The 125,609-nt window shown below is 37.6% G+C and overlaps 18 protein-coding genes, 2 non-coding genes and 1 pseudogene across 31 annotated transcripts in view; 5 read left to right on the forward strand and 16 right to left on the reverse strand.

Annotated features, from left to right (window-relative positions):
- BNAC07G48590D overlaps nucleotides 1-619 on the reverse strand; it is a 942-nt gene extending 323 nt beyond the window's left edge. The window contains exon 1 of the mRNA XM_013835514.3: nucleotides 53-619. Within this exon, the coding sequence (XP_013690968.1) occupies nucleotides 53-517 (465 nt within the window). The 5' untranslated portion in view covers nucleotides 518-619. The remainder of the gene's footprint in view (nucleotides 1-52) is intronic.
- Nucleotides 620-21,684: 21,065 nt separating this feature from the next.
- LOC106390360 (wall-associated receptor kinase-like 21) lies at nucleotides 21,685-25,247 on the reverse strand. The gene is made up of 3 exons (XM_013830805.3): nucleotides 24,261-25,247; nucleotides 23,098-23,145; nucleotides 21,685-22,979 (listed from the first exon to the last, which is right to left on the reverse strand). Exons 1-3 carry the CDS (start codon nucleotides 24,964-24,966, stop codon nucleotides 21,883-21,885), a joined length of 1,851 nt encoding a protein of 616 aa, XP_013686259.1. The 5' UTR covers nucleotides 24,967-25,247; the 3' UTR covers nucleotides 21,685-21,882.
- Nucleotides 25,248-25,565: 318 nt separating this feature from the next.
- LOC111207400 (putative nuclease HARBI1) lies at nucleotides 25,566-26,630 on the reverse strand. Its single transcript, XM_022705396.2, has one exon. It carries the CDS (start codon nucleotides 26,628-26,630, stop codon nucleotides 25,566-25,568), a length of 1,065 nt encoding a protein of 354 aa, XP_022561117.2.
- A 1,021-nt stretch (nucleotides 26,631-27,651) lies between these two features.
- Nucleotides 27,652-28,563, reverse strand: LOC106373630 (glutathione S-transferase T3-like). The gene has a single exon (XM_013813778.2). The coding sequence runs from the start codon at nucleotides 28,561-28,563 to the stop codon at nucleotides 27,652-27,654; it is 912 nt and encodes a 303-aa protein (XP_013669232.2).
- A 7,732-nt stretch (nucleotides 28,564-36,295) lies between these two features.
- On the reverse strand, nucleotides 36,296-37,143 carry BNACNNG75970D. Its single transcript, XM_013835392.2, has 3 exons — nucleotides 36,848-37,143; nucleotides 36,612-36,739; nucleotides 36,296-36,520 (listed from the first exon to the last, which is right to left on the reverse strand). The coding sequence occupies exons 1-3, from the start codon at nucleotides 37,009-37,011 to the stop codon at nucleotides 36,459-36,461; spliced, it is 354 nt and encodes a 117-aa protein (XP_013690846.1). The 5' UTR covers nucleotides 37,012-37,143; the 3' UTR covers nucleotides 36,296-36,458.
- Nucleotides 37,144-38,031: 888 nt separating this feature from the next.
- On the reverse strand, nucleotides 38,032-40,457 carry LOC106390362 (scarecrow-like protein 4). Its single transcript, XM_013830807.3, has one exon. The coding sequence runs from the start codon at nucleotides 40,104-40,106 to the stop codon at nucleotides 38,310-38,312; it is 1,797 nt and encodes a 598-aa protein (XP_013686261.2). The 5' UTR covers nucleotides 40,107-40,457; the 3' UTR covers nucleotides 38,032-38,309.
- Nucleotides 40,458-45,880: 5,423 nt separating this feature from the next.
- Nucleotides 45,881-47,941, forward strand: LOC125589875. 7 transcript variants are annotated; one of them, XR_007326067.1, is made up of 4 exons: nucleotides 45,882-46,376; nucleotides 46,464-46,873; nucleotides 46,977-47,074; nucleotides 47,157-47,941. XR_007326067.1 is itself a non-coding variant. In XM_048762506.1 (4 exons), exons 1-3 carry the CDS (start codon nucleotides 45,957-45,959, stop codon nucleotides 46,829-46,831), a joined length of 603 nt encoding a protein of 200 aa, XP_048618463.1. In that variant the 5' UTR covers nucleotides 45,896-45,956; the 3' UTR covers nucleotides 46,832-46,873; nucleotides 46,977-47,941. The 7 variants fall into 7 exon arrangements, 4 of the variants coding, with proteins under 4 accessions (XP_048618461.1, XP_048618463.1, XP_048618462.1 ...); XM_048762506.1 differs by having other exon boundaries at nucleotides 45,896-46,376; nucleotides 46,464-46,514; nucleotides 46,700-46,873; nucleotides 46,977-47,941; XR_007326065.1 differs by having other exon boundaries at nucleotides 45,903-46,376; nucleotides 46,464-46,545; nucleotides 46,700-46,873; nucleotides 46,977-47,941.
- Nucleotides 47,942-50,215: 2,274 nt separating this feature from the next.
- LOC106358341 (succinate dehydrogenase [ubiquinone] flavoprotein subunit 1, mitochondrial) lies at nucleotides 50,216-54,010 on the reverse strand. 2 transcript variants are annotated; one of them, XM_013798099.3, is made up of 15 exons: nucleotides 53,769-54,010; nucleotides 53,414-53,575; nucleotides 53,235-53,322; nucleotides 52,980-53,126; nucleotides 52,699-52,839; nucleotides 52,537-52,622; nucleotides 52,360-52,452; nucleotides 52,210-52,273; nucleotides 51,967-52,110; nucleotides 51,658-51,845; nucleotides 51,369-51,543; nucleotides 51,096-51,266; nucleotides 50,926-50,995; nucleotides 50,708-50,828; nucleotides 50,216-50,625 (listed from the first exon to the last, which is right to left on the reverse strand). In XM_013798099.3, the coding sequence occupies exons 1-15, from the start codon at nucleotides 53,859-53,861 to the stop codon at nucleotides 50,485-50,487; spliced, it is 1,884 nt and encodes a 627-aa protein (XP_013653553.2). In that variant the 5' UTR covers nucleotides 53,862-54,010; the 3' UTR covers nucleotides 50,216-50,484. The 2 variants fall into 2 exon arrangements, with proteins under 2 accessions (XP_013653553.2, XP_013653554.2); XM_013798100.3 differs by having other exon boundaries at nucleotides 53,414-53,572; nucleotides 53,769-54,001.
- A 475-nt stretch (nucleotides 54,011-54,485) lies between these two features.
- TRNAE-UUC lies at nucleotides 54,486-54,557 on the forward strand. The gene has a single exon. It is a non-coding gene; the product is annotated as a tRNA-Glu (tRNA).
- An 89-nt stretch (nucleotides 54,558-54,646) lies between these two features.
- Nucleotides 54,647-58,735, reverse strand: LOC106391353 (ATP-dependent DNA helicase DDM1-like). The gene is made up of 16 exons (XM_048762503.1): nucleotides 58,524-58,735; nucleotides 58,265-58,343; nucleotides 57,870-58,142; nucleotides 57,683-57,787; nucleotides 57,230-57,576; nucleotides 56,964-57,153; nucleotides 56,706-56,881; nucleotides 56,550-56,619; nucleotides 56,279-56,468; nucleotides 56,100-56,195; nucleotides 55,923-56,017; nucleotides 55,715-55,834; nucleotides 55,509-55,628; nucleotides 55,314-55,412; nucleotides 55,130-55,234; nucleotides 54,647-55,046 (listed from the first exon to the last, which is right to left on the reverse strand). The coding sequence occupies exons 1-16, from the start codon at nucleotides 58,553-58,555 to the stop codon at nucleotides 54,819-54,821; spliced, it is 2,325 nt and encodes a 774-aa protein (XP_048618460.1). The 5' UTR covers nucleotides 58,556-58,735; the 3' UTR covers nucleotides 54,647-54,818.
- Nucleotides 58,736-62,908: 4,173 nt separating this feature from the next.
- Nucleotides 62,909-63,905, reverse strand: LOC111208010 (U1 small nuclear ribonucleoprotein 70 kDa). Its single transcript, XM_022706686.1, has 4 exons — nucleotides 63,873-63,905; nucleotides 63,696-63,744; nucleotides 63,363-63,588; nucleotides 62,909-63,293 (listed from the first exon to the last, which is right to left on the reverse strand). The coding sequence occupies exons 1-4, from the start codon at nucleotides 63,903-63,905 to the stop codon at nucleotides 62,909-62,911; spliced, it is 693 nt and encodes a 230-aa protein (XP_022562407.1).
- Nucleotides 63,363-67,359, reverse strand: LOC106390368 (annotated as a pseudogene).
- Nucleotides 67,360-67,535: 176 nt separating this feature from the next.
- Nucleotides 67,536-69,176, reverse strand: BNAC07G16570D. Its single transcript, XM_013830815.3, has 3 exons — nucleotides 68,833-69,176; nucleotides 68,534-68,749; nucleotides 67,536-67,909 (listed from the first exon to the last, which is right to left on the reverse strand). The coding sequence occupies exons 1-3, from the start codon at nucleotides 69,082-69,084 to the stop codon at nucleotides 67,820-67,822; spliced, it is 558 nt and encodes a 185-aa protein (XP_013686269.1). The 5' UTR covers nucleotides 69,085-69,176; the 3' UTR covers nucleotides 67,536-67,819.
- A 192-nt stretch (nucleotides 69,177-69,368) lies between these two features.
- LOC106390370 lies at nucleotides 69,369-71,600 on the reverse strand. The gene is made up of 3 exons (XM_013830816.3): nucleotides 70,762-71,600; nucleotides 70,350-70,691; nucleotides 69,369-70,261 (listed from the first exon to the last, which is right to left on the reverse strand). The coding sequence occupies exons 1-3, from the start codon at nucleotides 71,047-71,049 to the stop codon at nucleotides 69,782-69,784; spliced, it is 1,110 nt and encodes a 369-aa protein (XP_013686270.2). The 5' UTR covers nucleotides 71,050-71,600; the 3' UTR covers nucleotides 69,369-69,781.
- Nucleotides 71,601-72,493: 893 nt separating this feature from the next.
- LOC106390366 (probable protein phosphatase 2C 80) lies at nucleotides 72,494-74,573 on the forward strand. 4 transcript variants are annotated; one of them, XM_048762509.1, is made up of 5 exons: nucleotides 72,494-72,671; nucleotides 72,900-73,381; nucleotides 73,459-73,768; nucleotides 73,834-73,986; nucleotides 74,080-74,573. In XM_048762509.1, the coding sequence occupies exons 2-5, from the start codon at nucleotides 72,900-72,902 to the stop codon at nucleotides 74,365-74,367; spliced, it is 1,233 nt and encodes a 410-aa protein (XP_048618466.1). In that variant the 5' UTR covers nucleotides 72,494-72,671; the 3' UTR covers nucleotides 74,368-74,573. The 4 variants fall into 4 exon arrangements, with proteins under 4 accessions (XP_048618466.1, XP_048618465.1, XP_048618467.1 ...); XM_048762508.1 differs by having other exon boundaries at nucleotides 72,538-72,761; XM_048762510.1 differs by having other exon boundaries at nucleotides 72,627-72,778.
- On the reverse strand, nucleotides 74,440-76,483 carry LOC106390367 (serine/threonine-protein kinase STY17). Its single transcript, XM_013830814.3, has 6 exons — nucleotides 75,978-76,483; nucleotides 75,708-75,843; nucleotides 75,429-75,624; nucleotides 75,223-75,344; nucleotides 74,994-75,149; nucleotides 74,440-74,911 (listed from the first exon to the last, which is right to left on the reverse strand). The coding sequence occupies exons 1-6, from the start codon at nucleotides 76,232-76,234 to the stop codon at nucleotides 74,582-74,584; spliced, it is 1,197 nt and encodes a 398-aa protein (XP_013686268.1). The 5' UTR covers nucleotides 76,235-76,483; the 3' UTR covers nucleotides 74,440-74,581.
- A 2,868-nt stretch (nucleotides 76,484-79,351) lies between these two features.
- On the reverse strand, nucleotides 79,352-83,166 carry LOC106392405 (homeobox-leucine zipper protein ATHB-53). Of its 2 annotated transcripts, none has more exons than XM_048762512.1 (2): nucleotides 81,887-83,166; nucleotides 79,352-79,719 (listed from the first exon to the last, which is right to left on the reverse strand). In XM_048762512.1, exons 1-2 carry the CDS (start codon nucleotides 82,325-82,327, stop codon nucleotides 79,486-79,488), a joined length of 675 nt encoding a protein of 224 aa, XP_048618469.1. In that variant the 5' UTR covers nucleotides 82,328-83,166; the 3' UTR covers nucleotides 79,352-79,485. The 2 variants fall into 2 exon arrangements, with proteins under 2 accessions (XP_048618469.1, XP_013688678.1); XM_013833224.3 differs by lacking the exon at nucleotides 79,352-79,719 and adding an exon at nucleotides 80,246-80,613 and having other exon boundaries at nucleotides 81,887-83,140.
- Nucleotides 83,167-91,999: 8,833 nt separating this feature from the next.
- Nucleotides 92,000-93,550, reverse strand: LOC125590542. The gene is made up of 2 exons (XM_048764140.1): nucleotides 92,797-93,550; nucleotides 92,000-92,715 (listed from the first exon to the last, which is right to left on the reverse strand). The coding sequence occupies exons 1-2, from the start codon at nucleotides 93,548-93,550 to the stop codon at nucleotides 92,000-92,002; spliced, it is 1,470 nt and encodes a 489-aa protein (XP_048620097.1).
- Nucleotides 93,551-94,121: 571 nt separating this feature from the next.
- Nucleotides 94,122-94,228, forward strand: LOC125590731. Its single transcript, XR_007326735.1, has one exon. It is a non-coding gene; the product is annotated as a small nucleolar RNA R71 (small nucleolar RNA).
- A 16,936-nt stretch (nucleotides 94,229-111,164) lies between these two features.
- LOC106395122 (UDP-glycosyltransferase 72E3-like) lies at nucleotides 111,165-112,921 on the reverse strand. Its single transcript, XM_013835645.3, has one exon. The coding sequence runs from the start codon at nucleotides 112,846-112,848 to the stop codon at nucleotides 111,403-111,405; it is 1,446 nt and encodes a 481-aa protein (XP_013691099.1). The 5' UTR covers nucleotides 112,849-112,921; the 3' UTR covers nucleotides 111,165-111,402.
- A 7,784-nt stretch (nucleotides 112,922-120,705) lies between these two features.
- LOC106390371 (dolichyl-diphosphooligosaccharide--protein glycosyltransferase 48 kDa subunit) lies at nucleotides 120,706-123,636 on the forward strand. The gene is made up of 13 exons (XM_013830817.3): nucleotides 120,706-121,117; nucleotides 121,199-121,335; nucleotides 121,424-121,549; nucleotides 121,702-121,755; nucleotides 121,869-121,982; nucleotides 122,145-122,200; nucleotides 122,285-122,326; nucleotides 122,440-122,515; nucleotides 122,624-122,695; nucleotides 122,800-122,925; nucleotides 123,054-123,158; nucleotides 123,250-123,333; nucleotides 123,416-123,636. The coding sequence occupies exons 1-13, from the start codon at nucleotides 120,844-120,846 to the stop codon at nucleotides 123,461-123,463; spliced, it is 1,314 nt and encodes a 437-aa protein (XP_013686271.1). The 5' UTR covers nucleotides 120,706-120,843; the 3' UTR covers nucleotides 123,464-123,636.
- Nucleotides 123,637-125,609: the final 1,973 nt, after the last annotated feature.

The following is a 125,609-nucleotide window of genomic DNA, read 5'->3' on the forward strand; positions in this document are numbered from 1 at the left end:
AGGAAAAGATGGATAAAAGATTTTGACAAAATCCAGATGAGAGATGTAGTACCTGAGATTGTTTCTTGTTGATCATATGAACAAATCGTTCTTCATTGTTCTTAGCCCCAACATGGGCCCTCTTAAGGCCCAGAAGCCCTTTCCACCTTCCCTTAGAGGAAGAAGAAGATGAGAAGACCGGTGGCTTGAGAGAAAAGATGTTGGTTGCATCACGAGGACTTTCTTCTTCGTCTTCGTCAACGAGAAGCTCTTCTCTCAATGTTCTCTGGCCTTGATTAGTCTCCTTGTAAGGCAGCAGCTTTCCTTTAGAGAAAAGTTCATCAGCAGGCATCATTGTGTAGTTGGAGACAGAGAACTCGAAATTTTCAGAAGGTGAAGAAGAACCCTCTTGTTTGGAGAGAGGGCTTGATCTCGGCGTCTTCGTCGTCTCAGGCCTTATCTCAACGAAATCATTAGAGAAAGAGATTCTAGGACTCGCACCACCACCATTGGAGTTGTACATTTCTAAGCATGCCATTAGAGTGAGAACTCGTTTGTGTCCAACTATAAACTCACTTTAAAGACTCTTTTGGAGAGAGAGAGAGAGTTAATTATGGTAGGGACAGTCAATTGCACAGAGAAGCCTTGTGCAGTAGTATTATATAGTACCCAATACTCATTTAGTTCTTATGCACAAAGGATCAATGATGAAGCCATAATAACCAAAATAGTAGTATAATTTTTATTCTTTCTTCCAAAAAAAAAGTTTTCCAGCTGTTACTGTTAGGAAGGTAAATGTTCATTGGATATATATACATAATATTTATTTATTTTTTATAAGAAAAATTTGTGTTCAAAAGACAAGTATTTAAATTTTATCATCAAACCTAGGGCTGGACAAAAAAACCTGGATCCGAAGAACCGAACCCGATCCAAAAAAGTAGTACTAAATTCGAACCGAAATTGATTAAATATCCGAACGGATCTAAAATTTGGGTATTTAAATAACCAAAACCGAACCCGATCCGAACCAAAATATTTCGGGTACCCGAATGTATCCGAAATAGATTTATAAATCTATATATTAATTATTTTTTAGATTTAATGTATATTAAAAAACATCCAAAATATATTTGATACTTTTAACTTATCCAAAATACTTGAAAATATATACAAATAATTAAAAGTAAATGTCTAAAATAGTTAAAATATACTAAAAACACCAAAAATACTTAAAACATTTACTTATTCTCTATCTAAATATTCAAACCAAACCAATTTATATGTTAAGTTTAGGTATTTTGACATATGTTATTCAAATTTATAATATATTATTTTGTTTATAGATTTTGAGTAATTTAAATATATAATGAATTTTAAAATTTTAAAAATAATTTAAATAGGTTATCCGAACCCGGAATGATCCGAACCGAACCCGAATCGAAATTTAGAAATATCCGAATGGGGCTGAAATCTTTGACTACGAAAACCCAAAGCCCGAATAGATCCAACCGAACCCGAATGGGTACCCGAAAGCCCACCCTAATCAAACCTAATATGTTCAGTACATGAAAAGTAATTACTAGGGCTGGTGATGTCTTGTACACGTGTCACCTAGCTGATTGGCCATTGGAATTTAGACAAAAACAGGCCCAAGAATTTCTGCTGAAAACACGCTCCGACACAGTTGCTAAATTAAAAAAGAAACACATAGAACTGTTTGCTTCTACTTATAAAAATTTTGATCTATAAACAAATATCCAAATATAATGTTTCTTTCTTCCTGTTTTACTTCTCAGCTATAAGTGAATTCTAGTATCTGTATTTCACTAGCCAGTCCAAATGAAATTATAATTTCAGTTCGGTGTGTGAAAAATACATACAACTTTTTTTTTTTGAAATTATAATTTCAGTTCGGTATGTAGTTGGAAATACATACATAACTTACATAACTTTTGTACTCTATGTGTTTGAAACACAGTTCAGTTATTGGTCGATTCTGGTAATATATTTATGATACTGTGGTATGAAATGGATGGTGGTGTTTTTGCTTTTCTTGTCAAGCATGTTGTATGATGGTGTCTAACTGATTTCGAAGTTATGTAAAGCACTTATGTGCACCTTTGTTATTATTTTTATTATATTTTAGCCTTTTATTATCTGGATAATATGAAGTGATATGCATTGCCAAAATGTCTTGTCGTGTACATGTGATATGATGTTTTGTCATAACGTAATAACTGTGCTTCTCCTAATTAGTAATTATCGTATACGTATTACAAAATGTCGATTTGATTTTCATTTAGGGAAATGTCGATTTGATTTTCATTTAGGGAACTAGTTACTTTATGGTAGTGTTTTATTTTTTCCATTTTTCCCTAGTTAAGTTTTTCCTTGTTTTACTTTGGAAAAGCCAAAATATACACGCACGCGTAGATAAGTATCAAAAAATTAATTTATAATTATCCTGTAATTAACGAATCATATAACGAGAAGTTTCCCCGGCACGTCAGGTGTGGGCACTATCTAAGATTCCATTGAATCCAAATCTCTTTCCTATGGGTTCTCTTTTTGCTAACATAGACCATGTAGTTTGGAGAGTTAACCCAAAAATGAAAGACCATCAGTTTGCATGGATATTATGGTACATCCGGAAAGGCCAGAATAAAAAAGTTTTCAGTAATCTTGATATTGATCCGAGGGAAACACTCAACTTAGCAGAATTGAAATCAAAACTTTGGGCTGAGACACAGGTTATTAATGATACCAGGTTGGTACAAGCGGGTCAGATAAGACCTAATTATGGGATTACAGGAAAATAGTGTTTTATAGACGGGGCAAAGACTTATTTTAAGGGCAAGGCTGGTTCATCACACTACCGAAGTTTGACGGGTTATTAGGGGCAAAAAATGTAAAGGCATGTCTCTCTCCTCTTCATGCGGAGATGGAGGCATTAATTTGGGCAATGGAATGTATGAAGAATTTAAAACAGTTTCGAGTGACGTTTGCAACAGATTGTTATCAGTTAGTGAAGATGATTTCGGAATCAGAGGAATTGCCAGCATTTGAAAGCTACCTGGACTACATTATGCTTTTAAAAAGAAGCTTCACCAACTCAGATATCGTTCATGTACCTAGGACGGAAAACATAAAGGTGGATTCTCGAAACCAGTCGTCTTTCGTCGTATACATGGATGCCGAATTGTCGCCTTAGTTTACAGAGTCTACATGAGTCTCTAAATGTTTGCGTAAAAAAAAAAAAAAAGAAGTTTCTGTCCATGGTGACTTATTCGAAGGCGATATTGGATGATTCCATGAGGCTTCCTTAAGATAAGATAACTACTAGCTAATAGTAGTATTTTTTTTTTGTCAACCTAGCTATTAGTATTTAAGTTATTATTATAGTGACTATTAGTATTTATTTATTTGTTTAAAATGAATATTATATTTTACTATAATGTTTTTGTTTTCGAAGTGAAAGGAACCTATTTAATGAGGATTCTGTGACAGTTAATTATTAATTATAAGTATAAATGGTCAACCTGCATTTACTTTCAAGTTTTTCTACTGGTGTAATTGAAAAAGATCTCTCCTTGTGTATTTTACTTTTCACTTCCAGGGCTTGCAGCATTTGGAAGCAAAGAATGATCGTGGGTCCAAAACAAGGGATTCAAAAATTTCGACCAAAAAAAAAGATTCAAATTTAAACAATTGATAAACTAAAGAAAGTGGAAAGAAATGAGAGGGAAAATATTAAAAGGAAAGTGTAATAGTAGCCAGATTTGGAGAGATGGCATCTCTTCCACGGAAGTGTCTTTGAAAGCTACTTCACTCCTTTTTCTACAATTTTCTCAATAGTTTAGAAAATAAATAATTTAAAATATGTAATAAATGAGTCTATGGAGTAGCCAGAGTTTTTTTTTTTTGTGAAAATAAAAGTGTATAAATTTAGCCAGAATGAGTGTCTTATCTTTTATATTTTTTTTGTTAACCAGAATGTGTATGGGTCTTCCGCCCAAATAAACCGATGAGATAGTGTGATGCATATTCCTGTGCAATAAATTCAACGAAAGATTTGTTTTATATTTTCTATATTTTATAATAAGTGTCGTTTAAATTTTTTGTACACGGATTAAAAAAATGGTTAAGTTGTCTGTTTTTCTCCTATATAAAGAATCTCTTATATACCAAAGCACAAGTCACTTGGCCAATAAAATTAAGACATGTTTTTAAATGTTTTTCAAAAATTTATAAAAATTAATTAATCATCAACATAATAGTGAAATTTGAATCCATTACAAAATTAACCGATGTAAAAAAAAAACTGTCCCTAACTATAAAGAACTCCACGACTCCTATTATCATGGAATGATTTCATCTTCTCTATAATTTTTCAAATTACTAATTTTCATCTCTGTTTTTAACTTCTCCACTGTTTTCTATGTTTTCATTTTCTCTTTTATTCTCAGTCTTTTCATCTCACATCATTCTTTTGGGTTTTGAGCGTAGTATCAAGAACCGATATAGCTTTATAATTTATTTTTGTTCAGATTTTTTTTTCTCTGCTTCTCGGACTAATATTCATATTCTTTTTGCATGATTCAGTTTAAAGTTTTTTTTATGGATTTTTTCAAAGGAAGATGAAGGAGCAACGAGACTGCGTAAATAGATTTAAATATCAGACTATGGAAACATTGAAAGTAAATATGTTAGCACTTTTATTTTAGTTTAACAGAGAAAGTTTTAATGCTATTGAGTTTTTTTCTCAGATTTTTTTTCTGGTTTTATTATGGATAGGACAAAGAAAGACTAGCTAATTTTGTAAAAGAAAAAGAATGTGAAGATGGCATATTGGTGCTGCTTGTGACGAGATTAAGCTTATTATTGCTGTTAGTTGTTATAATTTTTTAGATGTGTTATAAACAATTTCTTGAATTCTTTTCCCGTACGCAGTACGGGCCCAAAAACTAGCACTATTTATAAATGAGGAGTTACAGTTTTCTGCATTTCTATAAACTCTTGTATTGTGAGAATATTTGTAAATATATGAATGTGATATTCTAAAGAAATCCAGTCCTCCACTAAAATGCTATTTATATTGTTAAGTTTAATGTTATTTTATTTCTAAAAATTTATATCCAAATATTTATATATTAAAAAAAATATTACACTTTATTTCTTTGCACTATAAACTTGTTATAAAGGTTTTCAAAATAGAAAAATATGAGCCATAATCTCTCCAGCATTGACTGTGGTTTGACTCAATAGTAAAAAAATGGGTTTATTAGCTGGCGATGCCGACCCGTTCCCTGACCTCCACGTGCTCGTTCTGTTACATTCACTAAGTGTACTATTAGAGAAACATATATATATACAACTAAATCATAGTAAGTTTTCTTTTGGTAAATCTAAATTATAGTAAGTATTTAACTATAGAGAGACCAACGTGAACGAATTTTCTTACTGACGTGAATGTTTAATCATTGTACCTTCACTTCGTTTAGTTAGTGTGAGATCACATTTTAAACAAGATTTAAGTCATTGCCTTCTCCCATTTTTTAAAATAAATTGTAAAACTGCTGGGGCTAAGATCACATGGGCATGTTAGATGAAGTTTATATATATTGCTCCCCTTGATTAGTTTTTATCATTCTTTGAGGAGTAATATTTCAAAAAAAACGCTTTGTGTAGCTTATACTTCTGTTATCTTAATTTACTCTAAATTACTAACTATCAATGTTTGCATGCATCATTTTCTCTTATAGTTTTCATCTATTTGTTTTACGGACGGTATAACACCCCCGAACCATTCTAGGCATAGGTCAAACCACCGGCCAACAATCAAACAAGAACATGACCGACGGGCCGACCGTCTACCAAGGATCGAGAGCACTACATGACGGGTTAACGGCCAATCCGGCCAAGGTCACGAAAAGTGCAACTCGTGATTAGGTCAGTACGTCCGTTAACACGTCCCGTCAGACCAAAGCCTAAGGCTTCTCAACCCGTACTCCGATCTGACGTTGTGTTAGCTTGGACAAGCTAATATCAGAACAACAACGCATTTACACAAAACATTCGCTTTATTTATTATATATATTGTATGGTTCAAAACACACAACATAATATACAAGCGGTGGCATGCCAAGAAAACGAAAGTACATACTTATAGTCTGAAACGCTTTAACCAAATATATGGAAATCTACACCAGCCAGCCTAGCCTCCCGCGACCTCTACAAGCTTGCTACTGGTCACCTGAAACAACAACGAGTGAGGAGTGAGTAATCTAGCATTACTCAGCGAGTTACAATCCCCAACTAACAAATACAACCCCTCGCTATCCCACCCCAAACAATCTAAAGCGAGAGGTTTACCTAACAACACAACTCAATAACAATAAGCAATATCAGAAATACGCAGCGGTAAACGATAGCAAGATAACTAGCATTATGCTAATTATTAGCTCATCACCAAACTCAAACTCGACTTAAACCAGGGTTCAATAACCCGAAACACGATATATATAACAAACTCGGGCCCTGGTGACGTTATGTTCCTCCTTCACTATCGGCAATATCCTATCTTCCTACCACAAAGGCTAGAAGAAGAAACTTTCAACCGACCGCGGCCCACAGTCCTTCGGGTCACCGCGCGACAGCCCACAGTCCTTCGGGTCACTGCCACATTACACTGTCGTGTAATACTCAGCCATAGGACATGACCCCGTTCGTCTGAGTCTTCCTGATCCAGCGAATAAGGGGTTTCCTTGAACCCGCCGGGTACGAGGTCTGAAGGAACACTAACTCACCCCAATATGCCTAGCATTGTGGGTTACACAAATGCTGTCGGCCAATATACGATTAATACTAAACCCGGTAAATAAACACAAGGTTCCTAGTATTAATCACCACACAATCAACACATTCCACCTCAAACATGCCTAGCATTGTGGGTTACACAAATGTTATATGGCCAAAATATGATTAATACTAAACCCGGAAAAAATAACACAAGGTTCCTAGTATTAATCGCAAATTAACACAATCAATCATATTCCAGAATCTAGCATAAAGACTAATTCCAGAATACCTAACTATCCACAACTTAGCGATATCATCTAAGCATTCCGCATTCGCTAACTAACCAATCAACCTAACCATTAACATGCTACTACGGTTCTCAAACAATACAAGCATGCCATCAATTCAATCAACATAACCTCAATTATTCAAACCATTACTCAGTTAGACCCGACCACCTACCATGATCCAACTTCCAAGTAACGGGATCCTGCACGAAAACAACTCAGCAATCAATCGATTATAACTCACAGTTTTTGGTTGACCGTGGCCTTGATCCTAAACCCGACTTATGCGATCCGAACCCTTTCTCAACCTTCTCAAGTAGACCCACGTCCAGACTGGTCTTGAACTGGTCTCCACTAGAACTTATCTCCCTTCACTTGAAAAGAACCTTCTCCAGGTGCTGACTCAAAATCGGCAGAATAACAGTTCTCGAAAACTGCCTAAATCACTCGAAAACTATCGAAACTCGATCTTTCTTTCTTTCTTTTCTCCCTCACGTTTTGAACTGACTTTCAAGTGTTCTGAATGTGTTCAAATGAGAGAGGGTCGTGGGATATTTATAGAAAACAGCAACCAATTAGGAACAAGCCGTGTGGCAGCCCATGTGTCGCTTCGCATGGCTCCGGACGCATGCGCGGCGACACCTCGTGCTCCACATGGCTGGCTGCATGTCTCAGTCTCATGCAGGATGACACCACGCCCTCTAGCTGTCTGGATGAGTGGCATGGCTCCATGCAAGGAGACACCACGTCCTCCACATGTCTGGCCGCATGGCCCGGTCGCATGCATCGTTACACCTCGTGCTTGGCTGATCCACCTCGTGCTTCGCATGGCTCCAGACGCATGCGCGGCGACCATTTTTTTTTTATGGGTTTCTAAATTCTCCCCCCCCCTTAACAAAATTCGTCCTCGAATTCTAAGGTTCTGAGGGGCCTCCTTCTTCCATCACAGCATCCTCTCGGAAGAACTCAGGGTGATCGGTTTTAAATCGCGCTTCATCTTCCCAAGTAACATGAATCATGTTTTGTCTTCCCTAGAACACTTGTACTTGAGCAATCTCACGATTCTTCAGCTTCCGAATACGCCGTTCTCCCAATATGATTGGTTCTTCCAGATACATAAGGTTTGTCCTAAACTCCTCTAGTCTCTCGGGTTCAACAGTACTTGGATCCCGTATATGTTTCCGAAGCATGGAAACATGAAATACATGATGTAGACGCATATCCTCTGGCAGATCCAAACGGTAAGCTACCTCACCAACTTTCCCGATGATCTTGTACGGACCAATGAACCTGACCGCAAGTTTCCCGACCTTGCCAAATCTGTCCTTCCCTTTCTGTGCAGTAACTTTCAAATAGACCCAATCTCCTATCTCAAAAGTTAGCTCTCTTCTTGACTGGTCTGCGTACTTCTTCTGACGGTCTTGAGCCTTCTTCATGTTGGCCTGAATCGTCTCCAGCTTAATCATGGTATCCTGAACGATAGGTGACCCAAACATTCTTCTTTCGCCCACTTCCGTCCAATACATAGGCGTTTTGCATGCCCTTCCGTATAACGCTTCATAAGGTGACATCCCTATGCTTGAATGATGACTGTTGTTATATGAGAGCTCGACCAACGGTAAATGCTTCTCCCAAGTTCATGCCCAATCGAGAATACACATCCGAAGCATGTCCTCGATGGTCCGAATGGTTCTCTCTGTTTGGCCATCTGTTTCTGGATGGAACCTCGTACTTCTGAATAGTTTAGTTCCCAAGGCTTCTTGCAGTGCTTCCAAGAATGATGCTGTGAACCTTGGATCGCGATCTGAGACGATGTCTGAGGGTACACCATGTAACTTCACAATTTGGTCGATGTACAGCTCGGCCAACACTTCAACTTTATCAGTGTCCCGCATAGGCAACAAGTGTGTAACCTTGGTTAACCTATCCACAACCACCCATATCGAATTGTTCGATCTACCTGGAGCAGTGGGTAATCCAGTGATGAAATCCATGGAAATAGAGTCCCATTTCCATTGAGGTATCGGAAGACTCTGCAATAATCCTCCTGGAACTTGATGTTCGACCTTGACTTGTTGACAAGTTGCACACTGCCCAACCCATTACGCTACCGATCTCTTCATGCCCGGCCAATGATAGTATCTTCTCACGTCTCGGTACATCTTCGAACTTCCAGTATGGATACTAAGTAAAGAATTATAAGCAATCCTTAGTATCTCATCTCTCAGCCCTTGTCCTTTAGGAACCGTGATCCTCCCATTAATTAGCAAGGTTCCATCCTCCGCCAAGTAGTATCCAGCACTATTTGGCCCGCCTTGTCCTTTGAGTTCCTCAGCAATCTTCAATAGCTTCTCATCCTTAAGTTGTTCTTCTCGAATTCTCTGAATCAAGCTGGTCTGGTTCACCGCTTGAAGTCCCAATGGCTCGCTGGCTTGCCCTTCCAAAATGACCAACTGTACTTGTTTCAACTCTTGGTTCAATAGCTCAACTTCTTTCTCTAAATCTGTGTCCAACTTTCTTCGACTTAAGGCGTCCGCAACAACATTCGCTTTACCAGGATGGTAGTGAATCCTTATGTCGTAGTCTGCCACAAACTCCATCCATCTACGCTAGCGCAGGTTGAGGTCTGGCTGAGTGAAGAGGTATTTAAGACTTTGGTGGTCCGTGTATACCTCCACTTCCTCTCCATACAAGTACGATCTCCAAATTCGCAAAGCGAACACCACGGCCGCTAACTCCAAGTCATGTGTACTGTGGTTATCCTCATGCTTCTGTAGTTGTCGTGAAGCATATGCAATGACTCGTACATCTTGCATAAGAACACAACCTAACCCAACTCGTGAAGCATCCGTGTAAACCGTGTAAGGTTGACCTTGCTCGGGCAAAGCTAACACAGGTGCGGTCGTGAGAGCTTTCTTCAACTTCTTGAAAGCCTTCTCGGTTTCTTCCACCCATAAGAAAGGAACTCCTTTACCGGTAAGTTTAGTTAATGACTTTGCAATGGAGGAAAAGTCCTTAACAAACTTCCGATAATAGCCCGCAAATCCGAGAAAACTCCTTACTTCCTTCACAGTGGTAGGTCGAGGCCATTCCCATATGGCTTGGACCTTTTCTAGATCAGCAGCCACGCCCTCTCCTGATACTATGTGACCCAGAAATCCTATCTCTCTCTTCCAAAATGAGCACTTGCTGAACTTGCCAAATAGCTTCTGATTCCGTAACCTCTCCATAACCAGTCTCAGATGCTCTTTGTGCTCCTCTTACTTCTCGAATACACCAGGATATCGTCAATGAAAATGATCACGAACTTATCGAGGTAGTTGTGAAACACTTCATTCATCAGGCGCATGAAAGCCGCAGGTGCGTTTGTGAGACCAAAGGGCATAACTACAAACTCGTACTGCCCATACCTCGTCCGAAACACCGTCTTCATGATGTCTGACTTGGCAATAGGAATTTGGTGATACCCTGATGCTAAATCAATCTTCGAAAACCAACTAGCTCCCTTTAGTTGGTCTAACAACTCGTCTATCCTCGAAAGAGGATACTTATCTTTTATCGTGATGTTGTTGATACCACGATAATCGATACACAACCTCATGCTTCCGTCCTTTTTCTTCACAAATAGCACAGGAGCTCCCCAAGGTGAAGAGCTCAATCGGATGAATCCCTTTTCCAATAGATCTTCCAATTGCTTCTTTAGCTCAGCCAACTCCGCTGGTGCCATCCGATATGGTGCCTTAGCTATAGGTTTTGCTTCAGGCTCCAAAGTAATGGTAAAAGGATTACTCCAAGGTGGAGGTAATTCCTTTAGTGGTGCAAAGATATCCTCAAACTCTTGGACCACTTCTATGTCTTCGACCTTAACTTCATCATTAGTGGATCCTCCACTAACCGATAAAGTTACCAAATACACTTCCCCATCTTGAAACAAATCTTGTACTCTCATTGCTGCTACCAAAGACACGGTCATACTAGGACTGATTCCATAGTATACCATCTCTGGTCGTTTACCTCTGCCAAACAACAGCCTTCCCTTTCCACAGTCGATCTGAACTCTGTAACTCGATAACCAATCCATTCCAAGGATTACTTCATACCCTTTGAAAGGCACGACTAACAGATCTGCCAAAAATTCTTTATCTTGAATGACCAAAGGAACATTCTTGATACATTGATCTGCTTGAAGGATTCGGTCTGCGGGGGCCAAGACGGCCACATTTATCCTGTCAACCACAAAACAATCCCAAAACCGGGCAGCTACTTCAGGGGTCACAAAACTATGTGTTGCCCCCGAGTCGAACAAGACATGTGTGGGTTTACCAGGAACATGTATGGTTCCTGCCTCAGTAACCCAATCAACAATATTTCAATCACAAAAACTAATCAAAATTCGCACAACCATCAATCATCAATCCAAAATTTCTAAACGTGCAACCTAGCGATCAAGCAATCTATACTTAACCAGCATACTAACTAGGTTCCAACAACCAAATTCCATTCAATAAACAGAGGAGGTTAAGCACCCAATACCTGTGATGGGACCGCTTGACGGTCCTGCATTGTTTGGGTTTTCTACCCCTAAGGCATAAACTCTACCTCCTAGGTTTTGCTTCTTTGGTGCTGGCTCAATAGCTGGACGGCTAGGAGGAGCTCGGATCGCGAGAGGGGTCGCAGGGATTGGCTTGTTTGGACATGACGATGCATAATGGCCCTTCCTTCCACAGAAGAAACAAGTAACATCTTCAATCCTCAGCGATGAATAACCCTGCTGGTTACTCCATTGGTTATTCCGCTGATTTTTAGGACAAAACCTCGAAATATGTCTCGGTTGATCACATGTGTAACATACTCCAGTGTAACCACGATTGTTGGCTTGGCCTCCAAATCCTCGCCCTTTGCCTTTGTGAGATCTTGGACCTTTATTGAAATTCGGTCTTTCTCCTTGGCCAAACTTGGTATGTCCACCAGAATGTTGTATAGTCTTCCTTTCTGCCTCTAACACAGTCTCAACATTAATAGCTTTTTCCACCAACTCCGATAAGCTGCTAAAGTTGCTTCCAGCTAAACGACTTCTAAGCTCCGGCTTCAATCCGTACATAAAGTTACATATCATAGTTGCTTCATCTTCACGCCCATCAAAGACATGTCGTCTCAACCTTTTGAACTCAGATTCGTAACTCCTCACTGGCCTATCTCCTTGAACAAGGTTCATGAATTGGCGCTCCAACTGATGCTTCGCTTCTGGAGGAAAATACTTCCTCTCAAACTCTCCCTTGATCGATTCCCATGATGTGATGGTGTGTCCACGCTGCATGTCTATACTGTCCCACCATCATGTTGCATCGCCTTCCAAATAGTACACTCTGATCTTCTTCTGATACTCCTCAGGACACTCCATAGCCTCAAAGTTCTTCTCCATCATAGTAATCCACTTGCCGGCTTCAATAGGATCGTATCCTCCTTTGAACTTGTAGGATCCAATGTTCTTCATGGTAGATAATAGCTTGGAAACTTCAGGGGGTTGAGTACGCATGCCTTGGTTACCAAGTGCCTCGGTCATCACGTCATGTAAAAGCTTCAGGGTGTTTTCCGCTCCTTGATCTTGTGGTCCTTCAGTGGAACGGTTCTGATCTGGCCTTGGGTTTGATTGAACGGATTGATCATGTTGATGTCTCTGGTGCCAAATACGACTTGGACTAATGCTCGCCATACTGTTTTCCCTTACTCTAGTCCTGTTACCGTACACATGAAAAGATCTTGTGCAGAGACATCTCACTAATGCCATTTCCATCCTCTTGATCAGATCCGTAACCCAATCCCCCGCCTGTCCAATCCATACCCTCTCCCCATATCCGACCTCGTCCATCATCACCTGTCCCGCGATTAGCCATTTGCACACAATCAAAAAGGGTAAGTCATATTCCTACTACGAGAAGCGGCTGGTTTCCTAATCATCTTTTTGCGACTCCATTGACTCGATAAAATCATAAAAAAGCACTTGTGTCACGCATGGACGAAACCATGCTCTGATACCACCTCTATAACACCCCCGAACCATTCTAGGCATAGGTCGAACCACCGGCCAACAATCAAACAAGAACATGACCGACGGGCCGACTGTCTACCAAGGATCGAGAGCGCTACATGACGGGTTAACGGCCGATCCGGCCAAGGTCACGAAAAGTGAAATTCGTGATTAGGCCAGTACGTCCGTTAACACGTCCCGTCAGACCAAAGCCTAAGGCTTCTCAACCCGTACTCCGATCTGACGTTGTGTTAGCTTGGACAAGCTAATATCAAAACAACAAGGCATTTACACAAAACATTCGCTTTATTTATTTTATATATTGTATGGTTCAAAACACACAACATAATATACAAGCGGTGGCATGCCAAGAAAGCGAAAGTACATACTTATAGTCTGAAACGCTTTAACCAAAAAGATGGAAATCTACTACACCAGCCAGCCTAGCCTCCCGCGACCTCTACAAGCTTGCTACTGGTCACCTGAAACAACAACGAGTGAGGAGTGAGTAATCTAGCATTACTCAGCGAGTTACAATCCCCAACTAACAAATACAACCCATCGCTATCCCACCCCAAACAATCTAAAGCGAGAGGTTTACCTAACAACACAACTCAATAACAATAAGCAATATCAGAAATACGCAGCGGTAAACGATAGCAAGATAACTAGCATTATGCTAATTATTAGCTCATCACCAAACTCAAACTCGACTTAAACCAGGGTTCAATAACCCGAAACACGATATATATAACAAACTCGGGCCCTGGTGACGTTATGTTCCTCCTTCACTGTCGGCAATATCATATCTTCCTACCACAAAGGCCAGAAGAAGGAACTTTCAACCGACCGCGGCCCACAGTCCTTCGGGTCACCGCGCGACAGCCCACAGTCCTTCGGGTCACTGCCACACTACACCGTCGTGTAATACTCAGCCATAGGACATGACCCCATTCGTCTGAGTCTTCCTGATCCAGCGAATAAGGGGTTTCCTTGAACCCGCCGGGTACGAGGTCTGAAGGAACACTAACTCACCCCAATATGCCTAGCATTGTGGGTTACACAAATGCTGTCGGCCAATATACGATTAATACTAAACCCGGTAAATAAACACAAGGTTCCTAGTATTAATCACCACACAATCAACACATTCCACCTCAAACATGCCTAGCATTGTGGGTTACACAAATGTTATATGGCCAAAATATGATTAATACTAAACCCGGAAAAAATAACACAAGGTTCCTAGTATTAATCGCAAATTAACACAATCAATCATATTCCAGAATCTAGCATAAAGACTAATTCCAGAATACCTAACTATCCACAACTTAGCGATATCATCTAAGCATTCCGCATTCGCTAACTAACCAATCAACCTAACCATTAGCATGCTACTACGGTTCTCAAACAATACAATCATGCCATCAACTCAATCAACATAACCTCAATTATTCAAACCATTACTCAGTTAGACCCGGCCACCTGCCATGATCCAACTTCCAAGTAACGGGATCCTGCATGAAAACAACTCAGCAATCAATCGATTATAACTCACAGTTTTTGGTTGACCGTGGCCTTAACCCCAAACCCGACTTCTGCGATCCGAACCCTTTCTCGACCTTCTCAAGTAGACCCACGCCCAGACGGTCTTGAACTGGTCTCCACTAGAACTTATCTCCCTTCACTTGAAAAGAACCTTCTCCAGGTGCTGACTCAAAATCGGCAGAATAACAGTTCTCGAAAACTGTCTAAATCGCTCGGAAACTATCGAAACTCGGTCTTTCTTTCTTTGTTTTCTCTCTCACGTTTTGAACTGACTTTCAAGTGTTCTGAATGTGTTCAAATCCGAGGGGGTCGTGGGCTATTTATAGGAAACAGCAACCAATCAGGAACAAGCCGTGTGGCAGCCCGTGTATCACTTCGCATGGCTCCGGACGCATGCGCGGCAACACCTCGTGCTCCACATGGCTGGCTGCATGTCTCAGTCTCATGCAGGATGACACCACGCCCTCTAGCTGTCTGGATGCATGGCCTGGCTCCATGCAAGGAGACACCACGGCCTCTACATGTCTGGCCGCATGGCCCGGTCGCATGCATCGCTACACCTCGTGCTTGGCCGATCCACCTCGTGCTTCTATGTGTCACTCTGCATGCTGTGATCATTTTTACTGCAACACCTCATGCTTCTCTTGCCACATACCATGCCAGGCAGTTGCCACCACGTCCTGATCTCATAGATCGAGCCACCTCGAGCTTCTCGGTCCATTCGTCCAATTTTGGCATTTTCGGTGAATTTTTCGTCCCGCGATCAATCCCAATATTTTTCGACGCCCGTTCTGATGATCTGATTATTTTTAATAAACTCCAAATGAATCCTGACTTGATGGAAAATATTTCCCGAGTTTCTGGCTTCTTCGAAAAATTCCATAATACCGAAATTAGGGTTTTTCGCCCAATTTCCGATCTTCCTGTTGTGCTTCCAAAAGTGTCATGCTTCAAATGTCCTTTGAATAAATCTACCATATTGTCTAACCATTGTCTAGTGACATACTTGACTCATGTTTCAGACAAGAACAATATGATCATCCGCGATTCGACCACCCAAAAAATACTCTAACATTTTTTTTTTTTTAATGGGTTTCTACAGACGGCCTTGTGCATTTTACTTTGAAATTTCCGAACTTCTAGGTTAGAAGCTTGGACTATGTTAAAATTTGTAAACAGCTGGTACGAATAATGACAAAATATAGAAAGTATTAATGTACACTCTCTCAACTCTTTAACAATAACTATAATAAACAAACTGTAACGTGCAGTCAAAGGACACCAGTTGTCAATCACCTGGTTCGAATATCGCTTTTCTCAGGTGATGAGTGGCAAGTGGGTTTGTGCCACGTTTCATTTTGCTGAAACCCACTGCTCTCGTCCGCATGACTGGTCAAAGATAGTTCTCTGTTATTTTCGAAAATAATCCAATACAAGAACTTTCTCTTTATTGTTTGTATACGACCTGGTCTCACCTTTAGATTCTAGTCATTCTACAAGATCAAGAAAAAGAAACAAAACAATCTAACTTGAGCATAAATTAAATATTACCTACTTAATTTAGTTTTGTGTTTCTGTCTTAGAAAATATATAGAATGAACATGTATAATATATGTTGTGTGTGTTACTGATCTCAATACCATCTCATCGCCGGGGTTAGACTCTAAACTTCTAAATGATGGATATTAATACCTTGGATACCTCCCTTGGTACCATTCATTGTCATCCCAAGGAATTTACCGCCTCATATGGGCTATTGCCTATTGGACACAAACACAAGCCTCACGTTCCTTCATTACAATCTTCAACGCGTCTTGAAAGAAACGTTATATTCCATAGTAAACCTTCTTTGCTGACTTTGCATCTAAATATCCAGAAGATAATCTAAACATTATTAATATATAACAGCATAACATATATAAATATATTGTTGCATGGATGCTTAAAATTAGAAATATACTCATCTATATATATGCCAAAGATATTATAATTTTCTTGGTCCTGAGGATGCCAAACTTTTATTTGATGTTATATATTACGTTTGAAATGTCAATATATGTGTGTTGAAACCCTATACAACGACAATATATCCACTTTGTAGACGAATTTTAAAGTTGGCTCTATAGATTAATTCATGATAATGTATTTCATGTTTATATAATGCATGCTTATGTAATTTACTGATTCATGCATCGAAAGCTGTTCACAGGGTACTACGGAAGCGTACGTGCGGGGTTACGTTGTATTATTTTTAATTTTACAAAGCAACGAATAATCAGATATATTTTTGTTATCCCCGTAGTTTTTTTTAATATTTAGTCTGTTTAATTTATAAACGACCTATATAGAAATTAGTTTGAACTCAAAACCTCGATAAGTAATATTAAAATGAAAGTCTTCAAGATGATCGGCTTCGATTAGGCTGACAAATGGAAGCAATGAGCTGTCTGAGTATTAATTGGAGTATGTGCTCGCGTATCTTGCAGTGATCAAATACGATTTCTACCCTAATTAAAATATTACTACTACACTAATAAAGTTCTTACGTTTGCGTCTATGAGACTTTTAGAGTCTGACTAGTTAAAACGTACCGGTTGCTGGAATTTACAGATGCAGGTGATTGCGGTTTCTAGCGGATTTAAGAGATTTGTACAATTGGTTTTCGGTTAGAAATTGGTGCGTTTGCGGGATACTTATGACTGGTTAACTACCAAACGCAACAACGGTTAAATAATAAAGTAACAATATTTACATTTTATATAATTATAAAAATATCAAAAATCATAATTTTATAATAAATATAAAAATTATATTTAGAAAGTTATAGTTTTAAACAAATTTAAGATTCAATAAATAAAATATACACGAAATTTCAGAGAAGAGAGAGAAGAGAGAAAAGAAAAGTAGATCCATCTTCGGGTCCGGGGATCAGTCGGCGCGTGAGCGTGCGTGCCGTCACCGGAGCCCCTAAAGCCACCTTTAAAAGTCTTCGATCTTCGCTTTGTTGTTGTCCCCTCCCTCCTCCGCCTTGCCTGAGCTCTGGAAGAAGGTCGTCCATGGCGGTTCTGGTTCTGGTGTAAAGACGCGGGCGCGGTGAAGCGCTATCTGCGGCTTTTTGGTTTTGTCTCCGGGAGGCGGAGGCTCCGTCAGCTCCGTCGACGCCGGTTCAGGTCCCCGCGAGGTGGTGGCTACGTTTAGCTCCGCCGTCGTCGGTCTAGATTACGGGGGGTGAAGGTGCTCCATGCCTTGCCTCGCCATCGGTTAGTTCCCTTGTTTAATCTTTTAGGGTTTAGTCGGTTTCTTTCCTTTTAGTGTTGTCGAGGTTGGTGGGTTTGGATTGGTGGTGACGACGTCGGAGGACGATCGAAGCTCGACCAAGTTAACGGTGACAGTTCCCGCAAAGTCTTCCTCTCGGTGATTGCGACGAATGGTGACAGATGAGATCTCGATTCGTCGATTGATACTCTCCGAATTTGGGCTCACTTCTGTCGAAGACGGTTGGCGGTGGTGATGGTGTGGAGTCAGTGAGCTCCGGTGGATCCGGGTGAACCGACGGTTGGTTCCCGGTGTTGATTCGAAGCGAGGGCGACGTCGATGCCGCAGCGTATGTCCGCGCGGCGGCGAAGCCTCGTGGGCGCTAGGGTTTCTAGTTGGTGGGCTTAAGGCCCTGAAGTTTAATGTTTTTTTGGCCCATGTTTTATGGGCTTTTGTATGTCTTTAATGAGGGTTTTTAGACCCATTAATCCAAATCCTATTGACGAAAAAAAAAAAGTTATAGTTTTAAATTTTTAAAAATTATAGGAAAAAAAAGTTATTTTAAAATTTTATAATATTAATTAAAGTATAATAGATATATTTTAGTATTTTTATAATTTCTATTTAAAAATTTTATTGAATATTTTTAGTTTTGTATTTATATTGTTTTAAGAAAAATATTTATCCTCCCGCAACCGCAAACGCTAGCTGGAACCAGCTTTTGAATTTATGCGGTTTAGAGCGGTTTGGAACGCTTTGGAGCGGTTGTTGGCAACCAACCGCAAAGGCTGCGTTTGCGGGTGGTATCGGGAAAACCAGTCATACCCTTAGTAAGTGTTGTTTGCGTCTACGAGACCTTTAGTAAGTGTTGGAACTATTTTTTGAATATTATGAATAATGTATTCATATGTCAAAAATGAAATTTTATTTGAATAAGAAACGGAGGTGAATAAGAAACGGAGGTTTAATTTGTGTGATTTGAGAAACTTGTACAAAGTAGCAAATACACTCATTGGATATTTGAACTTGGATTTGGGTTTTGATTTGTTAGTTGGACTTCATATTCATTAACTTAAATCAAATATATGTTGATCTTTTATATTGATAAAGTATATAAAAAAATTCATTTTAAAATATATTATTTTGTTTGAATTGGTCAAAACAATAATAATTTTATTTTTGGTCAAAAAGTGAATAAATTCACATACTAATTGACAAGAATTAAAGCCTCCATTAGTGCAACATGGAGGTTTCATTTTTGCGTTGAAAAATAAAATTTGTGCTTTTCATTATTTTCTATAAAAGAGTTTGTAATCATTATAGAAAAAACAGACTTTCCACAACAACAAATCACTTTCTCCTGTTTTGAATAGTTATGTTAGTATTTTTTTTATTTTGAGTCTGAGAGTACAACACGAAATTAGGTTCGATAGATTCCGTTTTTTGGGTGACGGTAAACAGAAACAATGATGCAGTTGTATCATAGGAATATGAGCGTTATGAAACGGTTACAACCCCACACTACGGGGCGTTTAAAAATTTAAAGAAAGATATTAACCATCTCGACTTTGTAATTATTTTTTATTATTATATTTTGGTATTGTAATTTTAATTTATGTTATTATTATTTTTTACAAATATAATAGTAAAATAAGATCCATACAGTAAGTTCGTTGTAAACTCTCAAGGCCCAATTAAGAGAAATTTCGTAGAATTGTAAGAAGTTTAAAACAGATCAGTATTTCACGAGGCCGGGAATGGCTTTTGTGGCAATTAAAAGGTTTTGGTGACTTTCGTTTGTCTGACGGTATATTGAGCGATTTTCATTGAAACTAGCTCACCTGAGAAAATCTCCACAACTGGGAATGGTATTCTTAATGTATCATTGAATAGTTCCATGTTCATCAATTTGTAGGTTCATAGAAGATTATTGTGTTGTTTACTTATCATTGCTCTTTTATATATGTACATTAATCCTTTTCAAATCAATATGTTTCACTAAAATAAACAGAAAACAGTAGGTAAACAAGAGTATATATGTATTAATAAAACGACGGCATAAGTAAATATTTAATTTAATTTTATCCAAAATTGCATAGGTATTTTGGGTTGAGAAATTCTTGGGTTCACCCCCTAGCCTCTAGATTCACCAACCAATAGTATTTGAGTATTTGATATTTGATATCTTTTAAAAAAAGAAACAAAATTGAATTTCCAAATAAAATTATATTTTTAAAATAAAACAATAAAAATACATAAAAATAGTTATAAAAAATAAATAAATAAATATTGTTAAACCGTTAGCAAAATACTAAATCATATACCCTAAATCCTAAGCTCCAAACCCTAAATTATAAACCTTAAATCTTGGATAAACCGTAAACTATTGGAAAATTTTAAACCCTAAATCATACATTAAAAACTACATCTTAATAACACTAAACCCTAAGCCCTAATCACTAAACCCTAAACCCTAAACCCTTGGATAAACCCTGAACCCTTGGATACTTCATAAACTCTAAATAAAAAATATTTAAAATTAAACCCTAAAGTTTATGATTTATCCAAGGGTTCAGAGTTTACCCAAGGATTTAGGGTTTAGTGATTAGGATTTAGGGTTTAGTGTTATTAAAATTTAGTTTTTAATGTATGATTTAGGGTTTAAGATTTTCCAACGGTTTAGAGTTTATCCAAAGTTTAAGGTTTAACGTTTAGGGTTTAGGGTTTAGGGTTTAGGGTTTAGTATTTTGCTGAAGACTTAACAATATTAATTAGTTTATTTTTTGTAACTATTTTTATGTATTTTTATTATTATTTTTAAAAAATATAATCTAATTTGAATATTCAATTTTATTTCTTTTTTTTTTAAGATATCAAATATCAAATACTCAAACACTATTGGTTGATGGAGTGTTGATGAACCTAGAGGTTCACCCCCTAGGGTGAACCTAAAAATTTCTCTTTTGGGTTTATATTTACACTTTGAGATATAGTTTCACATTGTAGTCGTATAATAGGACTTATTATTGGGTTCACCTCCTAGGATACTAATAGGATTGTTTCATTTCATATTCGGCATCTTTTAAAAAAGGAAACAAAATATTGTCAAATTATATTATCTTTTTAAAATTAAAAGGTAAAAAGAAATAAGTAAAAAATAGTAGTAATTACAAAAAAAAAATATTTTTAACATCTTCAGCAAAACATTAAACCTTAAATCTTAAACCCTAAATCCTAAACCCTAAACCCTTGGGTAAACCCTAAACCCTAGGATAAATCTTAAACTCTAGGATAAATCTTAAACTCTAAATTAAAATCACTAAACATTAAAACACTCAAGGTTTAGGGTTTAGAATTTAGGGTTTAGAGTTTTAGGGTTTAGTGTTTTTATTTAGAGTTTAGGATTTATCCAAAGGTTTAGGGTTTACCTAAGGGTTTAAAGTTTACCCAAAGGTTTAGGGTTTACCTAAGGGTTTAGGTTTACCCAATGGCTTAGGGTTTATGATTTATGGTTTAGGGATTAGGGTTTTGGGTTTAGTGTTTTGCTGACTACGTTAAAAAAAAATTTTTTAATTTTTTTTTCTGTAACTGTTATTTTTTTTTATTTTTTTATTTTAAAAACATAATATAACTTGATAATATTTTGTTTTCTTTTTTTAAAAGATATCAAATTTGAAATAAAAAAATTGTATTGGACGGTGAACCCTAGGGGTTGAACCTAGAATAACTCATCATATAATAGGAAAAAGCGGCAATGCTTGCTAAGAATGTTTGTGGCGCTTAATATGAGTTTTCGAAAAAGCTTTCAGATTACAATTGGCTTAAAACAGAATCCCCGAAAATGTATAGATTTAACACTTTCGTAAACAGAGGGAACTACATATTTTGTATAGATTTTATGAAATGAATATACAAAGCCTAGTGGATACACAAGGAAGTTCCTTTAAGGAACCAACAAAAGAAAAATCAAACTCTCGGATATGATTATTTGCTGTTTAGTCTCTTTATATCGATGTCGGATCGTTTTTTGGAGTTCCTCGTCTCTTTGCCAAAGTACATAAGCTTAATCCGTTGGATGTCTTCAGCAACTTCTATCATTGTAGGCCTCATGTTTCTGTGAAAGGACAAGCAGCGAAATGCCAGTTCGGCCAAGTTCTGGACAGAGGCAAACATTTTTGGATCGTTCTCTGTTTGTAAGGAGGGATCAATGATATCTACCACACGCCCTCTTCCGATCCTGTCAATGGCAAGAGCGGCTAGGTTCACTTCAGTGAAGGGACGAGTAAAGTCTATGACTTTAAACCCTGAGATGATCTCAATAAGAACAACTCCAAAGCTGTAGACATCGCTCTTGTCCGAGAGCTGAAAATCTTGGTGGTACTGAGGGTCTAAATATCCCGGAGTGCCTTGTGGAGCCGTGGAGATATGAGACACGTCGAAGTCGGTGGACATGCCGAGCCTAGAGAGTCCAAAATCAGAGACCTTGGAGTTAAACTCGTAGTCGAGGAGTATGTTGCTGGATTTGATGTCTCGGTGGTAGATAGGAGGGTTCACTGAAGAGTGGAGATGTGCGATTGCGTTTGCGGTTTGAGAAGCGATGGAGAGACGTAGCGGCCAAGAAAGCGGTGCGTGGCCTCTCTCGTGTTGTAAATGCTGAGAAAGCGTTCCGTTTGGCATGAACTCGTACACTAGAATCGGTTCCCCTTGGGCGACACAACAGCCTAAGAGACGAACGAGGTTAGGATGGCTAACAGAGGAAAGAAGCTTGATCTCGTTCACGACTTGGTCGATGCTTGGTGTGTCTTTGCGTCTGAGACGTTTAATAGCGACCCATGAGCTGTTTGAGAATTCGCCGGCGTAGACTGTTCCGTATGCTCCGGTTCCGAGCTTGTTTTTGTCGGAAAAATTGTCGGTGGCTTTCTCGAGTTCTTTGTAGGTGTAGAAGGGAACACTGGAGTTCCCGGCCAGCTCACAAAACAAGCGATTCGCGAGGGATGTTCTTGAGGAAGACGCAGAACGCTTGTGGCGGTAGACAAAAGCAAATATCAATATGGCAATTAGTGAAGCTCCAAGTAAAATAGCTGTGGTATTACAAAACATAAACATTCAAGTTATTAATCAACGCCACTATAGTCTAAGAGCTAGCTATATATAGAAGTTTTTTTTTTTTGAACGAGCTATATATAGAAGTTAACTTACCAATTCCAAAAACAATGACTTTGAGTAGTAGTCCTTTGCGTTTACCAACTGAAAACCAAATAAGTGACACTATTTAGCAACAGAATAATACACATATTACAATATAAATTCCATAAATAAATAATCAATAAATTATTAAAAAATTTAATCTCAAACTGAACTAATGTAAAATATGAAAAAAATTAATAAAATAATAAAAATTTGAAAACTCTTGGATAAATACATGTTTCCGCTACAAGCGTTCAAATGAAAGTCGAATGAAATCCTTATCACAAGGTGATATTATTAGCCCGCTGGTTTGGTTGCAAGTTGCAACAATATTTGTATCATCTTTTACTATTTAATGAAATTCAGTTGACAAAAAAAAAAGAGAAAAAAACAAAAATAGCACTAAATCAAGTTTTTGTTCTCAAACTAGCATTCAAGGTCAAAAGTCACAAAAATATCACTTAATGTTTTATCAAAAATCACAAACTTAGGGTTTAGAGTTAAAGGGTGGGGTTTAGGATTTAGGGTTTAGGGTTTAGGGTTTAGGGTTTAGGGTTTAGGGTTTAGGATTTAGGGTTTAGGGTTTAGGGTTTAGAGTTGAGAAATGAGGTTTTGGGGATAAGATTTCAAATTTTGAAAAATAAAAAAATTAAAATTTTCGAAAGATAAACTTAGAAATGTGCTATTTTGGTCATTTTAGTTTTTGAATGCTATTTTTGTGATATAAACTTAGAAATGTGCTATTTTGGAGATTTGTCCAAAAAAAAACGTCTTCCCAACCAAAATCATATACTGATAGTTATTATTATATATAGCTAATACAAGATTAAAAAACTAATACAAGGTTTATATAAGCATTTAGAAAATTGTATTATTTGATTTTTGTTTTAAATAAAACTCATCTATAATTTTTCTTTGCATTTTTCATTTTAACATTTTGGTGTTTTTTTAAAAACTGAATTTTATTCTTTTAAAATTTAAAATAATATTTTGTTAAAACAAAATCTAAAAGAATATTTTTTTTGTTAAATTTATATTTTTTGTAAATTTATCATTATACCAACATTATTAATGTGGCAAAGCTAAAGTCAGTTTGAAGTTATGTGTCGCTATCTGATTAGCTTTCCTTATGTCGGTCAAAAAATTTGGTAACGAAGTAAAATAATGGCACGGACCTGGTCGGCAACCACCGTGCACGATGAAGGCGTTGCCGTAAAATCCATCGTCACAGGTGCAACGATGACCAAAACCACCGCCGCCGAGATTGACTGTCGTACAACTTGCGTTCGCGGAGCAAGTGGTGCTACTACAGCCTTCCTTAAGCCACCAATCGAGCCTGAGTTGACCCAACAAGTTAACCGAACCTTGCGATTTGGACTGAAGCGTAATCGAAGACAACCAATACTTACAACCGCTCCGGTTAACGACGTCGACGACACTCATCACATCGGCCTTTATCTCCGTAGCTGCGTCGAGACATCTCACCTGAGAAATACAACTACTGAGATTTAACCGGTCTTGGACGAAACTTCGACCGATTGAACAATCAGACGACGACTCGTTGCACCCCTGGACGAGGATTGTGTTTTGTGATATCGACGGAGCGAAATTGTGGCGGAAGAGCTGCTCGATTTTGCGGATGTCGCGCTTGCACAGCGGCGGGATCTTCACGTATATGTTTGCGTTCGTCACTTCCGCTACAGCGAATTCTCCGATCGCAGCTTCGTCGGTTTTCTCGGAGCAATTGAACCGGATCGGATAACCGTCGGTGAAACCGAACGGATAAGGGAGATAACCGGTTTGGCAGTTAACGGAGCCGGTGGTTTGAGCAGCGACGGTTAGAGTGAAGAAGAGGAAGATGAGATACGGAGTGTGGTCCATTGATAACAAAAATGGATCGAATGATTGTCAATGGGAGAGCCTGTACGTTAAGCTGCTCCATGGGAATGATTTGTTTGACCGTTTCGTTCTCGGCTACTAGGTTGAGTTGACATTTACGGTTCCGCTGAGTGGATAAGGGGCATTCTCGTCAGCATAGCCGTTAAATCAAAACGAAACCGTGATCAGTTTTCTACTTTATCATTGTTTCTGGCGGTCTTACGTTTTTCAAAAGTCAACAAACATACGTGGTCCCGGGAAAATGTCCAAGATCATGTTTGAGCAAATTCAAAGGAGCCGTGGTGTTTGAAGTTTAAGTTAGAGCACTTGCAATGGTCATCCCCACATTGGAATCCTTGGCAATTGTTTAATATATTTTTTTTGCTTTTTTTGTTTGAACAGTGAAGGATTCGAGTCCAAAAAGTTCGTCCAATGGTGATTCCGAAGACGGAGTCTTTAACAATAAAATATTATTTTTTTTGTTAAAAAAAAATTGAAATTGAAAATTTATTAATTGCATAATTAGAATAAAAAGTACAAGAATTCAATTTAAAGATACAAGGATTAAAAGATACAAGGTTTAAATATAAAGATACTAATTATTAATCTTCATCGCCAAATTTATTCCAAATGTTTTCGATCAAATCATTCTTCAATCGTTCATGAGTTTGCCTATCACGAAGATCATTTCGGTTGGGAAATATATTATTGAGAATTGTCGGGATTTCGTTTAGTGTAGGGTTTGCGTTTAAGACCTCCGAAATTCTGGAAGATTCTCCTTCTTCAAATTCGGAAATATCGTACCGCATTGAATAACCATCTCGTTCATCTTCAACTACCATATTGTGTAGTATGATACATGCTCTCATTATCTTCCTTATCTTCTCTTTGGCCATTGTACGAACCGGGTTTTTCACAATCGCAAACCGAGCTTGCAATACTCCAAAAGCCCGCTCGACATCTTTTCGGACTGATTTTTGAACTTGAGCAAATAACTGTTGTTTAGGACTTTGAGGGAGTGTGATAGTTTGGATAAATGTTGACCATTTTGGATATATACCATCTGTGAGGTAATATGCCAACTTATACATGTGGTTGTTGACCATGTACCTCACCCTGGGAGCTCGACCTTCTAAAAGGTCATCAAACAGAGGAGATCGATCGAAGACATTAAGATCATTTAAGGTACCTGGAAGACCAAAAAATGCGTGCCAAATCCAAAGATCTTGTGAAGCTACGGCCTCTAGGACAATAGTCGGTTTTCCGTGGGCACAGGCGTACTGTCCTTTCCAAGCGGTTGGACAATTTTTCCACTCCCAGTGCATACAGTCAATGCTCCCGACCATCCCAGGAAACCCTCGTTTCTCTCCCATATCGAGTAGTCGTTGAAGATCCTCTGTTGTGGGTCGTCGCAGATACTCATCTCCGAATAACTGTATTATCCCATCAGTGAAATGATGTAAACAAGAAAGTGCAGTGCTCTCACCAAGTTGGAGATATTCGTCAACCGTGTCAGCCGAATTTCCATAAGCAAGTAGACGAATTGCTGCCGTACATTTTTGTAGTGCAGTAAGACCCCACCTCCCCGTTGCATCTTTTCTTTGCTGAAAGAATGGAAAGAATTGTTCAAGGCCATCGACAATACGCATGAATAATCCCTTATTCATGCGGAATCGGCGTCTGAAAGTTTGTATCGAATATATCGAATGGTCGTCGTTGAAGTAGTCATTGCTTAGCTGGTGTTATCCTCCTTCGCGGTGTCGTTCAGTATAACTACGGGTCCTTTGCGGTATGGGTTCGGCCTCCACTATATCGTCGTAAATTTCGTCAATGAAATCTTCGATAATATCATCCAATCTCTCCTCGATTTCATCATTTTCATCAGATGAAGATGACGACATTGCTTATCCTGCTGGATAAATAATAATTTGCTTAGAAGGTTTCTTATATTTTTTTTTCTTATAAGTTAAAAATATTTAGATTTCTTCTACTTTTAAATCTTTTCTATTTTTTTTTCCTTCTACTTTTAAATATTTAGATTTGTTCTACTTATAAATCTCTTCTATTTTTTTTCCTTATAAGTTAAAAATATAATAATTTCTTCTAAGTTTGAAAAATCTCTTCTATTTAGTGAATCTGATATATTTTTTTTTATCTATTCAATTGGAGTTTGTTATAACTTTTAAAAAACTAGCGTTTACTAGCAACTTTTAAAACTAAACTTTACTAAATGGTTATGATGAAACAAAAACAAAATGAGCAAGCGAAACCTGATTATGGTTATGGTACAGAGAAGCAAGTTCATGAGATGGATACAAAGGATTGAGAGAAGCAAGTTACAGACAAATATTACAATGGTTTTCGTTCCAAAATATTACAAAGGTTTTGATGATAAGGTTTTTGATGTTGAGGAGAAAGAGATACATATCCGAGTACTTATACTACAAGAAGGGAAAACCCGTGACTTATGAGCAGGAGCTACGTGCCAAAATGCTCTCAGTACTCTAAATCCACCCGTGACAACTCCGCATTAGCTAAGGAACAAAAGAACTCCTATCCTCCCGTGACTACCTGCAACAACACGTTTAAAAAATGGTTAGTTTAGCTGTAACAACTAAGCAAGTACACACATCACACAACAAGTACTAACTTTTCCTGCAAGTGACCTCAAACAACACACAGTACACATCATAACATTTCAGACATAAGCTTCATTTTTAGTGTTGTTTCGATCTCAGACAATGGCTCTTTCTTGGCCAGCAAGCGATCAAGGAGTTTATTTCTAGACAGTTTTTCCTTAAGTTCCAAAACGCCTTGTAGCTTAGACAACTCCTCATCTCGACCACTCTTCTTCTTCTTACTGGCACCTTTCGCAGCCTTTACCCCGACTGGTCTATCCTCATCTTCTCCAACAACATTTTCTTCTGGTCCGTCAAGATCCACCACTGGCCTCCGCTTTTCCTTTCCACCATCCTTAGCCATATAAGTGGAGGCCCATTTCTGCTCATGCCTGAGCTCTCTCCAGCAGTGATCGAGTGTGAACTTGGTATCGTACTTGGTGAAGAATATGTCGTAAGCAACTTTGATCACATCATCATCATTTTGGCCGCTTCTCTGCTCCCTCAGCGCCTGGTTGTAGCAACCAGTGAATCTGGATATTTCATGATTGATCCTAGACCACCTCTGCTTACAAGAAGTAACCTCTCGCGGTACTTGCCCAACGAGCTGAGGGCTGGCGTTGTAGTAGTCTACAATACGCTTCCAGAAAGCAACAGCTCTCTGCTCGTTGCCTACGAGAGGATCCTTACTGGTGTTAAGCCAAGCACCAATAAGGATCCTATCCTCTTTGGGTGAATATTTCCTTCTATCTGCAAAGGTCTTAACAGACTCCTCAGGGACTTGCCTACGAAACTGACCAGGGACTTGCCTACGAGACTGACCAGGGACTTGACTAAGACACTCAGGAGGGATTTGGCTAGGACACTCAGGAGGGATTTCGCTAGGAGAATCATCAGGAGCTTGAGACCCGAGCCAAAAAGGCTCGGGTGATTCAAGATCTACTGGCATTTGACTGTACAGAAGGTGTCTATAACCCGACATGGCTGTAAAAATGCTATGTGTTACTCAAGTAGTTACACAGAGCCTTAAGTAATACATGTTCCAATTTATTATACAATAAAAGTCTATCAAATCTGAGCAGTTAGGAAGATAGGAAGCAAACTAAAAGCAATTTAACCAAACACCATTCAAAATCAGTAGCAAAAATCAGTAGCAAAATTAAATCCTATGTACTATAACAGCTATTTAACCAAACACCATTCAATTAATCTACAGCAATTTAAACGTAAAACATTTAAAACCAATCAAATCACACGGGTTGGGAAGATATAAAGCAAATCAGTAGCATTTATTAATACAATCCTAGTTTTTTATCTACCTACAAAAACCATTCAATTAATCTACAATACTATTTGAATTTTTTTTTTACGGAATATACATTGTCAAGTGATAGAAAAGAAAAGCAGAGTACCTTTACTTTTTTGGCCATTGGACAGGTGATAGAACACTCCCCATTGAAGCCTTTGAAGCTACTCCTGCAAACAAGTAACATTAGGCAGTCAAATGTTTTAATACAAACGCATAAACTGAAAATGAAATCCAGATAAGTCGAGAACTTACCATGTAGAACCAAGATTACCAAACCTATGACCACTAGCAGGCACACCATTAGCTTAACTCGTGTGGTATCCTTTCCTGCGTCGTACACAGTCTTCTCTAGCAGCAGCAGCTTCTGCTCTCTCTCTGCAACTGCTTCCTTAAGCCGTCTTATCTTCGTCTGAAAGTCCCTCATCTCCTCCATGACCGCGTCATCCCACCACTTCCAGATGTGAGTGGCTCTATCAACGACATTGTTGCAGGTGAAATACCTACGGCCTGGATCTTTTTCCGTGTAGGCTGTAGCAACAACCGGCTCACTCCCACAGTAGCAGATCGTCGGGATGCCATCATCCCCCTCAGGTTGAGGTTGGTTCTGAAACGGCTCTCCATTATCGAAGCTACTCTGAGCTTCATCGGCGTACAACAGAGCTTCAGCGTCGAGAAGTGAGGTGATGTCGATGGACGCTGATGATGAGGACGGCTGGCTATAGCTATACCTTCCCATTTTCGTTAACCTGCAAAGAAAGAGACAAGCAAAAAGCAAAGATTAGCATTGACTTTGAAAAACAATAAGAAAGACGAACATATCAACACTAAATAGAGTCGCAACCCTAAATCGAATGGAAAAAATGCACAATTTTCAAATCCCTAAATCGATCGAGACCAAAAAGGGTTTTCAAATCCCTAAATCGATCGAGATCCAAAAGGGTTTTCAAATCCCTAAATCGATCGAGACCCAAAAGGGTCTTCAAATCCCTAAATCGATCGAAAACTAATCGAAACCCGATTTAAACGGAAAATAATCGATTGAAACAAAACAAAATCGATTGAACCGAAAGCAAATCGATTGAAAATAAAAAATCCCCAAATCGCAGATTTTTTTCAAACCCTAATTTTGATACGAAACGATTCCAACTATATTGAATATAAATGGAAACAATCTAGTTCGATTAATATAGAAAAAAACGCTTCTACTTACCTTGAGGATCAGACAGAGTTGAATCGCGAAGGTGGGATCCGACAATCGCCCTAGAGAGTTGAGAGGTTTTTTTTTTCTTTGCTTTCGTCGAAATGAAGAATTTTTTCTCGCCAATACCAAACACAATTGCGCCTCCGTCCAATCTCATTCAGCCACGTCGCCCACGGACCGGGTCCGTCAAGATGCAATTTACGGATCAATCCGTCAAATGGGCTGGGTTTATATTAATTAAAAAATCCAAAAAGTGCAACGGACCGGGCTTACGGATTCGTTGCCATCCCCCGTTGCAAGTGCTCTTAGGAAGTTTGAATTAGTCATTACAGTTTGTTTTAGTTGGTTGCTTCATGTGTTAGTGTTGTCCGAGTATTTAGCACCAAGTGTGTTAGTTGGTTTAGTTGCTACTTTCTAGGATCGCATTTGTTTCCTGTAAGGCTATACATAGCCATTTCCTTATTCAATGAAAAGCTAGCGTATTATTCAGAAACACAAAGCATTTGACATTACAAATTGGTATCACAGCTCTGTTTTCAGATTTGTGAAGCCGAAGCTTCAAAGCAAACGTGAGAAGAGATGAGAGATGACAAGATGAAGCTGCCTTAATTCGATGGACATTGGAACCACTGGAGCGAGGTGATGGAGAACTTCTTCAGAGCAAGAGGGCTGTGGAGCCTTATTGAGAACGGTTTTGAAGAAGCAGCAACCACAACAGTGTTAACAACAGAGCAGAGAAATCAGTTGGACAATGCCAGAACCAATGATCACAAGGTGAAGCACTATCTCTATGAGAGCATCGATAGGGTCACCTTTGAGCAGATCTTGGATAGGAGGACATCCAAGATCATTTGGGATTCAATGAAGACGAAGTATGGAGGAAATGCTAGAGTGAAAAGGTCATTACTCCAGAAGCTAAGAAAGGATTTTGAGGTATTGGGCTGTGGAGCCTTATTGAGAACGGTTTTGAAGAAGCAGCAACCACAACAGTGTTAACAACAGAGCAGAGAAATCAGTTGGACAATGCCAGAACCAATGATCACAAGGTGAAGCACTATCTCTTTGAGAGCATCTATAGGGTCACCTTTGAGTAGATCTTGGATAGGAGGACATCCAAGATCATTTGGGATTCAATGAAGACGAAGTATGGAGGAAATGCTAGAGTGAAAAGGTCATTACTCCAGAAGCTAAGAAAGGATTTTGAGGTATTGGGCTGTGGAGCCTTATTGAGAACGGTTTTGAAGAAGCAGCAACCACAACAGTGTTAACAACAGAGCAGAGAAATCAGTTGGATAACGCCAGAACCAATGATCACAAGGTGAAGCACTATCTCTATCAGAGCATCGATAGGGTCACCTTTGAGCAGATCTTGGATAGGAGAACATCCAAGAACATTTGGGATTCAATGAAGACGAAGTATGGAGGAAATGCTAGAGTGAAAAGGTCATTACTCCAGAAGCTAAGAAAGGATTTTGAGGTATTGGAAATGAAGGAATCTGAGAATGTTGAAGCGTACTTCACTCGGGTCTTAGCCATTACAAATCAAATGAGGAGTAATGGAGAAGTAATGGCAGACTCAAAGGTTGTTGAGAAGATTCTCAGAACACTCAGTGAGAAGTTTATGTATGTGGTGGTGTCCATAGAGGAGTCTAAGGACATTGAGAGCATCACGCTGGATGAGCTTCAAAGCTCTTTGGTTGTTCATGAGCAAAAGTTCAAGAAATCAGACAGAGGAGATGATCAAGTCCTGAAGGTAACATACGGAAGAGGAACTGGTACCAGAGGAAGAGGTCACTTTGGCAAAGGTAGAGGACGTGGACGTGGCAGATTCAAAAAAAGCACAGTGGAGTGCTTTAAGTGTCACAAACTTGGACACTTTCAGAGTGAATGCCCGCAGTGGGAAGAGGAAGCAAACTATGCTGATCCTGAAGAGAATGAAGAGATGTTGCTGATGGCCTACATTGATACTAATAATGAAAGTGAAGAATCTGAGGATGAGATCACAGAGAAAGCTCCAATGACCAGCACCGAGAAACAAGGAAAGGAAAGAAGAAGAGCTTGGTTTCTCGACTCAGGCTGCTCAAATGACATGACTACATAGAGCTGTTCACAACCATGGATGGAAAATTCAAGCATTCAGTGAAGTTGGGAAATAACAAGAGAATGGAGGTTACCGGAAGAGGAAATGTGAGATTGGTGTTAAACAAGGCGATATACACAATCATTGATGTGTATTACATTCCAGAGCTCAAAAACAACTTGCTTAACCTTGGACAGCTTCAAGAGAAGAGGTTGACTGTCATTATCCAGAAAGGAACCTGCAAGATATATCACGAGGAGAGAGGCTTGATTGCAGAGATCAAGATGCGCAGCAACAGGATGTTTATGCTGTATGATCAGACTGATGAAGATACCAAGCCGAGACAGCAGAGGTGTCTACAGATAACCTCAGAGGGCATGCCAAAACTTTGGCATGAACGCTATGGGCACATCAGCCATCGAGGAATGCAGACACTTCAGAGAAAGAACATGGTAAATGGGCTTCCTAACTTCAATGGTCAGAGTTTTACTTGCTCAGATTGTTTGGTTGGGAAACAGCCGAGAAAACCCATTCCTAAGAAGAGTTCATGGAGAGCAAAAGAAGTGCTGGAGCTCATACATTCAGACATCTGCGGTCCTATCAGCCCCTCATCAATAAGTGGTTTGAGGTACATCTTGTGTTTCATTGATGATCATAGTAGAAAATCTTGGGTGTATCTTTTGGAAAAGAAGTCTGAAGCCTTCAATCACTTCAAGATCTTCAAGAAAATGGTAGAAACAGAAGCTGGAAAAGTCATCAAGTGTCTGAGGACTGATAGGGGTGGAGAGTACATTTCAAATGAGTTTGCTGACTATTGTAAGGAGCATGGAATTAAGAGATAGCTGACCACACCAAACACTCCTCAACAGAATGGCATTGCAGAGAGGAAGAACCGCACTGTCATGAACATGGTGAGATCAATGCTTTCAACCAGGAGAGTACCAAGAATCTTCTGGCCAGAAGCAGTCAAGTGGACGTTCTACATCTTAAATAGGTGTCCTACGCATGCAGTGAAAGACATCACTCCACAAGAAGCATGGAGTAGAGTAAAACCAAGGGTTGATCACTTCAGAGTATGGGGAAGTCTCGCATATGCTCATGTATCAGATGAAAAACGAGGGAAACTTGATGATAAGAGTGTAGCATGCTTCCTACTTGGTTTCTCAGAAGAGTCAAAGGGTTACAGACTCTACAACCCTGCAACAAAAAAGGTCATTATAAGCAGAGATGTGGTATTTGAGGAAACTAAAGGATGAGATTGGGAAAAGGATCAAGCGCATCAAAAGGAGACAGAGCTGACTTGGAGTGGTGATGATATATTGGAAGAAAGTGAAGAAGAAGGCAGTGATGAAGAAAATTTGGGTGATGAAGCAAAAGAACCTGTAGAGGAAGAAGAAAACGAAGCTGATCAGAATGTGGGAGTCAGGGAGGGAAGAAATAGGATACTCCCACGGTATCTGAATAACTATGTGACTATGACTGAAGTGGAGATTGAAGAAGATGAAGTGAATATGGTCGAGATCAACGCAACTGATCCATCCACATTTGAGGAAGCATAGAAAGAACAAAAATGGAGAATGACCATGGATGAAGAGATCAAATCAATCGAGAGAAACAAAACATGGGAACTCTGCTCTCTTCCTGAAGAAGCTAAATGTATTGGAGTCAAGTGGATTTTCAAAACAAAGCTGAATGAACACGGGAAGATCATCAAACACAAGGCACAGCTGGTGGCAAAGAGGTATTCACAGGAGCATGGTATCAATTATACTGAGGTTTATGCACCAGTGGCTCGTGTGGACACAATCAAAACCATCATTGCCACAGCAGCACAGCGAGAGTGGGTGATATACCAACTCGATGTGAAATCAGCTTTCCTCTATGGAGTCCTAACCGAAGATGTTTACATTCAGCAGCCAAAGGGTTATGAAGTAGAAGGTGAAGAGAATCAAGTCTATAAGCTACACAAGGCTTTGTACGGCTTGAAACAAGCTGCCAGAGCTTGGTTCAGTAGAGTTGAAGACTACTTTGCAAAGGAAGATTTCACCAAGTCACAGAATGAAGAGACTCTCTTCATCAAGACAAACGATCAAGGTAATATCCTAATCGTTAGCGTGTATGTGGATGATCTGATATACACAGGAGATGATGTTGCTATGATGAAGGAGTTCAAGACGTCTATGAAAAAGAAGTTCGTTATGACTGATCTTGGGAAGATGAGATACTTCCTAGGACTTGAAATGTCACAGACAGCACATGGAATTCACATCTCTCAAGCGAAGTATGCTCTAGAAGTTCTTAAACGTTTTGACTTGGAGAACTGTAACTCTGTTTGGAATCCAATGGTGTCTGGAAACAAACTTGATATGGATGAGGGAGGGGATCGCGTGGATGAGACTCACTACAAGAAGATCATAGGCAGTCTCATGTACATCACAACAACAAGGCCGAACCTACAATTCTATGTAAGTCTTCTTAGCCGCTTCATGTCCAAACCAACGAAGCTTCACCTACAGGTAGCAAAGAGGGTCCTGAGATACTTGAAAGGGACAATGGATCTCGGAATCTGGTACAAGAAGGGAGGAAGTGGAGAGCTGCTGGTCTACACAGACAGTGATTTTAGACATCAGAAAGAGCACATCAGGGTATGTGTTTGTAATGGATGGAGCTGCAGTAGCCTGGTCATCAAAAAAGCAGCATATAGTTACCTTGTCCTCCACGGAATCAGAGTATGTGGCTGCCTCAGCATGTGCTTGTCAAGCCATTTGGTTCAAGAGGATTTTGGAAGAGCTAGGACACGAGCTAGAGGGGAGCACAGTTATTCTTTGTGACAACACCTCAACCATCAAGTTGTCAAAGAATCTTGTGTTCAATGGAAGGTGCAAGCACATTGGAGTTCGTTTTCATTTTTTGAGAGATTTGGTTAACAATGGAGAAATCAGTTTGGAGCATTGTGGTACTCACGAGCAGGTTGCAGACATCTTCACGAAGCCACTGAACCGTGAAACCTTTGAGAGGATGAGGAGTCGACTTGGAATTTGCTCAGCTACTGATAAGCTAAGCTTTGGTTACCAAGCTTAGATTAGAGATGGTTTGTTGGAGCAAATTCAAGACATAAAGGAGCCGTTGGTGTTTGAAGTTTAAGTTAGTAAGTTTGAATTAGTCATTGCAGTTTGTTTTAGTTGGTTGCTTCATGTGTTAGTGTTGTCCGAGTATTTAACACCAAGTGTGTTAGTTGGTTTAGTTGCTACTTTCTAGGATCGCATTTGTTTCCTGTAAGGCTATACATAGCCATTTCCTTATTCAATGAAAAGCTACCGTATTATTCAGAAACACAGAGCATTTGACATTATAGATCATACATATATTACCAAGACCAATTTGAATCCAACTTTTTGTTGTTGTTGTTGTTGTTTGATAAGCACATACGTGCATGCGAGACTAACATGCAATACGACTATCTGAACAAAATCCATCAGATAATTAAGCCAAAAAATTGAAGAAGAATACCAAATAGCATGAGTTTCATCCTACGACTCTAACTTGAACCGCACGAATAACAGTAGTCTTTCATCTCTAGAAAGAGCGGAATAACTTGATCCATAATCAAACTTCTTTCCCGACAGCAGCGGTCTTCAGGAGTATTGACGAGAAATTGAGAAATGTTATCTCCTTAAGGAGGAAGAACAAGATATTTAGAGTTATGGTTATATGGCTAAGATGAGTCCCTAGTCTCTAGTTAAAAATGTTGAACCATCTTATTTTTATTTCTTTTTGCCAAAGATGGTTCAGACCAAAGATGATACTTTCGTAAAATCTTTTCTTCATATTTAGAGTTTAGAAAAAAAAAAAAAAAAAAAAAAACTTGAACCGCACGATAAGAGGAGCATGATATTTATCTGGAGAACCCGTGGTATCATATTTTGTTACATCAAATCGTGCGGACGCTAACATGGATCCAACAACGAAGTTCCATTGGAATTAGTGTCCGTAATGTAACCTCAGATCCAAAAAGTCTGAAACGGTGCTAAAATTCGTCGCTGACGTTTGGTAGACATTTGACGGTCCACATTAACACAAAAAATGGAGGACAATAAACAAAACACACTCAAGGGGAAATTTCAATAAACCAACAAAGACTATTAAGATTTCATTCAACGAGTATTACATTAGTGAAAAGGGTAACGTGTCCACTAACACAATAGAAAATTCAGTCTACAGAGCATAAGTCTCTGTTTTTATTCTTAATATTAAACAAAACAAAATTCATTCGTCCTTCCGGTGTGATTATGTCTGATTTCTACCTCTCTCTTTCTCCTTTGCTTCGCTACCCTGAGTTTTGTCGTAATCTTCAAAAACAAGGAAAACACACACTTATTCGTAAACACTCACAGTCGATTTAGAGGTGTACTATATATCATCATAAAGTTGCTAGATTACCAGGGTGATTCTCATGAACCTCATCGTTGTGCTTTTGGAAAGATTGATTACCTCCATAGGTACCTCCAAAACCTTCTTCATCAGACCTTGTAGCGTATCCTTCTCCAAACGAATGCGACATCACGTCACTGCTCCAATTAATCGTCAAACAAGGAAAACGAAAAAAAAAAACATTAAAATATATTTCAAACGGACTAGACACTATTAAAAATGTATATGTAGTGGACGAGACGAACCCGGTTTTCTCCTTTGGATTTTCAGGGTTTTTATCCATCTTTCGTTGGTCAGAAGTGGTCGTAAAACCAAATACCGTAACTTTACGGCTAACTCTAGACGGTGGTGAAAAGAAAGAGACGGTGCCGGAAGGCAGTGGTCGTATCGTCTTAAACGCGTTGATCATTTCTCAGCTTTGTAAGGTTTCTCGAAGCTTTGAATTTATAGGGGAAGTAGTTTTTATCCTTACGAGGAGACGATAAAGTTATAAAACGATTTAATATAAGGTGATTCCTATGACGATGACAAATGTACGTATGAAGTGGTGGATTTCAAATAAATAAAATGGTTAGTAAAAGTGTAGTTGAACTTAATCTCTATCAGGATTATGCTTTAATTAAGCATCTCTCTCTCCTACGACGGTGTCTTGGCTTGAGTTCAACCACGTGGAGATTCGATGGCAGGTGGTGGACAAAGAAAGGGCTTCCCTGTGTGCATCTCAGAGAGACGACACGTATTAAACGGTCCAGATTTCTATGACAAATCCTCTTTTACCAATTTGGGCTAGCAACAAAAGTTTCTATAACAAATCCTCTCTACTTATTTGGGCCAGCAAGTAAATTGGGCCGTGACACGTCCGCAAAGACATACATGTGGGGGCACTTGACCGTTAAAGAAGACGGAGTGGAGGACGTGGATATGATGTCATCAATTGCGCACTCAAGAAAAAGAAAAAGAAAAAGAAAAAGAAAAAATCAGTACAGTGAGTGAGACTGACACTGAATTGACTCAAGAATGAGAGCAGTGGATGGAAAACTTCGACATTATCTATTTATCTTTAACAATCATAAAAAGAAAATAGAAAAAATATACATGTTAAATCATCACAGAAACAGATAGGTGAAGTTGAGTTTGATTTAGAGCCGGCAAAAAATTAACTTTAACTGTATATCTTTGCAGGTGTTCACATTTAGCTTAATAAATTCTTTGACCGTTTAGACCAAGAAAAAGTTCGTTGACCAAAAAAAAAGCTTAACAAGTTTCGACACATTCATAGACTTCTGACTATTGATATTAGGATCTCAAAACTGAAAAACAATCTTTGTTCCATCACTTTTAAGCAAAATAACAAGACATAGATAAATACTTACTATCCCTTTTCTACCTTAGGAAAAATCTAATTACATCACAAACAAACGAGCAGAAAAAGCAAACAAATTTTACAATATCTAACGAGGAAACAAGTAGTTGAGTACACAACAATACTAAGAACAGCTTTTAACCTACTTTATATAACCAACAATGTTAAAAGAAAAACAAATAAAAACACATTAAGGGAAAATTCAAAACCTACCCCGAAATAATTCAACAACTGAAACTAAACCAAAACACTATCATCAAACGAAGGCGTATATTAACATTTGAATACTTGTTTCAGTCTTGACCAAAAAAACAACACTACAAATACCGGGTTGGTTCGGTTCATCATCGCCACGAAGAAACAGTGAGGAGAGGCAAATCATTCCAGGCCAAGGAGACGAACCCTGGCTTGGATTCAACAATCGAATACAAACTGCTGTAATTGTAGTTCCACAACAAAATCTCCGCTTGGCTCACTGCGTAATTGCTCAGTTTAACAGATTCAAAACCGGCATTCTCCATTAATACCCGCCACTGCTCTTTCCCTTCCATCCGTAACCTCTGATTTCCGGTTATCTCCGGTCCGATCAAACCCGAGATCGTCCGACCGAACATCACTCGTTCCACCCTCAGTCTCTCCTCCGAATCTCGCCCCAAACTCGGCTCGAGGGATTCGAAAACCGCGGAGTAGAAATGAAGCGCGTTTTTCACCCGGTTAGCGAAACCGACCCGGTTAAGGCTCACATCGTACTCACCCAGAGTCACGACCATCGGGTTCAACGATCTCGCGAGCCGCAGCGCCGTGTCGAAGACAGCCGGAGTCTCGTCGAGTAATTTGTAGAGCTGAAGCATGAAATTAACGGCCAGCGCCTCATCCGGATCGACCCGGAAGCTCGACCCGTTTAGTAAGTGGATCGGAGTGAGAACCGGGATGAAATCGAAATTCAGATCCAAAACCTTCGCGAAATCACGGAGGCGGTTCCCGGTGGCGATCAGCGACGGTTCCGGAGATTGACCTAGAGAGGACGGAGCTGGTATACCCGAGATCCGGACTTGGGCGGGTTTACCAGAAGAACGCGTTGCGAGTGCTTGGAGAAGAGCGGGCCATTGGATGCCTTGAACGATTCCGAAATCGACGATGTGGATCTTGCTGGAATGCTCCGTCGCTTCTAGGATCGCTTGATTCGCCGTCAAATGCGCGAATTTGAAATAGGGGCACGCGTCGTTAAGGGTTTTGTAGGAAAGGATTAGATTCTCCACAATCGCCGCCGCCTGCGACTGGGACGAATCATTTGAAACGGAATCGGGAGATAATCTGTTGCAGAGAGCTTCGGTGAAGTGATACCCCACTCGCTCCGTCGGATCACCATGCTCCGATACTGATTTTTTGATCCGAACAAGCGCCTTGGCAGCGTCTTCAGACTCGGAAGAGTCTAGGATCAGTGAACAGTCGTAGATAGCTCTCAGTAAAGGCGGTTCTAGGTCAAAGTCATGCGGGCCAGAGCCGCCGTCTTCTGAGTCGTTTGTCTCTGGATCTTTGATTTTCTGACGAGGCGGAGATAAAGATGGAAGCGGAGGAGCCGATAATGGTGAAGACGGAGCCCACAAGGCGGACGGAAGTGAAGTCGAAGTAGCTACGACTTGGTTGAGATCCGACGGTTGAGAACTCGGGTAAGCCGCGAAGGGATCTCGACCGTAGATTACGAAATCGTTGTTATTTTGCCAGGTGTCACAATCAGGACCTTCCGCCGCCGCCACCGAGTCTCCACCGGTAATCAGAGTCTCCATCCACTCGTCGGACTCAAACTCGCCGCCAGTTCCACCGTCGAAATCAGAAAGCCGAAACCCACCACCACCACCACCACCGCCGGCGGTGGGATGGTGATGCTCTAAGCTGTGAAACGGAAACCCTGAATCCCCGGGATCTCCGCCGCCGTTAACTTGAAACGGGTCAGGAAAGCCCGAACCGGAGAGCCCAAACCCGAGTGACTGGGTGTTCGCAGTGGGCCAGGGATTGAGGGACAAAGGGTTAATACCAAAGATCTGATGATCTTGAGGCTGCTGCTCTTGTTGCTGCTTCTGTTTGATGACTTGTTGAGCTATCGCCATTAGATTGCCACTGTCGGTGCACATGTAAGCCATTCTACGGCCAGATCTAACCGGAGTTTTAAAGGCTGTCTAATAAGACTACCACCTGCAGATTCGTGTCACACTGTGAAAGAGGAACAAGACGATGACGGAGAGAGAGAGGGAGAAAGTGAAACGGCGAGATTTTAAGCTGAATAGAGTTTTGGATTTTAGTAGCATTAGAGAGGGGTAAGAAAGGTCAGCCCTAGAAAGTGGATCTACGTTGATTAAAATCTGACCGTCCGATTTAATTATGGGACCCATTTTCTATTGATTTTGAACTATATATTATTTCATTTATTTTCCTTTACTATATAGATACACGATATTTGTAACGGTAATAAACAAACAAACACACAGACGACTCATGCATACATCTGTACATCTTTCCTTCTTCTGTCTGTCACTGTAAGATTATTTCCACATCAGTTTTGTAGTTAAGAGATACACAAACATATAAGACAGCGATTATAGTAATTTTTTTATGTTTTAAACACAACATATAATACAAGAAAGTTGAAACAACTAAATATTTGAACAACAAATGATATAACATGTTCATATTAATGTCTTCACTGGGATTAAAAAGTTCAAAAGATAGGAAGTAAAAAAGAGACCATGGGGTTCTGTTTTTATGTGTGTGTGAACCCGTCTCATCCCGCTCTTTACGGGGGACCCAAGACGCATGGTCCACCACTGTCTACAGTGACGTCATCATACTGTAGATCTTTGACTGTTTTAGATCTCGGCCGTTGATTTTTCAATGTAGTAGGCGTATCTGATCAGAACTGCTGGTGACTGTCTGTGAATCACCCCTATCTGCATGTTGATGTCATCGGTAACCAAAAAAAATGAAAATAAAAGGTGTCTTTTTTTATCAACCATGAAAATAGAAGGTATAAAAACGCATACATATATATATATATATATATAGACCGCCTTGTTTGTTTCATGGCTTCATAAAAAGAGTTCAATAAAATTACTATCTGAGTAGTTATGTACTTATATGTCTGCAAGTAATAAATAAATAGAGATTTAATAACATTAAACGAGACCCAACGAAAAAATAAATCAAAGGTATTTATTTCTTTTAAAGAAAGCTAATTGAATTAGATGGTTCATGCTCTCGTTATTGTACTGTCCATTGTTCATTTAAAATCGTGTACATCGTTCCGCGCCAGAAAGGAGTGCGAGTATAAATGGTCAATATATACAAGCTTTGAGGGTGACTGATGGGCCCATGGATCATCAGCAGCCCAGGTAGTTCTAAAATATGACACGGAAAGGGATCGGTAGTGGGGCCTGTTAACTGTTGTTGGACCAGAGAGGAGGGGAAACACTCGAGGAAGCTTTTGAAATTACCCAAAATAAGCTAGAAAGACCAAACAAAGATTACAATAAAATTAGGAAAGCACAAGTGCTTAAATATTTGTACTCTTTTTGTTTTTTTTTTTTGTCAGAAAGATATATGTACTCTTTTAACAGTAAAAAGATGTAAGAAAAATATCATCAGACTGCTTTTCAAGTAAAGATAAATAGAAGGTATAAACCCATACAATATCAAGTTCTCTGTAATTTTTATTGGTTAAAAATTAAAATTATAGTAAAACTTATGGTTTTCATTTTTTTTTTGATAACTTAGGAGTAGATCTTAGGTACAAACAGACCCAAATTAATTTTATGGGGAGAGTATCTCATGGATAGGCTCGTGCACTGCGCTTACAAATTAACCAAAAGCAAAGATCGTACAGTAGTTATTTTCAATAGGGTTCAAACTCGCAACTTGGACGAAAGAAAGAGCATCTATTTACCATTAAACTACGATGTTCCAGATTTATGGTTTTAATTTCATATGTTAAGGGAATTAAATAGTTTGCAACCGTATACTTTAATTCATTGTTAACTTATTTGATTTTTTTTTGAATAAAAACTTATTTGAGTTTCTTACTTGCAAGTTATTTGAGTTTGTGTTGATTGATACCTTTTTTTATTTGTTTGTTTTTAAGATATGTAGATTTAAACTGAGTTCTTGTATTCTGAATGTGATATTTTTGTTGGGAAAAGTGCTATAATACAGGAAAAAGAAGAAGGGAAAAAGTTATTGGAAGGAAGTAAGTGGAGAAAGCAAGTTAGCCTCTCAGCTCTTTTGGGCTGCACCGTTGTCTCCACGTCAAAATTAAAGACCACTCACTTTGGTGACCCCACTTCTTACCACTCACTCGCTAATGTTTTGTAATTTGATATCTTTTCAAATACACGTCTCTTTCAGTTTTTTACCTAAAATAACCAGAGTATCTTGTTCTGACTCAAAGGGTTTTATGTTTCTTAATAACTGTATCTACAAATCGTAAAATTTTATCGGTTCCTAGTAGTGCTGGGTTCGCGGGTCAACCCGCCCCGACCCGTCCCGCCCCACCGCGGGTCGAATCATTTTTTCGTTTCAAAAACTCGACTCGCATAACCCGCAAACAAAAACTTTTATATCCGCACCCGCCCCGCCAAAACCCGCGGGTAACCCGCCAAACCCGCGGGTAATATTAATTATATTAAAATAGTTATTTTAATTAAAAATGATTATTTTCTAATTATATAATAATTATTTTAATTAAAAATAATTATTTTTTATTTATATAATAGTTATTTTTAAAAAATACTATTAAAAAAAATATTTATAATTAAAATTATACAAATATTTATTGTTTTTTATATATTTTACGAAAAAATGTTTTTTTTTTCAAAAATATTTTTTTTTTTTTAATTTGCGGGTTGGCGGGTACCCGCGATTCAAATTCGGCTGACCCGCACCCGCCCCGCTCAAAATAATCTCGACCCGCATCCGTGATTTAAAAATTTCAAATGGTTCGACCCGCACCCGCTCCGCGGCGGGTCAAACGGAACGGGGCCCGCCGGCGATGATTAAAATTTCCAGGTCTAGTTCCTAGATGCTTAATTTAAGACTGTTGTGGTTGTCGTACTTTTAGACAAAATAAATAAATAAAAGTTGCCAACTCATATAAGCTTTTTAATTAATCTGGGATTAATTACTCATGTACATTTTTCCGTTGCCAACTTACGCCGTCAAAACAAATTTCAGTTTTTTTTTTTTTGCTAACTTGAAGATAAGGATAAGAAAAAGAAAGGGGTGTGTATGAGTGAAAAAATTTCAACACTACTTTATTGGAAAGGTTATAGTTATAGATGAGAGGATTAGGCGGTTTAATCACTGGAATTTCTCTGTCATACGTTGCGTTCTAGGCAATGCAAAGTCTGTTATTGAGTAATTAATTGATGTGTATATGTGAAATGAATAGGTTAATAGATAAAGGTGGTTGGTGAAGTGGACTGGTTGATTTAATATGTGCGAAGCTTACTGATTTTTGTCACATCATTGGTTAGTTCTAACATCTAATTTAGGAATTCTGACTGCAAATGCAAACAAACAAACACATATACGGCTACATATAATACTTTGTTATCATATAAGCAAGTGTATAAAATACATATAGTGATTTAGTTATGGTTGATTAGAGTATATAATTTACATAATCTGTAGAATATGAAGATGTAATTGGTGATTTATCCAATATTTTAAAAAACCCATAGAGATTGGGTCACGTTTTTAGTGTCAAAATCGTAACCATACATCATATATATGATAATTCATTATTCACCCACCGTATTTGCAAATTGTATATGTGGAAGAGCACCTCTTTAGCATTTGCCACAAGTGGAGAAAGAAGCATTATAACAAGACCATTGCCATGATGATGGAACTAATAACATTTTCAACTCCACTTAGTAATCCACTTCAAAATAAAGTTTGGAGTTACACATATTTTAGCTCTACTCCATTTTTCACTTTATAATGAAATAAAAAAGGTTTATTCCTTAAATAAAATAATGATTTTTTTTTAAATATTATTATGATTTTACTTTAAAACAAAGCAATGTTAAGGCAAATTCAGTTCCAAATAGGGAGTTACTCTATTTCAGAATATTAGAAGTATTACCGCATACTCCTTCTGTTCCTAAATATAAGATGTTTTAGGTAGTACACACTTGTTAAAAAAGTTACTTTTTACCTAAAAAGTATCATTAAAATTATAAACTAAAAATTACCCAACCAATTAGAGCATTATTATCGCTTGATACCCGATATGGGGTCCTTAATTTTATTTTATTTTATTTTTTTTGTCCTTAAAAAAAAATGAACCAATCGCGGGCCGCCACGTGTCGGTGGGGCCCGCAAACAGTAAAAAAAAAGCCCAAGACCGATCCTTCACTCGCGACTTTCGTGACCGTTTTTTAAAAAACACGTGGGCCCACACGTTAAAATCACACAGAATCGGGTTTTAGAAACCGCGATAATTATGGTCTTATAAAATAGAACTATTAAATTTGGTTGGCTACACAGTTTTTGATAAACTTAAAGTTACCTATAAATATGAAAACATCTTATATATTGGAACATAAAAAATATTCTACACATCTTATATTTTGGAACGAATTGAGTATAACACAAGAAAATGAAAATTTACACTATGAATGTTCTAATGTAAAATTTTAATTACCAATCAACTAAATGTATTTCGAGCTGCCATGTGATTTAAAACAACAACTAGAGTTTGACCCACACGTTCGCGCATATGTTAATTTTTACTTTCTTATAAATTAATATTTTATTTTTCATAATTAGTAGTATATATTTTATATGTCTCATTATATAATTAATTGTATAAGTATTTAAATATTTTTATGTTCATATATATCAGAATCGAATCCAAATCAAATCAAATAATATTTTTGGTTATATGGTTATTTTTAGTTTAAATTCAAAATACCCAAACCGACAAATATCTGAACATGTTTCAGATACAATAGTTTTTGGATATTTTTAGCTTTCTATATATCAAAACCGAATACATCCGGATTTGGGAGGACCCGACTCGAAACTCATCCGAAGTTTTTTAATACCCGAATGGAGCCTAATTTAAAAACAAAAAAAACGATACCCGAAAAAATAACTCGTACCTTAATAGATATATGAATGTCTATGTCTAACTAGTTATATAAAAAGTATATAAAAAAACTTTTCGTTAACCATTTTGAATTCTTGTCACAAATAGAGCTATTTCATTTAAACATGTCGAATTATTATGATTAAAATATAAATAAATGTTGTCGAAATATTGTAGTAAAGATAATTAATGAATTAGCTAAAAAAGTGTGAAAATGAATGTAAAAGATATAATAAAACATTTCAAAATAATTAAGTTATGTTTTGTCCTTCTGTAACAAAAGATATCAAATTATTAGAAAAGATAATAAATGAAGCGATTAAAATTAATTAAAAATGGAATGAAAATCTGAAAAGTTACTTTAAAATAGGCAAATATTGTTCTGTACTTAGGATTAGGAAAGTTAATAATATATGTAAAGGAGGATAAGAGGCTAAATAATATACTGTGATTAGGATTAGTATTATAGGTGGATCATTTTTTTGTCTTCTAATTTAAAAGCGAGTGAAGTAATATATGTAAAGGAGGATATTTGTTAGTTTAAGTCTTAACTATAGCTAGGTAAGATTTTAGGATAAGTATTTATTAATATTGATATTGTAATCTAATTTATTACATTAGGAGATACTTAGGAATTTATGTATAAAAGTATACCGGTTCCAGTTCTATTAGTAGATTTATATATTGATAAGATCTTTCTATACTAAATAAATGATAAGGACTACTTGGTCGAGTAAAACAATCTATCCTATACTAAAAGGTGAATATGGAGTGTTTCTAGCCTGTCCACGTAGGATAATATATTAGACCAATCAGAACATTTTATTCTGCCACGTGAGCACTTCTTATGTCGACTAAAGAACCTTTAGTCAATACTGATAATCCGTTGGAATTCACATCGTTCACTCCGACGACGTCGTTTGACGCTTCTATTTATCCCCTGAGAGAAAAGAAATTGGTGAAGAAACCGAAAGAACAGAGGAGGAGGAAGACAAAGAAGAACGAGATAAGAAGATCACTGATTTTCTCTGTTCTGAAAGTGGTTGTGTTGGCTCTGTATTTGGAGTTAGGGTTTAGTTTGATGCGAAAAGGGGTTTTAGAATCTGAGTTTACAGAGGAGATAGTGAGGATCTCTGATGACAGATCTCATTCTGGTCGTGATGTTGGCGAGAAAGTGACGATCTTGGAAGATGAGTTAATGGGTTTTGCTAAAAGTATAAACTTTTTGAGATGCAGAGGTTCCAATTCCAATTGGAGAATCAATCAGGTAAGTTTAAATTTTAAAAGCTTAGCTTAGCCTTTTATATTTCAGTTTTATTTGTTTGATTGAAAGTTTCTGCTTTTTTCTTTGTAGGATGGTCTGATGTTGAAGTCTAGAAGTGTCTATAAATCTGTAACTGAAGAGGTGAATGTATGGGGATGGCCTTTGCAGACAGGTGGATTGTTTGGTACTGGTTTCTCCTCAAGTTCTTTCACCGTGTTATCAGGCCGAGTTACTAATGTTACTAAAGCTAATTCATTTGACTATCACATTCAAAATATCTATGCTTTGTTTGTTTAGTATATCTGTTTTTGATGATCTTCTTGAAGTGGTCAGAGGGGAGATTTGGTTACTCGGTACGTGAGGCCAACATTTCGTGGGGGAAAACTAAATGGAGCACATCGGTTCTGCAACTAGATCATAGCACATGGGTTCTTGAGTACAGTCTAAGCTTTAGATAACTCAACTTCATCAAAAGTTCTTCAATTGACACGTCAGACACGGTTGTTTTCGGCTTACAAATAATTATCAGTCCAATAATTATCAATCCAGCCACGTCTGTTTGTTTCCAGTGAACTAATGACCCATTATGTAATTTGGTTGCAGGTCCAGACAAGAAGCTCTAAGCAACAATACAAGTTTCGAGTATGAACAGACTTGCGTAACTGCCGTTGGCTCTGTTTCCTCTCCATTCAGTCAACTGAGTTAATCATCTTAATAATTGTTTGCAATCAAGTTCCCCCATTATGTGCTATTTAATTCAGCCTATACCTTCTATATATGTAGACTCTGGTGTATATATATGGTCACTGTGCTCCAGAGGAAATGGCCCGTTTCTGCATCTCCTTATCTAACGAAATCTTTCTGAAGTGAAGCATCAACTCATGGCGAATTCCCAAATCCACCTTTCCATCTTTGAGTGCATGGTAGTAGAGATGATATTTGCTTTTCTTTTCCCTTTATAACATGTTTTACTTACCTACTGGTGTGTTCACCTTGATCAGGACCACAATCTGTACCAGATAACGCAAGAAAAGGAACAACGACCTTTCTCTGAGGGAGAAATAAGTACTTTTATGTCTCAGATGCTTCAAGTCCTCGCACACATGCATAAAAATAGTTATTTCCACCGGCAACTGAAACCAAGTATGTATATTTTGTCATGCTGATTCTCAATGGCCTCTCTTTTACTTAAACAATTGTTTTAGTTTATTTTTGTTCTGAAGAGAATTTGCTGGTGACCAGCAATATCCTCAAGATTGCTGACTTTGGACTGGCTTGCGAAGTTGCATCTATGCCTCCTCGAAAATGTCGCACCAGTGTTAGAACTGATAAGTGACACCTAAAACACTCAAAACACTTCTTCTCTATGCAGACCGTAGGGTTCCAGCTGAAAGTGTCGAGTGAAGAAAGCAAGAGGACAGCTTTGGAAATACAAAGAGTGTAAAGGTAGGCTCAAGAAATGATATGTAGATGATAGAGCACAAGTAGTGTATTATTATTGTTTTTGAAGGAATTACAATCTCAGTATTTCTAATGACCTTGAGCCCATTTACAAGAGATTTCTCTCAGTGTTTCATACAATCCTAGAAAATGGCCAACCCTAGATGAAGAAGATGAGTACGTTACATAAGATTCAGTTGTTGGCTAACTGATTCTAACGTTTAATCAACTGAGTCACCTTCACACAGTGCCATGTCAGCTTCACTTCCAGCTCATCAATCAGCCTGAGTTACTTATCAGTAGTGACCTGAATTAATATTAAGCTAATTGTCTCATTACTTATTGGTATTATACGAATTCTTTGTACACTTATGCTCACATTCTTTTGAAGGAAAATTATGACGATAAATCAGCCATTATAGTATGACTAATTGCGAGGTAGAAAAATGGTTTTCAAAAGATTACTACATTTTCATGTGAAGCATAACTAACCAAAGTTAATAACTACAATTATGCCAAAACATACAACGACGGTTCTTTCATCCGTTTGTATTTCTTTGGTTTTGATCCAGCGGTGGTTCTTACACGATGTTGACGATAGGTGGACGTATTAAATTACGAAGGGATATAAAACAATCAAGCTAAAGAATCTTAGCCATTGGATTCAACTCCCACACTAAAAAATCTTTAATTAATTAATCCAAAGCTTGAACAAAAAATAAAAATAATCCAAGCTTGGTTGATATATTTAGATCACCATCAATACATCTTACTTACATTTAATTACAAAGACAAAAATACCAAAATTTGATCAACTAGGAGATTTTTAAATATATTCAAGTAATGTTTAAAGCTCCGTGACAAAACCTGAAGCAACGACAATGGCTGCTACCACAGCTTCTTGAAACTCGGAGTTAACAAGGTAATTAATAAGAACATTTCTCTTTGAGGATCACATGATCACATTCTTGAAGCCTCGCTTCTACCGTCCACAGTTGTTAAACACATCTTACTTACTGCTACAATCAATTACTTCCCCAAAGCATTGAATCCTCAACATAATCCCATCGATGTTCTTCTTCCCCTCCCTCTTCTATATAACCTTATGAATCCATTATCCATTCAAGCCACATTTCTCCGCTTTTCAACACAAACAGATCATACAATGGCTTTTAGATTATATGTGTTCAAATTCAAACTTTTTTATAATTTTGTTTTATAATTTTTTCAAATTTTTAATTTTTAATATTTATTTTTTATTTTATAAAATTTTAAATTTCAATCTCAATCTCCACCCCTTAAATCTAAACCCTAAGATTTTGATTAGTGAACCTTAGGGGTATAAGTGTATATTTACCTCTTTTATGAAACATTTTGGTCATTTTGATCCTTAGAATTTATATTTGTGACATAAACTTTTTTATTGCTATCCTAGGGTATTTTCCAACATAATATGATTACAAAACAACACAAATATAAAAATTAATTTTCTCAAAAAAGTTAAAACAAAATACTGATTCAAGATTTAAAGATTTAATTGAGTGAATTTGATTAATTATAAAAACTATTATCATCCAAATATTTATCAAAAATATAGTTAAATATTTCTGAAACACAATACATTTATAACAAATATTAATATATTTATCTGAAATGAAGTTTATTTAACTACTTTAAAAATGAATAATTTAAAAGCTAAAATCATATGTATATAAATAATAAATGCATCAAAATACAAAATATAGTAAAATTCATCGATTTAGAGAATCAAAATGAAAAATATTTAAGTATTGTCAATTTTTTTTAATGAAATTTTTAGTGTAAAGTAATCTAAACTATTTTTAAATATAAAAAATAATGACATAATCCGCGCGTAGCGCGGAGAAAAGATCTAGTAAGACTAATAAGTTAACATAAATGTAATTTGGCTTTGTTAGACATACATCAAGTTTATATATCTGACTTCATTAATAAAAACCGGGTTTGTAACTTTGTATCTGACTACACGGAACGTTCACGTGAGTATTGATCAATTATACATGGTTCTACCCAGTTCTGTACAGAATCGTTTACAAAGTGAAGATTATGTAATTTCCATGTTGTATAATGGGAGCAATATTAATGTTGTCTATGTTATTGTTGCCGATTTTCTTTAATGCTAATAATCAATTTAAGAAATGTATTCATATCACAAAAAAGACAATGAATACTAAAATGTAGGTTTATTAATTACCTCATTGACATTTTTTGTAAATAAGTGATAAATCTTAATAGTATTTCATATTTGTTCTTTCTCTTTTAATAAGACAGAATTTTCTTTTAATAAGATAGAAGTAAATAGTGTTTCAGGAACTTTTTTTTTTTGACAACGTTTCAGGAACTGGTTAAAAGGGAATACAGAACACATTTTAACGGTCTTTTACCATTTTATTACACACACTTTCTGGTGTCAAATGTAAAAAACAAGATGAAGACGACGAAAGCTGTTTTTGTCCTCCAAAACATGAGCTTTCTCTCATCACAAAAATAAATAGCAAAAACTCATTTTTTTGTGTCTATTCTCCTAATCCCCTTTTCTCTTATCCTCCTGGTATTATTATTATTCAGTTGACACAATAAAAATAACAAAGCATATCGCTGCTGCTGCTTGCTTGTTTGTGGGGGAAGGGAATCAGTAGACGCGAGCTTTGGGAGGGAAAGTGTCAATCTCATCGTCGAGAGTGTCCATGTGAACAGGCCTATACTCCAACCTCACTTTCTCGTCTTCCCAATACCCCAATGTATGCTTCATCCATTCTCCATCCTCTCTTTTCTGCACCCACATTCATTATTATATCATCATCATCTTCTTTACAGTATATACTAATGTATGAGGAAAAGAAGGGGAATCAAACCGTGAAATCTTCCCGAGCATGTGCTCCTCTGCTTTCCTTTCGTGCTTCCGCTGAATGCATTGTTATTGAAGCGTTTATCAATAGGTTCTCCAGTTCTATTGTCTCTATCAGATCAGAGTTCCTGCATTCATCAGATAAGTTAGTCACAACTAACAAGGAGCTTTTTGTAACATTGATAATTTAATAATCTCGACCCCATGTGTAAAGTATCGTTTTACCATATCAAACTCCGATCTTTAACCTGGACATCCTCGAAACTTTCCCATGCCTTGTCGATCAACTGACAACCTGCAATAAATTATTCCAGGTTAAGATAAAACTGGCGGCTTTTGCAGATGGGAGAGAGCTCTTTAATCCAGGACTAACTAATAAGATTAATGTTTGTTACCTTCTTCCAATGTTTCTTGCGTGCGGAAGACAGCTGCGTTGTTCTGCATAATCCTCTGCATGTTCAATCTGATACTTGATGTAGGAAGCGACCCGCTTGAGTGTCTCAACTTGTTCAGCCATTCTATCGTCTTCTTGCCTGCATTTTCCTCCAGAGGCCTCTGTTTCTCCCCTGCACCCATCGAGGAATAAGGCAAATAAAAAAACATCAGATTAGGCTCTTCTTTATGTACTTATAATACAGTCTCGAGAGATTCTAGAAAAATTGACTAACCTGGTTTGCTTATCTCTGCTACCCTATTCGCACAAGCACGGCCAAACACAACAATGTCGAGGAGAGAATTTGCACCAAGCCTGTTGGCACCGTGAACAGATGCACAAGCTGCCTCCCCAGCAGCCATAAGCCCTGGAACCACTGCATCTGGATCATCTCCTTTGATGGTCACTACCTGCACGACAAAAAAAATAAAAATTACTCCTGATCTCTACTGCATCTCATATTTCACTCTACACAAATTTCAGTAAAATTGCTTCAAAAGTTCAACGACTTCTGCTATTCTTACCTCGCCGTGGTAATTTGTTGGGATACCACCCATGTTATAGTGCACAGTAGGCAAGACTGGAATTGGCTCTTTGGTAACATCAACACCAGCGAAGATTGCAGCCGTCTCAGATATTCCAGGAAGCCTTTCTTTTAGAACTTCTGGTGGGAGATGGTTCAAATGGAGATAGATATGATCCTTATGCGGTCCTGGCCATTTTAGCAACGGTTAATCCAAAACGAGTATTAAGACTACAGAGTATCACGAAATCAATTATGGTCCTCAAAGACTCATAATGAGAGTTAGCTGAGAAAGTTGAATCTAGCATACCTACACCACGACCTTCCCTGATTTCCATAGTCATAGATCTAGAGACAACATCTCTTGATGCAAGATCCTTGGCTGTAGGAGCATATCGTTCCATAAAACGTTCTCCTTCACTGTTTCTAAGGATACCACCTTCACCTCGGGATCCTGCAATTGTTTAGTAGAGAAACACCAAAAATAACCATGTCAACCACATTATATCTCTATCGTGTAAGTAAATGGACTATGTGAGGACAAGATGCTAACCTTCAGTGATGAGACATCCGGCTCCGTAAATACCAGTTGGATGGAACTGAACAAACTCCAAGTCCTGCATATGACGTAATCAGACAATAATATTATTAGCATACAGATACGTTTTGCACCATTTATCTCAAAACTAAATAGGTAGCATACCTGGAGTGGAAGACCAGCACGTGCAACCATGGCATTGCCATCTCCTGTGCATGTATGTGCTGAGGTTGCAGAGAAGTATGCTCTGCCGTAACCCTGGAAAAAAAAAGAGGCATCATGTGAGTAAACTTGCACAATTGGAAAAATTCGTAACATGAAAACTACTCAAAACTAGCTCACCCCAGTGGCCAAGATTGTTTGTGCAGAGCGGAAACGGTGCAATGTTCCATCTTCCATGTTTAGTGCAATTACACCCTGGCAAGTGCCTGCAGATCGGATAACAATGTTGCATCAATACTAACGGAAGCAAGAGAAAAAGGAAAATAACTCCCAAACACTTACCATCACTCGCCATGAGCAGATCCAGAGCGAAGTATTCAACAAAGAACTGTGTGTTATGCTTCATAGCTTGTCCATATAAGGTATGCAAGAGAGCATGCCCAGTCCGATCCGCAGCACAAGCACAACGATAGGCCTGACCACCTGACGGTAGAATAAAAAGAAAGCCAACATGAGAAAATCTACTAAAACAATCAAAGTTCCCAAAACAAAGCCAGCAAGAGCACATATGAAAAAATCAAATGAAATGATCAAAAAGGTAGCAAGACGTTAGACAAAGTCACCTTTGCCAAAGTCAAGACTCTGACCACCAAATGCACGCTGGTAAATTTTACCCTCTTCAGTACGAGAAAAGGGCAGGCCGTAATTCTCAAGTTCAATCACTGCTTTTGGTGCCTCTCTACACATATACTGAATGGCATCTTGATCACCTACACAAAGAAAATCAAAAAACTGTTAAATGCAGGCACAGCAACTGAACCACATACTAGCAAGAGCAATAAGCTAATACAAAAGAAAAAGAAGAGTTGCAAGATTACCAAGCCAGTCACTTCCTTTGACAGTATCATACATGTGCCATCTCCAGTCATCTTCAGACATGTTTCCCAGTGCAGCATTAATACCACCCTTCACAGTTTCCCCACATCACATTAAAGCTCATCAAATCTCAAAGAAACCAAAACTCCATTACTAATCAGAAGGGTAAAACGAAATTAACCTGAGCAGCGACGGTGTGTGAGCGTGTGGGGAAGAGCTTGGTGATGCAAGCCGTGTTAAATCCATGCTCAGATAATCCAATGGCCGCCCTTAGCCCAGCACCACCAGCTCCCACAACCACCGCGTCATAGGTGTGATCCACTATCGTGTAATCACCTGTCTGCTGCATGATCAACAACATGGATACGAAGAATAAGCAAAAAAAGCAATTCTAACAATACGCAATCCCGATCAAATTCAATACTAAAACTCAACGGACTCCGTGTTCCCTATCATAAGCTTCTGTTACTCGAGATTCCACGCGTATTTACATAGGATCGAAACGATAAAACTAAGAATCGGAGGAGAGATCTTACGGAACCGGTGGAGAGGAATCTAGAAAAGCGAGATCCAGAGAGTGAGGTCCTTGAGGAAGGAGCACGAAGGCTACGAGAGACGCAGCGCCACATCTTCTTCTTTTTGAATCCACAAGCCGATCAGATTCTATGCAAAATGAAGATGGTAGACGAAATCGTTTCTTTTTTTGTTTACCTGAGAACTCGCGAGCGGAGTGAGAGAGAGCCACCGAGGTGAGGTGCTGCTTTTTAAAGAAAAAATGGAAAACGATGACTTCTTTAAATTCCGTTTATACCCTTACTCTCTCACGATAACTACGCCTAAACCGGTTTGCTTTGGGAACTAAACCAACCCCCAAGGTTAGGCCCTCTCCCTCCTATTGGTCAATTGATAACATGTTTGGTGCCAATTTTTTCTTTCTCGCCGTCTCATTTTTTAGATCCAACGATGAAGGGGGTAACTCGATCAAAATGATAGAATATTCAAAATTATCAAATAATTTTGAAATAATAATGGCCCATGTTTTTATTATCTACCAGTAACATACTTATCATTTTATTCCATGCTTCCATAAGTACTTTTTTTTTCTATTTTTATATTAGATTTAGCTTCATAGTATTCGAAAACGTAGAGAAGGATACTAGTCACTCGTGGACGGTTCTAATCCAGAAGTTGGAAACCTTTTGTGAGGAAACGATTACGTTAGAATAAAAATAATGATTAGTTTAAATACCAATTCCGTTGTCGTCCAGCGGTTAGGATATCTGGCTTTCACCCAGGAGACCCGGGTTCGATTCCCGGCAACGGAGCTTTTTTTACATTTTTGAGTTTTAGTTACTCAACCGGCATAAACATATCATAAAAATTCCAAGTTTCAAACTTCAACTTAACTAAAAAATTACTGCCAAATTTCAAAAGGCATAAATAAATAGTCTAATAACATAATATCCGCAATTGTTTTCATCAGATGTTTCCAAGGTTTCAAGTTAAAACTTCCGAGTAGCAGGCAAAAGTAACCGGTTATGTTCCGGAAAAAAAAACACACCGAAGTGGTTTTGCAAAGAGTGGTTCTAACTGTTGAGGGAAGACAGCATCCCTCCAGCTGAGCTAGACGAGACCACTTCCCAACCCGGACCCTTCACTGGAAAAGCTTCATGTGCTTGAGTCTCGCCCGGTAAGGTAATCATCAGATCACTACGGTCAAGCACCCTGTCAAGATCCTCCTCGCTTATGTCGGTTTGTATCAGTTTATCTTCAGCATTTTCGTCGTCCTTAAGCAACGCCAGTATGTCATCTTCCTGCGTATTTGTTTGGTTCAAGCTTTTACTAACAGATAAAGGGTATAGTAAAAAAAGGATTTGTTTTTTGAGAGAAATTAAACCTCTAACGGTGTTGAAGACTTGGCACGTTCTTGATGAAACTGCCCCTTGCCAATAACCACATGTTCCAGCTTAAGCTTACTGTATGCTCGTTTCAGAACTCGGCCCTGCACAAACGTCATAAACTAGTCTCAATAGACAACAATCTCACTGACCTGAGAGTATAAACCTGATTAATAGTTTTACCTCTATTGACTGAGCCGTCGCAAGCCTGTAAACATGAACAGGTTTTGTCTGACCAATTCTGTGGCATCTGTCCATGGCTTGCAAGTCCATTTGAGGGTTCTGGAGATCAGGTAACCACACAGAGTTAGGGACCAACCGAAAGAGATAAAACCAGAAAAAAAATATTCCTTAGAAAATGGACTAATTTGATTTTACCCAATCGCTATCGTAGAGGATGCATGTATCTGCAGCAGTAAGATTAATTCCGAGTCCTCCGGCTCTGGTACTGAGAAGAAATATCCTGCAGTTGCTCTTCTCATCATTGAATTCTTGGATCTATTTCATGACAGAGAGACACCTTGTGGTTATTATATGGTCCGAATATTGTTATGATGCAAAAGCAGCATAAGCACATGACAAACCTGTCTTCTCCTTTCTTCTAGTTTCACACTACCGTCGATTCGGCAAACCTCAAACCCCTTCTCACTGAAGTAGTAATCCATAATGTCCAGTATTTTTGTCCACTGGGAGAAGATAAGGACCTGTTCACCAGAAAAAAAAACAAAATCAGAGCCGATCACATGGAAAATGTGCTACGCACCAGGGGGCTTGTGAGTTGAAAAAACATACTCTGTGATTTTTGGCAAATAACCGAACAAGCAATCTCTCCAATAAGTGGAATTTACCGCACTGTCCCACAATGTCTTCCAAAGGTGGGTAGAGATCTATTAAGAAAAGGAACAATTAAACAGAATGGTACCATATAAAATTTTGAACACATTTGTGGAAAGGCACACTGACACATACATGAGCCATCTAGTTGCCCCACAAGAAGGTCAGGATGGTTGCAGTTCTTTCGAAGTTGAATAGCAAGATTGTTAAGCTTTCCCTTCAAGCCATGACCTGATAATATAACGGATGAACAAAGCAATCCAGAAGAGACATAACTAATTGTAAAAGCATAAAACACACAGAAGGTCAAGTACCTCGGACAGTATCATCTCTAATGTGTGCTTCCAAGGTGTGGTTCACAAGATGTTCCTGGAACTTCTTCTGATGGTCCGTCATTGTAGCATAGATGATAATCTCTTTTTTCCGGGGAAGTGAGAGCTCAACATCACATTTCATTCTCCGGAGGATGAAAGGTCGTAGTATATTATGAAGTTTCGCAACCACCTAGCCAAAAAGTTACTCTTCTCATGAGATATATATATACAATCAAAGAAATCTACTGAAATAAACTATAAATGTTCATACTTGAGCTCTTCTTTTCTCTTCTCCTTCTTCCTTAGTTGCTTCATTATTATTCTTTCCAGAAAAATCAAACCTATAAAGTACTCAATTTATCAGCTGGATACTTGAAGAGGAATAAATGTTTAAAAGACGAAGCTACGGATAACAGTAGAAAAGTACCATGATTCAAATTCGTCATGTGATGCAAAGATGTCAGGCAGAATAAAATTCAACAGTGACCAAAGCTCAGACAAATTATTTTGCAGAGGTGTTCCTGTCAGCAGAAGTTTGTTCTCCATATTCAAGTATCTTAGCTCCCTCAGCAGTTTACACTTGTGGTTTTTCAACCTGTGACCCTATAAGATTAAACATAATAAAATAAGTTACAAGATGATACAAACTCATGTGCCTAGGACACTAGTCGATCTGAAAAATTACCTCATCAATCACAACATATTTCCATGGATAGTGCCGCAGATTCTTTTTAGCATCATTCATAGCAACCTCATAAGAAGTTATGACTATAGGGAACTTCGGACCAACAGTTCTGGGCATGTGCCTCTTCCTGAGCTCATCCCTTTCTTTCTTATCTCCATGGTAAATGATTGCATTAATGGAAGGCGTGAACCTATTCAACAGAGAAAAAATGAAATCAACACGAAACCTTGACATATATATAAACACGAATGGTCAAGAGAGAGTACCTAGCGATCTCATTCATCCAGTTTGAAAGAGTAGAGAGTGGGGCAATGACTAGATATGGACCATCCAACCCATTTCCTTTGAGGTGTGATAGGAAACCAATGGTTTGAATTGTCTTTCCAAGACCCATTTGATCAGCTAAAATTCCATTCAAACCATTTTGCCACAATGATATCAGCCATTTGACACCTTTGAGCTGATAAGACTTTAACTTTCCGCCAGTCAGAAGAGGAACAAGTTCACCCTGCTCTTTCATGACTCTTTCTTCCTCTGTCAGATCTGAGTCGGCAGATTCACGGCCTTCTTTGGATCTTGAAATCATAGCAGCAACAGCTTTCTTAGCCTTCATCTGAATGAAGAATAAAACGTCCAACATTCAAAGTAAGTTGATTTTCTGAACAACACAAAAAATACCCAATACGAGAGTGGATGGAGTTTATAAAAAAGGAACTAACACTGTCGCCCTGAGGAGCAGCCTTTCTTTTACGTCCACGGCCTTTCTTCTCGGGCTCAGGCTCAGGCTCAGGCTCGGCCTTTTGGGTCTCACCTTCTATCCCATTCTAGCAAAGCACAGGAAGTCAATTAAGCAAAAAAAAGAACTCTCATTACAAATGTGAATAACCAACAAGAAGAAGATTTTACTTTGGTGATATCCTCCATTTTCTCAAGGAGAAACTCAGAGTAGAGCTGGGTTTGGGTCAAGAGCTCATCAAGTTTAGTAAACTGAGTATCATTCAGATCAGGAGCTTCACCAGAGCCAGCAGCACGTTTAGCAATCTCTTCATCTTCCCGGATTTTGAGAAGCTGCTCTTCTTCCTGAGCCATGGCCTCAGAGATAAGAGACGAATCTCCATTCTTGGCTAGAAGTATCTCTTCCTCTACAGCAACAGTAGCAGTTTTCTCTTCACAGTTTTCCTTCAAAAGTAAACAAAACAAGGCCCAAATCGATACACAAAGTGGAAAAGGTAAAACAAAAAAGCTTCACACTCTTTAAAGAATATAAAAAAATCTCGAAGCCCAAAGAACACAGAACAAACCTCATCGCTGAGAACAGAAGTGGGTGAGTCGCCGGAGCCATCTTTCTCCGTTTTGCCGTCGCTGGCCATTTCCGAAGCCCTAAAGTTCCGAAAGTAAAATGACGAATCTAAAAATCAACAGAGATAAACAATGCTATACCACAACAAGCAATCATACACAGATTGGGAAAAAAAAATCCCCAAAAACAAAAACAGCGAGAGGCGTTAGGGATCAGAACATCGCCGGGAAAACAATAGGAGAGGTTTGTGAGAGACTTACGGAGTGTTTTCTGTGGAGCGCAGACTAACCATCGGAGGAGAAGGATATTCCGGTAACGGAAAAAACCCCAAGCGGCGGGAGAAATCACCGAACACTCTCTCAGACGCTTTCCGAGAGCAAATTCAAAACGAGGGTATTAAGTGAAAAGACGCACTGTCACATTTTTCGATTTTTCTATTAATTGGAAGTAGCGCCCACTGGCGGGAAGATTGTAATGGCACTCTTACCCCTATGTTTCTCTATCACTGATTCACTGTATGCTCATGTGTAGTACAAAGACCCAGACAATGGACCAACGGTTATGGGTATTGTATTACTTTTATGGAAAACCGCCAAATAAATCTCCAACTTTTAAAATTAGGCCAATAAAAGCCTCAACTAATTAGCAAGCCTTTTAAATCTCATATTTTAAAAACTTTCCCATTTAAATTCCAAGTTTCTGTTGACCAAGCCATTTAACATACCTTAAAAGTCAACTGTTAAAAACATATTAACACCGTTAGATATTATAACTACGTTGACCTAAACATAAATTTCTTTAAAAAAATAATTGCAAATAACCTTACTTAGTTGGATATTATGAACGAGAACACAACCAGCTTTCAAGCCAAGGCAAAAGAAGAACATATATAGCATCATCACAATCAGGTGGGACCTCACGGCTATGTTCTAGTGATCTAACACAACACAACTGAAGTTAATGTAGCTACATTGTCTTTGAATTTGAATGTGAGTTAAAAGAGTGTAAACTGTAATGTTTTGTTTTAGCAACACTTACGCAATGTTTAACTACAGTTTAACATATTTCAACACGAAGAGAAAAATGACCAGAAACGCAAACAATAAAAGACCACGAACCCATATTCAAAACAATAGCCAAAAAGGCTTCTGTTTCAGAACCTCACGAACACACAAGTAATCAAAAACACTTTCGTTCTCTTATCAAAACATAAGTTTGGCACTGATGAGAAGAATTATGATTTGGGAAAAAAAAAGAGAATTTTTAATTTTGGGAATTAGGGCTTGAGAATTGGGGATTTAAGGAGAGTTTCATTAGGCTAAAACGATGTAATCAATGTTTAACGATGTTAATATATTTTTAACAGTTGACTTTTAAGATGCGTTAAATGGCATGGTCAAAGTAAATTCGGGATTTAAATGGGAAAATTTCAAAAGTATGGGATTTAAAAGGCTTACTAATTAGTTGAGGCTTTTATTGGCCTAATTTTGAAAGTTGAGGATTTATCTGGCGTTTTTCCCTTACTTTTATTAACACAACTTTATCTAAATTATTACGACGTACAACACATGCAGACTGTATATTAATTACTAAGGTATTAATGGCATGATTATTGGTAGGACTTAAGCATAAGTCCTTAGATTAATTTAGTGTTTTTTTTATGTTAACGACCAGGTTAAGGACAATCCCAAATATTAAGATTATTGGTAGGATTAATTTGATGGTTCTTAGTAAATTTATTATTAATTTAAATAATTAACAACATATAAAAGGAAAATTATTAAAAAAAACATATAACATTAAAATTGAAAACATGAAAACATTACAAAGTTGGAAAAAAAAATACAAACATGAAAGGGGATGTCGGTTACTTATCGCCTTCGACAGAGGCTCGGGAGAGAACAGGAGAGAGTCGTGAGAGACGAGAAAAGATCGCTCCCCACCGATCGAAACCAGAGACGCTTGAATTTGGATGTCGTTCTCTATCGCCGTCGAGAGAGACACAGGAGAGACAAGAGATAGTTGTGAGAGAGGAGAAGAGGTCTTTGCCCTACACGGATACCTTCTCCAATCGGATGCTGCCACCTGTGACGCATCGATTCTTTTCCAGAATGCAAGAGACCTTTGCTCATTCCCTACTATTGCATATTTGCTCGTGTTTAACCACTAGCTGATGAGCACAACATCGTCTGTTGGCGACCACGTCCTCCTCTCTTTACGACTCGCTTGACTGTCTTCACCAAAGTTCGAATCATGGGTGCCTTGACTACCAAGAAAGGGAACTTGCGATTCAGATAGTGTTTCACTATCTGATACATTACCAAAGACAAGATTCGGTTGACTGTTAAGCATTTCAACAAAATTTGAAGACTCAGTAAATGGATTAAAATTTGAAGACTCAGTAAATGGATTAAATTTCATCTCCGAAGTGAAAGAAATGAGAAAAATGAGAGAAATAACAGATATGAATCTGTTCGAGATGGAAGAGAAGGAAGGAGTTTTCGAGTTGACATATATCTAACTTCTATTTATTACCCTTTCACAACCATAATCAAACACAGTGCAAGTCATTTATTAAATCCAATTCAAACAAAAGCAACACATTTAACTAAAGCAAGTCATTTAACTACCTAACTCAACCAAAAGCAATCGTAGATGGTACCAACATCAATGCAAACAGACCAAACACATTAGCTAACTCAACCACAAAGCTTTCAATGACTTTAAAAGATTAAAACATTTACATGTTTTGCTCCACCGGATGGCTGCACTCCTCTGCTTGCAAATGATCCTCCCTGTTTTGCTCCAGCGAATGCACTCCTTCTTTAACGAACCTTCATCCATGGAGCTCAAGACACAGACAAACAGGAAAAAAAACAACAATGAGAACTCTTAAAAAATTCACGAGACTCGATTCAATTCAGACCATAAGCTAAATCATATAATATAACTCTTAAACAATTAAGAGAAGAACCATTCATGAGACTCGATTCAATTCAGACCACAAGCTAAATCATATAATAGAACTCTTAAACAATTAAGACAAGAACCATTCATGAGACTCGATTCAATTTCATACTATCTCAACTCAAGTATAAACGGCCTACGAATATAACTAAAGATTTTTATCAAACATTCAATCCATTTGACAGATGAAAACGTCTTGAAGTTTTACCTGTATTGCAGACGAGAATCACAGATGCTTCATTGTAGTCGTCTTGTTTAACGAACCTTCGTCTCTTGCTCGGTCAATTTGAAGAAACAAAGGCAGAGACAAATCATGATTCTTCATCGAACACAACAAACTAATAAAGATATCAAAGAACGATTCACACATAAAAAGCAACATGCATAGCTTTACCTTTCTTTTGATTTCGTAGAGGAAAGCTCCGGGCCTGAGAGAGGTGTGAAGTGATTCTTCATCGAGGTGAGCCGTCGAGAGAGATGGAGGATTTTCATCCTCGAGGAGATCGATACCGGAGACGCCGAGAGATTCATCCCGGAGTCGTCGAGGAGAGAGAGAGAGACGAGGAGATATCATCGGCGATTTCGTCGAGGAGGCGTCGAGGAGAGCAAGAGAGACGATGAGAGATCATCATCGATTTCGTTGAGGAGGCGTCGAGGAGACGTCGAGGAGGCGTCGAGGAGGCGTCGAGGAGGCGTCGATTTCGTCGAGAGAGAAGACGACATAGGCGGAGTCGTCGAGAGAGAGAACCAGACGCTTGCGTTTCGCGAGAGAGGGAGAAAGGAACGTGGAGTCTTGTATGGACAACACGTGTCCAATAAGACACGCATCTTCTAAGGGTTAATTAAGCATTGCTTCTTCTCTAATTCCTTTCTTTTCTTTTTTGTTAAAATCCAAAATTCATTAAGCAACCCATTAAGCACCTGGGTTAATGGTGCTCTAATAGCATCATTATCCAGAGTTTCTTAGGGCGGAGTTTCTAGGAGAATATAAGAAGTAATAATTTAAGAAACAATTTCTTAACTTTTTATTTAAAAATTAAGAAACAGTTTCTTATATTTCCTTAAGAACCCCGTTGTAAGAAACTATGGATAATGATGCTCTAAAAGCAGCTCCATCGGTAAAACCAATGAAGGTTTCTAAAAGAAAAACAAAAATTAATATTATAATATCTTTATCATTTTTAAATAGTTGAAAGGTTTTAAGAATAACATATGTTACTTTATGGTGGAACCGAGTTCTTAAAATGTCTAAACACTCATATTTTTCTTATTTTTTTATTTACTTTTAATTTTTAGAACTCTTTTTCTTATTTTTTTATTTACTTTTAATTGTTAGAACTCCTTTCTATATACACTGGTCTAAGTTATAATATGTAATCCTACATTAACCCAGTGGTTATATAATAAACATATAGAACATAAAATGATGACAAGTTAAATGCTAAATGGTTTCGTTTGTTTTGCAGGTGCGTAATAAAAAGCTAAACACATTATCAGACGAAAAGAAAACAAAGGAGTTCTCACAAAACACACACACGCAAGTTTAATGTTTATTGCTACGGGAAGACAATAGCGTCAGCCATGAGAACCATACTCATGCGACTTAGAACGCTCTGACCGCTTGTACTCACGATCATCATATCGGTAACGGTCGCCCTACTGATCATAACGGTCTGGGTCACCTCCTTGTTCCTCCTAACGCCATCATAATGGCTTGAACGTCTACGCCCTTCGTAGTAGCCACGACCTTCCTCTGACTCACCTCTCCTCTGCTTCCACCCACCCCTCTCATACTCCGTTTCTCTCTCACGAGATCTCCCACCATCGTCGTCATACTCGCCGCTCTCGTACTCCCTTTCCCTTTTCCGACTCCGGTCACGATCGTGATCCCGTGCACGACGGTCTCTATCTCCTCTGCACGCCTGCTCTCTCTTTCTCTACCGCGGTCCCGGTGGTGCTTATCCTCTCGATGGCTTTCTCTCGGTCTATCACGAGACCTCTCATGAGACCTTTCACGAGACTGCTCCCGTTCCCTTTCTTTTCCCCTATCACGAGATTTCTCACTGCATACGCCACAACAAGGTGACAGTAAGATAGGAAAGAAACTACTTTGAAAAAAAAAACTAGCTTACCGGTCTTCACGGGCTCTAGGTTCCTCGGAGCGGGATGACCTTCCTTGCGATGGTTGTTGTTGTTTTTGTTCCTCCTCGCCAGTAATCTTCTCACCAGGAACTCTGGTTGTACCAAGTCCACTACCAAGCCTACGAGGACGCCAGTTCGGGACTGTTCTGCCTCTCTCAACATCAACAGGCACTCTTCTACCATCAATCTTCTTTCCATCACCCTGTTTGTATGCCGCTAATAAGACACCACAAGCTTTACGTCAGCAGAGAAAAAGGATAATAAACTGAACAGAGAACAACATTTACAATCCCGCACCTTTTATGTTACGAGTGTTTAAGTACTCAATGAAGGCATGGGTTTACTGGTTTGCTGATCAGTCACCAAACGAACCTGACAAATTAAAGATATAAAGAAATCAGAAACTCTGCGAGAACTTTAACCAGCTTTCAGATACGTTTGTGTTACATGTCAAACAAGCATAGGTAATCTTTTTTCTTAATAGGCTTGCAGATCATTACCACATCAAGAATTGGCAGAAAAATGGACTCCATGGCAGGTTTAACGACCCCTTACCAGGGTTTTATTAAATTCAGATATACACATACCACAAATGTATATAATGTACATAATTACCAGATCACCTTAAGAGTAGCTGATAGTACTTTTGCCAACTCTTAACGCAAGATCACAAAAGCTTAAGTAGATTTGTTTAAACATTAAAAAAAAAAAAGAGAGAATAGGTAGGTATACTCCCTACTTTAGTTACCCATACTGTTTAAAGATCTTTCATTCACTGCCCAAATCCCAGAATTTAGGCTTCTCATGTAGGATGAATCATAAGAGCACCTCCAATGGGCGGGGACAAAATATTTCTAAGTAGCTTACCAGGATGGGTTTCGAGAAATATATATATAAATCTCAGACACTATGAAACCTGCGAGTGTCAACCCTCGATATAGTAGTAACAAGAATATATACATCTCAGATCAAAATGTGAAAGTTACCTGATCTATACCTGCTCCTATAGTTGACTTGCCCCGAAAAATCTCAACCAAGGTTTGTGAAATTTACAAAATACGGAGCAGGGATATCTTTTACTACTTGCATTATTTTAGCAAGTTATGAGTAAAAGCCCCAGTGGCTTTAATAAGTAGACTAAAAGAAGGCGAAACATGGCAATTCAGAAACATCTCGACCTCAGGTCTCAAAGGAAAAAGTTGTGCGTAAAAATTCAAAAACCAATAAACTTCTAAACGTAAAATCAAACATATTGCAAAGAGAACATGAGAGCGAGCAGCCATCTCAAAAAATCTTACCGAACCTGTTAGGAATGCTCGGATATACATACCTGCTTGATTGGTCCATAAGCCTCAAACTCTCTTTTAATCTTACTATCAGAGGTCTCGTAGTTCTGCAAGTAGACAAGAGGAGCATAAAGTCAAGTACCACAAAACACACACACACACCTGTCTACAATGGTCATTTCAACAGGCAGTGGAACTTACAAGTCTTGCAACAAACAGTGTCTTGTATGGATCTCCAGAGGCATTGGGATCATTATTCGGATCATCTGACAGACAAAAAAAATATATCAAACTGTAACTTCAAGTCACCAAAACAGAGCTGGCTATATAAATTATAAGGTGGAGAACTTTTACAATTCTTTAGATCCTCTGCAGCCTTTTCAACCTTTCTCCAGTCGTGATTTATGAATTCTCGCCCTTTTCTGTGCCTGGTGGTCCTAAATAGAATAAATATTTTATATGTCACTGAAATAAGCATAACAGAGAGAGGGATTGAGATGAAAACATACAGGAGTTTCAACATTCGGCTTAGGTGGAGCATACTCTGGATCTCCAGGTTCAGCAAAGTGACTCACATATTGAGCCATGCCTGCGAAAACACACACACACGGGACAAAGAAGATTATCATACCTCATTATGAGTAAAAGTTAAATAGAATCAGAAGCAAAAGCTCGCAAACCTGTATAAGGAGGGCATTTTCTCTGCTCAGGTGGTGGCTGGAACTCCAAGGGCGCGCTCGTGGCTCAAAGAGCTTCAAAAGATTGGGCGTCAAGCCTGTGGGATGGCTTTGACCCATCTGCGAAACAGCAAGAGATCATATTAACTTTCTAATACTAAGATAAGATGAAATCCACCTCAAACAGGTTACAAAGCCTTCTCCTCATGGTGAATCCATACATTTTATTAATTCTAAAGTGGCTCTGTTCGTTTGCTCACCCAGATGGATGAATATGCAAATCGATGTTCGTTTTGTGCATTATAATGCTACATCCAAATGGATCACCCAACTGAATTTTTAAAAACTCATTTCAAATTCTCACTCAAATGAAGGTGAGTCATGATGGTGCATCTGGATGCAGATGCATCTAGTTCAGTCCAAAATAATAAATGACAAAAATGACCTTTTAAAATTAAAATATTATTTTCAAACCTTAAATTCTATTTTTTTGCATATACATTTTTCTGCTATAACCAAAAAATGCATTTTCTCCCAAAAACTGAAAAACACACTTTCCCGCCAAAACCGTGAAATGCGTTTTTCCGCAAAAAAACGTTAAACACACATTTCCATAAAAACACATTTTCCAGCCCAACCAGTAAAACCACACTTTTCGACCAAAACCGAAAAATCGCATTTTCCCGCCAAAACAAAAAAAACGCATTTTCCCGCCAAAACCCAAAAAACGCATTTTCCCGTCAAACTCCAAAAAGCATTTTCCGGCCAAAACCGCAAAAAACATTTTCTCGCCAAAACCGAAAAAACACAATTTTCTCGCCAAAACCAGAAAAATGTATTTTCTCGCCAAAACCGGAAAACACAATTTTCCCGCCAAAACCGTAAAGCGGAATTTTCCCGCCAAAACCGTAAAGCAGAATTTTCCCGCCAAAACCGGAAAACACATTTTCCCGCCAAAACTGGAAAACAGAATTTTCCCGCCAAAACCGGAAAACAGAATTTTCCCGCCAAAACCGGAAAAAACACATTTTCCCGCCAAAACCGGAAAAACACATTTTCCCGCCAAAATTGGAAAAACACATTTTTCCGCCAAAACTGGAAAACACATTTTCTCGCCAAAATCGAAAAAACACATTTTCCCGCCAAAATCGGAAAATGTATTTTCCCACCCGAAACCAGAAAAATGTATTTTCTCGTCGAAACCGCAAAAATGCTTTTCCCGCCAAAATCGCGAAAAAACTTTTCCCGCCAAAATCGGAAAAAACACATTTTCCCGCCAAAATCGTGAAAAAAACTTTTCCCGTCAAAACACTTTTCCCGCCAAAACCGCAAAACACACTTTTCCCGTCCAAACCGCAAAACTTATTTTTCAGCCAAACCCATAAAAACGTATTTTTCCTCCAAAACAACAAAAATGCATTTTTTCGCCAAAAACCGCAAAAATATTTTCCGCCAAAACTGTAAAAATGCTATTTTTCCGCCGAAACGTAAAAAATTATATTTTAATCATTTTATTAACAAGTCCACATGGATGTAGATGAAAGTTAAAAAATGAAAAGCAAACGAACATAGTTGCATTCAGACGATTCATCTGGATGCATGGACGAAATGAAGAAACGAAAAACACCCAGATGGAGCATCTGAATAAGACATCTAGATGGACCATCTGGATGCATCTTCTGGATGTACAAACTAACAGGGCCAGTCTCATTTGGTATTCGAAATTCAGAAGTGATCATGTTATTAGCATCTGATCCGCAATAGTAAAATATTAGTAGATACTGAGATAATACTTGATGAAAAGACTAGAACACAACAACCAAATTTGAATCATAGAATCTTAATAAATATCTCTAGTGTAAGATAAATAAAGCAAACGAGAGCGAAAATCGTATGAATAAATGGGGAGAGAAGAGACGACGAACCAGCTTAAGCTGAAGAACATTTGATCGGTTCTGAACCTTAGTGCGTGCCTGTACGGCAGCGTTTTGGTTACGCATGAAAGGATCGTTCAAGTCCCCCATTGTGAAGGTTGATCGGAGCTCAGCAAGTGTTTTTTTCCGGGAGGAAGGAGGAGATGACAAGGTTGAATAAAATATAGGTTTTGTTCTCCTATGATGATTTTAATCCTTTTTTAATTTTGTTATTTAAGTTTGCCAACAAAAAAAAATTATAAATTAAAAATAACTGAATTTGGGTATTGGCAGAAAGATATATTTATAATCAAATCCAAAACAAATAAAAAGGAACATTACCATTCAAAGCCCAAAGAAAATAAAGTTTCTCAAAATTTTTGTTTTTAGCGAAATGATTCATCCTCGAGTGGAACCGACCACAATAACACTAATCGTGGACATAGTTTTTTGGAGGGGAGGAAGAAGAGTGATCTTTCTGACATGAGTATAAGTATGGTTACCCCACGCCGGCCGGCGACTACACTACCTTTGATAAAGCTCCGGCGTATTATAAAACACACAAAGAAGCCTACTTCAATCGACGGCTGCTTCGTTTGGATGTTTGAGTCGTTCTTCCTTTGTCCGCAAGTTTCAGAGTCTTTGTCAATTCCCGTACGTTCTGCAAAACAAAACATGTAGAAGAAAAATACATTATGAGATTATTGAGGTTCTGCGGATCGATCGGTGCTTGCTTACAGCTGTCCTAAGCATCAATGCACTAAGAAGCTAAGCTCGCTTCTTTGAGAAGAGGAAGCTTGCTATGTATTTTTTACTCTTTTAAGATTATCAAGATCAACAGCATGGGAGTGGGTAATAATAAACCAAACCAATGCACTGTGAAGAAGAGAATGCTACTATAATCTAACATATTACGATGGAGGAAAGAAACACAACATCCAAGCAACTACAAGATCTCTCTACCTTCTGTTGCTTACTGTGAAACTAAAAATGCAGACAAAGAAACCAAAACAGTAACACTTCCTAGTTACCTGATGTGGTATAAGGACAAAAGATCATGCCAGGAAGGGATAATATTAATATTAATAGATGAAGCCTATCTACTAATTAACACTTGTACATAATATACTAAAATCTAAACCCACTTAAAAAGCATATGACAAGAACGGTCTCTATTTTTTTCTTCTCACTTTAGTTAAACCGCTGCCTCAATCTACCAATTCAAATGGCTCATCAGAATGAATCTACGTCCGTTAAAGTCAGATTCAGTGTTAGAGACTCTCACCGTGGAATGCACCGGAGGCGGATCTATAACTACGGAGCGAATAGACATCCTCGCGATCTCCGAAATGGCAGCTTCCACCACATCAGGCACATCACTGGTAAGCTCCTCGTAAGCAGCCTCGAACGCCTCCTGCCAAAACCTAGGCAACCTGATACGACGGCCATTGTTATACACATCCCACATGTGCTTCACCACTTTCTCCCTCTCCTCCATTTCCTGATCTCACCAATCAAACAACCCCAAATCAAAAACATAACCCAACCAACAGCGAAATCTGGAAGGAGATTTGATTAACTCACGAGAACGTCGAGATCCTCGTGGATCGGAAAGACCAGATCGTCTGTGAAATGGCTTATGTTCCCCGCTGACCACCGTAGATTCACCGTGCCGGTGAGCATTGACCAGAACGCGAGGAGGAGAATCGCGGCCAAGGCCCAGAACTTGTACCGGCCTTTCGCGAAGAGCGCGGAGTAACCGTTTTCCTTCTTGGCGTTCCCCGTCGACGCCGCGGCGGAAGAAGTGCTGAGAGGTAAGGTATCGGCGTCCTTCATTGGCGCAGAGTGGAGGAGATCGGAGTGTTGTTGAATCTGTAAATACAGCGTCGTCTGTTTCTCTTCCCAATCTGGAAAGTGTGAATGAGGAAAAAATGGTTTGCTTATATATAAAATCCTTTAAACTATAATTAGACCCTTCGTTTGTTATTTTTTTAAGGACCGACACTATTAACACGAAAAGTATATGCATATTTTCAGAGAAAGTGATTTGTTTTCAACTTCATTAATTTAATGGATTTGGTTACCATCTTAAGAAAAGATTTAGATCCATGAAAAAGGAAGCTCTTAATTATTAAATAAGTTAGTTGCTCAAAAAAAAGATTATTAAATAAGTTGTTAATATAAAATTATTGTCGATGCTTTTGAAAAAGACAAACTAATATACTCATTTTATTTAATTTCTATGATAAAAATTGGTTGAAAAAATTAGATTTATGAAACCATACATATTTTTCTCAACATCAAATTTATCGTAAATCAATTTAGTAGACACATTAAACCACAAGATTTATATAGAACCTTATAATATTATTGTTCTTCAAAATTTAAGCAAAAAAAATATTGTTCTTTAGTATCCAAAGTTTAATAGTACTAAACAAATCTTAAATGCACCGACTTAGTTGATATATTAAAAACTAACGAAAAAATAATAAAATAGGAGCAAAAGAATGATAAATACAACTAAAGGACAAAATTATTTTCCAATCTTCAAATTGGCCGGAGGACGAAAATGATCCACCGAGAGACCCCAAACGTTAAAATCAACTTCTTCGATCCGCCACTTCTCCGTCATTTGTCTCCTGTGATTCGCCGATGCTTCACCGTACCGAAACACCGTAACTGACGTTATCCCCCCGTGAGCGATGTTCACATTATCCACGTACCTGTAATCATCCATCACCGATTCGGCGCTAGTCTCCCAGAAAACGTCGCCATCCTTGGTCCCCATACTCAGAAGCCGCGAGTCCTCGAACTGAATCAACAGTCCCGATCTTTGGCTAAAGTAACCCCATATCGTATGATGAATGATCTCGAAATTCGAACCGCTCTGAGCCTCTCTAACCGCCGGACTTGTCTCCAATTTTAATATAAAGCAATCCTCGCCGTTGATTATCTTCTCTCCGATGCACGTCGCGTCGAGGAACAAATTCGCCGTTGATCGAGGATCTAAACCCTGGTAACAACAAACCACCGGTTCAACTACATTAATATATTATAATTAGTTAAACCGGAATCTTTTTTTAATTAAACCGGAATTGTACCTGTAAAAACCGACGGAGAGGTCTCGGCGTACCGGTAGAAGCCGGTGTTTGCTGGTTAGAAGAATGCCGCCACGAAAGCCGACCGTTACTTCCACATATGACTTTACAGCCAGAGACAACGAGCTCCAAACACCAGAGATCTGGATCCTTCTGCCACAACACAAAACCACCCATCTCGTCATTACTCTTAAGATTACCGACAGATTCATCTCCTTGATGAAACTCCGACGCTGTCATCTTCACTTGTCCGGTCACACACATACTGTTCACAGCGTTTAACGCCGCTGGTCCTCCTGTCGCCGCTATGTACTGTTGCACTATATATTTCGCCGTGGAAGCTTGCTGCATGCGTGCAGTCAAATCATTAGTGGGGATTATTGATTAGATCGATTGCGAGATTGAGATTACTTACGATGGAAGAATCTTTGACAGGCTTATGAACGGAGTGACCGACTTGGACTTGAAGAGGTATGAGAGGCGAACCAACGAGATAGAGAAGGAAACGAAGCTCGTTGATACGAGCAGCGATCAACGGCTGAGACCATTTATCGGAGGTTTGAGCTTTCATCCACGTCATCATGTTCTGACACCGCAAAGCAGGGTTATTGCCCATACCGGAAAACATCTCCTCCGGTATCGGAACTTCCAAAACCGTCTCCAAACCATCGTCTTTGTCTATGTTGGGACACAGCTTCCTCATACACTTGCCACTCCTTCGATTCTTCTTGTTCTTTCGTTTTTCTTTTGTTCTGTGAGCGATCGATTGAACGAAACCTACAAATGGTTCAAAGATTGTCAGCACGCCTGTATCTCATCAAACCTGTCTTCTTTGTTTTTTTTCTATTTCTCTATTTTTTGTTTTTCTAATGATTCCCTAACCTTTGTAATTTCGTTCATGTTTAATTGTTTTAAAGGTCTTCCAGTTGACAGTTGTGGTTCTCCTTTGTTTTAGCCTATTTTAATTGGAGTTTCGATTAGTCTCGTCGTCTTTATTTAGCTTTGTGTTCTTGATAACAATACACAAGTAACATGCATGTCTCATTTTGTGAATTGTTTTATTTGTCCTGTGAAAATTGAGGGACGAAATTATATTTTAAATTTTACTTGAATGGCCTTTGTTTGTCCTCGTCTTTAGGATTTGATCTATAACGTTACAATAATATTAATTCTTGTAAAAAGAAAATATATATTTCCTATTTTTGTGCTATTCAAATGGGGTTTGTTTGGTCCTTGTTTCATTGTTTGTATTCAGTTAAGCTTTGTTTTTCTTCTTCTGGAGATCGAATAACTATCATTTCATTGTTTATGGACAAGTTGTAATCAAAGTGTACGGTGAAAGTGGATCAAACTATGTAGTTATAAGCTTAAACAGTTAACCTAATACTTAAAAAGATCATCAAGCAACAATCCAAGACTCTTAAAATTCAAGCATGAATAGGTATATTTAACCTAATACTTAACACTAATTGGAAATTTGGAAGACCATATATATATAGGTAACTTGGTGTTTTTCTGCACCATGTGCAGTAAATTTTTTTTTAAATCTAATTTATATTTAAAAATAAATTTTATTAAATATTATAGATTTTACTATTTTCTTACTAATATTTAATATATATTTGATATATATTAAATAAATTTGTATAAAACTAATAAAAATAATATAAAATTGTATAATTATCAAATATTTAACCTAAAATATAAAATTTCTAGATATATAAGACTAATGATCTTACGATTAGATATTTAAATTTTTTAAAAATTGTAGAAATTTTTGAAAACTTTAGTAATACAAATTATATAAGTATACAAAATAATAATATTTCGAAATTTGAAATGTTATATATGAATATATTTATTTTATAGATGATGTATGAGCTATTATCATATTTTAAAAAAGTTTACCAAAAAGAAATATCAATATTAAATGTAATATATGAATTATTATCATATTCTAATAAGTTTGCCAAAAATATAAATCAATACTAAATGAAATTATCCATGTCATATTTTTTTGGAAGTTATGTCATATTTGTTTTGTGAAATTGATGGTACGAGTGCAAATATAGTGGGATATAGGCCATAAATATTTGAAGCCCATTAATAGGAAGGACCAATATTTCAAGTTAACAAAGCTAATCTAACAATTGGGTCACACATAAAAACTCAAAAGACCAGAGCTAATACGCGAACGAACAGGCCAGCTAATACCTTAAATTCCAATTTTACCCTCAACGGCTGATAAAATTAACACAAGAGAGCTAGCGGCTGCAGATTAAGGGAGGAGGTTTGGTAATAAGGAGCTGCTTTTGATAAGTGGTGGTAGGTTTCACTTTCTTCAACCGTAAAACCTAATTCCTTGCAATAGAGAGAGAATCCCTCAAGAGCGAGTGAAGAATCTCTGTTTTAAGGGTTCGTCGTTGATAGTCGTATAGTTCCGTTCCGTTCCGTTTTGGTTAATATAGATAGGCTTTAAGATTAAATGATGTTTTCTAGGCTGTTAGTGTTAATCATCGTCATTAAACATTGGTTTTGTTTTTCTTTGTTCAGATGTCAGCGACTGCTCTCTCAAGATTAAACCCTATTTCTCAAATTGGGTTTCAAGTAGCTGCAAAAAGCAACAAGACCTTCCTCTCCGGTGCCCAAAGGAGATTGTTTTCTGATTCCGGAAGGAGACTACGAGGAGGAGCCATGACTACTTCCGGTTCTCTCCCAGTCTTTGGGGACGCCTGCTTGGATGATTTATTCACAGCTTGTGCTAATAATGGTCTAGACTTCACCAAGAAGCCTTCAGCTACTGGTGGTGGTGTTACCTTCTTCACTGCTGCAAGCATGAGACTTGGGGGGAAGAGAGAGCATTTTAAGAACAGATTGGTCTGTCACTATTCCAGCATGGATCCCCTAGACAAGACTCCTTCACTCTTTGGGGGTTTCTCCAAGACTATTCATACCACCTCTACTGTCTGTTTCTCGGCTCATGAGCTGTCTACTTCTCAAGACTCTGAGCTTTCACCAACTACTACATCTCTTAAGTAAGTTCTCTCTATCTTCTTTTTTTGGTTACCTGGATGATTCTAAGTTTTTGAGTTAACTGATGTATTTTGAGCAGGTGTTTGAAGCTGGTGTCTGGTTCATATTACCTCCCGCATCCTGAAAAAGAAGCTACAGGCGGAGAAGACGCTCACTTTATCTGCGATGAAGAACAAGCTATTGGTGTTGCTGATGGTGTTGGCGGTTGGGCTGAAGTCGGTGTCAACGCTGGATTGTTCTCTCGCGAACTAATGTCTTACTCAGTAGCAGCTATTCGAGAACTGGCTAAGGGTTCTTCTATTGACCCGTTGATGGTCTTAGAGAAAGCACATTCTCAAACCAGAGCCCAAGGCTCCTCCACTGCTTGTATCATCGCTTTGACAGACAAGGTATGTTCTTGCTTGTAAGTGAAACAACAAAATAGAGCTTAGGTAAAAATGTCTTCTTGTTTCAGGGACTACACGCTATTAATCTCGGAGACAGTGGATTCACGGTGGTTAGAGACGGGACCACGGTGTTTCAGTCACCGGTTCAGCAGCACGGATTCAACTTTACTTATCAATTAGGGTGTGGAGACAGTGGTGGCGATATGCCTCACTCCGGTCAGGTCTGTTCTCCTGAACTCTCTTAATAAGACTGCCAAGCTACTTAAATAGGACAACATTATTGAACAAACCCTCTAAGGCTCTTATTGAATTAGGTATTCATGATTGATGTGGAGGCTGGAGATGTGATTGTGGCGGGAACGGACGGTGTGTATGATAATCTATACAACGAAGACATCACAGGAGTGGTTGTTAGCTCGGTTAGAGCTGGATTAGACCCTAAAGGCACGGCTCAGAAGATTGCAGATTTGGCACGTGCGAGAGCCGTTGACAAAAAACGGCAGAGTCCTTTCGCCACCGCTGCTCAGGAGGCTGGATACAGGTATTACGGAGGAAAGCTTGATGACATCACCGCCCTCGTCTCCTACGTAACACCAGCTTAAGACGTATCCCGCCTCAGATCAGTGGTCCTTTTGTTTCAAATTTAGTAACGGTATTATCTGAGCTCATGATGTGTACTTTGTTTCAATGAATCCAAGTAACTTTTTTATCTATCACTTTTGATTAGTTTAATCAATCACACGTGATATACGAATTGGTATAGTTGTGTTGTGTATTTATGTGAACAAAGGAACACTCTCTTCTTCTACTTTTCACTCACTTGGAAATACAATCTCTGAAGATCTTGAGAAACGGAGCCATCATATTCATCACTTTGTTTTTGTTCTTCTTCTTCCTCTTACTAGTCTTTATCTTCAGCTTGGGAAAGTCATAGACAAGACGTTCCTGAACCAAATAAGTTGTTGAATCCTCGGTTGCTACATTGGCTGACGAAGCATCATCCTCCGAGCACAAGCTTCTAAGCAATTTTTCTAGTGACACTGTAATCTCTTTGAACTCAGGACGAGCTTTAGGATCCGCTGCCCAGCATGCTTCAAGGAGACGACCAACTCCTGCCGGAATATTATCCAGACTTGGTCTCTGGTTCTGACCAAAAGAAAGAAGATGATCAGTGTCCATATTCAAGTGATTAATCATGAGCTTTTGAAAACGTGGCTTGCTTGCATACTTTACTGGCGGCATAAGCAACAAAGATGTTGTTCTTTCCCTTGAATGGGACTTTGTTGGTAAGCAACTCCCAGAAGACAATAGCAAAGCTGTACACATCCACCTTATGATCATACTCTTTCTTTTCCCCAACTTGAAGTGCCTCATGGCTGAATATCTGATTAAACCAATCAAAGCATCTTAATTTGTGATTACCAAAGGATAGATTGAAATCTATTGAAAACAGTCACCTCAGGAGCCATCCATCTATAGGTACCAGCTTCACAAGTCATGAAACCTTTAGTTTCCTCTCTAGCAAGTCCAAAATCAGCCAACTTCACATGTTTCTGATCCTTTGTTAACAGCATATTACCTTGCAACAGAACCAAACATCTGCTAAACTCAAATATCACAATCTAGATTCAGTGATATTTGCAAATTTGAAATCATTTAATACTGGGTTTAAGATCACGGTGAATGATGCCATTTGCATTCAAGAACTCCATTCCACGAGCAATATCCAAGGCAAAGCTAATGGCGAGCTTCAGATCAAGAGGGTTTGGACGAGTGCTCAACATAAACTTGTGAAGAGTATTGCCTTGCATGAGTTCAGTAACTATCATCAGCTTTGGGTTTATGCAGGCCCCGATAAACTGTTCATCAAAAATGAATCTCACCACAGCTGACAATACTTTGATATAATAAGACTAATAAACACATGAAAACAAATCAAAACCTGCACAATGTTTTCATGTTGAATCTTGGAGAGCAACAGAACCTCCCTCTGAAACTTCCTCTTCTGCTCAATGCTAACGGCAGACGCTCTTTCAGGCTGGAATATCCTCACTGAGACAGGGTTCACTTCCCTGAGCCTATAAATTATAATCATCCATGCAGATATGTTCTTTAGCCCAATCACAGAAGAAGCCATCTAATCAAAAAAAATTCAAACTTTGTAGACAAACAGCGGAAATCAAGAAAAGGAAAAGCCTTTTGATGAACCCACAATCCTCTGTAGACTTTAGAAGAAGAGCCTTCGCCGATCAGTTCCCCTAAGGATACTTCTTTGGCGTCGACAAGAAAGTCGGTGTTGATGCTGAACTGGAACTGATCGTCGTAATCGAGGTCTGAGTAGTCGTCGCTGTCGTCTGATTCGAAACCTTTTGAGGACATGAGAAATGGGTAATTTGGATGAAGCTTCTTCTCCGCCGAAATCTCTGTTGGTGCCTCTATTGAAGGAGCTCGTTGGTACCCGCGAGGCATTGTGGCTTGAGCCTTGAGCGACGAAGACGAGAGAGAGAGAGAGAGAGAGCAAGTGAGTATCTTGGGGTATTTCTGTGAAGTCTATCAAGTTTGGTACCTTTTCTGTAAATTTTCAAAACATGAACGAGAGGGAAAATAAATGGAAACTTTATAATAGAGAAAAAGACAAAAATAGCACTAAATCAAGTTTTTGTTTCCAAACTAGCACTTAATGTCAAAAGTCACAAAAATAGCACTTAATATTTTATCAAAAGTCACAAACTTAGGGTTTAAAATTAAAGGGTGAGGTTTAGGATTTAGGGTTTAGGGTTTAGGGTTTAGAGTTTAGGGTTTAGGGTTTAGGGTTTAGGGTTTTGAGTTTAGGGTTTAGAGTTTAGAGTTTAGGGTTTAGAGTTGAGAAATGAGGTTTTGGGGATAAGATTTCAAATTTTGAAAAATAAAAAAATTAAAATTTTCAAAGGATAAACTTAGAAATGTGCTATTTTGGTCATTTTAGTTTTTGAGTGCTATTTTTGTGATATAAACTTAGAAAATTGCTATTTTGGAGATTTGCCCTTTATAATAAGTCTATAGCAAAATAACAATATATTCAAACACACACATTTAATTTTCCGTGTAAATTACCCGTGTTTATAATAACTGGTAAACTAGGATTAATGCTGACCCAAAATAAACTTATATACGAAGCTTAATTGATAAAATGATCAATTCTTCTGTTCATTTTCGTTATTGTTGATTTGATCAATTAGGGATTACAAATATTTGTCTTTTATATATTTAGTTAAAATTATCTCGTGCAATCTTCATTTGTAATGACAACTTTATCCGGCTGGAAAGAAAAAAAGAAACTTTATCTATACAGGATTTGCAATATAAATGAAAACGACTTATACGTAATGAAATTTGGAGTTTCTATTTCAGCTGGATATAAAACCTATTTAGTAACTATATATTTATTTGTCTATCTAATTTCTATAAAAATGGAAATCAGGTTCCCTATATACTTTATACGGTCATCAACTATTAATGATGTATTTTAGCAAATATACTAATTTGGAATCAGAATGCCTACTCTATATACAGGGACGAATCTAGCCAACAATTCTACGGGATGCACTTTTAATAATAAAACAGAAATAACAAATCAAAAGAGTTTGAACTCAGATTATTATGGGTACACAAGTAATATTTTCCACCTGAACTAGTTTATTTTTTAGGATTTCAGTTACGAAATTTGTATTATAGATAATTATTATGCGTGCACAAGCCCCCATAATCCAAGGCCTAGCTTCGCTCCTGTCTATATATATGTGAGACTAAAGGGAAGAGGAGCAACAAAGTTATATATTAAAATAAAATATTTTAAGCACTGCATTTACAACAGGTTGACAAACATCTATTTATACGTTAATTTAAACATGATTTTCGATCCATAGTCTCTAAATATTTTACTTGCTAAAATTACACATACAAACCATCCCAATACTCCATGTTCTGCAAGTAATTATTATCCGACATGTAAAACGGGATGTTGTAATTAATATCCGGCGGAAACTCGAAATCAATTGGTGCACCATTGGCTTCAACAGAACGAGGTGAACTCGGACTGTTTGTTAACGTTTCTTGAGCAAGTCGCTCCGAAAGTTTTCGAATTTCGTTTTGAGCTTCACTCAATTGTTCCGACAGTTTTAATACCTGAAAAATTAAAACATATGTTTAATATCAATGACAGCCATTGAGTTCAGAGAAGAGTGTGCAACATTAGGCCTCAGACGGATCGAGTATCCTGGCATTTCATTTGGAGTTTCTATTTCAGATGGATATAAAACCTATTTAGTAACTATATATTTATTTGTCTATCTACTTTCTATAAAAATGGAAATGAGGTTCCCTATATACTTTATATGGTCATTAACTACTAATGATATATTTTAGCAAATATACTAATTTTGAATCAGAATGCCTAGTCTATATACAGGGGCGAATCTAGCCAACAATTCTACGGGATGCACTTTTAATAATAAAACAGAAAAAACAAATCAAAAGAGTTTGAACTCAGATTATTATGGGTGCACAAGTAATATTTTCCACCTGAACTAGCTTATTTTTTAGGATTTCAGTTACGAAATTTGTATTATAGATAATTATTATAGATGCACAGGCCCCCATAATCCAAGGCCTGGCTTCGCCCCTGTCTATATATATGTGAGACTAAAGGGAAGAGGAGCAACAAAATTATATATATTAAAATAAAATATTTTAAGCACTGCATTTACAACAGGTTGACAAACATCTATTTATACGTTAATTTAAACATGATTTTCGATCCATAGTCTCTAAATATTTTACTTGCTAAAATTACACATACAAACCATCCCAATACTCAATGTTCTGCAAGTAATTATTATCCGACATGTAAAACGGGATGTTGTAATTAATATCCGGCGGAAACTCGAAATCAATTGGTGCACCATTGGCTTCAGCAGAACGAGGTGAACTCGGACTGTTTGTTAACGTTTCTTGAGCAAGTCGCTCCGAAAGTTTTCGAATTTCGTTTTGAGCTTCACTCAATTGTTCCGACAGTTTTAATACCTGAAAAATTAAAACATATGTTTAATATCAATGACAACCATTGAGTTCAGAGAAGAGTGTGCAACATTAGGCCTCAGACGGATCAGGTATCCTGACATTTCATTTGGAGTTTCTATTTCAGCTGGATATAAAACCTATTTAGTAACTATATATTTATTTGTCTATCTAATTTCTATAAAAATGGAAATCAGGTTCCCTATATACTTTATATGGTTATTAACTACTAATGATGTATTTTAGCAAATATACTAATTTTGAATCAGAATGCCTAGTCTATATACAGGGGCGAATCTAGCCAACAATTCTACGGGATGCACTTTTAATAATAAAACAGAAAAAATAAATCAAAAGAGTTTGAACTCAGATTATTATGGGTGCACAAGTAATATTTTCCACCTGAACTAGCTTATTTTTTAGGATTTCAGTTACGAAATTTGTATTATAGATAATTATTGGGTGCACAGGCCCCCATAATCAAAGGCCTGGCTTCGCCCCTGTCTATATATATGTGAGACTAAAGGGAAGAGGAGCAACAAAGTTATATATTAAAATAAAATATTTTAAGCACTGCATTTACAACAGGTTGACAAACATCTATTTATACGTTAATTTAAACATGATTTTCGATCCATAGTCTCTAAATATTTTACTTGCTAAAATTACACATACAAACCATCCCAATACTCCATGTTCTGCAAGTAATTATTATCCGACATGTAAAACGGGATGTTGTAATTAATATCCGGCGGAAACTCGAAATCAATTGGTGCACCATTGGCTTCAACAGAACGAGGTGAACTCGGACTGTTTGTTAACGTTTCTTGAGCAAGTCGCGCCGAAAGTTTTCGAATTTCGCTTTGAGCTTCACTCAATTGTTCCGACAGTTTTAATACCTGGAAAATTAAAACATATGTTTAATATCAATGACAACCATTGAGTTCAGAGAAGAGTGTGCAACATTAGGCCTCAGACGGATCGGGTATCCAGACATTTCATTTGGAGTTTCTATTTCAGCTGGATATAAAACCTATTTACTAACTATATATTTATTTGTCTATCTAATTTCTATAAAAATGGAAATCAGGTTCCCTATATACTTTATATGGTCATCAACTATTAATGATGTATTTTAGCAAATATACTAATTTTGAATCAGAATGCCTAGTCTATGTACAGGGGCGAATCTAGCCAACAATTCTACGGAGTGCACTTTTAATAATAAATCAGAAAAAACAAATCAAAAGAGTTTGAACTCAGATTATTATGGGTGCACAAGTAATATTTTCCACCTGAACTAGCTTATTTTTTAGGATTTCAGTTACGAAATTTGTATTATAGATAATTATTATGGGTGCACAAGCCCCCATAATCCAAGGCCTGGCTTCGCCCCTGTCTATATATATGTGAGACTAAAGGGAAGAAGAGCAACAAAGTTATATATTAAAATAAAATATTTTAAGCACTGCATTTACAACAGGTTGACAAACATCTATTAATACGTTAATTTAAACATGATTTTCGATACATAGTCTCTAAATATTTTACTTGCTAAATTACACATACAAACCATCCCAATACTCCACGTTCTGCAAGTAATTATTATCCGACATGTAAAACGGGATGTTGTAATTAATATCCGGCGGAAACTCGAAATCAATTGGTGCACCATTGGCTTCAACAGAACGAGGTGAACTCGGACTGTTTGTTAACGTTTCTTGAGCAAGTCGTTCCGAAAGTTTTCGAATTTCGTTTTGAGCTTCACTCAATTGTTTCGACAGTTTTAATACCTGAAAAATTAAAACATATGTTTAATATCAATGACAGCCATTGAGTTCAGAGAAGAGTGTGCAACATTAGGCCTCAGACGGATCGGGTATCCAGACAATTTTAAGGTATCCGGATCCGGATCCTTATCCGGCGGATCCATAATTTTACTATCTTTATCTAGATATGTGGTTCTCGGATATCCGGGTGTCAGATATCCTTCTAAAAATTGTAATATCTAGCGAATATCCGGATACGGATTTAGATCCTTAAAATAAATAAATAAATAAATAATATTAATATATATAAAATATTAAAAATAATTTTTAAAAAAATATATAATATTTTTAATTATTTCTATGTATAATATTTCAAAATTTACATATACTATTATAAAAATAAAAATATATTAAATAAAGTTAGTTTTTATATATAGATATTATTATTTTTGAAATAGTTCTTAATAAAATTTAAGGATCCGAATATCCAGACTAAAAAATCAAGATATCTGGATCCGGATCCGGCTTTGACGAATCCAATATTTTACTATCCGGATCTGAATTTGACCCTTCTGGATATCCAGATTTTCGGATCGAAGCCATATCGAATATCGGATCGAATCCGGATCTCGGATAAAAGTCTCGGACCTACCTAGGCAACATACTCTAAAACATAATTTTTATTATCGACAAGAAACATTTTATTTTCACCATTAATCTCATTTGTTTTTCTTTTTGGCCTCACAAATAAAGTTTTGGCCTCACAAATAAAGTATTATCTTCATTATCCATCCTATACTATAATTATGGTAATGAATTTGCATCAAATCAAACGAGAATATTTTCAGCATGTCAGTCTAAATGCAGAAAAGGGTTTATACGTGGCATTAACTCAGTGGGAATTCCAAATGGGCTACCATGAGCCCAACTTAGATTGTACGGCGGAGTTGTTTTCTTAAACGTTGGATAAGAAAAAAGATGACGAACTATCCACTCATGTCCTCTGTGGGGCCCCTAACATCTAAAGCCTACCGGATTCAAATATTCTTACCTGGTTATAATAAATTTCGATTTGATTAAAACTTGCATATGCCTAAATATTTAACAATATTAATTAACCAATAGCTACATATGATATTCATATAGTTATTAACACTATTTTCATACGTAATTTCAAGAATATCTGAAAATGGCAAAAATCAATCATCCTTTAAAAAAAAATCATAACATAAATTTCGGCAAAAAAAACATCGAGTTTATGTGTTTTGTAATGTTAAAGATTTTTTTAAAATTATACCTGAGATTCGAGCTGACATTGGCCGAGGACGACGGTGTCGTGTTGGCTCTTGAGTTTGGCGTACTCTTCCTCCAGTTTCTTGTTCTTCCACCGTGCACGGCGGTTCTGGAACCAAACAGCCACCTGTCTCGGGTCAAGACCCAACTCTCCGGCGATCTTCTCTTTCCTCCCTGACTCAAGCTTGTGCTCGTTCTCGAAGCTGAATTCGAGCATATTCACTTGCTCATCGGTTAACTTCCTCTTCCTCATCATCACTCCGATCGCCGTCATGTCATCTTCGCTCGTGGCGGACGACCCTTTGCTCCTCCTCCTCCTCCGCCGCTTCACCGGCTTTGATCCTTCGCCTGATGATGATCCATCGATCTGGTTAACGATGATGCAGTGGCCATGGGTTTGGGTCATGTAGGAGTACACTTGAGTCCCTAGCACATTTTGATCCATTCTCTCTTTCTCTCTGATTTTTTAGACAAGAGTTGCTGTTTTTCTCTGACTATGTTTGAAGGAGAGTGGTACAAGAAGATATGACTTTGGTGAAGTTGAGAGTCCTATGAGATGCTTTTTATAAGCTGGAAGATCGTGACCTTATTATTCTTGGGTTTTCTTTCCCTTTATTTACACTTATGCGCCCTCTTTTGTTTTTTTGTTTATTTTTGTTAGAACAGTAGATTGGTTGTGTGTCATTGAGGATAATACATTTATACATTTAAGCATTTTTCAGAAGTGTCTGTCTTCAAATATTTAATTATCATTTCAATTTTTTATTGCGTCATGAGAAGAAAATTAAAGGTTCATGTTAGAGGGAACAATTAAAACGATTGCTGCATTTCATCATCATAATTTGCAATTTAATGAAAGTAATAAAACACTTGAATGATGTGGACGACTATCGTGGACAAGAGACGTGGTGTGGATCCCGAAGGCGACTAAACTCAGGATTAAGCAAGTGATCCAATTGTATGTGGATAATTACTGGATATTAACGTTTTGTTTAATTTATTTTGTTTTGTCTACAAATGTAGTATAGACTTGTATATACAATCTGTCTTTGTCTTTGGTTGTTTTAGTTTATTCTGTTAATTAGTCAATTTTATAGGGTTTTTAAATTTGTTTTCGGAGCTCGAGACCACTCATTTCCTTTAATTGAAAAGCAATGTGCTCCTCCCTTTTCCGTTTTCCCTATTGATTATTATTTTACATTAGTCTAGTGACTAGCCTATAACCACGAATCTTCCAGAATTTTATTTATATTTGAAAATCTGACATTTTTTCTTAATCAATAGTGTTGTAATATTCCATCGTGCGATTAACTCAACGTGATTTGAGCCAAAAAAAAAAAAAAAAAAAAAAAAAAAAACTCAACGTGACCTCCTTTGCGTTGTACAAACATCAAGAACTCCTCTTTTTATCAAGTTAATTTTTTCTGCCTTGAACGATAACACCGAAAAGGAAAAAGAACCATAGAAATCATGTAACCTCAAAAGATAGAAACCCACTAATAAGATTCACTTAAACAAAACGACTTATGTATATATGATCGATCGACGTTGATAGGTGAACCTACGGTCATATATTGTAAGTTAATCTCAAAGTATGTTGAAAGAAATGAGACATACATATAAAGGGGAGTACGCAAAACTAAGCCAATACAAAGTATGTTGCGAATTGTGGCTTTTAACTTGTTCACCAAAGAAAAAAAAATGTAGCTTTTAACACGCTTTGAGCCTGTTTTTAGGGTTTCAACTTTCAACCCCGAATCCGTTGTAAAGTAAATATGCTATGAATATATATATACATAATTGACATGATTGGAGGTTTTAAATAGTACATGTTGTTAAATATAAAAGAAATAGTAGTGTACACTTTCATTATATAAAAACGGGCACTTGGTAGAAAATAGAATAAAGGTTATAGTGTGCTTTCGTAGGTGTGTAATGCGGTAGGAACTGGGAAACTAACAGGAATCATAGGAAGGTATATAATTAGGAAGAAATAAATAGTCCAAAGAGAGAAAAGTAAGATGTATCCCGACACTGAGCGACGGCTATGCACGTGAGTTTCACGTGGTCTCCAAATGGGGACAGGATAAAATTCAACTTGTCTACTGTACTTTCGTTGCAGGTTAACAACACAAAAACACAAGAGAGATAAACCGAAGTGTCAAAAACGTAACTCTGTATTTTATTTTAAGCGAGTAAGAACATGATTATTGAAAAGTTTTTAAGATCATGTTCTTAGCGGAATATAAGAACCCGTCACTTAACTTTTAACTAAAAAAGCTAAGAACCGTCTTTTAAAACTCTTATCTAAGAGCCGATTTTTAGTTTTTTTTGTTAAAAGTTAAGAGACAGTTTCTTATATTCCGATAAGAACCACACGCTAAGAAACTCTCAATAATCATGCTCTAAGAATGTTAGTTTGACCAAGTGGATTGCACTCAATTTAAGATTATATACATTGACTGTAATAGGCTTTTACAAGCTATTGTGCACAGTATATGGAGAGAGAGAAATTCTAGGAGACATGAAGAAGTTCCTAAGAGCATCATTATCCTACCAACTCATAATGGGTTACTTAATTATATTATAATAGTATTTAATGAGATAATTTGGGTAAGAGACTTAGCTAAGCAACTTGACATTTTTTCTCCTTCATTGCAAGTTTCTTATTTTAGGATGCTTAAAAAATTTAAACATTTTTTATTAAAATTAATTTTTTTATTACATAAAACATAATAAAAGATAACATTTTAAACATAGATTTTTTAAATAAAAACATGAAACCAAAGATTAGTAAAATAAACGAAATACATTCGAAAGAAGTATCGGAGTTTAGTTGTTGTCTTCATCACCCCCAAATCTATACCATACATGTTCAACCAAATCATTTTTCAGTTGTTCATGCATTGTTCTATCACGAATTCTTGTTCGAACACCCATCATATTGGCGATATTTGTAGGGATATCTCTATCAAAATCGAGATCGACATGTGAACTTCCGTTTTCTTCTCCTTGGATGAACTCTGAAACATCATATTGAGTGTATCCATGTCGCTCGTCTTCTACGATCATATTTTGGAGTATGACACATGCTCTCATAATCTTCCTAATTTTGACTTTATCCCAAAAAGTGTTGAATTTTTAACAATAGCAAAACAAGCTTGCAATACTCCAAAAGCACGTTCGACGTCTTTTCGGACAGCTTCTTGATGTTTAGCAAATAAAACAGCTTTCGGCCCTCGTGGTATTGGAATATATTGAATAAAGATTGCCCATTTCGGATAAATACCATCGGTGAGATAGTATGTCATATGATACTCTCGTCCATTGACAAAGTAAGTCACTTGCGGACCTTGACCGTTTATTATGTCATCAAAAATAGGTGAACGATCAAGAACATTGATATCATTTAATGTACCTGGAGGTCCAAAAAACGCGTGCCATATCCAGAGATCATATGAAGCAACCGCCTCTAAAATGATAATTGGTTTATCCGAACCACGAGTATATTGCCCTTTCCAAGCGGTGGGACAATTCTTCCACTCCCAATGCATACAATCGATGCTTCCTATCATCCCGAGAAATCCACGATGCTCTCCTATTTGAAGTAGACGTTGAAGATCTGCCAGTGTTGGTCTTCTTAGGTACTCATCGCTGAATAAATATATTATTCCTTCCACAAAATTTTCCAAACATATTCGAGTTGTAGTTTCACCGAGCCGGAGGTATTCGTCGACTGTATCAGCCGCAGAACCATATGCCAAAATTCGAATGGATGCAGTACACTTTTGGAGGGGAGAGAGACTAAGCCGTACGAGCCCATCTTTTTTTTTGGCGAAAGTATTGAACCTCGTTGGAGAGTCGATCAACAATGTGCATGAACAATCTCCTGTTCATTCGAAAACGTTGGCGGAAGAAATTGTCGGGATACGTCGGAGTTTCGCTGAAATAATCATTCCATAAACGAACATGGCCTTCTTCACGATTTCTTTCGATATAAGCTCATTTTTTTTCTTTTTTTCCTTTCTTCTTGTTGATCACCAATGGTAAAATTCTCAAAGGTTTGATCAAAATATTGATCAAAATATTGATCAAATGTTTCATCTTGTGATCCTTCATTATTGGGTTGAGAGGAAGATGTCATATTTGTGCTTCAAAGGAGAATATGTGTGTGTGTGATCAAACGATGATGAGAAATGAGAGTGTGTGTGTGATCAAATGATTATCTTGGTAAGGTGAGAAGGATAATATGTGTGTGTGATCAAACGATGATGAGAAATGAGACTATGTGTGTGATCAAACTTTGATCTTGGTAAGGTGAGAGAAAAAACTAGGAGAATGATGAGAGAAAGTGTGTGCGATCAAAACATGTCTACACAAGCTTATTTTATAAAGAGAATATGAATTCAGATTCAAGACTCGTGATATACAAATACACAAGTCAAGACTTGTGACACAAAACTAAGAAAACAGAAGACTTGTGACACATAACAACAAAACTACAAAACTACAAAACTCCTCTTGACATACCAATACAAAACAACAAGACTGACATAAGACGTGTGACACAAAACTACAAAACTCCTCACAAGACTACAAGTACAAGACTTGCTCCACTCGTTCTCGTCTGTTTGCTCCGTGACAGAAGACTACAAGTACAAGACGCCGTGACTCCATTTCCACCTGAAAGAAAAACATGAAATCAATAACCACAACAAAAACATAAACTTAAGAAGATGCATAAACATAAACTTAAGAACACGAACAAAACAACAAACAACTCATCATTCTCATTACTGAAACATAACATGAACATGAAACAGACAACAAAGAAGAACATGAGACAGACAACAAAGGAGAATATGAAACTCGACAGACCTAAAACAAAGACAGTTAAAAAGATGAGCGTATTCTCTAGACTAAGTGGAGAACAGCTCATTAATGAGTTTCTTCTTGAGACATTCTTCGTACTCAGGGAGTGGCTTTGTTTTAGCAAGTAGACGGTCAAGTAGACCCATCTTGGTGAACCTTTCTCTCCTACTCAAATCTTCTTGTTTAACGTTCCACACCCACTCAAACTCACAAAACCCCTTCCCCTCCACTGGCTTCTTACCACGGCTCTTGGCTGCCTTAACACCAGGGGGCCGAGCCGTTCCCTCTTCCGCTTCACCAATTGCGTGAGATGTTGATGATTGTGCACCATCTTCACCTTTTCTCTTTTTAGAGGTTCTGCCGGTAGATAGATCACACCACTTCTGGTCATGGTGAAGCTCCTTCCACGCATGCTCCAAGGTGAATTTTTTTTTTATAGTTGTTGAAGAAGATGATGTGAGCTTGTTTGAGAATGTCATTCTCATTTTGGCCGCTAGTTTTCTCTTTTGCTGCAGCTTCATATGCTCCACAGAATTTGCAGACTTGATCATTGATCTTGTGCCACCGGTGCTTGCAGTGCATTAGGTCTCTTTTCTCACAGCCCGCAAGCTTCGTACTTGCAGCGACGTAGTCTGCAATCCTCTTGCAGAAGGCCGCAGCCTTTTGCTCGTTCCCAACGACAGCATCCTTGCTGGTGTTTAACCAAGAGCTTATGAGGACTACATCATCTGTAGGCGACCAGGACCTCCGTTCTTTACGCTCCACAGGAGTGTCTTGCTGGAAGTTTGAACCTTGTGTAGCTTGCGTGCCAGACAACGGAATGGGAGAAGATTCTAAACCTATGTCACTATCTTGTTGATTTTGAAGAAGATCAACAAAATGTAAATTCAAATATGGATTATAATCCACAAATATGGATTATATTCCATATTTGAATCAAGTGATGGAAAAGAGAGATGATAGAAAAGAGAGATGGAAGAATGTGAGTTTGATAGATGGAAGAGTTAAAGGATTCAGTTTAATAGAGGAGAGAAATGAGAGAAACGAAAGAGCATTCATAACCGCATTCATCACACCCAACCGTAGAGACTCGACATATAGCTACCAGCAAGCATCAAACCAAAACCATTCATAACCACATTCATCACACCCATAGAGACTAGACATATAGCTACCACAATAACCACACTTAAACATCTATTTGTTAACTCGTTCAACAATAATCTAACACTAACCATTTATTACCAACGACTCAACCATAAAGCTTTAAATGAATTCAAAAAGCAGCAAAGCAGACATTCATGAAGAACATGAAACAGCGTCATGACTAATAAGAAACACACAACAAACAACTCGACAGAGGAAAGAAACGATTTAAAACAGAGGAACAACCATTGCTTTATATTTGAAACACTCAGAAACAAATCACATGATTGAGAAACAGAGGAAAGAAACGATTTGAAGGATTGAAACATACAAACAAAAGGAAATTGCGAACATATCAAAAACGATTTTATCAAATCACAGAACATCCAACTTACAAACAATTCATATTGCTCCATCAATCTTAAGACATAAAATACCGAATCAAACAAATACCGAAACAGAAACTTTACCTTTTGATTCGAGGAGAGCCACTGTTTGAGCTCCGTCGCCACCGAGAGAGAGCTTCGTCGCCACCGAGATAGAGCTCCATCGCCGTCGAGGAGAGCTCCATCGCCACTGATAGACCGAATTGAACCGAAGAAAGAAAGAAAAATAGGCATACTATCAATCAGCACAAGTACAACAGATTAAACTAGAACCAACAAATAAGATAGAAAAACTACCGATCAGAACAGGAACATGCATAAATCTTAAGACATGCATAATCGAAGAACACAAAAGCTGCTTACCTTTCGATTAGACAAGAGCCACCGAGAGAGAGAGAGGTCGCCGCCGAGGAGAACCACTGATGCAAGAATTTTCAAGGGTCCAAGATCAAATCAATGTAGTATAAAAGATTGTCGAACCAATCCTAGGTGATTCTAAAGCAAAGGGAATGCAAGTTCATGCTTAAGCTAAGTGCGATCCGGTTTTAAAGATGGTATGAACTAAGAACCAATAAGCTAATGCAATAAAGTAATGATCTTTCTTTCTCAATTTGAAGCAAGAGGACTCATGGGGCTAGGCATTTGATCTCGGGTGATGTAGATCCAATCTAAGGGTGGCAAGGTATCAATCAAACACTTTCCTTATGCCTAGACACTAAGCTAAACAAGCTCTATCTCTAGATGAATGTTCTTTTGGTAAAGCAACTCAAGCATCTAATCTCTTAGGTTGAATGTTACTAAAGCAAACATGGAGAACAAGTCCAATAGCAATCTTAACTCCTTTAGCAACTAATCTCTTAGTTAAAGCAAGCTAAAAGCATTGAAGAGTTGGTTCAAGCATTTTATCATACACTTTGTGGGCAGGAAATGCCTAGAGATCTATTTTAGTATGATCAAGACTAAAATAGCATTGAGAACCCCCAACAAGCAAGGAAACAAGTAAATCTAACACTAAACACCCTATATCTTCTCTAATCACCCTTAATCACCCTAGCCCATGAATCCAAGATTAGTCTACTCACTAATAGACATGAATAACCCCAAAACCATGGATGATTCAAGGTGAAACATGATTAGAGAGCAAGATAATCAAGCAAAGATAAGAAATTATGATCAAGATTAGATCTTTTTCCCAAAAGTGGCTTTTGATTAGATAGAAAACAAGATAAGTCCCAACTTTGGGATTACAAGAGTATTTATATGTCTTTGGAAAACCTAATGGTTTCCTTTAGAAAATCTAAAATACCCTAAAAGATGTCTAAAATCGCCAAAGTAAAACCCGCGACTCGGGTAGAAGTCATCAGTCGCAACCCGCGTCGTCCAACACGCGTCAGCTCCTCGTCCAGCTTCTGGTGAGGCCGCCCGGGTAAGCTAACCCGGGTCCATCTACCTGCATTGGCCCTCTCGTCCATCTTCCTCTTCTCGCGCCCGGATAAGGGAACCCGAGTTGGTCCAACCCGCGTCAGGGTTGATATGCCTCCAGTTAATCGATCATAACTCCTCCAATACAGATCCAAATGACTTGAAATCACTTCCATTGGAAAGCTAACTCAATTTACTATGTCTTCCCAAAATATTAGCAACATAAGAGATCTTTAAGACCTCCATACATGATCATCTTTCACCCTTTTTCACCACAAATGTCTCTAAACACCTCCAAGAACTCCATCGCACACTCTAGCCTCTAATAAAGACTCATGTATGCAAAATGGACCCTAAAGATGCCTAATTCCTAATCTACATGATCATTATGTACAAGAAATGATGGTTAAAACCATGTAAATATGCAAGATATCAACTCCACCACACTAGTCCTTTACTTGTCCTCAAGTAAACTTTTCAAAAACTCAAGAAGGAGAGATATAAAGATGGGAGCTTAGCCAAAAGAAACACTTTCTAGCCTTCAATATGACATCCCAAAGAAAACATAGAAAATAGCATGAGCAACTCCCTTATTATACTCGAGCTTCTCTATGCCTATCCATACTCTTATGTCTCTACTCAAGTTGCAATACTCATCAACTAACAAGTTCCTTCAACCAGCTCTCACATTGATTCACACACAAACACACAAGGTGAATTCTCACAAATGGACACATGATCTCAATCATTTGGCTAGGTAAGCAATGGTCTAATATGAATGAAAAGAAGGATTCAAATGTTATTATTCCAAGGTGGTTATCACTCAAGAACAAGGAACTTGATCATTATGCAAAATTTATCTTAGATTAGAAGCAACTCATGCATACATAGATTCATTCTCATCATTCTACCATTTTCCTAAGTGATTACAAGTTCTACTCTTTTATCATCATCTCAAAACCAAAATAAAACCCACTCACATCACTCGCCCAATGAACAACTCTCTTTTTCTTTTGACTCAACCAACTAGGGACTTTAATTCATTTTCTTTACAACATTTAACTCTAACTCTTTCTAATTTCCTTCCCCACTTTCTCTTTGATTCTTTTTCTCTTCTTTTTTTTTTTGATATTTTTTAGGGGGAAGGTTCATATTTTCCTTTTTCTTAACCTAGAGCTTCATATTTTCCTTTTCTCCCTAGAGTTTTTTTTCTAATGACACTCTTTTATTCATCTTTCTCACTCTCCAAACCCAAGATATTAACGTTTAGAACACATAAAACCCCTCTCACCATCCCCAAATGCTAGATCATTTTGCTAGCAATAGATGAGAACAAATCTATGTCGCCTCCAATACTCTCAAGATTTTGCACATGACAAGCTATCAAAAGAGACCTCACTCATGCAATTCAATGTTTGGTCTCAAAGAATGGTTAGGGTTGTAGGGTATGGAGTGTCATTTGGGTTAACAAAGATTGGTATAATGGAATAAGATAACCCAAAAGTGTATGAGATCCATGATCAAGTATGCAAGTGCCCATATGCAAGAAAGATTAAGTTCATTCAAGCCAAGTTCAGTTTGGAGCTGATTTTAAGAACAATGCCAATATCAAGCAAGCAAACAAGTTTCAAGAAGAGTTTTCAAGGCTCGAAGCTTACAAATGTTTTCAAAAGATGCTTAAGCTACTTGATATGTGTAGCTAGGATGTCAAATTGAGTTCTAGACATGTGTTCTTTACAAGGTTTCTCACAATGCATGAATGCAATCTAAATGCTTCTAGACTCAATCCTAAAGATGCAAATGATGCAACTAAATGCTTATTTTTGTGATTTTCGAAATTTTTCAATTTTTGTGGATTTTCTATGCAAATAATTATTCACAATGCAATGCATGAGACTTAATGACAAGTAGACAAAACAAAACACAATCTGAGATAGTAGACTCTCCCCCAAACTTACTTCACACAGTCCCTTGTGTGAGAATAAGCTCAAAGGAGAGATCTAAGGAAAATACATAAACATGATAACTAAGTATTTACAAAGGTAGAATGCACTTACTTGAAGTTGGCTGTCATAAGAGAAGAGAAATGAGGAGGGAGGACTTGCTGTCACCTTGGAATTTTCGACATGACCTTTGGGAATTTTTTAGAATTCCCCCAAACTTGTCCCTAAGCTTATTCAAACACACTAAAGCAAGAAAAAGATATATAAAGATATATACAAAGGATACCATGGGATTTCCTCCCAAGTGAGCTTGTTTTAAGTCTCTAGCTTCACTTTCCTTCCAATTGGCTAATGAAGAGGAGGATCTTTCCCACCTTCAAGAGTGATGGTGAGGACTTGAGAGAGAAGCTCTTGAAGCTTGATTGGATCATCTTGGAGCTGTGAAGTGATGATGGCCTTTGCACTTGAGAATGGTGTAGACTTTCCCTTGCATTTGATCTTGTACTCAATAGCTCCATCCTTGAACTTCATTGGGTGAAGAGTAAAAGTGTGTGGCATTATATCAAGAGGTGGAGGGTGATGTTCTTTCATCATCTTCTTTTTGCCATGAGCAGCCTTTGTGGCTCTACTCACCTCCTCCTTTGTAGCACTTTCCAAGTGCTCATCACACAGCTCTTTAGAGGACTCTCCAGCAAGACCTTCTTTCTTAATACCAACCCCTTCAGCCTTGGTCTTCTCAATGGAGGATGCTCCACAAGTGATTGTTCCACAATACTCAGCAATCATCTTTGGTGATTGTAGTGGATAGGAGACATCTTTGTTCACATTTACGAGTGTGACCTCCTTGTTGGCAAAGTCTATGCAAGCTCCTACTGTTGTAAGGAATGGAGTGCCAAGGATCAAGGGGACTCTCTTCTCAGTTGCCATCTTAAGAACAGTGAGGTCTATAGGAATTGTGCATGCTCCAATCTTCAAACGGAAGTCCTTGATGAGACCAATAGGAGTTGTAGAAGAGGAATCTCCAAACTGTAGGGAAGATGTGTTTGGCTCCATGCTCTCCATCCCTAGACTTTTCATTATCTCCATTGAGATCACATTCACACTTGCACCAGAATCAACAAGAGCATCATCAAAAGTGAGCTTACCAAGGTAGCAAGGCAAGGTGACCATCCCTTGAGACTCAAGCTTAGGGAGGGACTTTGGAGGGATTGGTGGATCAATCTTCGTAATGGAGATGTCCAAAAGCTCGGCCACTTCAGCTTGGTGGTCTAGAATGTCGTTGATGAGCATCATCTGGACATGAGCTTCACGCATACCCGAGATTTGTAGAAGCCTGACCCCAACATCACTAAGATCTTTCCTGAACTTGGAGAGCACCTTCTTCTGAGCTTTGGTGAGAACTCTTTGGGGGAAAGGAAGCGTATCATAGGGTGATAGCTCAACCTCAGTGGCTTCCTCTAGCTTAACCTTTTTCAGCTTGTTGTCAGCTCTCTTCTCAACTTGTTTCTCAGCCTTGTGCTCAGCTCTTTGCAGATTCGTTGCTTCAACCTTCCTGGCAGCGTCCTTCACAATCTGTGCTTCAGCTGTGGCCACAACAAATCTCTCAACTTCCCCAAACTCAGTTCCAAATACCAGTCTTTCAATCTCATCCTCCTCTTTCTCATGATCACTCAGCTCAATCTCTGGAGAAGTAGTGGAGAAGACAACATTACAAGAATCCTTGGGGTTCTTTTCTGGTTTCCCTGGTAGAGACCCCATTGGCTGCTTGGAGGATGAAGGCATATAAGCAACTTGACTCTCCAAAGCCTTGAGATGATAGGCAAGTTGCATGTACTTGTTGTTGAGGTCAGAATAGTTCCCATCAATCTTTGCATGGATGTTCTTGAATTCATAAATCATGGTCTTCTCATTTCTGGCCTGAAATTACAAGAGTTGCTTGAACATAGAATCCACACTTGAATCTGGAGCTTGAGCTTGAGAAGAGCTTCCTTGAGTCTGGGGAGACTGGTTGGCTTGGTAACCTCCTTGCTGATTATTGTAAAGTGGCCTGTGCTGGTAGTTGTTTTGGTACTGAAAGTTGGACTCTTTATTGTACCATGTGCCATTAGCATTGATGAAGCACAGCTCCTCTTGGCCTTCTAAACCATCAACCTCATTGATCACTGGAGGTGCCTCTTGTTTCTGGTCACCAACAAAGTTCATCTTCTCCTGCTTGGCCTTTTCTGCAAGAAGTAGATCCAACTTGGCTTGGAGAGACTTCAGCTCTTTCCTGGTGTGCTGATCATCACCTTTGTTGCTTCTATCATACTCCTCACTGTAGACTGAGTCACTCTTAGCCATGTTCTCCACCAACTCCTGTGCATCCTCTTCAGTTTTAACCAAGAAGAAACCATTGCTGACTGTGTCTAATCTGCTCCTGAACTCTGGAAGAGCACCTCTGAAAAATGTACTGAGCAAACTCTCCTTGGTGAAGCCATGATGTGGGCATTGAGACCAATAGCCCTTGAACCTCTCCCAAGCTTCACTAAAGCCCTCTAGGTTCTTCTGCTAAAAGCTAGAGATCTCATTCCTGATCTTGGCTGTCCTTGAGATAGAGAAGAACTTCTCTAGGAAAGCTCTCTTGCACTCATTCCAAGTTGTGATAGAGTCACTTGGAAGAGTCTTCTCCCATTGGTGTGCTTTGTCTCCCAAAGAAAAGGGGAACAGCTTAAGCTTGAAGGCATCTTCAGAAACACCATTGGTCTTGGACAAGCCACAATATTTATCAAACTTGTACAAGTGATCAAAAGGGTCTTCAGCAGCAAGGTCATGATACTTGTTGTTCTCTATGGTGTTAAGCTGCTCTGACTTGATCTCAAAGTTGTTGTTCTCCACAGCTGGTGCTCTGATTCCCAACCTATGACCATGAATGTAAGGTTGATCATAGGCTCCAATGGCTCTAGCTTGGCGCTGTGGATGATGTGGTCTAAAATGACCAACTCTTGGATCAATGCCCCCTAGGGCATCACCATCTTGAGGCAAATTCTCCATTTCAAACTCCAACCTTTGCAAGCGAGCCTGTTGCTCTACTTCTCTTCTCTGTCTTGCAATCTCCCTCTCAAGTGATTTAATGTCTTCAACTCTTGGAACTAGGTTTGTTGGACCTTTGTTCCTTGTGTTCATACACCTGAAATGCAAAGGGAGAAGAACAAAGAGAAGTAATAACACAATTAAATAAAAATTGACTTAGTCTCAAGCAAATGACTAAATTCCAATGTCACAATCAACTTAGAATTTGGCAACGGCGCCAATTTGAAGCAAGACTTTTCAAGGGCCCAAGATCAAATCAATGTAGTATAAAAGATTGTCGAACCAATCCTAGGTGATTCTAAAGCAAAGGGAATGCAAGTTCATGCTTAAGCTAAGTGTGATCCGGTTTTAAAGATGGTATGAACTAAGAACTAATAAGCTAATGCAATAAAGTAATGATCTTTCTTTCTCAATTTGAAGCAAAAGGACTCATGGGGCTAGGCATTTGATCTCGGGTGATGTAGATCCAATCTAAGGGTGGCAAGGTATCAATCAAACATTTTCCTTATGCCTAGACACTAAGCTAAACAAGCTCTATCTCTAGATGAATGTTCTTTTGGTAAAGCAACTCAAGCATCTAATCTCTTAGGTTGAATGTTACTAAATCAAACATGGAGAACAAGTCCAATAGCAATCTTAACTTCTTTAGCAACTAATCTCTTAGGTAAAGCAAGCTAAAAGCATTGAAGAGTTGGTTCAGGCATTTCATCATACACCTTGTGGGCAGAAAATGCCTAGAGATCTATTTTAGTATGATCAAGACTAAAATAGCATTGAGAACCCTCAACAAGCAAGGAAACAAGTAAATCTAACACTAAACACCCTAGATCTTCTCTAATCACCCTTAATCACCCTAGCCCATGAATCCAAGATTAGTCTACTCACTAATAGACATGAATAATCCCAAAACTATGGATGATTCAAGGTTAAACATGATTAGAGAGCAAGATAATCAAGCAAAGATAAGAAATTATGATCAAGATTAGATCTTTTTCCCAAAAGTGGCTTTTGATTAAATAGAAAACAAGATAAGTCCCAACTTTGGGATTACAAGAGTATTTATATGTCTTTGAAAAACCTAATGGTTTCCTTTAGAAAGTCTAAAATACCCTAAAAGATGTCTAAAATCGCCAAAGTAAAACCCGCGACTCGGGTAGAAGTCATCAGTCGCAACCCGCGTCGTCCAACCCGCGTCAGCTCCTCGTCCAGCTTCTGGTGAGGCCGCCCGGGTAAGCTAACCCACGTCCATCTACCTGCATCGGCCCTCTCGTCCATCTTCCTCTTCTCGCGCCCGGATAAGGGAACCCGAGTTGGTCCAACCCGCGTCAGGGTTGATATGCCTCCAGTTAATCGATCATAACTCCTCCAATACAGATCCAAATGACTTGAAACCACTTCCATTGGAAAGCTAACTCAATTTACTATGTCTTCCCAAAATATTAGCAACAGAAGAGATCTTTAAGACCTCCATCCATGATCATCTTTCACCCTTTTTCATCATAAATGTTTCTAAACACCTCCAAGAACTCCATAGCACACTCTAGCCTCTAATAAAGACTCATGTATGCAAAATGGACCCTAAAGATGCCTAATTCCTAATCTACATGATCATTATGTACAAGAAATGATGGTTAAAACCATGTAAATATGCAAGATATCAACCACTGAGAGAGAGATCGCCGACGCGAGCCACCGACGGACACCTCGCCGCCGAGACCAGAGCCACCGCGATGGATACAATTCGCCTTTCGTAGATGAGAGGATTCGAGAGAGAGAGAGAGAGAGACCAAAAGCCAACTTTGATCGCGTTCAACGCGTAACCGAACCTCAACCCTCTCTTTTGCTGACACCTGTCCAAGAGAAAACGTTGCTTCTCGGGCTTAATTAGGGACCGTCGCTTCTGCTTTTTTCTATTTTTGATTTTCCTTTAATTGTCATTAATGTTAAGCACCCTCATTAAGCGCTAGCGATAAGGATGGTCTAAGGATGAAAAGATATTGGGTAAATACATTGAGAAAGATGTCAGAAACAAACTGAGTGTTCTTAAGGAGATGGGGGTGCAAAACCTAATGGAAAGACTTAGGGTGTGGATTGGGGCAAGGAGCATATTTTTAGTCAAAAAAAATTTGTTCTAGATTTCAGTTTCAGAAAAGTTTAGATAGAAGCACATAGATATAAACATGTTTTTTTGCTTAAATAAAATTACATTCATTCAAAAAAAAAGATTATATACAAAAAAAAAAAGAGTTTGTCTCAATATCTTTATAACCATCTCGTCTTCAATGTTAGGAATACAGTTTTATCAGGTAAAATAAGTTGAATTTCATTCATCCAATTAGAACATGAAACCGATAAAGCTTCTTTTAGTTGTATGCCCCCTCGTAGCTTTTCTCGCAATTGAAGGAAGACACATCATACAACTCACATATAAAGCTTTATCTCCCAGACGCACAAATATTTATAGAAATGGTGTGCACTGTCGGGCCATCATTCTGTCTCTTATAAGGTATAACGTCGCATTCTTGTATTTGATGCCTTTAGTTGTTGATTTAGACTTCAACTCAAACGTGTTTAATCTTGGATAACCAAAACTTAGTTTCGTGAAAGAACAGTGTTTGTTGTATGTGGAAGCACATGGTACATGTACATCATAAATGATATGGTATGGCTTTTACAAAGGAGGTAATATAAGAGGATATAACTAGAGAGTTGCAACTACTTTAAGCTCGTTTATGGGAAGATTAATAATAGTTTTAGGAAAGGAGTCGAGTTTTGGTTTTTGTTACGTGTTTCCCATTTGCACAAAATCAATATAACTACTAATACTTAAAAAAAAAAATATGACGAAAGAAGGAAAGTGGGTGACAAAGACAAGTTCCACGCAAGCAAATGAGGGATGTAAAGTTAAGAGGTCACATGGGCATGCTTTCTATTTGGATTACGTGTCGTTTCCCGGTACTCCTTATTCTTTAAACCACGCTTCTCTTTCTGCCACGTGTCCTCTTACCTTCCTTTCTTCTCCGGGCCTCTCTTCCCTTCAGATTCCATCTTTGACTTATCGTCTTACATTTGGTTCTCTTATTTCCTTTTCCACCATAATTGAATTGGATAATATTGATCGGAACAAAAAAATGAAAATGATTTATTTATTACTCCGTTTCTGAATAAATGTCATTTTGGCACTTTTCGCACAAATTAAAAAAGTAACAAAAATATATGTAGATTATTATTAATTACATATTTATGACCAATAATATTTAAGATAAATAAAATTATTTATAAAACCAATGCAGTTTGCGGTTAATTTTCAGCTGAAAATAAGTATAATTTCTATTGAAATAATAAAACTATATTTTTTGTGTAACAAAAAAAACTAGAATGAAACAGGGGGAGTATCTTATAATTTTGCCTGTAGTTAAAAACTGAAAATTTCATTACCTGACTAGCATGCATAGAATACAGAATGAATGTAAAAGAGTGTTTACATATCTTCTTTTCCTTTTGGAAATCAACCCGGTTGCCTTGCTATATCCAAAATATCTAAAAGAAGGTATGTTCGGTGAAAATAGATCTCCTGGCTCCTGCTATTCCATCGTTTGATTGCAAAAGTTTCCTTTTATTATAATATAGCAGTTGTTTAAAAATGTATGGAAATACCTTTAAAGTTGAAACTAGTTAAAAAAATCCAGCCCATTCTTATATATGTTTGATATAACCTGCATATAACTATGTTAATCGTTAATCTAATCACATTGGATAACGACATGCTTTCTGCATCACTGTCACACCAAAACTTAAGTCGGATATATATATAAACATAAGAGAAGCACTCAAAAAGGCAGAACTACGTACACCAGCTTGAATTTGTATTCTATTGAGTCTTAACCAATAAGCGATATTTGTGGTCTTATATAAGCTTTAAGTGGGTAGATATGCTGCTAATTTAAGTTAGTTTAATGCATGTGTAATGTATAGATCGTTTAAAATGTATATAGGTATATGGATAAAGTTTGCTTAGGCTGGTTTACTCTCGTCTTAATATAGGATTCAAGACAAAATTTGTAATAAATGCGTTATAGGGATTCAAATCCAAGCACTAATGTCAAACCCTAGTTTGAAAGTAGCGTCAGAATCACAGTCGTTAATTAGGGTTTATTTATAATCTTAATAGATGTATACATTTATAGGAAAATGAAGAGTAGAAAATGATTTAATACTAAGTGCGAAAGAAGATGCGCATATGGCATGGTATAGATTCCTTTTCTCATATGCTTTTGAGGTGGGATATACGATTTACTTGTCCTTTTAACTATATAATATAATACTCCCACTATTGTTTGTTTGATTAAACTAATCCGAATTAATTATCACTAAAGCAAAATGATTAAAAGAATTAAATGTCATGTTTATCCCAACATATGCCTTCCTTGTTTCCCGTACTTCCAACTCTCTCAGTGCTTTGAAGAAACAGATAGACAAGTGGGTAGAGAGATTCCATACGTTTGTGCTTTCTTTAAAATTAAATTAATCAAAAGTTTATCTATCAACTAATCAATACATTCGTACTGTAATTAGCTTATTATATTCTGACTGTGCTGGCGACTGATTAGCACTAATAAACTTATTCATAAAGAGTATTTTGAGGCAAGTGCTGCAGGAGTGGACAACTCATCTTAAATATCCAGAATAGATGATATGCAAGAATGGCTAAAATTGACTAGCAGTACCCTAAGGTACGCCACCATTTAAGGACTGTTTAAATGTAATTAGTTATGGTAAGGATTTTTAAACTAAGTTATTAGTTATACATTTTGTTGTGAAACATCGTCGACCACCGTAAAGCTTCAAGCTACAAAACATCACCAAACAAGTCTTATCTACTTTTTGTGGTGATTAAGTTAATATTCTAACATTGGTTTATGTGATAGACTGATAGTTATATAAACATTTACAGTTAAATAAAGAAAAGTAAAACGAAGAAAAAACCGTACTAAGATTGATAAGTCACGTGGATCCCCACCGTCTGCTTGTATAACATTATTCCGATGTATTAGCTTTAAGCACATGATAACAACTAGTGTTCATCAAATAACCAAAATAATTTTAAAATTAATTGTTTACTTAGCCAAAAGCAAGTATCGTGCTCCGGCGGCTACATTGTATCTAGCGCAAAATATTGTCAGAATAAAAAGAAGCTGTCTTAGATCCAGCGACACTGGAGTGGCTTTATTTTGAATTCTATGGTTATTTTTTTGTTTGTTTGATGATGTTCCACTACAAGAACACATAAGATTAACGACGGCGGTATTTCCCGTGAGTTCGTTGTAAAAGAGGCTTTACAAGGAATTAGCGAGAAAACACGTTTTGTCGTTACTCATTCGTCGTAACGCATATTTTCTCGCCAATTCGTCGTAACTTAGCGAGGAAAACATTTCATCGTAAAGACGAAGTATATCACTTCGTCGTAAAGACCACATAATCATTCCACGTAAAGAGGTTGCTATATTTCCTCGTAAATACTTCGAAAGGAGTTCTTCGTAAATTACACGTAAATATCTCGAAAGTATTTTCTCGTAAAATTCACGTAAATACCTCGAAAGTATTTTCTCGTAAAATACTCGTTTTACCTTCCTCGTCATTTCCTCGTAAACTTTCCACGTAAATAAGTCGTAATTTAGCTACGAATTTACTTCATTTTTTTATTTTACAGAATTTAAAAATATAATTAAAAAAAATAATTAAAATTATTTAATTTATTAATAAAATTAAAATAAAAATCAATACTAAAATATTTTATATATAAATAAGTTTTAAATTTATAATGCAACAACCGGAAAAAAGAACTAAGGGTCGTTCATCGCCTGGTAAAATTCATCTCTCCTCCTCGCAACATCCGCCTCGTTATGTGTGTCAGATGACTCGCCTGGAATGGGATGTTGTTGTCGCATGTTCCTCAACATGGACTCCCATTCCGCATTTGTGGCTGCTATAACGTCCAAGAAGCCCTCGACTCCACCCATACGAGCTGTGAACGCAACTTTTGTCGAGGCCAACTCGTTACGCAGCTCAGTGACTTCCTCATTCCGTCTCTAACCATAAGACGATGTCGCTCTCGGAACATCGTTGACGGAACCAATCCCCAACGTACGTCCCTTTTTCTTAGGGACAACCTTAAAAACAAAAAATAAATATTGTTGGTAAAAATTTAAAGTTAAATTAAATGAATAATAAAAAAATTAAAATTTTAAAAAATTTACCTCCTCGTAAATCCTATCAAATTCAAGTGTGGATAAGGTGACGGGTAATCCGTCGGTGGACTACTGGGTCAGCTGGGTCTGGCGGTCGTCAACCCGAGCAACCAAGTCGTTGAAGATTTGCTCGGACTTGCCATCTAGAAATTGGCCCACCTTGTTCTTGTGGGTGCTCTCGTAAAGTTGCAAAAGAGACGATAGTTGTCACGTCTCTTTGGCCTAAAAAACATTTAAGAAAGTTAGAATATATATATTAAAAAAATAATTAAATAAAATATTTAATTATCATTTCCAAACGGAAACCGGCATGGGTTTTTGGCTCGTAGAATGAAACATCGGTCCGTGGCCGTGCTCATCTACCGTGTTACGAGAGGCGGAACAAGACTAATACTGGACGATTCTAATGGCGTCAGGACATGCCAATCAAATTTTATATCACATAACATACATTATGACTTTAAATTAATCAAAACTTTATATCACATAACATACAATATAATAATGTGTTCCAATACCTTTATGTAATAACAAATATGATTTCCAAGATCATTCCGCCGAGGAAAAATAAAATAAAGATTCATTTTGGTTGATAAAAGAAAATAATTTTGATTCACAAGGCCAGCTGAACATAAGGGGCTGGCGTCGTTACGAATCGAACTATGTTGGCCGTAGTCTTTTGATTTCGTGCACGACATTACGGCCCAAAAAATGAGCCCATTGCAAGATAAACAAACGATTTTCAGGCTGCCGAGCTCTCTCCTATGCACAAACAGCTTGATTAGTTTTTAAGATTTGTCAACCAAAATAATTTCATACAAAAATACATTTGCTGATGTCTGGGCAGCTAACCAATACATAAAAGTGCTTGCGAACGAGAAAACTATATATTTAGTTAAGACTTTTCTTGTAAAAGAAAATATTTTGCAATTGTTTGTACAAGATTCATGTAAAAAGATGATTAAAACTCTCTAGTATCTCAATCCTGTTCCTCTCAGCATTACAGGGCTATAGCTCTCCCTCAAGGGGAGCACCGTGCCAATTTCCCAAACTTCCCTACTGGTAGCTCTGGCATAAGGGCCCTTAGATCCCCCGAGGAACACTACCAATCACCAAAACCAACTAGGGATATCACAACCCATGCAGCTCCAGTGGGAACAATCTCGGGATCACTGCGATCACAGGAACGACGTTCAGCACTGGATCGACTCGCAGATTCTGATCTCAGGGACCATCTCCCCCGTCGTAGAACGCCTAGTGCAAGCTCCGGTAGGTTGCAAGATGTTGAAATTATGTATGATGGCGATGTGAACCGAGGTACTCCGCTCGGGGCAAGCCTGCTCAATGCCATCTCTCCTACAGTGGAAGACACTGAACATAACTCTGCGAGGGCCCCTGCGACGCAACGCCTTGGAGGCCTTGCTACTCTTGGCAGTCGCGAAAGAACTAAAACCGCCCTGGCAACCATAGAACCACCCCCTACTACCGTGGAGCCGACGGCAAGCAAAGCCATCGCTAAACGAAGGGTCCCAGCTACTAGGAAGAGAGTAGCTCGTAGCCCGCTACAGGCCCTGAAGAAGAAGAAAGTCATTGTTCCAAAAGCTCTGCCTCAACGAAAGCGAATATGCACAGAGAAAGGAACATCTATGCCTTGTGATAAGGCTGGCCCCAGCAACAAACCAACAAGATCGAATAGCAATAGCAACACCTCAGGGTAGTTACCGACTAGAGGAACTTAGGAGCGGGTTTTCGGTCCCCTCCTCCCTCTCTTCCTTAGCTCTTATGAGCTGGAATTGTCAAGGGATGGGGAACCCCTTTACAATTCACCGTATCAAGGAGATTTCCAAGAGTATCTCTCCGGACATCATGTTCCTCATGGAGACTAGAAACAACGACACATTCATAAAGTCAAAACTCGAGAGTCTCCATTACACTAACTACTTCTTAGTTCCACCCAAAGGCACAGGAGGAGGCCTTGCATTGCTGTGGAAAGACAACATCACGCTTGAGATATAGGAGTCATCTCCCAACATCATTGATGCCAAGGTATCTTTCAAGAGATCTTATTCTTTTGTCTCTTTTATTTATGGTTCACCAGTAGTCGAAAACCGGGCGGCTTTCTGGACAAAAGTCTCTGGCATAGGAGAGAATAGAGAGCAACCATGGCTCCTCACTGGCGATTTTAATGAGATTCTGAACAACTCAGAGAAAGAGGGTGGTCCAGAACGATGGGAAGGGTCTTTTACCAACTTTCGGACCTTCGTCTCACAAAATGGACTGTGGGATTTGAACCACTCGGGTAATCACCTTTCTTGGCAAGGAACGCGCTACACCCACTTTATACGTTCGAGACTAGATAGATCGATGGTCAACTGCGCATGGACGGAGAAATTTCCGATGGGTCGTTGTAGGTATCTGCGCTTCGAGGGATCAGATCATCGCCCCCTCATCACCTACTTCAACTCCGCACCTGCAAAGAAGCGCGGCCTGTTCCGGTTTAATCGATCATTGACGGAAAACGAGGAGGTAGCAGACCTGGTGGCCTCTGCCTGGAACCACTCTCCCGTGGCCTCTGTCATATCCAAGCTAAACCTCTGCCGTCAACGCATTATCCAATGGTCTAAGGAAAGGAACCAAAAGGCAAACCAATTGATAGCTGCCACACAACAGGAGCTTGATGTTGCCTTGTCTGATCCGATACCGCATCTTCCTCGTATTGAGGCTCTGTCAAAAACTCTACATGATGCTTACAAAGAAGAGGAACAGTTTTGGCTACAGCGAAGCCGAATTCAATGGCTGAAAAGTGGTGACCGCAACACCGGCTTCTTTCACGCAGCCACGAGAACGCGACGTATGCAAAACACCTTCTCCGTCATAGAGGACTCACAGGGAGCAGAGTTCTATGAGGAGACAGACATTGCGGCGGTCATTGCAGCATACTTCCAGGATATCTTTACGTACTCGAGCACGGGTAGTCTCTCTATCCTGCAAGCGTTACCGAAGAAGGTCACCGCGGAGATGAATGAGTACCTAACACAACCACCGAGCCTCCAAGAGATAAAGGACGCTACCTTTTCGATCAACAATGGCAAAGCCCCCGGACCTGACGGTTTTTCATCCAAGTTTTATCAAGCATACTGGCATATCATCGGCAATGATGTGTCGAAAGATATTCTCCACTTCTTCGAGTCAGGCTACCTGAACCCGCAGCAAAATGAGACACATATAAGATTGATCCCGAAGGGAACCGGCCCGAGAAAAGTCGCGGACTATCACCCTATTGCTTTGTGTAATACACACTACAAGATCATAGCCAAGATTCTCACAAGACAACTGAAACCGATACTCCCACTTATCATCTCCAAATCACAGTCGGCTTTTGTAGCTGGCCGGGCGATAATGGATAGCGTTCTAATCACCCACGAGACCCTCCACTACCTCCGGACATCTGAAGCCAAGAAGTATTGTTCTATGGCCGTTAAAACGGACATGAGCAAAGCTTACGATTGTATTGAATGGGACTTCTTGCGAGCGGTTCTTGTTAAACTCGGCTTCACGGAGGTCTGGATCTCTTGGAGTATGGCATGTGTGGAATCTGTGTCCTACTCCTTCTTGGTTAACGGTTCACCCCAAGGATCCGTAAAGCCATCTCGTGGGATTAGGCAAGGCAATCCGCTCTCACCCTACCTCTTTATTCTGTGCACTGAAGTGCTATCTGCTTTGTGTGATAAAGCGCAAGAAGCGGGAACCTTACCGGGTATCCGAGTTTCCAGAGGAAGCCCACCGGTTAATCACCTCCTGTTTGCGGACAACACGATGTTCTTCTGCCGGTCTAGTGCTAGCTGTGTCTCTACACTGAAGGACATCCTGCAGTCCTATGAGGCGGCATCGGGACAATGTATCAACCTGCTTAAATCCACTATAATTTTCTCTGCTAAGACACCGTCGGAGGTGAAAGCGAGAGTAAAGGGAACAATGCAAATCGAAGCAGAGGGAGGAATTGGTAAGTACCTTGGACTACCTGAACTCTTTGGTCGGAAGAAACGGGATATATTCACATCCATCTTGGATCGGATCAGACAAAAGATAAACAGTTGGACGACACGCTTCCTGTCCGGAGCCGGAAAGCAGGTCCTTCTTAAAGCTGTCCTCTCAGCTATGCCGTGCTACTCCATGTCCTGTTTCAAACTCCCGGTCTCGCTATGTAAACAAATTCAATCTCTTCTCACCCGCTTCTGGTGGGACTCAAACCCGGAGAAGAGGAAGATGTGTTGGGTTGCTTGGTCTACACTCACTAAGCCTAAGTACGCTGGAGGGCTCGCGTTTAGGGATGTGGAACGTTTTAATGATGCACTCTTAGCTAAGATAGGATGGCGCCTGATCAAAGACCCAACCTCCCTGGTAGCTCGTGTTCTTCTTGGGAAATATGCGAGAAATTAGTCCTTTTTGGACTGCCCCACTCCTACGGCAGCATCACATGGTTGGCGGAGTATTCTCGAGGGCCGAGATATTCTCAAGAAGGAGCTCAGCTGGGTAGTGGGAAATGGGGAAAGTATCAAAGTTTGGAGCGATCCATGGCTATCGTGCTCCACACCGGAAACCCTTATAGGCCATGCTGCTCAGTCCAACCTATCTCTGCGAGTGAAGGACCTTCTTTGCCCACTTGACAACAGCTGGGACATTGCACAAATTCGGCTACACCTCCCTCAGTATGAGGATACTATCCTGAAGATCATTACAAGCTCAACCCAAGCGACTGATACGTTGGTCTGGTTGCCCGAGAAGTCGGGTTCTTACACAACTAAAACCGGATACGGCATTGCAAGCTCCTTAGAGATCAATTCTATAATGAATTGCCCGGAGTTTGATTGGCTTAAGCACATATGGAATGTTAAGACTTCACCAAAAGTTAAGGATTTTCTGTGGAAGGTCATTAACAAAGCTATCCCGGTTAGTACCAACCTTGCGCGACGAGGAATCCCTGAGTTCCGTTGTAAACGATGTGGAGGGGAGGAAGACAATCTACATACCTTCATCTCATGTCCTCTAGCTGCCGCTGCTTGGGAGCTGGCCCCGGTGGCTTGGCAACCCGACAACTTGATGCCGTCTTTAGCTACCCTACTAACGTGTGGGAATAGAATGGTGGCTTTGCCTCCTGTGGGCCTTTATGTACCTCTGTGGCCATGGATTCTATGGAATCTTTGGAAAGCTCTTAGCACCTTGTTTTTTTATAACAAATCTTTCACAGGGGAGGAAGTCATTCTCAAGTCTATCAAGGACGCAAAAGAATGGCAGGAAGCTCAAATCGCAGACCAAGAGCTCACAATGCCGCACCACACTACAAGTTCACTCACCAAACCACCTTCCGCTCTCACGACTGGCCCTGGAGTTACCTGTCACGTCGATGATGCATGGTGCCCAACAACAGGGCTCTGCGGATTAGGAGGCATCTTCACAGGCACAAACATATCATCGCTCACGACAATCTGCAAGTCCCACTCCTGTATCTCATCCGCCTTGATGGCTGAAGCCTTGGCGATTCGTTGTGCCGTCATGACGGCGGCTGTCAAACGTTAAATCACTTACGGTCTTGTCTGATTCCCAAACCCTTATCACCATGATGAAGAAGAAAGAGTCCAGACCTGCACTTTTTAGGATTATGTTCGACATCTATCACTTTAGTAATTTATTTGAGACAATTTCTTTTGGGTATGTTTTCCGTTTGCAAAACTTTAAGGCTGATCATGTGGCTAAATCAGCTCTCTTGTTACCTGTCACATCCTCCTTGTACGGAGTATGTGACATTTTAGTTTATGAATGAATCAAATCTGTTTGACCAAAAAAAAAAACGAAGAAAGTTGACAATCCATTAATGCTAAATCATTCAGACTTAAATTATTAAATATAATATAAAAGCTTAAATATCAGTTTTGTGTTATCATCCATCGAAAATTCAAACTCGTATAATATATTATTATAAACAAATAACTTAATTGTCACCTCATCTGAAACTCATGAATTTGGCAGCATATATCATGGACAGTGCATATAATAATCCAAGTGAGTCAGGTACATGTTAATTTGTTTTTATGAAATGTTTGAAATCTGTCATCATGATAAGTTATTTATTCCCTTTAATTGATTTGGCCCATAAATTATGCTTCCAAAGTAACGTCCAGACGATGTGTGTTTTTGGTTTCTGCTAGTGAATTTTAATAAGGGAACTAAAATAAGGGAATAAACCAAAAAGCAAATAAAATAATACAACCCACCCTTTTTTAATAATTCTGTTATTGTATATGTAGTTCATCTAGAAGGTCAACTAAGCGATCAGATGATCGTTATCAAGTTAATTAATAAATTGTGAAAAATGGGAATGATTCATCTTAACGTTGTTTTCATTAGAAATAGCGGGAGAAGAAATTTATTGAATATTTCTAATGGCAAAAAAATTGTTAAGACTTCATTGCTATGTCATTTTGAAGGGGTTTCCTTCTGCAACGAAGATATAACCTACTTCCATATCTCCAATCAATTTTTTTCTGAATTTAGGTTGTGATACTAGTTGTTAAAATATTTAAATATGTCTAAATTCTTTAAAACATTTGTCAATTTTTATTAACTAGAGTTCAACTTATTTATAGTATATCAAACCATCTTCATCCAAACTTCTAATGATAAATTTAAATTGTTCTCAGTTGACCAAACATTTTTAAAATTATTATCACAACAATTATCTCTAAAATACAAAACTTTGGAAGGATGCAATAGTTGTGTTTCTAGAAGAATAGTTAAAGCAAACTAAATCAAATATTGCTGAAATCTCATCATTTGGTGTAAAATATATTTGGTGTAAACGTTTTTATTCACCATGCTGGAAAATAAATTTGGGATTACTTTCCTTTGGTTTTTTTTTTACTGCACGACTAATAAATTAGAGCAATACTTGTTTGGGAGCTACAACATTTTGATCAAGTATGAACACTCTGTTTTAAATCATAGACTATCTATGACCATGTCACATGGCTCAAATCATAAGCAATATTACATTTTATCTTTTATAGTTTAACTAATAAATCGAAAGCGTCATGAGTAAAACAATTACTCAAAACAATTACTCTTGTGTGGACGTACGCTAAATAAAACTTTGTGAGTCTAATTGGTAGTTTTTAGAGTAATTGATAGAAATATAAAAAGTGAAAATGGGAATAAATAAAAAAATGAGAAAGAGATAAAAAAGAAAGAAAAAAGTTATTCTTGTAAACACTAGGTTATAACAAATGTGAGATTTCTTTTGTTTAAATAGTTAATTATTAGAGTAAAATTTTTTTAATACTATTTAGAGTAAATGTTGGATAAATGAACTTTTCTTGATTGGCAATCTTTCAACGTAAACATGAGTAATAGTTATTCTATATTTGTTATTTGCGCTAAATATGCCATTCAGTCAGAATCTGTATGTGACAAAAGAAAACAAAATTCTGAAAGCTAGTGGAAACTTTTTTTTTTTTTTTGGTAAAAATGTTATAATTCATTACCATTTTTTATTTTTGCCAGAAACAACGGAGAAAACAAAAAACATAAATACATAATTTAAACTAAACAGACTCAATCCTAACAAGAGGGGACAGACTCAAGCACAACAACTAACAACAAAAGATACATCAAAATCGAAACACACTTACCGCAAAATTTAAACCCACAGTGAATATGAGAACTGAACCCAGTAAAATTTGGGTTGCCCGATGATTAGTTCTTAAGGATCAGGTTCAGCAAGAACAGCTTGTGAAGTCCTCCTAATTTGCAGCCTCCATGGATCGTCAGCTTCACCCGAGACCAAGGTCACCCGCAATGCCAAGGATGAACGTTATTCGCTAAACACCAAGAACCTACACAAAACGGGGTGAAAGACTGCGGCACACACCACAATACCTGACCGAGCCTGACAAAGAGTCGAGAGAGACACAACCACTAGAAACCCGAAGAGACCCTAGTGCTGGGAAGTTGCGCTCAACCCATGGTAACCACCAAGATCCACAAAAACTCCCAATGACCAAGAGGAGTGAGAGGGAACTCGCCATGAGCAGCTCCTGATAACCAGAAGGCTGTCAGACTCAAGACAAGTCATCCCGAACGCCATGATTCTGGCGCAGAGATGACGTCGAGGACAGGACACCGGAGACTCAACAAACGGATCTTCGCAACAACCCGCCGAGAGAGTAAAGCGAAGGTACTGTGACCATAGCTAAGCAAAGATGATGCAACTAAACCACCGGTAGTGACGGAGCCATAGACGACTCACCACAGAACACTGTTGATGAATAAACGCACGCGCCGAAACAGACCCGACACACAAAGAGACCTGAAGCTCTGGACGCGCCCAAGTAGACACTAGACAGCCCACATAGAAGCCTCCTGGGAGACGGCGACGAGAATCACCCCCGAAGAGACACCAAGCAGAGGTGAAGAGTCACGCGCCACCACACCACTCCGCCAGTAGAAGAAGAAAAATTGAGGAGGTTGAAGCACAGATCTGTGGCAGAGGAGACGCTACCTTATGTCACGCGCTGTCAATCGCAGAGGCTCGCCGGAAATCTAAAGAGAAAACAACCCCGTCGAAACCCAACTCCAAAAGCCGACTAACCTCACTAGACCAGAAGACCCGCCTCACCTGTACTCCAGAACCTCTCACCTCCACAACCCGGAGTTCCTATAGAGCAGGACGACAGCGGAGGCTCGAGTAGACCCAGAGCACACAACATCTCGGCGAGGACTGGAAGAGAGAGAGCTAGCAAAGGGAAAAACGAGGAAAAGGGAAGAGAGGTGCCTCCGACGCCGGCGAGCAAGCCGACGCCGGAGTAAGAACACCGCTGTGATTGGACGAAAGTTAGATAGAGTTTGGGAGGAGAGAGAGAGAGAGAGAGGAAGCTTTCGCGAGCTTTTTCCCTGGTTTTAAAAGATGGTTTCACCTCTTTTTCGTGGAAGCTTTTAGCCCAAAACACAACAAATACCTATGTATATACATATTTTCTCGATATTTTCAGAATTCAGCTAGTTTGTTTAATATTATTAGATTTTATTTGCTTTATTGTAGTTGTATTTTATTTTGACTTCAAAGCCATAATTTTTACTGGTTCTGGTTTATTTTAAATCTTTACTTTTCATAAAAATTTCAGGTTTCTATCTAGTTTATAATTTAGATGTATCGTTTTATGTTTGAGATTTTTTTTAAGAAAAAGCTATATATCTATATACTAAAAATGAAAAACATTACAGTCTGTTCAATTATTACAACACCATCACTTATTTATTATTGCAAGGAATTAGTTGAGGAATAAGAATACTAAGAGTATCTCCAAAACAAACTCTATAACTTCAGATATAGAGTTTTTTGCTCAAAAAAAAAAACTTCAAAACTTCAAATTTGGATTTTTGAAGAGTGAAAGTTTTGAGGAGACTCTTCAAAACTCCAAATTTGAAGTTTCATCTTTTTATTTGCATTTTGATCTTTATAATTAATTATACATCACATTTATGATTCTTAAGTATTTTCTCATTTATCGTTTTATAAATTCAAATTTTACACATAAAATTAAATAAAATTTTAAAAATAAGATTTATAATATTTTAAAACTAGAATTAGACAAAAAGAATATTACAAAAAACTTAACTAAAAATCTTTTTTAAAAGACACGAAGAAATAATTATTACACAAATTTAAATATTATAACAACACTAATAATTTGGTAAAATTTCTCTGGAACCTCCAAAATCTCTAAAATATTGTCCAAACAAATTTTGTGTAACCGAAGATGAAACATTACATAAATAATTTTATGGAATAATATGGTATTTTGCTTGTAATTTGATATTTAACTATGTATTTATACTTATAATGTAATTTATTTAGTGTAAGATTTTATTAATTAATATTACCTTAATATTTTTATATATGTCCTAGTTATTTATAAAAGTTTAATGAATTTATATTAATTATAACAAATATAAAGACCATAGCGTAAAATACAAATAATTTTGAAGTTAAGTTTGAAGTTTTTCTTTTAGAGAAGAACATCTTTAAACTTCAAATTTAGAGTTTTTGCGAACTCTAAAATAAAGAATATTTTTGGAGATGCTCTAAACGTCTAAAACAAAGAATATTTTTGGAGATGCTCTAAACGTCTAAAACACTAGTGTGGTTAAAAAAAAAAACGTCTAAAACATTAGCAACTATACATAATACTACAAAACATAGATTGTTATATATTACAATGGCAAACTAGTCGATAAATATATAACCAAAAGTAGTATTTTACACACCCTTCAAAATACATATCTATTTATTCTTTGATACACTGGAAATACACTAATTTTGAAACACGACACGCAGTTTCAACTTTTAAACGCTAAAGAGTTCGAAAACGATAAGCAGTTCTAAGCACCACGTGCCAAGTCCCTGTCACGTTCCAAAAACCGTGTACACTCCTCCGTGACTTTGCAAAGCGACTCGTGCGCCGAACCACCACCGTCGATGCTCAACGACATCTCAGCCTTGTCTCTCAGAGTCTTTACTCTCCTTCTCATCTCTTCACCTTCCTCTTCAGCCATAACCTTCCTCGCAACCGACTCAATCTCCGATCTAGTAATTGCCTCCTTCGAATCATCAGCTCTGACGGCGATTCCTAGTTCGTCGCTGAGCAACGCCGCGTTCATATTCTGCTCGGCGAAAAGCGGCCACGCGATCATCGGCACGCCGCTAACCACGCCTTCTAGCGTCGAGTTCCAACCGCAATGTGTCAAAAACCCACCAACGGCCCTATGAGCTAGAACTTCAGTTTGTGGGGCCCATGATGGGACCACGAGGCCTCTATCGCAAGTACGTGTCACGAACCCTTCCGGTAAGTATTCCGGCGTGCTGTCTTTGGCTCCGCCTCCGTTAGCCGTGAAATAATCGCTGCAGGAAGAACCGTCCACCGGGGGTCGAACCACCCAGACGAACCGTTGCTGACTCTGCTCGAGCCCCCAAGCCAGTTCGGTTAGCTGTTTAGCCGTTAGAGAACCGCCACTTCCGAAGGAGATGTAGAGAACCGATTCATCTGGCTGTTCGTTTAACCAATCCAAAACCGGGTGATTGGTTTCCGATGTTTCAACCGGTCTGCATAATGGACCGACAGGATAAACCGGTACACGAGCGACCCGACCCAAAAGTTTTGGGTCTTGAAGGGACCTCAGTGATTTAGGCTCCATTTCATCCCATGTATTCACCAAAATGCCATCTGCTTTTGGGTAGGCCAGGCAGTGACGAACAAAATCCCGGTACAGCGGTTCGTCCGGAACCAGGTATGCGTCCATGGTATCTTCAAATCGAACCGGTTCACATCCCGGTATTTCAAGCGGTTTTCTTTGCACCGTGTGTTCTTCTTTGACATCTTTGTCCAGAGTTGGATAATACATAGCAACACCAAGATAACGTGCGTTGGAAGCGATCAACACATACGTCAACATATTGAATTCTGATGTTAGGCATAAAGCATCTGTGCCGAACAAGTCGATGATCAGGGCCGTTGGCTTCTGATTCATCTCAGCGATCTTGGATCGGAGGGCTGGAACGGTTTCACGCATAATGACTCCGATTTTGGTCACCACGTGATCCGCGGGGTTCACTAGTTGAGAAATGTCCGGCGATGGAAGGTTGACGAAGTCCACGCCGCTCGAGTTTAAGAACTTGGACTGAGCGGAGGCTGCGTCGGTTTCGAGGACGAAGACGGTGACGCGGAAGCCGTGGTTAGCGGAGAGACGTTTAGCGAGCTCGATCACCGGGATGAGGTGGCCCATTCCGGGACTTGAAAACATGGCTGCGTGTGGTTTTGTGATTTGCATTGATACTTATTTTTTTCTTTACTATTTAGTTTCAGTTCTAGAGGATTTCTGATGAGTTCCTATGGTAGCTCCTTTGGGTTTATTTATAGCCAATTCTAATACTACTTTTAAATAAAAACATTGATAATCTAGTTTTAGTTAAATAACTTTGATTGATGACCAAAATTTTTAACTTAATATATATATTTTATTTTCTTGCGTCTTTAATATTGTAAATTAGTTATTGTTATACATAGTATAGTTTGAATTACTAGTGAACCACTTCATTATTATTGAAGTTTCTACCGCAGGTTAGGTTAGTGTGTGAGGTGTATATTTTTGTTTTTATCAAACTACCATCTTAATTCATAAAGGGTGCAATGATCTACGAATACATTGAATGACAGTAGTAGTACTAAACTATTAATCTATATATTACTTGTCTTCCATAAAAAAGTTGGGAAAATTTGTTTCTCAAAGATAACTATATATTATAAAAACTTATTCTTGGGTTCACACCTTAGGGTGAACTTCTAGGTTCGCAAATCAGTAGGATTGTGTTATTTCATATTCGATATTTTTTATAAAATGAAACAAACTATTATCAAGTTATATAATATTTTTAAAATAAAAGGTAAAAAATAAATAAAAATTAGTACTACTTACAATTTTTTTTTTTAATGTCGTCAGCAAAACAGTAAATCTTAAACCTAAATCCTAATCCCTAAACCCTAAATTCTAAACTCTTGGGTAAATCATAAGCCCCAAACCCTTGGATAAATCCTAAACTCTAAATCAAAAACACTAAACACTAAAACACTCGAGAGTTTAGGATTTAGGATTTAAGGTTTACGATTTAGGGTTTAGGGTTTAGTGTTTTCCTGTTTAGTATTTTTAATTTAGAGTTTATGATTTATCCAAGGGTTTAGGATTTAGGGTTTAGGGTTTAGTGTTTTAGTGTTAAGTGTTTTTGATTTAAACTTAGGATTTATCTAAGGGTTTAGAGTTTATCCAAGGGTTTAGGATTTAGGGTTTAGTGTTTAGTTGACGACGTTAAAAATATTTTTTTTTTTTTAAATCTTTTGGCAATTACTATTATTTTTTATTTATTTTTTGTTTTTTTTTTAATTTTAATAACATAATATAACTTGACAATATTTTGTTTCATTTTTTAAAAGATATCAAATATGAAATAATTAAATCATATTGGATGATGAATCTAGAGGTTCACCCTAGAGGGTGAACCCAAGAATAACTCTATTATAAATGCATTTTTTGAGAATCAAACTTCATATATACTCCATTGTAATATATAAAAATACTAATGAATTATATTATTTACTCTTTTCCGAAACATTATATAACGATAAGATTATGAAAAGGGTAATAACCAAATACTGAATTAACCTAGGCGAAAATTTACATACGATTATTGTTTTGTTATATTGTTATTATTATATTTTAAAATATTGGTGAATGAAACTAAATCCAACTGCATTTTTGTAAAAAAAAAATTGTTTAGAAAAAAAAACTATAAGACAGTCAAATAATTTTTACTATTTCATACATCGACTATAAAATACCAAAAGATTTTTATTACCATATACTACTTCTTGTATTTTTGTGACTCGACTAATATCTATTATATATTAATTTAAAAACATTACAACTTTTTTTTTTGAAGCCACGTGTCATCACTAAAATGATTCTTAGAATCATTAGAGAAATTTGTTGGTCCATCTAAATATATAATAAACTTTTTATTAAACTAACCATAAATTTATTATTAATTTTCTTTATATTTCCTTAAATAAAAGTTACGAAATTATCTAATACGGCTAAAGTATATATGCCCATTAATGATTTTGAATAATAAAAAATTGATAAAAATTAGTGTATCTTCTATCGTATTAATTTAATTTTAAACGATTAAAATAAATTAAAAAACCACATTAACCATATAATAAAAATTTAGATTTTTCTATATATCTTATATTTTGAATTTTAAAAACGACTATAAATCACTAAAACTGGATAAAATTCATAAATCTGTTACTTTATGAGAAATTAATATGAACCCTTACAAATCTGTATTGTTTATCAAAACTGTAATATGAAACCATGTAACTTGATTTTCTTTATTTTCAAAAAAAAAAAATTGATTTTCTTTCTCTTCCAAAAATAGGCACTGTATATATTTGCACATGTTTAATATGACAAAAACTGAGATATATGATTATGTATTTTTGCTTACTATAAAAATACAAATAGTTTATTGGTTCCTGGTAAGATCTAGCTACCACCACATTTGTCCTACATAATAGAGATTTTTTTTAATATATTATTATCATAATGTGTTTGAGCAAAACTATATGAGAGTTCTATAGTTCTATAGATCGAACTCACGTTGAAGATCTTGGTGGATCACATGGTTAATATCATATTTTAATACAAACTACATTTTGAAAGCGCGGGTTTTTTTTTTTTTTCAATCATCAAAATACTAAGTAAATGTCATATTTCATATATTTGTATTTTATTTTATAAAACACTTAAACTTTTTATCTTTCTTTATCGTGTTTCATTTTAAATGACTATTTACGTTTAAAAAATTAAAATTTATTTTTTTAATGAATTAAGTTGGTATAACTCTGATAAATTAATTTTATTATGTGGTTAATATTTTTAATAAAAATAATTATATACTTTTAATAAAGATTTATACTTTTCAACAAAAAAATCAATTTTATTTTATGAATGCTTAAATTATATTAAGAAAAAAATAATAATTAAGAATTGTTGATAAAAAAAATATTTGAACTTGGACTGAATACCCTAAAGGAAAAAAAATGTGAGAATTGGAACTGATTTCTTAATCGGCCCAAATGGCCCAAGAGAGATCTGATGTGGACAGTGGGCTGGATCTGAAAAAAATCGTCCAATATAAATGTATTATTAATATTACTTGATTGCCCTTAATGAAACATGCAATGTTAGTAAAGAAATGACAGACTAAAAAAGACAATAGGATACTGCTTTAATAGTATAGACTAAATTTTGACCGCGCTTTCAAAGCGCAGGTTTATTATTTTATTTTTTTTCAATGGTCAAAATATTTAGTAAATGTTATATTTCATATATTTGTGTTTTATTTTATAAAAGACTTAAACTTTTTATCTTTTTTGATCGTGTTTCATTTTAAATGACTATTTATGTTTAAAAAATTAAACTTTATTTTTTAATGAATTAAGTTAGTATAACTCTGATAAATTAATTTTATTATGTGGTTAATATTTTTAATAAAAATAATTATATACTTTTAATAAAGATTTATACTTTTCAATGAAAAAATCAATTTTTTTATGAATGCTTAAATTATATTAAGAAAAAAAATAATTAAGAATGGTTGAAAAAACATTATTTGAACTTGGATTCAATGGCCCAAAGGAAAAAAAAAATGTGAGAATTGGATCACATTTCTTAATCGGTCCAAATGGCCCAAGAGGGATCTTATGTGGACAGTGAGCTGGATCCGAAAAAAATAGCCCAATATAAATGCGTTATTAATTTTACTTGATTGACTTTAATAAGACATGCAATGTTAGTAAAAAAAAGACATGCTAAGATAAAAAAGATAATAGTATCCTGATTTAATAGTATAGATAGTAATTAATATTGACCTGCAGTAGCATCCATACATATTTCTGCCAGTTACGAAGAAACTTGCATATACGTTAATTCCATCGAGTAGCGAAGAAGATAAAACATTAGGCCATATATGTGTATTTGGTTCTATGCTGAAAGTACCTAAACACCATTGTACCTGGCTACACTACCATTTCCCTGTGTTACAAAGCTAAGGCCAACTCCAATAGAACACCGAAACATCAAATTTGGTGTAAATTCATCTCCAATGAGACACTAAAACTTACACTATTCCACCAAATTTGGTGTAATACTATTCATCACACCAAATATTTAATATACACATTTTATTATATTTCATTTAATAATGTAGCTCAATTATTATTATTAATTAGTTCAAATTTGTAACTAAACATAAATATATTGTATTATTTATATTTTTAATTATTTTTACATAGTTAAATATTTTATTTTATTTTCAAATAAGAAATCACTAAATGGTAATATTTTATATTATTAAAAATAAAATATCATAGAACTTTACATTTTATTTTTAATACTATAAATTTTTAACTAGTATTTTATAAAACATAAAAATTAATAACATAGGCTGGATAAGATTAAACTGCATATTAAATTTGAAATAAACACTCAAAACATAAAATAAATATATTATTTTGTTATGTGCTTTTCATAATTAATAGTTTGTAATTTTTAATATTTTTATTCAATAAATAAATAAAGTATAATATTGTTAAACAAAAAATATAAATAAAAATAAATTATATAAACGTAAAAAATTACAAAATTTTAACAAAAATAATATCTAAGTGTGATAAATAATTATTTATCAATTATAAATAATAAAAATAATAAATTATTAAAACTGGAAAGTATCAAACAATATATAATATTATTTTTGGTGTAATATTTGGTGTTATGGTTGGAGATGACAAAAAAAAATAAAATTTGGTGTAATTTCAACACTAAATTTGGTGTCATGGTTGGAAATGCCCTTAAGTACCTAACCTTCTTACTTCATTATTTATATTTGTATTATCATGTATTTGATTACTGGTAGCAAATTTGTCACATTATCTAGTTCGTCCGATCTCCTGCTTTGGTCATTGATCAAGCAAACATATTGTAATATATTAGAATAAAATGTTGGCAGTTTAAGCAGTGCTTGTAAGCCATATGCTGCTTGATCAATGACCTAATCAATCAAATTAATTGCGCAGGTGGGTTGGTGCTCACACAGTTTAACTATGAGTTTTCTTTCTAAAACAATTTTCTATGTTAGCTTATAACTTATAGCCTATATATATATACTCTTTTAACGATGATAAATTTAAATTTTCTTTCAATAAATTTAAAATTTCATATAAAAAAGTCAATTATCCTCCATATATAAATCCTCATACTGCTATTTTAGTTCAAGATCACTCCCTCAAGATGCCCAAATGATCCGGTGGCCGGTGGACTGTGGATGCCATAAAATGTGTTATTCAAAGCACATTGTATATTGGTGGTTAGAGAAAATCACCAACTAATCCAAAATTATAATTGGACCACTTGTTGAAAATTTCCACTTATATGATATAATTCTATGACCAATATCTTGATTTCTTTCTCCTGCTATCTCCGTCACTACGTAATATATTCCCCCGTGACCTCACATAACAAGTTTTAAATTATCAAATTGCTAAGTCAAGACACTAAAACAAAGTTGAATGACTCCATGCAAGATGGTTAAAAAGTAAACTCTAAAGAAGGATATCATCAAATTAATCGTAAATTTAATTTGGAGGTGAAACTTAGTGCTTATTTGTATATAGTGTGTAACTTCTAACCAAAATATATATTTAAAACAAAGTTGAATGATTCCATGCAAGATGGTTAAAAGTAAACTGTAAGGAAGGATATCATCATATTAATAATAAATTAAATCGGAGGTGAAACTAGGGGTGGACGTTCGGGTATCCGTTTGGGTTCGGGTCAGGTATTTCGGATTTTTGGATATTTTGGTATAGAGGTGTAGAACCCGTTTGGGTATTTCTATACTTCGGGTCGGGTTCGGATATTTTTAGTTCAGGTTCGGTTATTTCGAATCGGTTTCGGATATTTAGATTTTGAAAAAACAAAATTAAATTTTCATTTCTCAAATTTCTTGTATTTAAAAATATAACTTTCACTTAACTATTTTTTATTTTTAATAGATTGAATGGTTAATAGATTTAGACATAACATTTTGAAACTAAAAAGAAATTAATTTGGTTATTGTTTTTAAATTTTGGATGTAACTTTTTGTTAATTTTTGAAATAAAAAATTTGACATGCATTTTAAATGAGTAGCAATTCGTTTTCTCCGTAATTGTATGTATATCATATGAGCTTAAAATATGTGTAGTATCAATATAAATATTTTATATAAAATAAGAGATGTAAACTAGAAATATAAGGTTAATTATACATATGTTTGATTATTTTCGGATATCCATTCGGGTTCGGATATCCAATCTCTCCTATTTCAATACCCGTTCGGATATTCTACTACTTCGGTTCGGATTTCGGTTCGGGTTTTTCGGATCGGGTTCGGGTGCCACTTCAGATATCGGGTAAAGTGTCCACCCCTAGGTGAAACTTAGTGCTATTTTGTATACAATGTGTAACTTCTAACCAAATTATATATTTAAAACAAAGTTGAATGATTCCATGCAAGATGGTTAAAAGTAAACTCTAAGGAAGGATATCATCAAATTAATCATAAATTAAATCGGAGGTGAAACTTAGTGCTTATTTATAGACAATGTGTAACTTCTAACCAACTATATATTTTACTTTCTTCTCACGATATCTCTAATGAAACAAAATATATAATTTGTTAAGTGGTAAGTCAAGGCGATCTCGTGCTTACGTAAAAAGTGCACCTAAATCATATCAGTGATTTGTTATATAGAGTGGTCGGACTTCGGCTCTGATAAGATATGGTCTTCTTAATTAGTTTCTCTATTAAATTATACTTGTAGTCTTTTTGACATGATTGAATAATTGATCTTAGTAGTTGAATATTTGGCGCGACCGTCGTAGCAAATATTACGCAAATTAAATAAATTGCAAGGAGGCGGTCCAATTGATCTATTATATATGTCACAATGTTACACGCCCCAATCAATTTATCACCTGCCAAAATGATAGGTTACTGTTTTCTTTCTTTGAAGTTTGATATAGAAAATAATGTAAATTGGAGTTCGGATCATATGCTAAACTATTGTTTAATTGGAAAACCCCGTATATACTTAGAGCATGTGCAATGGTGAGACCAACACATGAATCCTTAGCAACTTTTTAATAATGTTTTTTAGATTTGAATAGTTAAGGATTCGAATCAAAACTGATCGTCCAATGGTGCTCCCGAAGATAGAATCCTTAGAAAAATTATTAATTAACAGAAAACAAAGAGAGGTTCCGGGATTTACAATTAACAAACCCAGGACAAGTACAATCAATTTCTACCGATTCCATTACAAATTTATGGAGAATAACCATGGGCCAATCAAATTGATAGAGTACGGATAGATACTTTATGAATCTACACTCCAGAGTTTTCGAACAACAGTCGGATCAGATGGTTAATTAATCAAATATTAAGCTAATCGTTAATCGGAAAGTACTGCAAATACCTTCAAAGATGACGAACGAAACGATTGTCTCTTCTGTGTTTGAGGGCGGATGGATGATGAACACTTGCGCCTACCGAAAGAACGGAGAAAGCAATAAAGCAAGAGACGTGGTGGGAGATGAAGAGGAAGATTATAAAGGAGCCATGGTGGGAGATGATGGAGCGAGGAGAGATCGAGACAGAGAGAGACACTTGTGTTAAGGATTGAGTCCTTCCAATCCCTCTCGAAGGATTGATCCCTAGCTAATTAAACCAAAATAATAATATTATATTGAAATAATGCTAAGGATTAACGGTAAGGATTCATCTAAAATCACCGTTGCAGCTGCTCTTATGTGTTTACTCATAAGTTACAAGTGCTAAACTTATTACTGACCAACAAAATCTTTAATCTGATGATAAGTAAAGAGTCTTAACACTCTGAACCATGCTGAAGCCCATCCTACTTTTAGAGAACGGGTCGTCGTGACCCAATTACAATATCATCTAGGCCCATTAGTTTCACGCCATTTAAATGTTTGAGTTTTGGCCCAGTTAATGAGTAAGAAGACGACATCGTTTCTGAGTACGTAATTGTCAACGCCTGGTGTTGTTAGCTACGATACGAATCGTCGTCGGGTCTGCTTCTTCTTCACTATCTAGACTGGGCGATTCATTCTATACCCGTGAAAAAACCCTAGGTCGCAAATATGATGAACCTCTCGAGATCCGTCGCGTTGATCTCATTATTCCTTCTTCCATTGCTTAGCTTCTCTTTCTCCGTCGATAATCCGACGGATCGGCGGGTTCTGGTTCTGCTCGACGATCTATCACTTAAATCCTCTCATTCCATCTTCTTCAGCACTCTCAAATCGCGTGGATTCGATCTCGATTTCAAGCTAGCTGAAGATTCGAAGCTCGCGCTTCAACGGTACGGCCAGTACTTGTACGACGGGCTCATCATCTTCGCCCCGTCGACAGAGCGTAAGATCTGAGCTACCTGGTCGCTAGTTTTGTATATATATATCTGGGATGCGATCTGGACATTTTGCTCTTGTGTAATAGGGTTTGGAGGATCGTTGGATTCGAAATCCATTGCTGATTTCGTTGATTCAGGTCGTGACTTGATCTTATCGGCGGATACTTCTGCGTCTGATCTGATTCGCGGGATTGCCTTAGAATGTGGGGTTGATTTCGACGAGGTTCGTCTCTCATTATCTTCTTCATTGGAACGAAATGCGAGATATGATTTTTTTTTTTGATTTTATTAGCTATTTTTGTCTTCCGTAGGATTCTTCGGCTATGGTTATTGATCATTCCAGCTTCTCTGTCTCTGATGTTGACGGAGACCACACCTTGATTGCTGCAGACGATTTAGTTAAATCCCATGCCATTCTAGGAAAAACCAAGATTGAGGTAACTTTCTCTGCTTTGTAAGCTTAGTTATGTGACTTATACTCATCATAAGTGGCTTGTGTGCTTTTGGTTTTAAGATAATGTGTGTAATATATGGGATGTTAAGGGATTATGAGTAGAGATACTTATGTGTTTTGTTTTTTGGATAACAGGCTCCTGTGCTCTTCAGAGGGGTTGCACATTCATTGAACCCTACCAACAATCTGGTGAGTCCAAGAAATAGTTTTCGATAAGTGTGTTATATTGATGTGTCTTCCTATGAATTACTATGCCTTGATGTGATTGTGAGCATTAACTTTTGCATTAACTCCATTGCTAGGTTTTGAAAGTTCTTTCAGCTTCTCCCTCAGCTTATTCTGCTAACCCGAGCTCGAAGTTGTCGAGTCCCCCCCAGCTCACTGGTTCTGCTATTTCGCTAGTGTCCGTCATGCAGGTTTGTCTCTCTTCTGTAACCAGATACCGTATATGCACCCTTGGATAATTTGATGTTTCTAAACGATCATGTTCTTAGCTGTACTCAACTCTACACTTGTGAAGATTATTTTCATCCAGTGCGTTGAGCTCACAGATTTTGATGTGGATTTTAAAACTGCAGGCCAGGAACAATGCTAGGGTTGTGATCTCAGGCTCGTTGCAGTTGTTTAGCGACAAGTGAGTAGTTTTTTTAATTGTATCTCTCACGCAATTCATGCATATGGATGTTTCTGATTCAGAGATTTTGTATGCATGAGGCAGGTTATTCAGATCTGGTGTCCAGAAAGCTGGGAGTCCAAACAAGTAAGTACATGATCTGTAGCTATGAAGATTTAAGGATCTTTACTTTGTCAAAGGATAGATGTTATGCTTCGTTTTGAAAGAAAATTAACTGATCGTATGTAAAACTGTGCCAGATATGAAAAATCTGGCAACGAACAGTTTGCGACTGAACTAAGCAAATGGGTCTTCCACGAAAGAGGTCATCTTAAGGTATACGCAGATGCTTTATCATTTGTTTTTGCTCTTTCCTCTAAACCTTGGTAGCTAGAGATCTTTTTACCTTCATGGGTACGTTCCTCACCTAGCTTATGTGTCCAGGCTGGTAGTCTTGTACACCACAGGGTTGGAGAGACAGATGAGCCAGCAATATATAGGATAAAGGATGACCTGGTATGGTTTCTTCTACATCTTCTGACCCACCCAAAGTGACAATTGCCTTTAAGTTTAGTGTGTATCTGCGGGAAGCTTTTAATGTGGCTATTTTTTTATGGCAGGAATTTTCTGTGGAGATACTCGAGTGGTCAGGGAAGAGCTGGGAACCGTATGTAGCTGATGATGTGCAGGTTCAGTTTTACATGATGAGCCCATATGTTCTGAAAACCTTGTCAACAGACAAGAAGGTGACTTATTTCTCACATCCAAAACAGAGTCTTCTCTTATTTTTTTTTGGGTTTGTTAGGACTTTAAGTTTCTTCCTCCATGTTTAGAAGTTGCAACTCAGCTTTGCTTGGTGTTGCGTACTTTGCAGGGTCTATTTCATACATCATTCAAGGTTCCTGATGTGTATGGTGTATTCCAGTTTAAGGTTGAATATGAAAAGCTAGGCTACACTACATTATCTCTTTCAAAGCAGGTGAGTAACTATATCTTTATTAAAAAAAATTTACTGACTTTATAGACAAAAGACATGCGTGACTTAAAAATAATAATGAGGATATATGTAGATACCTGTGAGGCCTTACAGACACAATGAGTATGAGAGATTTATCCCAACTGCGTATCCTTATTATGGAGCCTGCTTTACCACTGTAAACCCCCTCCCTATACTTTCACTCTTCTCTTTTTCACACAGACAACTGATAAAGGAGATCTTTTGTGCTTTCAATGCAGATGGCTGGTTTCTTTGTCTTCAGCTTCGTTTACCTCTACCATAAGTAGAAAATCTCGTGAATGGTTCTCCAGTCGGATAGAGTAAAATAAAGGCCGACCTTCATTTCAATCTTGTTTTTTTTTTTTTTTTGCCAACAAGCAATAGTGAACACTTGCAACCTTTTTTGTTACCAAGATATTTTTAGATTGAACATTAGTGAACACTTGCAACAGTTTACACCCCTTTCTCTTCTCTCTTTTCCCCTTGGTCAAAATTATGTCCAAAACCAGGTTCATTTATAATCCATGATGGGACGGTGTCTGTGTGATAGGAAAAGTTTAGAGAGGAAATATATGGAGATTCCTGCGAGGCCTTAGACACAATGAATATGTGTGAATTGCATAAATTATTGTGAAAATGGACCGTGTTTTTTCCACCGTACAATCTTGGCTGGTTGATCTTTTTGGCTAAGTTAAGGGTAGTTGTGATCTCCTTTTTGTGTTGCCTTCGATTGTGGTTGATCTTTTCATCTTTGCTGGGTATCTGACTTGTAATATGTTGGTTTAGAACTTTGTTCGGGGTATAAATGAAATGGTATGTTTAGAGTGAAAAAAAAAAGAAGAATACACTACAATCAACTAGTATTAGTTAGTAAGAGAGTGACGCATGATTTTAAAGTATAAAACTGGTATGAGAGTCAGATACCCATAAAATAATATAGAGTTTCGACTTTAGAGTAATAAAAAAAAAGTGTGTGGAAAAGTCAAACTCGCTACTAAAGGGAAAATCAACAAAAGACAAAGTCAAAGACAGACAGAAGAAGCAACTCAGTTGTTCCTCTCCTCTCCTTCCCTCCAATCAATTAATCACTCAATCGCTATCTTTCAGAGCAAGGAAACTTGTAAGTTGATATGTGTGAAGTTTGAATCTTAAGCTACTTTTTTGCCTCACTTTTTCTCCCAGGATTGAGGCTATCACATTGTGAGAATAGACCTTATAGATATAAACAGATGGTTTCTAAGAAGAGGTGGTTCTGTGGGTATGTCACACATATATGTTGTATCAGCTCTTGTATATCTATTAAGCAGATGGCTTCACAACATAAGTAAAACACAATTGCAAATAAGATTCAAAAGTCAGACATTTGATGACTACTGATACCCCTAGAGATTTGCGGAAAGAATGTTGTATCCGCGCGGAAGGGAGACCATTTTGAAACTTAAGCTTGACGTGGTTTAGTCACTAAAGTTTTCTTTTTCTTATGAAGACATAGAGAGTAGACAGGTGATGAGATTGCTCCTGAGAAATCAAGACATGAAACAAAGATAATGATTAGAAAAGTTCAAGAAAAACGTAACTACAAATGTGATGGCCGGCCCCCCTACGGACAACTTTTTTTTTAATATTGACTTAAGGCGCAAGTTTGGGCGGGCTCCTTTGAGATGGTTTTTTTGTTTATAATATATCAGTAGACTTTTGGACTTTCCTTATTGATCTTATTCTCTGTCTCTGGGATTAATCCGGAGAAAGAAAGAAAAGACTGGTTAAACGGACGCATATGAAATCTTGGTGTAAGGAGATGGGCCAAGTAAATCTCGTAGATACAAACGCTGAGGTAAATTCACTCATAAAGATGATATCACAGTTACAAGAATCGTATTCATGTCTACAATGGCCGGTACTGGTGGGAGCAAGAGAAAGACCGGACCGGGAATCTTGCCATTGAGGCTCTTGGTCCCCCCCACCTGACATAATTTGATATTGACAGACTGACAGTGCAACAAACTGAATAACCAAGTCGAAACGCAATACATTTCTTATTAACAAACTTGTTCCACAGGAAAACATATAAAGAAAAAAAGACCCAATCCTAGTACGTGACTAACTGTTGAGCTTGGGGACACTACAAGAAAACATCAGTATTCTGACGGACATTCCGACGGAAAATGAAATCCTCGGAATATCCCGAGGAATTTCCGAGGATATTCCGAGGAAACACAAAATTTGGTTTCCTCGGAATATACCGACGGAATTCCGAGGAAATATCAATCCGTCGGAATATTCTTATGGAATACCGAGGAAAAATGTATTCTTCGGAAAAAACCGATGAATTCCGAGGATATATTATAGCCGTTAGAGAGCCGTTGGGGGATTTTAAAAATTCCGAGGAAATTTCGACAAACTAGCCGTTGGCGTCGGAATTCCGTCGGAATT

Source organism: Brassica napus, chromosome C7, assembly GCF_020379485.1.
Source record: "Brassica napus cultivar Da-Ae chromosome C7, Da-Ae, whole genome shotgun sequence".
Taxonomy (NCBI): domain Eukaryota; kingdom Viridiplantae; phylum Streptophyta; class Magnoliopsida; order Brassicales; family Brassicaceae; genus Brassica; species Brassica napus.

What these genes read in the sequence shown, in the direction of transcription:
- LOC106391353 (XM_048762503.1), bottom strand. Translation starts at nt 58,555, where the DNA reads ATGGTTAGTCTGCGCTCCACAGAAAACACTCC. An exon ending in AAGAGAAAAGAAGAGCTCAA is followed by an intron (nt 56,469 to 56,549) that starts GTATGAACATTT and finishes CTTTTTGGCTAG; the next exon opens with GTGGTTGCGAAACTTCATAA. An exon ending in TATTTGCCAAAAATCACAGA is followed by an intron (nt 55,835 to 55,922) that starts GTATGTTTTTTC and finishes TCTGGTGAACAG; the next exon opens with GTCCTTATCTTCTCCCAGTG.
- LOC106373630 (XM_013813778.2), bottom strand. Translation starts at nt 28,563, where the DNA reads ATGTCGGGTTATAGACACCTTCTGTACAGTCAAATGCCAGTAGATCTT.
- LOC125589875 (XM_048762504.1), top strand. Translation starts at nt 45,957, where the DNA reads ATGTCGACTAAAGAACCTTTAGTCAATACTGATAATCCGTTGGAATTC. An exon ending in CCAATTGGAGAATCAATCAG is followed by an intron (nt 46,377 to 46,463) that starts GTAAGTTTAAAT and finishes TTTTCTTTGTAG; the next exon opens with GATGGTCTGATGTTGAAGTC.
- LOC106390367 (XM_013830814.3), bottom strand. Translation starts at nt 76,234, where the DNA reads ATGCCTCGCGGGTACCAACGAGCTCCTTCAATAGAGGCACCAACAGAG. An exon ending in AACATGAAAACATTGTGCAG is followed by an intron (nt 75,625 to 75,707) that starts GTTTTGATTTGT and finishes TTTGATGAACAG; the next exon opens with TTTATCGGGGCCTGCATAAA. An exon ending in TCACCGTGATCTTAAACCCA is followed by an intron (nt 75,345 to 75,428) that starts GTATTAAATGAT and finishes TTCTGTTGCAAG; the next exon opens with GTAATATGCTGTTAACAAAG.
- LOC106395122 (XM_013835645.3), bottom strand. Translation starts at nt 112,848, where the DNA reads ATGCAAATCACAAAACCACACGCAGCCATGTTTTCAAGTCCCGGAATG.
- LOC111208010 (XM_022706686.1), bottom strand. Translation starts at nt 63,905, where the DNA reads ATGGAGTCCATTTTTCTGCCAATTCTTGATGTG. An exon ending in TAAACCCATGCCTTCATTGA is followed by an intron (nt 63,589 to 63,695) that starts GTACTTAAACAC and finishes GTGTCTTATTAG; the next exon opens with CGGCATACAAACAGGGTGAT. An exon ending in CCTAGAGCCCGTGAAGACCG is followed by an intron (nt 63,294 to 63,362) that starts GTAAGCTAGTTT and finishes TGGCGTATGCAG; the next exon opens with TGAGAAATCTCGTGATAGGG.
- LOC106390371 (XM_013830817.3), top strand. Translation starts at nt 120,844, where the DNA reads ATGATGAACCTCTCGAGATCCGTCGCGTTGATCTCATTATTCCTTCTT. An exon ending in TGAACCCTACCAACAATCTG is followed by an intron (nt 121,756 to 121,868) that starts GTGAGTCCAAGA and finishes CTCCATTGCTAG; the next exon opens with GTTTTGAAAGTTCTTTCAGC. An exon ending in CATTATCTCTTTCAAAGCAG is followed by an intron (nt 123,159 to 123,249) that starts GTGAGTAACTAT and finishes GGATATATGTAG; the next exon opens with ATACCTGTGAGGCCTTACAG.
- LOC106390360 (XM_013830805.3), bottom strand. Translation starts at nt 24,966, where the DNA reads ATGGACCACACTCCGTATCTCATCTTCCTCTTCTTCACTCTAACCGTC. An exon ending in GCACGGTGGTTGCCGACCAG is followed by an intron (nt 23,146 to 24,260) that starts GTCCGTGCCATT and finishes TTTGGTTTTCAG; the next exon opens with TTGGTAAACGCAAAGGACTA. An exon ending in AGTCATTGTTTTTGGAATTG is followed by an intron (nt 22,980 to 23,097) that starts GTAAGTTAACTT and finishes GTAATACCACAG; the next exon opens with CTATTTTACTTGGAGCTTCA.
- LOC106390370 (XM_013830816.3), bottom strand. Translation starts at nt 71,049, where the DNA reads ATGAGGAAGCTGTGTCCCAACATAGACAAAGACGATGGTTTGGAGACG. An exon ending in CTGTCAAAGATTCTTCCATC is followed by an intron (nt 70,692 to 70,761) that starts GTAAGTAATCTC and finishes GCACGCATGCAG; the next exon opens with CAAGCTTCCACGGCGAAATA. An exon ending in CTCTCCGTCGGTTTTTACAG is followed by an intron (nt 70,262 to 70,349) that starts GTACAATTCCGG and finishes TGTTGTTACCAG; the next exon opens with GGTTTAGATCCTCGATCAAC.
- LOC106390366 (XM_048762509.1), top strand. Translation starts at nt 72,900, where the DNA reads ATGTCAGCGACTGCTCTCTCAAGATTAAACCCTATTTCTCAAATTGGG. An exon ending in CCAACTACTACATCTCTTAA is followed by an intron (nt 73,382 to 73,458) that starts GTAAGTTCTCTC and finishes TATTTTGAGCAG; the next exon opens with GTGTTTGAAGCTGGTGTCTG. An exon ending in ATATGCCTCACTCCGGTCAG is followed by an intron (nt 73,987 to 74,079) that starts GTCTGTTCTCCT and finishes TTATTGAATTAG; the next exon opens with GTATTCATGATTGATGTGGA.
- BNACNNG75970D (XM_013835392.2), bottom strand. Translation starts at nt 37,011, where the DNA reads ATGATCAACGCGTTTAAGACGATACGACCACTGCCTTCCGGCACCGTC. An exon ending in AATCCAAAGGAGAAAACCGG is followed by an intron (nt 36,740 to 36,847) that starts GTTCGTCTCGTC and finishes TAATTGGAGCAG; the next exon opens with TGACGTGATGTCGCATTCGT. An exon ending in GGTTCATGAGAATCACCCTG is followed by an intron (nt 36,521 to 36,611) that starts GTAATCTAGCAA and finishes TTGTTTTTGAAG; the next exon opens with ATTACGACAAAACTCAGGGT.
- LOC111207400 (XM_022705396.2), bottom strand. Translation starts at nt 26,630, where the DNA reads ATGAATAAGGGATTATTCATGCGTATTGTCGATGGCCTTGAACAATTC.
- LOC106390362 (XM_013830807.3), bottom strand. Translation starts at nt 40,106, where the DNA reads ATGGCTTACATGTGCACCGACAGTGGCAATCTAATGGCGATAGCTCAA.
- LOC106358341 (XM_013798099.3), bottom strand. Translation starts at nt 53,861, where the DNA reads ATGTGGCGCTGCGTCTCTCGTAGCCTTCGTGCTCCTTCCTCAAGGACC. An exon ending in CACACACCGTCGCTGCTCAG is followed by an intron (nt 53,323 to 53,413) that starts GTTAATTTCGTT and finishes GAAACTGTGAAG; the next exon opens with GGTGGTATTAATGCTGCACT. An exon ending in ATGCTCGGGAAGATTTCACG is followed by an intron (nt 50,626 to 50,707) that starts GTTTGATTCCCC and finishes ATGTGGGTGCAG; the next exon opens with AAAAGAGAGGATGGAGAATG.
- BNAC07G16570D (XM_013830815.3), bottom strand. Translation starts at nt 69,084, where the DNA reads ATGAAGGACGCCGATACCTTACCTCTCAGCACTTCTTCCGCCGCGGCG. An exon ending in ACGAGGATCTCGACGTTCTC is followed by an intron (nt 68,750 to 68,832) that starts GTGAGTTAATCA and finishes TGGTGAGATCAG; the next exon opens with GAAATGGAGGAGAGGGAGAA. An exon ending in CGCCTCCGGTGCATTCCACG is followed by an intron (nt 67,910 to 68,533) that starts GTGAGAGTCTCT and finishes TTTGTTTTGCAG; the next exon opens with AACGTACGGGAATTGACAAA.
- LOC106392405 (XM_048762512.1), bottom strand. Translation starts at nt 82,327, where the DNA reads ATGGATCAAAATGTGCTAGGGACTCAAGTGTACTCCTACATGACCCAA. An exon ending in AATGTCAGCTCGAATCTCAG is followed by an intron (nt 79,720 to 81,886) that starts GTATAATTTTAA and finishes TTAATTTTCCAG; the next exon opens with GTATTAAAACTGTCGGAACA.
- LOC125590542 (XM_048764140.1), bottom strand. Translation starts at nt 93,550, where the DNA reads ATGATTTATGAATTCAAGAACATCCATGCAAAGATTGATGGGAACTAT. An exon ending in CACCTTGCCTTGCTACCTTG is followed by an intron (nt 92,716 to 92,796) that starts GTAAGCTCACTT and finishes TGAAAAGTCTAG; the next exon opens with GGATGGAGAGCATGGAGCCA.